This window comes from Mytilus trossulus, chromosome 10 (assembly GCF_036588685.1).
Source record: "Mytilus trossulus isolate FHL-02 chromosome 10, PNRI_Mtr1.1.1.hap1, whole genome shotgun sequence".
Classification (NCBI taxonomy): Eukaryota; Metazoa; Mollusca; class Bivalvia; order Mytilida; family Mytilidae; genus Mytilus; species Mytilus trossulus.
This window is the reverse complement of record NC_086382.1, coordinates 47,781,707-47,900,074: the sequence shown is the minus strand read 5'-3', so window position 1 is coordinate 47,900,074 and position 118,368 is coordinate 47,781,707. Positions and strand designations below refer to the sequence as shown.

Below are 118,368 nucleotides of genomic sequence, written 5' to 3'. Positions count from 1 at the left end.
TGACATATTGCTTGGCGTATCTAAGAAACAAACTGACTCATGAAAACTTAACCTTGACCAATGAACCATGTAAATAAAGATCTCTATTTCTATGTCAAGCTCGACAATAAAAGTATGCCAATCAAGGTAAAGAATAGCCTCTGGCTGCCATTTTTCCTTCTTGAGAAATGGAATATTGATGACAGCTTTCCGTGAATGTTGTGTTTGGCCTGTGTAATGCATTCCTTCCATGTATTTCAGAGAGAAACATTTAAAACTATAAATTTCTATACAGAGTAAAATATGAATCTATATGGTATCATTCAAGAGACACAAAATAAGGAACTTTTAATTCAGTGCTCTCCCTACAAATATCATACATAGATGTTATTGTGTATAAATAGAGAATTATAAGTAAACCTTCAATATCAATTCAGTATTTTTATTTCATATATATCAGTACATGTATAAGTTTCAATATCAAATCCATATTAACAATAAAACAATTAATTTTTAAATGACATCTTATTTTTAATAAATAAAAATTTAACTGCATTTCCCAATAAACAATCTGTTAATATAAAAACTTACATTTAATATAAAAAAAAAAAAGGTATCACATGTATTTTATTTTTGAAAAATAAAAATCATTGCAAGGAAAAATAAGTGATGTATAAACTTTTTAATTTCACAAGATGTCTTCCTGATCAACAATAACAACAATGGAGCAATGTTAGGGTCTGGTTTTAATTAGATTAACGTACAGTCATTTGGTAATTTTTTGAAAGTTTCTTTTTAAAGCTGAAAGTTATGTCCTGGCATCTCATTTTATAATGGGTTTTGTCATACAACCATAGAAACTAGAGGCTCTTAAGAGCCTGTTTTGCTCACCTTGGTCTAAGTGCATATTAAAAAAATTACACAGATGGATTCATGACAAAATTGTGTTTGGTGATGGTGATGTGTTTGTAGATCTTACTTTACTGAACATTCTTGCCTCTTACAATTATCTCAATTTATATAAAACTTGGCCCATTAGTTACAGAGGAAGATATTTTGTTAAAATTTACAAAAATTTACAAACATTTACAAAATTTACAAAATTATTAAAAATAGACTATAAAGGGCAATAACTTCTTTAAAAGGACTCAACTGACCTTTTTGGTCATGTTGACTTATTTGTGGAACATTATTGCTGTTTACCGTTTATCTCTATCTATAATAATATTCAAGATAGTAACCAAAAAAAGCAAAATTCCTTAAAGATTTCCAATTCAGGGGCAGCAACCCAGCAACCCAACAACCAGTTGTCAGATTCATCTGAAAATGTCAGGGATTTGGGCCAGGTGAGCTTAAAAGGCATACAATAAGTTTCACTGAAATTATGAAATTCATGAATGGGAAATGTCTTTTATTCTGACATTTTTTGTATTTTATCACAGACACTGAACATTTTATGATATTAGGTTAAAATAACTTGTTATTATAATGCCCAAAATACTCAATTCTTCATTTATAAAACTTTTGTATTCTGACACTATAGGAGAAAACTCATCAGCATTAGCATATAGCTTGCTACATATTTTTATACTTTTAAATTAGTTATTCTTGAATGCATATTTCATTTTATAATTGTAAAAATAACATCAAAATCAACAAGTGTAAAAATACAGGAAAGTATATGCTGATTGCAAGTTTTGTTTTGTCGTCAGAATTTATAAAGCCCAGCTAAATTAATTCTCACAGATCAGTATCCAAAGTTTCAAACTGCTTAAGATTTGGACAACTTTATATTTTTATAGGGAAAAGACAAAAAGTAAAATTTTCGCAGTCACTATAAGTATGGAAACTGACAGTCAAACATGATCTACCACACTCAACTTTATGTAACAATAATATACTGCTCTTTCATGATTTTGCACATACATGATTTCATTGAAAAGATTGTTATCACCTTGTTTTTCTAGGTACAATTTCAAATTTAAAATAACTATAAACAATCAACTGCTAGTCCTGTACTTTTTTATAGTATATTATCTGGGAATTATTTCCATCTCTAAATTCTTTGATTTTTTTATGATGCTGCCGGCTGAAATAAAATGCCACTCCAAACGAATATGTACAGAACATGATCATCAGTATAATATTAAATCGTACTCTCATCAAATCTTGGGCAAGCCTTATCTGGTTCACTCTGCAAATAAATAATAAATTCATTATATATTTTAGGAAAACGATACTGTTGTAAGCAAATACAATACAATATGTCTTTATGACTATAAAAAATATTTAATTTTACATTAATGGCATTAGTACTTGCATAATTTGCATTTTTCTTTCATATGTTAGAACAAGTATGCGTCCATAGTACATGTTGCCCCACTCGCACTAGCATTTTCTATGTTCAGTAGACCGTAAAATTTGGTTTAAAACTCTAATTTGGCATTAAAATTACAAAAGATCATATCATCATGATCATAGGGAACATGTGTACTAAGTTTCAAATTGATTGGACTTCAACTTCATCAAAAACTACCTAGATCGAAAACTTTAACCTGCAGTGGCACAGAGGGATTGAAGAATGCATGCAGACCAAATCACATAATGTCATTTTTTTTGGAAAAATAATACAAATAAGCTAAAAACTTCAATGTGCAGTAAAAATAATGAACAATACAGGGTTATTGCACACATTTTTGAGAATATTGCCCTGGTAATATATATATATTGTAAAAGCTTGGGAAGACAATAAGAGTGATAGTCAGAAATATTCATGCAAGTATACTTACTTGACAAAATCTGGAGTCTCTGCCATGGAAGGATATTTTCCTAAATATACTAGACAGAATTTGTCATAATCACTACATTTGTGAGGATGTCTTGGCACTGAAAACAAAAGTTTAATATTAAGATAAAAAGATGTGGTATGATTGCCAATGAGACAACTCTCCACTAGCGACTAAAATAATGACATATAAAGTTACAATTACATGTATACATGTATGTCACAATACAGCCCTTAATAATGAGCAAAACCTAAACCAAATGGTCATTTATATAAGGCTTCATATCAATACTAGTACAAGTACATGATGTACATGTACAATGATATTTTTCTGTCTCAGTTTATTGAATTTTGTTAATGAGAGTTCTTTATTTCACTGATCATGAGGTCACTTTTTTTAAAGCCCAAAGAAATCATAAATTTTTTATAACATTTATGTACATGTCAGATAAACACAAATTTTTATCAAGCACCAATTCTATAGTTGATATTGTCCCAACATGTACTAAGTTTTAAAATAGTTTTATTGATATAAAAGAAATTTCTTGGTGATCCTAAATGGTTTAAACAGAAGGTAACAAGAATGTGTCCCTAGTACACAGATGCCACATCCCCACTATCATTTTCTATGTCCAGTGGACGAGGAAAATGAGGTAAAAACCTTAACATGCTTAACTTGGCATTAAAATTAGAAAGATGTGTACTAAGTTTCAAGTTGATTGGACTTCAACTTCATCAAAAACTACCTCAACAAAAAACTTAACCTGAATTGGGACAGACAGACGGATGGACGGACGAACAGAGGAAGAATGGATGCACAGACCAGAAAATATAATGCCCATAAATGCAGCATAAAAAAGAAGTATAGCTGCGTGTAACAACAAAATCCAAATTGCAGAATATTTTCCCAAGTCTGATGTTTTTCTAAAATAATTATTCATCCCTTATTTTTATTAACTCTGTATTTACATTGCATCTGACATACCAATGCAGATCAAATTTATTCATTCAGTGTACATGTATGTTCATTTGTGAATGTGTTACTATTTGTCTTCTGATTAAGTTAAGCCATTTTAATTGATATCTTATAGTGTCACTGTGTCTTTCTATATTGTGATTTTACTTGTACACTATTGTTTCATGTAAGGGTGAAGGTTTGGTACCATTAAAATGTTTAAACCCGCTGCAACTGTTTGCAACTGTCCTAAGTTAGGAAGCTGATGTTCAGATGTTGTCGTTTGTTGATGTGGTTCATAACTGTTTCTCATTTTTTATATAGAATAGATTGTTGGTTTTCCTGTTTCAATGGTTTTACACTAGCAATTTTTTGGGGACCTTTATCATATTTATACATTGTAGCTTGTTGATACAAAATGTAGGTGTGAGCCAAGGCTCTGAGTCAAAGACTGTACTTTGACCTATAACAATGTATAATGGTTTACTTTTATAAATTGTGACTTGGATGGAGAGTCGTCTCATTGGCACTCATGCCACATCTTCTTAAATCTATGATTTAATGAAATCTTTTTCACTAACACATATTTGTAAACGGCTCACCACATGTCTTTGACTATAAATCTTGTTGTTTTAACGTGTAGAATTGTATAGTCACATTTATACATGCCCTTAAGCACACATCATACAGGTTTAGAAGTTTATTCAAACAATATTAGCAGTGTCTGTGCATACCCACATGCTGGTTCATATTGCCAAACTGCCATTCGTAGGCTAAGCGTACCCACATATGGTTTCATAATAGAATGGCATCGGATCGGGAATGAAACATAAAATATATACAGAAATTGGTGATCTGATGGCATTCTATTATAAAACCAGATGTGGGTACATGTAGCCTAAGAATAGCAATTTCACTACTTGCACCTGCATGCAGGTATGTGCAGACACTGCCAACAATACATTATTCTTACTCTCCATTTCTTGAGCTCCCTGAAGGAGTTCCTTTACATTTACTCTTTCGCCAGTGTTAGAAGAGGTGTCTTCATTTTCAGCCTCAGTTTTACTGTTTTCTTCCCGACTAGAACTTCCAGTCTCTTTGGAAAAGTCTCTGGTGGAACTTATTTTGGGATCACTGAGATATAGAGCTGGACATATCTTTTTCAATCTTAAACTTGGTTTGATCAATCTTAGTAACACCTGTGAATGGGCATAGATACGTAGTGGAAAGCTTTGCATTCTATGTTAAATATTATAATGACATTAAAAGCATATCAGTTCTATAAACCATTCAGTTCTTAGACTTTTAAACTTGAAGTGAACTTGACCAGCTGCACAATTATCCCAAAAATCAAAACAAATGGGTAACATCCAAGTCAGGTCCGGGTCTAAATTCCGGAAAAAAATAAAGTAAAGTGTAGATAATTTGTGACATGAAATTTAAAACTCAGAAGATTTTTTACTGTAATATTATTTTTATATAAAAACAGTTAAAATAGTTTCATTTAATAATTTCCTTTGTTACCTGGAATCATCAAATTAGTCGGCAGGGTGCTTTAATATACACAGTAAAATCGACACTTTACTGTACCACTATGAATAAATTGACAGTAATTTTCTTACCACAATCTGTTAATTTACTTTCATTTTCTCATTTACTCTAAACAATTTACATCACAATCTATATTGACTGTAAAGAAAGAAGAACGCTGACATAATTTAAAGGTATAACAAGGTTAATTTTAAAATGGAAATTGTTTGAATTACATTAGAAGGGATAAATTCTTTTATTGTCATTTAATAATTATCAACATTATGTCAGATGTTACAACTTGAACAAAATATTATGTTGGGTACCAATCTATTCCAAATAATTATCACGACCTGAAAGGCTATTATATTTTATTGCTAATTCGCCTTACGTCAAAGCAAAAAAATATAATACATTTAGCAATACACCTTATTGCTATTTGTCCGCCACTACTGGATATCACACAGGTTCCCGTAAAATTTTGACGTCATAAAACAAAATATCTGATGCCACAATGGAAAAGTGATTGTTATATATGCATCAAAAGGTCAAGCAGCCGGGTGGACTGGCCGAGTAGACTAATAGCGATAAGGTGTATATAGCCCTTTCAACACATCATGATTATTTGGCCTAGTACAATTCATATCATACAATAATAAATCATTTAAATACCAAAGTATGGTATAATCATTACAAGAAGACAGGTAGATGTATAGTTTTTATTGCAAATTTTTTATTACACTTTCAAAATTAAAGTGACAAAATTGATTTGAAATACTTTCGTCAATGAGAAAACCCTTTTGTAAAATAAGCTAAGAAAGTGAAGAAGTCTAGCAAAATCACTGATAATGATTAATGGTACTACTAAGTGCACATCTAAGACTCATACCTGCAAACCTTCAAAGAGGCAGATCTCTCCCCTCAAGATCTCTCTCATGGCTGAGTATTTCTTTGATGTGTTTGAAGCAAAAGTCAGTAATTATAATGATTGTTAATTAGTACATAATGGTTGACATTCTAAGATTCCCCTAATTTTCCCATTTGAGCCAGAGGGTTGGCAGGTATGCAGACTATGGGGATACAGTGCTATACTGATGTCACAAATATCATGAAATTATCATGAACATGATGAATATACATATAAACTGCATGATTGTTCAATAACATGAATAATGCCAAAAGTTCAAGTGTTGCAAATTCTCAGGTCAAGTGTCACATATTCCTATATATAGCAAAAAGGTCTTGATCAAATGAAAAACATATGATAAAGTCATCATGGGCTTCTCTGTAATTTAATTGTGCTTAGACAGCAGATTTCACTGTAGACTTTAATGCTCAATTCTCATGACATAAAGGTTATTATGATATATCTACAATGTATATTGCTTACATTTGCAGATAATGTTGTTCTTTTCATTGTTCTCATGATCTGGAAATGTTATAAATCACAAGTTTATGTTCTTTTAGCATGCAAAAGTTTTAGAATTATTGACCACAATTCAGTGGCGGATCTGTAACTTTTTATAAGAGGGTTCACTCCAGTCATGCATGCTTCAGTGATTCCCTATAAAATTAACCGAAATTTTCCCCACAAATGGGGACCTGGGGCTCCCTGGATCTGCTTGAAATATCTGTGATTACCCCAGGAGTGTACCACACAAACCTTCGGAACATTAATGTATTATGTAACGTTGCTACTGTGATACAAATTGTATTTTGTTATTATTGAAATACCATCTGAATGATTAAACCTTCCTCGGATCTTTCAATGGCGACAAAGATGGGATGCAATTTGACCCATACATATTGCTACATTATATCTAGGCGAAAAACAATTCAGGTTTATGATGAACATGATGTAGTAGTACTGTACATGGTGTGCAGTGTTTATAATACAGATTAAAAGTGATTAATTTTAGACCATGTTTTTGATATTATGACACGCTTAATGCTGAAACATTATGAAATGACTAGAGAATTGTATCCATTGTCTTAGACTTGTATGTTCAATTCATTTGATATGAGATAACTAGTGAGGCATAAGCATGATAAGTATTTTATAACTTTGTTAATTTTGGATATTTTTGTTTTACAGATAATGGCTGAAGGTGGGAAAAGCAATGATGACTATGATACCTTTACCTGTTTAATTTGTGGTCAGAATGGTTTCACAGAACCTCAGATGAGAGAACATGTCATGATGGAGCATGTTGAACAAGAAGTTTATTGTCCATTTTGTGATTTGGGAGGGATTACAGCCAATGAAATGAATCTACATATCAATAAAGCTCACTTAGACGAATGTTTTAGTCCTGATGGTGCTCAGGGGACAGATTTTGAATTTCAGGAGGGGACTAGTAGTAGTGGTTGTTGTAGTCCGATAGAAAAAGACGTAAAAAAACCAACAAATGTCATTTTAGGTTCAATGGATTGCTCAACAAGTAAAGTGCTAAGTTCTGATACTGAAAGTCTAGGTAAAAAGAAGAGTAGACTGTGTTTAAATGTTGCTTCTGTGTCAGGAATAGTACACACAAATAACAATGAAAGAAATCCTGTATTAGCTAGTGTTGTGAGTGATAGGGGTGCTGTTCAGAATAGTCGGAATGTTCCCCCGGCTAGAGCAGGAGGCTCAGGGGACCAGGGATTAATCATTCCAGATATAAATGACAATGTTGAACCAGATATCAATTCCAACATTCCTTCAGAGTTTACATGTCCACTTTGTAGATATTGTACAGATTCTGAAGGTCAGATTCAGTCCCATGTAAACAGTGAACATGTTGATATTCTTAGTCCAGAGAATGGTCTAGACGGAGGTGATGATGATTCAAGGTATATGTGTCCCATTTGTACAATGTCTTTCTTTTCATCTCAAGAACTTCAGGTTCATGTGAATGCTAAACATATGGACATTTTAAGCCCAGATAAATCTCATCGATGGTCAGATGGGACAGATAAGATTAACGGTGATGCTGAGGATATACATATATGTCCAATGTGTGATGAGGAATTTCATGAGACGGCTTTGTTAGAGATACATGTAAATGGACATTTCTCAGCAGAACAAACTCCAGGTAAAACTGTGTTGACTTCAAGTTACTCTAGGTCTTTAAATAAGATGAACTTGAAACTTATTTTAAAAAGTTTTTTTTTTTTATTTACAAATTGTTTTGGAATATTCAACAAAACAATAATAATAAACATGATAAACAAGTATTTTATTAAACAAGGTAACACAGCTAGTTTAAAAGTACAACAAATCTTCCTTGAGGCCTCAGTTTTAAAAAGTATTATCGTTGTTGAAAAAACAAAAAATACAAACGTGTCCGACTCCATGTACATGATGTAATAGAGTCTTAAGTATCATGTTCAATACAACTGAACTGCATAAAACTTTACGAAAAAAAAAAAAATGAAAATAATTTGTATTCAGCATTTATTATATACATGTATATGGTAACTTAATTTGAATACTACTAAAGAAAATCAAAGATATTTTTATAGCAACAACCGGCTGAAATTTAATGAACTAAATACATGTTCATGCAGGTTTTGAAAGAGGAGAATACATCCTAATTCCTAGAACAACACATTGACTATAAAATAAATTATGACAATGTTCATATGTTTGAAATAATTTTGTAGTTTTAATTAGAGAAATAAATGACATGGCTGTTGCTGAGGAGTTAATGAAAAATGAAACAGACGAGAAAGAACGAGAAGAAAAAGATTTCCAAGCTCTTCAGGTAAAAATACAAATAGATCTAGATTCATGATTATATATTTATGTATATTTAAGTATTAGCCAATTAGTTTCTGATAACTTGTTTGAGTGTCTATAATTTATTTCGTTTGGTTCTTGATTTTTAGGGTTAAAAGTACCATTGAATATCTTAATCCTCAAACAATTTAGTTACATTACATCTTCTTATTTGTCGGTGATTTGTGAGTACACACAGCAAAGTTTATTGGGATGCAAATTTGGTTACATGCTATTAATGCTCATGTCAAGTTATTTATTAATGATTTATACTCCGATACCCATTTAACAAAATGATGCAAGTGTATTACCACATAAAAATAAGAAGACAAGATATTATACAAATGTAGTAAATGAGAAAACTACTATAAGGATATAAACAATCACAAGTCACCATATGAACCACCTTCAACAATATATTCAACAATTTTCACTTCCATATATGATTTCACATGAAATATTTTAAAATGATGATGATATATATACATATTTAAGAATAACATAAGAATGGTTTCATTTAGAACATGTATGGTATGACTGAAGGAAAAAACTATAAGAAACAGTATGAGAAGAATTTAGGAAAGGCAGTGTTTAGAGGAGATATAACTATTGTAGAATACCATCAACAGGTAGCCAATATGAAAGGCAGAGATTTACATGGTGTTGATGATGGACATTCCTGTACTAAAGGTATAATGCATACCTGCCAACCTCTAAAACCTTCAAAGATGGAGATCTCCCCTCAGCTATTATAGCTAGCTGAGGGGTAGATTTTGTGCAGACAACATTTTCAAGTGAAATATGACCTGTTTATTTTAATTATCTACAAAACACAATTGAGTGTTGATAGATACACTTAGTTTCTTCATTCATAGTTATATCCTATACAGTATTTGGTTTTTGGTTACACATTGTATCTTATTTAGATATAGAAAGATGTGGTGTGAGTGCCAATGAGACAACGCTCCATCCAAATAACAATTTAAAAAAAAAGTAAACCATTATAGGTCAATGTACATCCTTCAACACGGAGCCTTGGCTCACACCGAACAACAAGCTACAGTACGCCCAGAGAGTTTGTAACGTATAAAAATACGAATAAAACACTTTAATACTTAGTATTTAGTATTTTCATTATAGTCCGATCAGTTCATAATTTTTGTTTTTTCAACAAAGTTTCAACAAAGATGATTTTACCACAATTAGAACCTTTAATGACCTACTCAGTGAGCAATATCCGGTTCATTAATAGTTCAATATTATATTATTAATATCAACTGGCTTAAAACAAAATGATGTTTTTACGGTTATTTGTCCAATCTAAATCAAACCCTAGAGTTAATTTATCGGACCAACAAGTGAACTCTGTTACTTTCAATTTATTTTGAAATGTAAAATATTATGTTTCACTACCTCGGTAGATTACCGACTTGAAATATTTGAATTTAAAAAAGAAACTGTAAAGTGACAAATAGTTTTGTATGCAATGTGGCAGCCCTACATGTATATTCATAAATACTGAGATAATTTCCCGCCCAGACACAACACAATAATCACAACCTTATTTAATTATATGAAGAAATAAAATCATGTGTTTTTTATCTGTTATGATCTGTTATTGATCTTTTATTATTTAAAATAAAATTGGATTGGCGCAATCCGTATTTTACTGCTCGTTAAAAGTCCTCGGCGAAATATAAAAAGAAGTATTTCAACAATTTATACTATAGAATATTAAAATGAAATTATATCGTACAAGAAAGAACTATGTAAAAAAAATGTGGATCGGATTTTTACGATCGACACATTTTCACAGAGGATCTCTACCAACGCCCATCAGGAACTGAACGACATGCATCCTGTTTTCATCTACCATTAATGTATAGTGTTGACTATGGAAGTATAAATAATGTCCAGGTTTATGTCCTCTGTTGACTGAGAAACGTATAAATAAAAGGCTGATGTTCGTTTATTCAGAAAAGGAATAAAATTTAGAATCCGGTTAATCAATTGTAAAAGGACCTTCTAGAGCCTCAATCTTAACGCACACAAATGTCAATCATTACAAAGCAAGTTTAAACCTTCAATGAATTTTCCCACGGTTATCCAGAAAGGTCACCTGAGTTTACTGTTACATGATACTATTTCCCGCCAAATAAAAATCTCGTGGACAAAATTGATGTCACTATTTTTAGCATTCAATATTGTGAGCGAAGTCAAGTTCAAGTTCAACCACGCACTGTTGATCACTGAGACGCGTGTCGTCTTCCCACGGCAATTAATTGTTTTAAAAATATTTTAAGATCACTGTTCTAAATACAACACAAAAGTTTACATTCATTGTGCGTAAATGAATATTATGCAACGACGAGTTGATGCAGCTATAAAAGTATTCCTGTTGTAGCCGAAATGTATTATACATATCTATGCTAATCGTGAAGAGAAAATGCCGTAGACTTATTAAGCATAACGCATGGTGAATAGTATTTTCTTTTTTAATTGCATATTTACAAGTTTTAAGACACATAATTTTCTCACTGTTCACATTTTATACCTTCAGCGTTAGTTTCCGTTTATTTTCACGCCAGTATGTCTCTTTTCGTAAGTTATATCAATTACCGATAAATAAAAAACGAGGTCATAATCAAGTATAGATTTTTTTTATAAAACTTAAATACAATTGAAACCATTAACAACAACGTTTTGGATTTTAAAACTTTTATTTTGTAATCGTAAAATGGAAATGGCGTAGAATTATTAGCATAACATATAGTGAATAATATTTTCTTTTTTACTTGTAGTATAAAAAACAAATTTTTCTTTAAACTGCCCTCATTTATTCAGCGTTAGTCTCCGTTTATTGTTGCACAATTATATCTCTTTTAGTAAATTAAATATTTATTTACTGATAAAAAAACGAAAGTCAAAATCAAATATAGTTGTTTAAAAACTTGATTAAAATGTACAGTGTAATTGAAAGAATTAACAACAACGTTTTGCTTTTTATTTTAATCTTTCATTTGTTTCAAGCAATCAGATATAACCTGATAATCAATAGACAGGAAATACAATTGTTTAATTACATTAGAAATCTCACATACCTTGACTGTCGCGTGCCGGCATAGATCAGACGGATTAGGGCAATTAATTACCTGGTGTCACACCGCGTCACACCAGACTGGGAGAGATGTCGCTAATACAATAAACAAAAGGTAGCGGATTTACGCGGAAGTCGGAGGGAATACTCCCAAATTTCTCCGACAATTTTGGGAGGGATGTCGGAGTTTCCTGGTGTTACACCAGGAAAAATATCGGAGTATGGAGTTTGGGATTACAAACTCCTTGGGCGTACTGTATAAAGGGCCCCAAAATTTCTAGGGTAAAACCATTCAAACGGGAAAACCAACGGTCTAATGCAATGTTCAAATGATATAATGTATGATAATATTGTATTTCTATATAAGAAAAGAAATGGGATATTTGACTATGACACTGCAACCTGATGACACACGAAGGATTCAATGTCTTTTAATTATCATGTGAACACGATGGTTTGGCAGTAACTTTAGAAGATTGATTAAAAAAATATATGCATTCTTGACAGTTGTCTCCCTAACATTGCATTATTTACCCATTGTGTTCTCCTTGCTTTATATAACCAGTAACTTGAAAAATATATTTAAAAGACAGAATTTTGGTTCAGAAAACATATTGGTAAGACATTTAAAAACATTTTAACACAAATATTCTTGGTTCATCATATCAATTTTGTGTAAAAATGCTAGGTTAACAAGTACAATTAAGTTGCACTTTTCAGCATAAACTTTCTTTTTTAAGTACTACATGTATATTGATACAACCAATATAAATATATGAATAACAAGAATTTGATGAATAATTATTTCATTAAGACAGCAACCAAATCAAAAGATTTCTGTAATTTGATGAGTTGTTATTTTCATGTGTATTCAGCCTTTTATGTAGTATTTTTATTTTGTAGATGTTATAGAAAGAATAAGTAAATATGATGCTCAGCTGAGTAACATAACAAACTTTTGGTTATGTACAGATATAATGCATTATGCTGCCTCATATGGAGATAAAGGATGGGGGTGTGGCTACAGAAACTTCCAGATGTTGTTGTCATCACTATCAACCAATCCAACTTATTGTAAAGTACTGTTTAATGGTTAGACAATTACTGTAAAGTACTGTTTATTTTATTTGAAAAGAAAATTACAATTTCACTGAGATATTTTTTTTAAACCTTTTTATGCCCCATTTATGTTTTCTGGTCTGTGTGTCCATTCATTCATCCTTCCGTTCAACCTTCTGTTCGTCCTTCCATTCGTCCTTCTGTCCCACTTCAGGTTAAACTTTTTGGTCAAAGTAGTTTTAATGAAGTTGAAGTTCAATCAACTTGAAACTTACTTCACATGTTTCCTATATTATGATTTTTCAAATTTTTACGCCAAATTTATCCCAATTTAAAGATCCGCTGAATATAAAAAATGATAGTGCAATTAAAAATGTTTCCAACTAATTTCCAACTAGTTTCAATGTCAGCAAGCATTTTTTATGCTGCTACTGAACCAAAAAATGTATATCAAAAATGTGAAAGGACACAAAACATTGTAGAATGGCTATATCTTGATACAATAATACTATATTTTATTTTGACTATTATAGGCAAGCCACAGATTCCATCTATTCCAAAAATCCAGAGATTGATAGAGGCTGCCTGGGAGAAAGGCTTTGATAAACAAGGTTGTGAACAGCTTGGTGGTAGAGTGGCAGACTCTACAAAGTGGATTGGTGCCACTGAAATAGCTGCCACACTCTTCTCACTCAAGGTCAAGTAAGTTTACATCTGTCGAAAAAGGTCAAACCTGAATAAGATTAATTACTGGCTGGTCAACATGGACCAGATAAGTGTCTTTAGTATACCTACTGTATGAAAATGTTAACTGCATATAAATAGATATACAAACCAGGGCTTTCAAAAAATATTTGAGCCAGCCTTACATTTTATATCTGATCCCGATTTTAATCCCTTAAGACTTAGTCACAAAAGGCAATTATGGTAATCAGATGGTCATTCCAATGATTGACATTACAAAGAAACAGTTTTAAACTTTACATTGATATGAATTTGATGTTTGAAGTAAACTGTTGAATTAGCAGTACATCATTCAAAGTGTGCACATCAGCGTGCTCGTATTTGCCTTAGACTCTTTATTTGTGCAAACTGACATTGTCAAAAACTTTATTTTCGTTTTTAAATTCACATTTTTCTAACCTGATGTTGACTTGACAATGGTAAAACCTGGACCATAAACGGATACGTAAAATCTGTGTAGTTTACAAAGCACGACTGAGTGAAGAAGCTCTTTCCCCATTATTTCTTCAACAAAATTCTTGAATTGAAAGTAAGATACAGGTATCAATGATAATTTTAGCATTTTTGAAGAAATGTAGGATTCATAATTAAATTTCTCACCTGTGCACATGGGCACACATGTTCTAGTGCATACGATGTAGTTCTAATGATTTTTCAGTTTAAACCTTTTTAAATTTTTCATCAAATCATATTGATAAATTAATTTCTTATAATTTTAATCTTTTGAACTAAATCAATTAGATCATGTAGATACAAACCGCTGAAATGTAAAAAAAAAATTGTGAATAAACCAATCAATTTATACGATGTCCGGTACTGTACATAGTTCACCTGTCACCTGAACAGGTAGATTTCAGCTGTCCAACTACTAATAAGCCTTGATTAAAATTAGAAACTATTGAAGTAGGTGTTGTTTTGATAGTAATTAATCATCATGTCACATTTATGAAAGGAAATCTGTTGATGTTAAAGGCAAAAGGTTGGGTCTAAAAGATCATGAATTATGTTAAAATGACCGAAAAAGCCTTGAAAACTAAAAAGTATATGACCGTTTCATGCTTTACCCAGCCAGACTTTTACCGAATATTATACAAATGTCCAGAATATATGACTGTTTTGGAAGCCTTGATACAAACATGACAACAAAAGCATTTCAAGGTCAGAAAAAAATAACTTTTTTGTTTGATGCTTAGTAAGATAAGGAAAGGGAAGGTTCACTGAGCCCTTACCTGTTTTGTGCTGAATACATTTTTTTTTTTTACATTGACCTGATATTGAATGGAATATTAATTTACATGCATCGTACACAGATTTTGTCTTGAACACAGTCAGAATACAATTCATTCAATAAACTATTGTTTTCAAAATTTTGTTTCGTCATTTTATGGATGGAAATGATTGATTGTTGGTTGCTTAACGTCCAGTGGCAAACATTTCATGCATATTCAGGACGAGAACAAGTTAACAATAAATACAATAGGTAGGACTTGTCATAATAGAGGCCATTTGGGATGATTTTCAGGGAAAGTTAGACTGCCACAGGAAAATGAGGGTTAATTGGATAAGGACAGAAATTTTGCCTTGCAACTGGCCACCTACGGACCCCTTAAAGAGTTGTTGCAAGGGTTCTTAATGTGCAAAGAGCATGGCACTCTCTTTACATGAGACATTGGATTTAAAGTCCCCAATCTGACCTGACTGCAAACTTGATACATCCCGCACAGCCAAATGGAAGCCCCACTTCGGCAAGCGTTTTACTGCCGGTCAGAAGATGACCAAGGGACCTTATTTCTAATCCCCAGTTACCCTTGGGGGGTGGATGGAAATGGGAATGTTTGGTCTGTCTGGTGTATTACATAGTTTACGTCAGACAGCATAAAAATAACGATTTAAGCAATATTTGTATCAAAAGAAGTTCTGAATTAATCTTAAAAATTGTTGTCCTGTTGATCTTAATCATATTGCATTACAAAGCAACCATTATTGTTTTTCATACATTTTTTAGTACATTAATTATGCCGTTGGTATTCTCATTTGAATTGTTTTTTGGCTTTCATAGCTGACTATGCGGTATTGGCTTAGCTCATTGTTGTAGGCCAAACAGTGACCTATAGTTGTTAATTAATGTGTCATCTGGTCCATTGTTGAGAGGGTTGTATCATTGGCAATCATACCACATCTTCTTTTTTACATAAGCTAGTCAAGATACACTATTTGGACCAGCTGATGTTGAATAGATAAGAATAGTAGAAAAATGTACCAATTATAATACCCAAGATATTTATGTTTTAGATGTAGATTATTAGACTTCCATAGTCCATCAGGACCACAAGGAACACACCCCAGACTGTTCCAGTGGGTAAAGGATTACTTCCAACAACCAACCAAGTTTAAACCACCTCTGTATCTACAACACCAAGGTAATTACTTCCAACAACCTACCATGTTTAAACCACCTCTGTATCTACAGCACCAAGGTAATTACTTCCAACAACCAACCATGTTTAAACCACCTCTGTATCTACAACACCAAGGTAATTACTTCCAACAACCAACCATGTTTAAACCAGCTCTGTATCTACAGCACCAAGGTAATTACTTCCAATAAACAACCATGTTTAAACCACCTCTGTATCTACAACACCAAGGTAATTACTTCCAACAACCAACCATGTTTAAACCACCTCTGTATCTACAGCACCAAGGTAATTACTTCCAATAAACAACCATGTTTAAACCACCTCTGTATCTACAGCACCAAGGTAATTACTTCCAACAACCTACCATGTTTAAACCACCTCTGTATCTACAGCACCAAGGTAGTTACTTCCAACAACCAACCATGTTTAAACCACCTCTGTATCTACAACACCAAGGTAATTACTTCCAACAACCAACCATGTTTAAACCACCTCTGTATCTACAGCACCAAGGTAATTACTTCCAACAACCAACCATGTTTAAACCACCTCTGTATCTACAGCACCAAGGTAATTACTTCCAACAACCAACCATGTTTAAACCACCTCTGTATCTACAGCACCAAGGTAACTACTTCCAACAACCAACCATGTTTAAACCACCTCTGTATCTACAACACCAAGGTAATTACTTCCAACAACCAACCATGTTTAAACCGCCTCTGTATCAACAGCACCAAGGTAATTACTTCCAACAACCAACCATGTTTAAACCACCTCTGTATCTACAACACCAAGGTAATTACTTCCAACAACCAACCATGTTTAAACCACCTCTGTATCTACAACACCAAGGTAATTACTTCCAACAACCAACCATGTTTAAACCACCTCTGTATCTACAGCACCAAGGTAATTACTTCCAACAACCAACCATGTTTAAACCACCTCTGTATCTAACACACCAAGGTAATTACTTCCAACAACCAACCATGTTTAAACCACCTCTGTATCTACAGCACCAATGTAATAACTTCCAACAACCAACCATGTTTAAACCACCTCTGTATCTACAGCACCAAGGTAATTACTTCCAATAACCAACCATGTTTAAACCACCTCTGTATCTACAAGACCAAGGTAATTACTTCTAACAACCAACCATGTTTGTACCACCTCTGTATCTACAGCACCAAGTTAATTACTTCCAACAACCAACCATGTTTAAACCACCTCTGTATCTACAGCACCAAAGTAATTACTTCCAACAACCAACCATGTTTGTACCACCTCTGTATCTACAGCACCAAGGTAATTACTTCCAACAACCAACCATGTTTAAACCACCTCTGTATCTACAGCACCAAGGTAATTACTTCCAACAACCAACCATGTTTAAACCACCTCTGTATCTACAGCACCAAGGTAATTACTTCCAACAACCAACCATTTTTGTACCACCTCTGTATCTACAGCACCAAGGTAATTACTTCCAACAACCAACCATGTTTAAACCACCTCTGTATCTACAGCACCAAAGTAATTACTTCCAACTACCAACCATGTTTGTACCACCTCTGTATCTTCAGCACCAAGGTAATTACTTCCAACAACCAACCATGTTTAAACCACCTCTGTATCTACAGCACCAAAGTAATTACTTCCAACAACCAACCATGTTTGTACCACCTCTGTATCTACAGCACCAAGGTAATTACTCCCAACAACCAACCATGTTTAAACCACCTCTGTATCTACAGCACCAAGGTAATTACTTCCAACAACCAACCATGTTTTAACAACCTCTGTATCTACAACACCAAGGTAATTACTTCCAACAACCAACCATGTTTAAACCACCTCTGTATCTACAGCACCAAGGTAATTACTTCCAACAACCTACCATGTTTAAACCACCTCTGTATCTACAGCACCAAGGTAATTACTTCCAACAACCTACCATGTTTAAACCACCTCTGTATCTACAACACCAAGGTAATTACTTCCAACAACCAACCATGTTTAAACCACCTCTGTATCTACAGGACCAAGGTAATTACTTCCAACAACCTACCATGTTTAAACCACCTCTGTATCTACATCACCAAGGTAATTACTTCCAACAACCAACCATGTTTAAACCACCTCTGTATCTACAGGACCAAGGTAATTACTTCCAATAACCAACCATGTTTAAACCACCTCTGTATCTACAACACCAAGGTAATTACTTCCAACAACCTACCATGTTAAAACCACCTCTGTATCTACAACACCAAGGTAATTACTTCCAACAACCAACCATGTTTAAACCACCTCTGTATCTACAGGACCAAGGTAATTACTTCCAATAACCAACCATGTTTAAACCACCTCTGTATCTACAACACCAAGGTAATTACTTCCAACAACCTACCATGTTTAAACCACCTCTGTATCTACAACACCAAGGTAATTACTTCCAACAACCAACCATGTTTAAACCACCTCTGTATCTACAGGACCAAGGTAATTACTTCCAATAACCAACCATGTTTAAACCACCTCTGTATCTACAACACCAAGGTAATTACTTCCAACAACCAACCATGTTTAAACCACCTCTGTATCTACAACACCAAGGTAATTACTTCCAACAACCAACCATGTTTAAACCACCTCTGTATCTACAGGACCAAGGTAATTACTTCCAATAACCAACCATGTTTAAACCACCTCTGTATCTACAACACCAAGGTAATTACTTCCAACAACCAACCATGTGTGTACCACCTCTGTATCTACAGCACCAAGGTAATTACTTCCAACAACCAACCATGTTTAAACCACCTCTGTATCTACAGCACCAAGGTAATTACTTCCAACAACCAACCATGTTTTAACAACCTCTGTATCTACAACACCAAGGTAATTACTTCCAACAACCAACCATGTTTAAACCACCTCTGTATCTACAGGACCAAGGTAATTACTTCCAACAACCTACCATGTTTAAACCACCTCTGTATCTACAGGACCAAGGTAATTACTTCCAATAACCAACCATGTTTAAACCACCTCTGTATCTACAACACCAAGGTAATTACTTCCAACAACCAACCATGTTTAAACCACCTCTGTATCTACAACACCAAGGTAATTACTTCCAACAACCAACCATGTTTAAACCACCTCTGTATCTACAGGACCAAGGTAATTACTTCCAACAACCAACCATGTTTAAACCACCTCTGTATCTACATCACCAAGGTAATTACTTCCAACAACCAACCATGTTTAAACCACCTCTGTATCTACAGGACCAAGGTAATTACTTCCAATAACCAACCATGTTTAAACCACCTCTGTATCTACAACACCAAGGTAATTACTTCCAACAACCTACCATGTTTAAACCACCTCTGTATCTACAACACCAAGGTAATTACTTCCAACAACCAACCATGTTTAAACCACCTCTGTATCTACAGGACCAAGGTAATTACTTCCAATAACCAACCATGTTTAAACCACCTCTGTATCTACAACACCAAGGTAATTACTTCCAACAACCTACCATGTTTAAACCACCTCTGTATCTACAACACCAAGGTAATTACTTCCAACAACCAACCATGTTTAAACCACCTCTGTATCTACAGGACCAAGGTTATTACTTCCAATAACCAACCATGTTTAAACCACCTCTGTATCTACAACACCAAGGTAATTACTTCCAACAACCAACCATGTTTAAACCACCTCTGTATCTACAACACCAAGGTAATTACTTCCAACAACCAACCATGTTTAAACCACCTCTGTATCTACAGCACCAAGGTAATATTGGTTGCTTTTACTCATCAGGAATGCAATGTTTTCATATTGTTGGTTTAAATTCTGATCAAATAATAACACATACAAATTTTACACATAAGACACCAAATTTGTGGAAAAATTAACAACATCATAAAATTTTCTATGTGAACTTTTTAAGTATATACAATGGAAGATCAACCTTCAAAAAAGAATAAAATTTTCTAATATCAAAATGAATTTCTCGAAAAAGTATGTCATGATGATATATTTTTCTTTGCTTATTTCAAAAGTGCATATCAAACTTAGTGTCAAAATTTGAAAGAAAACAAGACAAGAGATCTTTTTTTTATTGTATGCCTTAAATTGCTCAAAATGGACACATGCATTGCAAGCTTTTAAGCAAAGGTATTAATCAAATGTATGTGGAAAGCTACATCAATAGGCAAACAACAACAGACACAAAGACACAATTAAGCTCTGTGCTTATAAATTTTACAAGCAGATGTCAGTCTTACATTAGAAGCCAGTTGATTGTTAGCCTCTGTACCAGTGAACATAAAGTTTTATAGACCTTGCCTCTCACGTGTCACATTCTTATGTCTTCAAATGTTTCCATGTCCTTAATTTTCAAAAATATGCTAATTATATGGGATGTGAAGTACTTAAATGTGTTTACTTCCATTGTAATGTAAAATGTTTTCATTTTATTAGAATGAATGCATAAACAGGTCATATATATTTTAAATGTCAGTCAGGCAAAATCTCCCCCTCAGCTATCATAGCTGAGTGGTTACCTCCCTCTTTGAAGGTTTCAGAGGTTGGCAGGTATGGCATGGTTCTTATATATACTGTCAATTCAGCAATTATTGGAAAAATTGAGACAGGGTTTTAATCCCAATAATTTAAACTTTTAATTTAAAATAATTTAAACTTTAAATTTAAAATAATTTTTATATGAATAAAACAGGATATTTCACAATATTGATCAAATTAAAATTGCATTTCAGTTCAAAATAACAAAATTGCAATAATAAATGCACACAATAATTTCTGAATTTGCAGTACATAAAACATTTATTTTGTAGGTCACAGTAGAACGATAGTAGGAGTAGAGGAATTATCAGATAAATCATTACGTTTGTTAATCTTTGATCCAAGCACATCAAAGAAGCAGATGCAGCAATTCCTCACAGTTATTAATAGTACCATTATGAGAACCATAAGGAGAACAGAACATGGACTCCGAGCCAAACAATATCAAATTGTAGCTGTTGAGGGATTTGTGGAGGACAAAGAATATGATGTATGACTATTATTACAATACCAAAAACAAGATAATTTTTTTTAAATAATGAAGACTTGTTGTTGCAGTCAAGTATATTCCAGATTCTCAATTTTATATTCATATAATAAAGATAAAAAAAGAAAAGGTTAATGTCAATTATAAATGTTTGGTTTATATGACATGTAAGTGAGATATATTAGTAATAGCAAATTAAACAAAATACACTCCAGGAAAAACATCAATTTTGTAATCCAATTAGCAAGAGAAGAAATAGGTTGTTTCTGTTATTTAAGAATTGAATGCTTCTTTTTGTAAATTTATTGGGGTGTAAAAGCGTTGACCGAAGTACATTTTGTATGAAGTGCGGAAGCGCTTCATCCTAAAAATGTGCGCACGGTCAACGCTTTTACAACCCTATAAAGTTACAAAAAGAAGCATTCAATACTTATAATTACATTTTTTAGCTATGATATTGAAAACACGAATTTTATAAATTTTGTATATTATTCACCTGTGCACTTTATTGTGGGACCACGTGCTATCATGAATGAAAAGTTTTATTGATTGATGCAATTGTTTACGGAATAACAATTGATGTGCCGTTAGCCAATCAAAATAAAGTATTACAATGAAACATACATCTAATGTAATTATATATATGAAATGCATTGGTTGTCTTTTTTTTTATTTTTTAATGAGATAGTTCTATGCTACCTTATCAAACTTAAGGAATAACGAAATATTTGTGAATTCAAAATGCTGATGAATTCAAAGAAGTTGAACAATTTTACTTGTTGCCATAAGACAGGGAAAAAATGCCTTAGTTGATTTTAATAATTCAGATTTTAGTTAAAAGAACTATTGACTTATCAGTTATAACCTTGCCCAGAGATTCTGTTTTGAATCATCTTAATTAAGGTGGTACCTAACACTACAGGGAGATAACTCTGTAAAATCAGCTAAATGTTTTGATTACGTTGTGTTGTTAAGGGAATATTAAGCTTCTCAATGATCAAAATAAGTGTGTGTCAAACTGCTATATAACCAGTGTAATTTTTCTGATAAAATGGTTGGTTCAAATTTTTTGAAATTTTTATATTTTTGTCAAAGGGTCAAAGTAAATACTTTGTCAAGATTTTAAGAAAATTAAACAAGCCAAATTAATTTTAGTTAAAGTGTTGGGTACGTGACCTTAACTCTTAGAACATATATTTACAAAATATCGTTTGTTGACTATCTAGAATGTTGTTTATATTTTTCAGGAACAGAAGGTATTAAAGTCTGAGAGAGTAAGCTGATACTGGGTCTAACCACTGCTATACTGCTTTGCCATGTCCAGATTATTTTACTTTGATTTAATTAGGTACCAGTTCATAACAGTCATTGGTGGAAAAGAGAAGAAAACCAGTCCTGTGCTCTGTCACCACATTGGCTATTTCATATTGTGTGCATGTCATGTGATCATGACTGAATTGAATTACACAAAATTATAATGTATATGCACATAACATGTGTTAGTGTAGTCTTTTGTTAAACCACCACCGTATGAATAGCTTACATGTTTCATCTTAAAATGCTTGTTTGAGTACTGTACATAATGGCAACATTTGTAAGGGAACATTCAGAATAAACTTAATAAGTCATCATAAGTTTTACTGAAGAATAACAGTCATAATAAGACCATATTTGACAAAACAGGGCTGAACTGTTGATAATAAATATTAGGAAATCCTACGATCAGAAACATGTATCATTTTCTTTTTGTGGGGTAATTTTTTAAACACCCCAAACATGTAGTGAATCTGAATGCAAAATGTTGAATTATATTAAAACTAAAGCAAAAAAAAATAATAACTTTAAGATGATTTGAATTAGTTATAGAGTGAAAAATGATGAAGCAAAACCGACACATGATAGTAATTTAAAAATAATGTTACATTTTGATAGCAAAGTTCAAACCGTATTATATAAAACCAAAGAAATAACATTAGCAATTCTTAATTCTGTTCCAGAAGTAATTGTTTGAGGGGGTGGAAAGGCATTTCTTTTACAATTTGATGTGTTGTGATATAAAGCGAATATTTGAACTTTTCAAGTCTTAACCTGATTGTTTAAAAATAGATTGCTGTATTTTACTTTCTATTTTTACGGCTATTATAACTTTGATCTTACTGACTGACAATTTCCTTTTTCAGCACAGTAGATTAATACGAAAAATTATTGCTAGAAACTAAGAGCATTTATCCCCGTTGTCAAAGAAATTAACAACGTTGTCACAACTGTTTCATAGACATTCAAAATATTGAAGAAACATTTCTATTAAGGATAGAGTGTTCTAGACAGATACTTTTCTTATCATAAGCAGACAAAAATAGAGCAAATTTGAATTTGATTTCAGTAAGGTTTTTTTTTGGAATCCTGAGTTATTGTTTGTTCATAAAATTCACTTCATGGTCTTTTGAAACAGTGAGTATTTTCATGAAAATATCTAAGAAAATACTAGTAGGTTAAAAACACGTGTATTTTTCAAGATTCATAAATTTTATTCTTAAAATATTTTGGGAAAAATCCACAGTTGTATATGTATCATAATATAAATAAATTTTTTTTGCTGAACTTTTACTTGAATAATTCACTTGATAACTAAGTGATTTTAAGTAATTGCCATTCAAATGTTATGTTATGCTATACTTGTTATATTTGTGTTAATACATGATTTTGTTGACAAACAAGAAATGTTAACCAGCATATTTGTGTATATTTATGGTGTGTAATATTAAGTCAAAAATATTTTTGATGTGATATTTTACTGTGATAATAGTATCTGAATAATTGATAATTGGGTTACTAATTGTGATGTAAACTGTTTTTTGATTTGCCGGAATTCCTTTTTTCTGTGTTAGAATGTAAAAGATACCATTTGTACTGCTATGAGTCATAATATCTCTTATAAGCAATCTATTTGGGGGAAATGAACAACAAGGGCAAAAATGTAAACATGCATTTGATTTTTTGAAATACAACCCTGATGATAATGCATTCTTCATTTTTTTTTTTCAAAATTTTAGATGGATTTTGATTTAGATTTACATTTTGATAAATATCTTTTTAACTAGAGAAGATGCTCTTTTTATCAAACAAAACAAAGTATTGTAATAAGATCATAGGGACTCAAAAGTACATAAAATAGCATGGTAATTCACATCAGGTAATACTTTCTTTCTGTTTTCTGTGGCCATCACAGGGAAAGGAAGAAACTAATGATATTAGCCATCAAGTAAATATGAAATAAGACTAGGATAAAATACCCCTAATGATTATTTTTTTTATAAAAAGAATTTTCATTTTTTCAAAACTGAACCATTTTTCCTAACTTGAATGCATTCAGAAAAATGCAGCTTGCATAAAGTTCATGTGTTGTGAAAAATATGAAATGATTTTAATTGTATGTATTGTTTATTGAATAAAAGCAAGATGGCATTTAGTTAATGAAAGCATTTCTTCACAACTGCATCAAATCAGCAGAAATAACTATACTGTAAATTCAAAAATTATTGTGAGGTTTTAATTATCGCTGAAAATGCGACAGAGTTATAAATGCAATAATTTAAACTCGCATATTGAAATATTTTATATGAAGTAAACAGTAAATCAAGTCTAAAATGAAAAAATCACAATAATAAATGCACACATAAATTTCTGAATTTTCAGTAGCTGGTAAAATGTTTTTCCTTTCATTTACTCATTGCAGTACAAACCATCAATAAGAGTTCACTTTAATCCATTTCCTTTTCTTGGAATAGCTCACATTTGTACTTCTGTGATGATATGATGATTTTTTATATAATGGTCTGTTATATATATTATTCTAGTCAAACATTTGATGGAATTATCATCCATGTTGTAAATAAGAAGTACATTTTGTACTACATGTACAAAGTTTGTTTCTTCAACATACAAATATACGTAATAATGATCAATGTAGAGATTGGTTAATTTATATTTTTGTCTTACAGCCGTTTTCATTGAGTGTGTTGCTAAAGGTAATATCTTTGGTTAGCTTGCTTGCTAGCTGAACCCTGAAGTCATTATTAGGTCAAGTATACTACCCTCCTTTTGATGTAGACTAGTCCAACAGACAGACAGATTGGTAATGCTGGATTAGTCTACTCTTAAAGGAAGGTAGTTTACCTAACATAACAATGACTTCACGGTTCAGCTAACAAGCTAGCTAACTAAAGATATTACCTTTGGCTTCACACTCAATAAAATCGGCTGTCATCTAAACATGTTCTTGCTTGATTAAGGATATTAATGACATTGGAAAGTTGTAATCCTTTCCAATGAGAAATGTCAACAGAATATCTTGATATATTTCTATATTTCTTAGGCTAATTCTTCTTATGACAGTTTTATAATTGAAAAGATAGCTTATCAAAGGTATCAGAAATATGTATTGTATCAATATTAAAAATGATTTAACAAACAATTGAACTTTAATGGTATGGTATGGTATTATATTAGCAAATAATTTGATTACAATCCACTTGTGCATATGGCAAGGCATTTGGTCTTTCTATCTTATTTAAGATACATATGTCCATGAAATATGTCTTTCATTAAAAATCCATTTTATAGAAAAGTAACTTTTGTTTATATATTAATGATATTTCAACATTCCAATTCTTTCCTAAACTACAACAAGATTTAATTAATATTTCACAGTTATTACCTATACTTCATGCTATTCATTTTTTCTGTTTAGCCCATTTTCAAAAACTGACAATGTTGCAAGAATTTTTCAGCTTCACATGCAAGGTACAATGTATTTCTGTAACAACTAAGACACTATTACAGAATTACCTCCCTTTGACATTTCATACTTTTTAAAACACATTTCCATGCCATTTGAGTTGCTATGGCTTTTTATAATTGTGTATCTGTGATGAAAGTTCATTGCTTCAATATTGATCCTCTAATAGAATAGGAACGTTGCTACCTTCCAGTAAGTGAAGGAGTTAATAGACCACTTTCGAGTTCATCCGTCACCGGAAAAAACTCGTCAATTATACACGCCTTTATCACTGTCATTTGTGTGTTTAGGGGTGTCGTCACTTCCGTTCCAATGTTGAGCGAGTGGTTGGAAAACTATAATTCTATATTGAACGAATTATTCGGCAAATTGAATTCTCAAAATTGACAACCAGCACTGCTGTCATTAGGGAATTGTCATTAAGTACCTACAGAACAACCGTTATTTCTAGTTTATCCTACACAATGACGATCACTAAGACGCTTGATGAACGTAAATAGTGCAGGGATACAGGCGACCCCCTCTATCTGGTAAATGACGTCATAAAGGTGCGTATAATTGACGAGTTTTTTCCGGTGACGGATGAACTCGAAAGTGGTCTATTGGTTAGTGATTGACCTTGCAGAATAAATCAAAATGAGTTTTTTTAGAGATATTGAAATCTTTATTTTAACAAATACTATGCCTGTATACCTGCATATGATAAAAAAAAAAAAAGTCGAGGAAAATAACCAAAAACACTTAAAAGCTTTAAACATTGTAAAAAGGAAATGCCTCTTGAAAAACAGAGCTGATACTTGATTTTTTCCTTCAATTTTAGAGATAAAATGACTTTGCCCGAGGAAACTATCAAGCAAATATTGAGTCTTGAAAATATATAAATAGTATAAAATGACCTCTATATGTATTTCTTAGTCTTTCTTTATATCTATGGTCTGTTGTATTCACAAACAGCTTGCTTTCACCAAATAAAACTATTTTTAAACCTTTATGTAGTTTTTCTTTACATAGAAGTAATTCCTCTAAAACCCACTAATACAGAAAACAAGTTGATCTTCAATCAAACATTGATTGACATATGTTGAGTTTGTAGCTAGTAGTATCAAATATAAAATCTGGAATCAGCAGTTAAAATGGTCATCAAAATGGTTTTGCACAAAACAATATTTATATTTCAAGCTCATCTCAATTAAAGATGTATACAACATCATCTGCAGATTCCTACCATTTTATTACAGATGTTGTTAGGTCAAAAGTTTGGGTCTGAGTTTTGTGGTAATAAGTTTTGTGTATAAGTTTTATAACATTTGGTTGAGGCAACCTGAAGTTAGAGAATGGAAACAAAAAATTCAGCATTGTAAAGGGACATAACTCTAGAACAGTAAATATGACACCAAAATTCAAACTTTGTTTTTTGTGCTAATAATCATGGTGTATTAGTTTCATAACATTTGGTAAACTACAGAATGGGAATGAACAATAATGTGTCCACAGTACACAGATGCTCCACAGGCACTATCATTTTCTATGTTCAGTGGACTGTGAAATGGGGGGTCAAAACTCTACTCTGGCATTAAAATTAGAAAGATAATAACATAAGGAACATATGAACTAAGTGTCAAGTTGATAGGACTTCAACTTCATCAACAACTACCTTGACCAAATATTTTAATCTGAAGCGAGACGAACCGACACACAGACCAGAAAACATAATGCTCTACTATCGTTTGTGGGGCATAAAAATTCAGCAATTTACCATTAGTCAAGGAGCATAATCCTAGAATGGTTAAAGTGACACCATCAAAATTCAAATTTGATCTGTGTTCTGTGGTAATTAGCATTATGTATAAGTTTCGGAAGGACAATTGTAAAACTTAACGCCTCCTAACTACGAGTTGGGCATAAAAAGGAAGTTGCTGAAAATTTTGAAGATCGTTACATTCAATACAAAGTTTGATGCAGACCTGAATCAAGGCCATATAATCTTCAGTTAATTCACACTGTTCTTCTTTGTATAGTCTGGGTACACTTGTCTTATCATTGGCAGCACTTGTCTGCATTAGATTTGAATTTATAATCAACTTACAGAAGATGAAAGGTATATTTCAATTGTTAATGCCACAATCCCATCCTCTTCCATCAATTTCACAGACTTTTTATATTCAAAAACACCGGAGATCACCTCTAATTTTTGGCAGGGTTTGTGTTGAACAGCTTTAGTTGGTTTTGTATACTAAATGCCTTTTTTTGTCATTTTTGTCATAGCTTTGAAGTTTGAAAGTTTATCATTGACTTATGAGTTGGAAATTGGAATATCCTATTGTTAACTGTAGTCTCTTTTACAGTACTTAAAATATGAACTTTGATTTACTGGAAACTTAACTCTTTATCAGTCAAGCTTGAAGGGTAGGTGGTTTTCTTTAACTGCAGACTTATTTATACTTATATCTTATTCAAATACCCATGATTTTTCATCTTCTAATTCATATGAATTTTGATGACAATTTGATCCATATAAAAAAACTGATGTTTTCACACAGGTGCATTGTCGTACATTATTTTGATTTCACAGTATCAATCACCTCTTCTTTTGGAAAGATTGGAACTTGTTCTAATCTTTCCTTAGGCACTGGCCTCCATAACAACACGACAGGATAGCTACTATTACTGTATGTATTCACACTGAAATATAGTTCCCTATAGTTCTTATGTATGAGCACATAATACACATATAAACTGTGAAAAAAAGGTATATTTTTTTTTTACAGTAGTAATGATACAATTTTTTTGGTCATCTGTTTGGGGAAATGGTGATGGTTTATATCCTTCCAACCTTTTAAGTTTGTGCCAAACTCATATGGTAGGATTATGTGTCATTATATTTTATTGACCATGTTATATCAGATCGATTCGACAATTTTATGGTACTTTGTTAATTTTTTGGAAGTACTAGTAATACCTTGTAAAACAACTCCATCGAGACCATTTCAGGGAAAACTCTCCTGCTTGGTACTTTTGTGTACCATCATCCTCATCATTTGCGATGGGCACCAGTTTTATTTGTTCCTTATTTTGGTGTTATGGGACTTTGACCATCTGTTAGAGTATTATCTCAGTATTTTTATAAGATGTTGTGATTGGAAATCCTCTGCCACAGTTGTACTGGATTTGAATTGGATGAAACACTCAAGGGTGAGGGTCAAATTAGAGCAAAACTTAAGAACGTTTTCGTCAATTTTTTCGACTTTTTATACAACATATACAAATATTTTGACAGTTTTCAATCTGATAGCAATATTTAAAAAAATAAGAGATTAACTTTCAATTACAGTTCTAAGAGCAAAAGTTTTATGAAAAGTTTTACCCAAAACCTGTGACAAACCATTTACTGTTACTTGATCTTAACCAAAACAGATGAACAGAAAAAACATAGATTTACAGTGAACCCAAAAACTTTAAGGTTGTTATTAAAAGCAAAATAGACATTTTTTTCCTAGACAATGATCTATTCACTAAATAGTACTTACTTCCATAAACCTAATTTCAGTTGGATGCTAACTAACTCTTTGAGCTTAAAGAATGTGTATTATAGTTCATTAACTTGAAAAAAGTCTCTCAAGCATATAATATATGTCATGTAGACCTATTTCACTTACACTGTCAGAGGACATACTTATGAGGCCAAAAAAAAATATATGTCTGTTTCCTGCTGCCAAGGCAAATAAATCAGGGTCGGTAGGTCGTTTTTTGTTTGTTTTTTTTTCACTCCCTGTCAGATTTGCAGTCGGTTAAATGTCATGTTTGGTAGGTTCCTGTACCCCAAAATGATTTAAACCCTTTAAAGAAGCTTTAATTGAATAATCCTCCCAGTGCCACACAACATTTTCTAAACCTTAATTGTAGCACATTTGTGAGGGGGGCAGCCATTTTATTGTTTGGGCATAGTAAATTACGGATCCTGCTCAGAAACGATTTTTTCCGGAATTTCAATAAAAAGATCTAGGGTCGGGGGGTTTGAATCAGGGTCGGTTGGGAAACAGGAAACAGACAAATATTTTTTTTTGGCCTGAGGTATACTTCAGAGTTCCAGTAAATATATAATGTGGCTTAAAATATAACACTAAATTGTATTGAAAAGTAATCATTTTTTATCATCAACAAAAATATACATATAAAATGAAGTCAAAAATACTTTCTCAATAAATAGTCCAATTCAAGAAATATGTTTTTAACCTTCCATGAATTTTAACTTTTGAGTTTAATGCAACAAAACATGCTATATATTTACTGTCTATAATATTTATGAAAAAGAAATGAATATTGGACAATATAAAAATCAGGAATTCAGTATTACATAATAAGTGAAAGTGAAACAATGTAATCATGGTCAAAATAGACCAAACAGCTTCTAAAGAAATAAAATTTTGATAATTCTTTTTTTTTTATTAAACATATATCATTATTTTCTAACTAGAATACTGCTTTGAAATAATTTTTTAAGAATCATCAATATCTATCAGTATACTCATAGCTTGATCACAGCTGAATTTTATTATCTCCCTTTGATGGGGCATGCTAAAGGAAGACAACCAGAGTGAGAATAACTGAATAGATCTTGGATTTCTTCTCTTATCATCCAATCCATTTCAGGCATAATTGTATGATAATAATACATTCATTTTCTTGGATGCTTTTTTCTCACACTACATTCCAATATCACATACAACTAAATTCAACCTTCAGCATGAAACTACGTTCAGTCTTTGTCATACCACTGGAGGTTCGTCAAGGGGAGGTTTGTAGGCATTCCGACATCTTTCATAATATGCCTACAATATATAAGGAAAATTAATATTTTGAATTGTGTTTCATATATGCCATTTTATGGTCTTCTATAGCGTGGTTTGCATTATGGGTTTTGCTCGATGTTGAAGGCCACATGGTGAAATCTAGTTGCTTACATCTGTGTCATCTGATGTCTGATGGAGAGTTTGTTACTATTTTTAAAGTATTTGAATATGATCTAACAGTCCAAGTAAGCACTTTGTATTTTACTATTGTATATTTTTTTTAAAGACCATTTCTTAGCAATTTGTATAACATTTCATCCAAAATTTTACAACTTGAATGCTATTGTAATGTCAAAATATCAAAACTCAAATAACATAGTCCATTCCTTTAAACATGACCCTGTAAATATAGTAAAGATAGATAATTCCCCCTGATTAAACAGCTTGATTCCAGAATTCAATAAATTTTGATATTGGATGTTTTTATGGGGGCTATTCCAGAAAAAAATACAATTTAGGGGTGGGAGGCACTTTTTTCAGGTCATTAACCATACATTGCATTTTACTTTTCATACATAACCACACAAATTGAACTTTGAGGCATTCCCCAACAAATCCAAAAATAATTCAAGTGCATAACATATATAAACTCTCTCATACATTTCTTTTTTAGAATAGTCTTAGTGTTAACACATTACTAAGAGGTTTTACAGGCCAGTAAAAATCAGAATGGGTGCGTGAATTTAGAATAGCATTAGCCCTTTGAGACAGATTACAAAAATCTTATTTCTATCCCTGACTACTATATACCCCAAGGATGATTGTGGACATGCCTGACTCTAATTGGTCCTCTAGTTTCAGAGGAGAATTGTTTTATTAGGAGACTAAGTACACAAGCGATGGGAACAGCTGACATGGCCAATGTGAGCTTTAAAATGTTATTTCAACAAACTATTCCTATTTTGTATACCTTGATAGTCCTATCTCTGATAACTTCTTCTATGTTAACTTGTTGTTGTACTAAATGCAGCTGAAAAATTGAATTCATACATATTTATAAAACGTGTACAATTGTTGTTCACAAATAATTTACTCAAAATAGTTACAGACAAATCTACTATTGTAGGTTGGGCATAAAAATAAATAATGTATGTATTTAAAGTGAAAACATAGAAAGTTAATTATATTAAAGATCTGTTTAAACCTATCAAAAGTCTACAGAATTCAAAGGAACAATGCAATCAGAGTTTCCATCATTCATTTTTAAGACTTGTCCTTCATCATCTTAAAAATATCTGAAACAGAATTTCATTGAAAAATTCTGGATTTCAACAACAGTACTTTCTCTATTAAGAAAATTACTTTTCTGGTGATAAGAGAAATAAATACTGTAAGAGAAGCCTTCAAAACAGGGATTAAAACCATAATTTGCCATTGTAATGAACTATGTTGCAATAACATGTGATAATAACTTCCAGGTTTACTACCTTGACCAAAACTTTAACCTGATTCTGCTCAGATGGAGGAACAAATAAATGGACAACCTTCAGACCACAAAACTATATACCATTTTACTTATCTTCTATCCCAGGCAGGGCATATAAAAGCTGTACGAAACAAAAATGTGTCGAAAGTACATGGATGCCCCACTTGCACTATCATTTTGCATGTTCAATGGACTGAGAAATTTGGTAAAAAAATCTAATTTGGCATTTAAATTAAAAAGATCATACCATAGGAACATGTGTACTAAGTTTCAAGTTGTTTAGTCTTCAACTTCATCAAAAACTACCTTGACCAAAAACTTTAACCTGAAACTCCCACTTTCAATTTCTATGTTCAGTAGACCGTGAAATTGGGGTCAAAAGCCTAATTTGGCTTTAAAATTAGAAAGATTGTATCATTAGCAACAAGTGTACTAAGGTAAGTTTCAAGTTGATTGGACTTCAGCTTCATCAAAAACTACCTTAACCAAAAACTTTAACCTGAAGTGGGACAAACGAACGAACGGACGAACAAATGGAGGCACAGAACAGAAAACATAATGCCCCTCTACCATCGTAGGTGGGGCATAAAAATCAACTAATATTCAATTCATACCTTTTTCTGTTCTTTCCTGAGATTTTTTAAAAAAGTAACATTATCACGGTCGCTTTGTTGTTCTTTTTTTCTCTCATTCACATGAGCTGAAGCTTCTGTAACACACCTACTAATCATTGATCTCCTCTGTCTATGAGACTGATCCAACTGAAAAATACAACTCGAGTAATTAGACAAAGAGACCAAAAATAAAAGTCATAACATTTTAAAATTAGTACTCAGTCAAATTTGATAAGAAATAAAATATACAATAAAATATTTAAACAACTACATATAAATAAATTTGGTGTATAATGTATTTACTGTCTTCTGATTGGTTAAAATTATTAGTTTTATTTTCAATGTTGTCAATTTTTATGGCGACACGCCCACTTTTACGTTGTATATTTATACGCCAACATGTGTGTACGTTGTTATTGTTAATATAAAAAGTTCTTTGAGCTTTATTTTTGATAGAAATTTATTTATAATGTATGGCAATAATTTATTTTGAATTCATTGAACCATAAAATTAATTTTTGACTCTTCACATTGAATATTTCGCGAAGCAATTCAATAAATTCAAAATAAATAATAGCCATTCATTAAGTAACATTAAGGCCACACCAATTTAATTTCTTGTTCTATGGATTTTTGGACTTCAAAAATTGGGGCGAGCGAGCGATTTGAAAATTTTAATAAAAAAATATCTAATTTGCAAATTTTTGAGGCGAAGCTAAAAAAGTAAAGGCGAGCGATTATAATTTTTTTTTGTAAACATAAAATAGTAGGTTTTGACTATATTAAAACTTGATTTATCACTTGTACCTTGACATTTCTTTAATTTATGAAATATTTTTTCTCTGTTCAACAAGAAATAATGGAATGATTAAATCTGGTCTATGTATGTGTGACTGACAATGAGACATTTCTCCATCCAAATCATAATCAGGTTCATCAGGTTCAGAACAACCCCTTAATGTTATGAATATCCCTTTTATGAGGGGTCCTTATATAAGTTATAATAATTTTTTTTTGTAAAAACACTTTATGTACATAAGGGCTAATATTTTCCCAAAGAACTATAATATTTGGTATTAAATGGTCAAAACGTACCCAAGAATTTTGTAATATTCCTGGATTTTAACCATGTTAACACATTTACTTTAACAGTTTAATATTATTCAAAATAAGTGGACCCATCCCTCTTTTAGAACAGTTGTTTAAAATATAATGCATTTCTCCTCTTTTTGAGTAAAACATTCTATGTTGTCAAAAGGTTTTGTATAGTAGCACTATACAAATCCTAAGTATTTCTATTTTCTTTTCTACATCAGTAAACATGGTAAAATGACCCCTTCAAGACCCTTGTCTGAGGGAAGGTTGTTCCCAACCTGATAATAACAAAAATATGTCAAAGTACGGCCTTTTACACAGAGCTTTGATCCAGACCAACCAGCAACCTATAAGGGACCACAACTTAGTATTGTACACAATTCGAACAGGAAAACCAACGATCTAATTTATATTTCCAAACGGGAAAATACCAATGAACCACTTCAACAAACGATAACGGCTGAACGACAGGTCCTTGAATAAACCTGGACAGGTGCACAAACCTGCAGCGGGTATGATTGTCACCATACATTATAATTGCAGTTGAAGGCAAATCCTACTTTATTTTATCAACGAACATTTTTTATAGGGAATACAAGTTAGGGGGAAAGAAACCAACGTTTTGTTCTGTACTGGTATTTATATCGGAGCACTCCCAGGTGAAATAAATTGGTTTCATGCTGAAACAAATATTCTCGCAGATATTTACAGTGTTATGGGGTACTGATAGGTTTAAAATCGTTATATAAAGGCTAGACTGTGATTTTATAAACAAATGTTGCGATCTTTTTATAATATTTACAAAAAAAACCGGTGCGGGAAATGGACATGATTTCATTTCCGGATGCGGGAAGCGGGAATATAATAAAAATAAAAAAAATCTGTTTTGAAAAAAATAGGTGCGGGCGGGTCCGTCGAACAAGGAATCAAATTGGTGTGGCCTAAGATTCAACTATTAATGTTGGATGTCAGATTTCAAATATTTGTACCATAATGGTATTTTTAAATAAAATTTAAAGTTCCATTTAGCATTCCAATATCATGAATTTGTAAAACATTTGCATTGGTCATCAGTGATAATAAGAAGTTATCAAGGCAACACCAATTTATTGCTGATCTTATTGTTGTTGGGAGAAATAACTTCAATTAAAAAAAAAAAAATGAATATAGTTCAGAAATCTGCCAGTTATTAGTATCACACATCTGCTACAAAACATGACCTACATTTGGTTTTACTTCCTGTATTTGTCTGTCACTTACCTGTTCATAAAAACTTTTACATTGATCAGTTATGTTTAATTCTTTGGCAAAATATTTTGTAGGAATTGTGTTGTTTAATTCATATATAATCTTATCATCTATATCTCTCATCTTCCTTAGTATGTCCTGCAAATAGAAATAATATTTGAATTCAAATTGTATATTTTTCAATTTGTATTCAACAGCGAATAGTATTTAGACAAAGAGGATTCATGTAATTTCTTCTGCAAATTTGTGAAGAAACAGAAAAAAAAATAATAAATAACTCCAGTCAAAAAATATTTATGAGAGGCTGACTGACAAGAGCAGCATCAGTAGCACCTGATTATAAAATGAGTTGTTGTCATTTTGAAATGGCCTTGGTTCATTTTTTTCATAATTTTTTTTCATTAGGTTATAATCTGGCTTACAATCAGATTATTACAGACCAGGCATTGTGGATTGATTGATTGTTGGTTGCTTTACGCCGCATTAGCACAAAAAGCTATATCGCGGCGAGAGCTAATTCAAATATTTTGACAATATACAAAACAAAGGCATTGTGGAAGGTTCCAACAAATATAGGGTTTCCCATGAATTCATCTTCTTAAGAAGGCGTCACAGAAGAAAATTAAAACAGCCTTTCAAGACATCATAATAATTGGGACTAAATTTTTAACATGATGTGTTATTTACTTAATCATGCAAACCGTTTAGTAAGGGGACAAAGTTCCCTATCACGGTAGAAAAATAATTAAAATAAAAAATATCATTTTTTTTCAATTTTAAAAATTTCCTGCAAAAAAAAAAACATTCGTCTTATCATCATGATCATGCTTATGCACTTAAAATCGTTAACTTTTTATTTTTCAGATTTTTTAATTTTCCCGCATTTGCATAGACATCTACTGACTCTACTTCCTTTTTCCTGTCTCGTTTGTCATGAGAAATGATGAGACTTCCAGTAAAATATATATTTATCAGTCTAATAAAATACAGTAAGGAACTCAATACCAATTTCATTTTTTAATAATTCTTTGATATAAAAAAAGGTTACCTGATGATAGTGTTTCTTTGTTTCCATTGAATATATGTGACCTCATAAATTATCTATTATTAATTTTTATTTTTAATGATTTTTTATTTTTAATCATGTTAATGATAACTTTTCTTTTAAATATATTTTTTTTTTCAGAAAGAGCTGAAAATACGATGATGAAGCCTGGACAGGGAAAGCAGAGAAATATTGATTTATACATAAACATTTTCTGATAAAGATCTTGTACATTTTGCGGTTTTACTGACATCTAGTTTTAATTAGTGAACCGTAAAAAAAATTGTGACCACATAAAGTTATCTATAACAGATTAATGATAACATGCTGAGATAAAATTGTAGAAATATATTGGTAAATCCAGGCTTATGTCATAGAGTGATAAATAACTTCACAACTAAAATCCATAACAACAGAACCAAAATTGAAAAACATTACAGTATATGCAGTATTTCCAGTTCTTTTTTAATAGATTTTGAAGTAAAAATATGTTTAAATAAAAAAAAAAATCATACAAACTTGGTCCCCTTTCACAGGTAATGCCTGCCTCAAATACACCTTATCACTTCTGTGCGCCATTACTGGACATCACACAGGTTCCTGTCAAATTTTGACTTCACAATACAAAATATCTGATGCCACAATAGAACAAAAGTGCACACGCTGAAATTTTTCGCCTTCTTTACTAATCCTTGGTATTACGTTGATAGTCCTAATAATTTAAAACTTTATAACAACTGTCACATAAACTTAACCATGTTAACATTAAACAAGAAAACAAAACATTGACCAATGAACCATGAAAATGAGGTCAAGGTTAGATGAACCATGCCAGGCAGGCATGTACAGCTAACAATCCTCTCATAAAAAAAATCCAGTGGACCTATTGCTTATAGTTGAAAACCAGATGCTCCGCAGGGCGTAGCTTTATACGACCGCAGAGGTTGAACCCTGAACGGTTGGGGCAAGTATGGACACAACATTCAAGCTGGATTCCGCTCTAAATTTGGATTGTGATTAAATAGTTGACACAGCATAGGTTTCTGACACAATGAATATATTCAAATGAACTTAAAATTTTTGTTTTCTCTTAGAGCAATTCACTATGCTGTTGAATATTAATCCTCTCAAAAAAATGTTTGAAGAAATTTTCTTTTTATTTATGAAATTTCAAATGAGAAAAATTGAACCCAATTTTTTAATCACATCCCCCTTTCCCTTATTCCAAAACTAATTTCAATTAAAATATTCTAATGGAGTTTGCAACAATTACTACTCATTTAAATACATCATAAAATATTAAGATGTAAAAAAACTGCTTGTAATCACTGAATGGTAAAGATTATTTAAATTCATCAGTTGGTAGTAAAAAGTGAATATACATTGTATATTGTATATAACAAAGATTTAAGTTGATTCTGGACAAAGAAAGATAACTCCAATTAAAAAAAATTCTTGCAGATATTTCTTGCTTACTATACTGGACAAAGAAAGATAACTCTTAATTAAAAAAAAATTTGCTATTTCACAATATTGTGTAATTAGATATTTCTTGCCATTGCACAATACTGTGCAATTGAAAAGACTTGCTATTGCACAATACTTAATATAATAATTTTAGATCCTGATTTGGACCAACTTGAAAACTGGGCCCATAATCAAAAATCTAAGTACATGTTTATATTCAGCATATCAAAGAGGCCCAAGAATTTAATTTTTGTTAAAATAAAACTTAGTTTAATTTTGGACCCTTTGCACTTTAATTTAGACCAATTTTAAAACTGGACCAAAAATTAAGAATCTACATACACAGTTAGATTTGGCATATCAAACAACACTAATTATTCAATTTTTGATGAAATCAAACAATGTTTAATTTTGGACCTCGATTTGGGCCAACTTGAAAACTGGGCCAATAATCAAAAATCTAAATACATTTTTAGATTCAGCATTTCAAAGAACCCCAAGGTTTCAATTTTTGTTAAAATCAAACTAAGTTTAATTTTGGACCCTTTGGACCTTAATGTAGACCAATTTGAAAACGGGACCAAAAATTAAGAATCTACATACACAGTTAGATTCAGCATATTAAAGAACCCCAATTATTCAATTTTGATGAAATCAAACAAAGTTTAATTTTGGACCCTTTGGGCCCCTTTTTCCTTAACTGTTGGGACCAAAACTCCCAAAATCAATACCAACCTTCCTTTTGTGGTCATAAACATTGTGTTTAAATTTCATTGATTTCTATTTACTTTAACTAAAGTTATTGTGCGAAAACCAAGAATAATGCTTATTTGGGCCCTTTTTTGGCCCCTAATTCCTAAACTGTTGAAACCAAAACTCCCAAAAACAATCCCAACCTTTCTTTTGTGGTCGTAAACCTTGTGTCAAAATTTCATAGATTTCTATTAACTTAAACTAAAGTTATAGTGAGAAAACAAAGAAAATGCTTATTTGGGCCCTTTTTGGCCCCTAATTCCTAAAATGTTGGGACCAAAACTACCAAAATCAATACCAGCCTTCCTTTTATGGTCATAAACCTTGTGTTAAAATTTCATAGATTTCTATTCACTTTTACTAAAGTTAGAGTGCGAAAACTAAAAGTATTCGGACGACGACGACGACGACGACGACGACGACGCCAACGTGATAGCAATATACGACGAAAATTTTTTCAAAATTTGCGGTCGTATAAAAACAGACCAAAACAAAAAAACTTAACACTGAGCAATGAACTGTAAAAATGAGGTCAAGGTCAAGTAAAACCTGTGGGACTGACATATAGTCATAAAATATTTCCATACACCAATTATAGTTAACCTATATATTGCATATAGTATTAGAAAAAAGACCATAACTCAAAAACTTAACTCTAACCACTGAACCATGAAAATGAGGCCAAGGTCAGATGACACCAAATTTAGTAGAACTATTGCATTCAGTGTAAGAAAAACAGACCAAAACACTTCACCATGTTAACCATAACCACGTGCACTGAACCATGAAAATTAGGTCAAGGTCAGATGACACCTGCTAGCTTGGCATGTACACCTTACAGACCTTCCATACACCAAATGTACTAGACCTATTGCTATCTGAGTATCTTAGATATATGGAATTGACCACCAAAACTTTACCTTGTGCACTGATTCATGAAATGAGGTCGAAGTCAAGTGAAAACTGTCAAACGGGCACGAGGACCTTGCAAGGTATGCACATACCAAATATAGTAATCCTATAACTTAGATTAAGAGATAATTTTACATTACAAAATTCGTAACTTTTTTTTCAAGTAGTCTCTGAACCATGAAAATGAGGTCAAGAACATAGGACATGTGACTGACGGAAACTTTGTAGCATAAGGCATCCATATACAAAGTATGAAGCATCCAGGTCCTCCACCTTCTTAAGTAATAAAGTATTTATATAAACCAATATAACAGACAAACTGAACAAAATTCAACGAAAGGGATTAGCTATTTGCCTTAATGTTACCCCAACATCAAGTGTAGAGACTTTGGAAGTAGCTTCTGGAATCCTACCAATACATCTGCGTAGAGAAGAAATTGCAACTCGTACACTTGCAAAAATCAACTCATATGATATCTCCATTCCAATAAAACAAATCCTGGATGATTGGAAAACAATTGACATCCCTGAAAAGTATGTATCTCCAGTGGGAAAAATGATTCTTCAGGCAGAAGACATGAAGGTATGTACAGGTGTTGATGTAAATGGTATAGAAGCAGAATTTCAGTTTAATGGGTTACAAAGATATAAATCTCCTCCAGATTATTGGAAAAACCTTGGAAATTCCAAATCAAGATCAACAGACCAAAAAAATGTTGGAAAACACATAATAATGGAAAAACTAAGTCATCTTCCAGCAAATTCATGTGTAGCATTTACTGATGGGTCCTGTCTTGGTAGTCCTGGCCCTGTAGGAGCAGGTGCTGTCATTTTTCCATCAAATAATCAACCACAAATTGAAATTAGTAAAGCTGTATCCAAGAAAGGATCAATACTACTCGGAGAACTGATCGCCATTAAACTTGTTGTTGACCACTTTTTAATATCAGAAAACAGACAAAACACAGACTCAATTACACTTTTTTCAGATAGTCAGACCTCCATTGGAATTTTAACTTTAAACTGGAATTCAGAAAATTACATCAAAGTCATAAGAGAAATTAAGAAAAACATGAAAGTATTAAAGATGAATGGAATTCCATTAAATTTTGAATGGACACCTGGTCATGCTGATATCCAAGGAAATGACATTGCTGATTCACTGGCCAAAAAAGGAGCTAAAGAAGCTGAAAAAATTGAAGAACCATCAGAAGTAACCAGGCAGGATATAAAACGTGCAGCAAGAGAAAGTGTTTTAAGAAAATGGCAGAACCAATGGGAATCATGTCAACGTGGCAGAAATTATTATAACTATCATCAAAAAGTTTGTCAAAAAATACCAAAAGATTTACCATCCAAATGGTCGTTTTCAATTATTACTAGTTTGAGAACAGGTTATTGTGATCTAAATGATTACAAATCCAAAATCATACCATCAACAGACAAAAATTGTTCCTGTGGAGAGCCAGAAACTGTAGAACACTACCTTTTACATTGTTCTAACTATGAGGAGGCTAGAGAGAGGATGAGAACATCTATTTACTTCATAACAGGAAATATACATATGGATTTAGACACCTTACTAGGAATCGATGAAGAAGACATTAATAGAGACAATCGAAATGAGATATTGTGCCATCTGGAAAATTATTTAACGGAGTCTGGTAGATTCAAAAACACTATACAGTAAAAAACACTATAATTCTAAATCAAAATTAAGTCAAAAAATTTTAAGCAGCAGCCACAATTCAATTAATTACATGAGTGAACATTACATATGTGAATAAACTACAAAAGAGGAAACATACACAAGTGTTTACAGTGTCATTTGGGACACTTACTAAAGACTAAAGATGAAGCATCCATGTCAAGCTTTTTAGAAGTTATCTAATGCTGCAATAGGATCACTAGCCCTATGTCAAGCTTTCTGCAACTAAAGTCGCAGTTTCAACAAAAATTATTGTTGTATGACCTTTATAGTTCAAGCTGGAGAGATTCCAGAGTCAGCCTGGAATACATCTTATCGCTAATCCTGGCTGACACGGCCGCTTGAAAATTTGATGCATACAACAATCACTTTTCCATTGTGGCATCAGATATTTAGTTTTATGATGTCAAAATTTTACAGGAACCTGTGTGATATCCAGTTATGGCAGACAAATAGCGATAAGGTGTATACTCGCCGATAAATTTGGCGAATAGCAATAAGGTGCAAGTTACTTGGAACATTCTACAAATTGGCAATGCTTGGTGTGTAATTGACGGTCATAATGAAAAGAAATATCCTACGACGTCGTAGGAAGGTATTACAAAACAAAATCAAAATAGTCTTACTGCCATCAAGACATCATAATTATTTGGACTATATAGTCCCTAGTCAAAAGTTATGCAACTGGAAGGTCAAACTTTTATGTGTTAGTGCTACTGTAAGTGAATAGACATGATAGGAGTTCGCTATAAATTTAAGAAAATAAAATTGTGAATCAGTAAGGTGTCTTTGGTTGAAATCTCACATTGAATTGTAGGAAATCATTACAGAAATCAGTTTGCACGTCGCTAGAATCGGTGCCACTGGGGGCGGCCATAATGGATTTTGAAATAACGTATTGTCGAGACTATTGATCAATATTAAGTCGAGTTAAATTTTAATAATAAGTCATAAAAAAATAGTGAATATGGTTTTCGATTTAAAAAAATATATATAATATTCAATTTTAATATTTTTTGTACCTCTCAATTTTCACTGCGCATGCCTGAATCTTCAATGGTGTAAAATTTGGAGAGACAAGTCACGTTCTTCTGGAAATATTGGTTAAATTCATCGTTAGAAATTGATGCCTGTCGATGTAAGGATGTTTTTCGATTGAAGTTTTATCATAAGCATAACTAAATGTTATTTTTAGGGTAAAATTTTAATGCGAGTTATGGATAGAGGACCTTGAAAATCAGCTGATATTGTCTTCTGTTCTTATTGTTTTCCCGTCCTCGCGAAACCAGACGACTCGCGCAACTGTCAATTCGCCTTATTCAATCAGACTCGTCAGGATTAGTATCGTTTCTTAATTGAACTTATACAGACATTTGAATAGATTTTAAAAAGTTATCATGATCAAGATACAAGAATTTATTCATGGAGCAAACATCACTTTTCGACCATGGCCTTGGTTGTGTCGGCCATGCAATAAAATTAAAGATTTTGTAATATATACTTTCACTGATTAACCTTTTATAACACATTTTTGATATTCATTTCATATGTAGTGCAAAGAGTTCTCATACTAATGCATGCAAAATTAAGTAAAAAGCTGTAAATTAATTATGAAAAATTTTAAAAGCTCTTCAGAGCTTATGTTTGTAATTGCTTGCTTATACCGACTCTAAATAAAGTTTATGTCTTAAGGAACTGGTGCAGTGACTGGGAATCCGGGTCCATTTGCCCTGATTCTGGTTCGCCCTAGTTTCTGTTCGCCCTAATACCTGTTCGCCCAGAGTCCGTTCGCCCTCATTTCATTTGTCAGTATATAGTGTTGCGTTGTGTGTATATAATTGAATGTGTTGAAGTCTACAATTTGGTCGAATATTTGCGATTTATCATGTTGTTTATAGCTAGCTGCTACTAGGACTAGGTTATAAGTTTCTGTACATTCACTATCAAATTGAATTACTCTTATAGTCGCCGTCAGCTAAAATTCGTAGCGGTTATCGGTAAAAATAATCTAAACTATCAACCGCGTTCTCTCGAGATATAGTTTTTCTCATTCCATTCATAAATCGCAAAAAGAAAAACCACTACTAACCTACCTTTTAAGTGATAGCACTGTAATAATCCTGACCTTCACATTTTCGAGAATGTTTTCCATTGTAATTCCGCCATCTTCGTTTCTATGAGGATCATTTGTTTACATGTGAAATTCGTCATATACGCAGTTTCCTGAAATGTTCTTTTCATTGATGTGATACGGTTTCCCGCGCTTTATGCAAATGTTATGAAATTGAACTCCAGGGGAACACTTCCGGAAAAAACAATGGCGGATTCCACCATTGAAAATAGTCTTTGAAAATGTGAAGGTCAGGATTATCACAGTGCAATCACTTAAAAGGTAGGTCAGTATTGGTTTTTCTTTCTGCGATTTATGAATGGAATGTGAAAAACTATATCTCGAGTGAACGTGGTTGATAGTTTAGATTATTTTAATTGATAACCCCTACGAATTTTAGCTGACGGCGACTATAGTAAAACAAATACCAAAAACACAGTCACACTGCTACATTGATCACTTGTCATCGTTGTTTTCATCTATCCAAGCTGACGATTTTATTTGAGAAAAATGTTATTTTCATTATAATTAATCCATCAAAGAAAATTCATATAACAATCAGTGATATCAAAGATTTCAAATAATACCTTACCAGCAATCAAAATTCAATCAATAGTAATAGTAACGGACTATCAGGGCGAACAAACTCAGTGCTAACGAACCTAGGGCGAACATGTAATCAGGGCGAACGATCCCGATACCAGTGACTGGCAATGACTGGGACCTAGTTTTTTTACCCCAAAAAAAGTTCTCTGCAGGTCTAAGAAAGTTATATTAAACATGTTAAAGTCATATGAAACGAGTGACTGGTGAAAAACTATTGTAACTTTGTTTATCAAATTCTTGAACCAATGAATGTATATCTCATAAATTTAGTCTTCTGATTTTATCATTTTTTAGGCAACATGTCGTATAATAATCAATTTTTGTTTATCAAATAATAGTTTATTTAAATGATAGATCCATGTGTATTGCATTCACCAGATTTTTATGAGGAAATGGTTGCTCTAAAATCACTTGCATACGCGCAGTCTGCACAAAAACTTTTTCAACTACTAGTCCCAAGACCAATATCCTGACATTTTTCTTATTGGTGCAAACAAAGTTTTGCAAAAACTAACTAGTCCGAATGAAATTTTACTAGTCTGGGGCATCGGAATAGTGGCTAACCGTGCAGACTGCATACAGCAAATAAGTTGATGGTTTGCTTCCTCATGTTCCTGGAAGCAAGCAATAAAAAAAAAACTTATTTAAATGTGGACAAATTTAAGATTTTTCTTCAGAAAAAAGTATATGTATATCAGCTTTATAATGAAAACTATCCATTTAGTTATAAAACACACATGCATCATATTGTTTTTAATTTGAGGTTTCATATGACTAATTTTGCCAAACAAAAATGCCATGTGACAGGAGATGCTTCTTGATTATAAAAATGAATGTAGACACTGTTTTCAGTATGGCTCTAACAATTCCAGGTGTTACTAATTTTGATCTACTTTTATGTAAATGTATTTTTAATAAAAACTTTCTATCTTCTGATGAAGGATAGATGAGGAAATTTTTCACCTTTACCTGGCATTTTCGCCTGTAACATTTTCTAAATCTTATCATCTACCATGACTTCAAAGAAGTACTTCTCAAATTTTAATCAAAATATTGATAGGCATGAACATAATGAAAAAACTAACAGCAGACAGTAGTGACCATGACCAAAGTAACTTGTCTGCATCCTGATTTAAAAATTTAAAAATTCACTTGCATTATAGAATAGAATAAGTGGCAGCTTACATGCTATCGTGCTCATCACCACCAAATGCATTCCGTTATGGAATACAAAATATGATTTGAAATTAAATATATGGTGGGTATTTAAAATATTATGTAAACAATTCTTTCGATCTTTGTTTATCTTTCTGTCCATGATTTTGATTACTTTGATTAAAGGTTAATTACCATATTGCATTTCCTGCAAGGCATCAAAACTTTTGTCATGTCTACAGTATGACTGAATGATAAGCTGTAGTTAAGTTAATAAAGATAAAAGAAAATATGCTGTTTGCCTAGAAAGAAAAAAGAACAAAGGATTATTTATCTTTAACTTTGTATTTAAGATGTCTGCCGATGGAACTAGTCCAGCCAATCACAGAATCAAGTCCTACAAAAATAAAGCTTTAGATTCTCAGGAACTGCGAAGAAGAAGAGAAGAAGAGGGAATCCAGCTCAGAAAACAGAAAAGAGATGAACAGGTTTGCCTTAAAATAAATCAATTAAAGGAAGAACAATATACAAAATTGGTTTTATTCACAAAATTCTTTGTGTGAAATTTCATTTGGCTAAAACAAAGCACATACAGCAGTCTGGAACATGTGAAATACCAAATCAGGATGAAAAATTAATTACATTTTGTAGTTTACACACTTTAATAATGGTTTCAGTTTAGTTTTACAATATGCAGCACCTTTTGTGTGGAAATTAAAATTTTAACAAAACATTTACATGTAATGTTGATATTAATCAGTTAATATTGATGCTTGCAAACAATAGGTTTTGGAAGTTTCAGTCTGTTTTATATATACTGGAATTTGATTGGACAATTTAAATTGATCTACAATGTGGAACTTAAAATGAAAATTGAAATGAAGATTATATTTATTTTCCAATCAAATTCCAGTATACCATAAACAGACTGAAACAGACTAACTACCTGTTGTTTACAAACAAACTAAGCAAGCAAGTTGATCAAAGGTTTTCTTTGCATGCAGTAATAGAAAAGCTGTAAATACAAGGGTTATAACTGTTGAGAATAGTTCGAAGTTATAACGTTACGTTTCCCATATTTACGTTCACATGCTTGTGACGTAGCTTACACCTGGTAGTTGATGATAGCGAAAATACATTGAAAATCGATATGTTGATACGCACATTTTGTTTGATGAAGGAGCACAGCGCTCTTTTGTTACAGAGGAGTTAGCATCGAAAATAGATTTAGAAATACTAGGAACAGAAACCATACATTTATCGGCATTTGGAAGTACCGACAGCAAAGTCCGTCATTTGTCAAGAGCACGCGTATACGTAGAGTCGATAAATAGAACGAAATATTCCAGTTGAAGTTCTAGTAGTACCGAACATCGCCAACCTGTTAACCAATTACATCGGTAATGGTATACGAGAATTAAAGTATCTGAAAGGATTACGTTTAGCTCATCCGTTTACAGAAGACAACTCTTCTTTTGAAATTTCCTTGCTCATCGGAGCTGATTTCTATTGGGATTTCGTAGAGGATACAATATTAAGAGGAAATGGTCCAAACGCCGTAAAGTCCAAACTTGGCTATTTGTTGTCTGGTCCAATTCCAACGTCTAATCGACAACAGAGTAATGTAGGTTTGTTCAACATATTGACATCGCACAAACCAGAGGAGTTGAATTTAGAAATATTTTTGGAATTAGAATTAGCAATACGACAGATGTTGAAACGGTAGACTATATGGAAACAAATCAAAAGTCAGCAATTGAATTCCGAGAAAACAAGTACATATCAAAGTTGCCATGGAAACCAGATCACGAATCCTTGCCTACCAATTTCTTCGTTACGAAAAGAAGAACTGAAAACGTCATTCGAAAATTAAGTCAAGATCCCGAAATGCTTATGGTATATGGACAGATAATCAAGGATCAAGAACGCCGAGGATTTATTGAGAAGGTTAAGGATCCCGATATAAGTAAAGGTATTGACGTACATTATATCCCGCACCATCCCGTTAAGAAGAAATAAACAAAGTAACGCCATCTGAAGAATACATGGAAGAACCCAACAACGAAGAAATACCGACAAGAACATTGTCCTTGCAAAACGCATCAATTCGTACAATGGAAAGAATAAAATCATGGACTCGTTAAAGTTTAATTCAAATTCCTATTTTTGTGTTTTGAAGAGACAGTAATTTCTGCAAGTGTAAAATTAAATTTCTTTCTTTATTGATGAACATTTAAAGTAATAGTCTATTGTTTTGTACATTAATACACTTTGCGGGCCCCAGTATGTTGAGAATAGTTCGAAGTTATAACGTTACGTTTCCCGTATTTACGTTCAAATGCTTGTGACGTTGCTTACACCTGGTATGGGCTTCGCCTTTGTAAATATTATACGCAAAGTAAACACAACGCAAAGTACACATACGACTTTCTTAGTTTATTCCGCACAATAACCACACAAGGATGGTTTGGATTGATTTTAGTCCAAACAGATTAGGTATAAGGGTCCAAAAAGGGCCCAAATTAGCAGTTTTCTAGTTTCCAGACAATAAATTGTGGAACAGTGTATGGATCTTCCATACCACAAAGGGATGGTTAGGATTGGCTTTGGCTCAAACAGTTAAGGAACTAGGGGCTAAAAAGGGGGGTGGGGTGGAAACAAGGGTTTCCTGGTTAAAGGACAATTACTTAAGTATTAATCTTTGGTTTTGAAATAGAGTTTGAATTGCCTTCCTTACATTGCTTTTGAATTATGTGTAAAGAATCATTACAGTGATTTTCATAATTTTTTTCCAGGTATTTAAAAGAAGAAATGTATCCATGCCAGCTGGAGCTGAGGATTTTGGTGGTGAACTACAAGATAATGTTACATCATCCACAACTCCTGTGGTAAGATAACTTACAATGTATGGGCTATGGGGACCCAGCAATCTGTTAGATTGTATTTATTTACCTGTAGTGGTTACTCATAATTATTTCAACTATGGTCACACTTATTCTTTGCAACGGATATGTCTGGAACAACTTTTAAACTTGTTTGGTTAAACTTTGTTTCAATGTATGGGCTAAGGGGACCCACTCCGACCCAGCAATCTGTTAGATGGTATTTATTTACCTGTAGTGGTTACTCATAATTATTTCAACTATGGTCACACTTATTCTTTGCAACAGATATGTCTGGAACAACTTTTAAACTTGTTTGGTTAAACTTTGTTTCAATGTATGGGCTAAGGGGACCCACTCCGACCTAGCAATCTGTTAGATGGTATTTATTTACCTGTAGTGGTTACTCATAATTATTTCAACTATGGTCACACTTATTCTTTGCAACAGATATGTCTGGAACAACTTTAAAACTTGTTTGGTTAAACTTTGACCTGAAGGCTAGTTTCTCATTACTTAATGGCATGTAAATGTTATCATAAGTTAGCCTCATCATTCAATTATTAACCATCTAGCAAGAAAAAAAATTGACATTGTGACAAATAAGACTTGTATGTCTTTGATATCATCAGTGATTATAAAAAAAAATGACAACAATTTTCTTATTTGCTTATTGATATTTGTCAGATTGGTTATCATGGTAATTGAAAGAAATTAACTTAATCTGCATTAGCCAAATAAAGTAAAAACCATAGATAAGATTCAAGAAAAGAAATAAAATGTAGATGAAATTTATGAAACTCATATTCAACTTTTATCTCAAACCACAACATGCATACAGAGTTTAAATGACAATAGTATTTCTTTTAATGTTTTAGAATTATGTCCCTTTATAAATTGGAAAATTGCAAATTTTTCAGTGTCGGCACTCATATTTTTGTCTCATAAAAATATTATAAATTCAAACAATTTTAAGTACCTCAACATGCGGACAGACAACGAATATGGACTGTACATCATTTATATTCTAGAAGTATATCCCTTTTATCTTTGGAAATTGAAAAAAAATGGGGCTCATTTGTGTCCTCAAAATAAGCATTTTCCTCATACTTCTATTATTTTGATATGAATTATGTGTAATGTAAGAAAAGCTATATGTAAAAGTTTTATCTTGTCTAGGTTGGAATCAGTGAAGAAATGATCCAAGCATTGTACAGTGATAATATTACAGAACAAGAGGCTGCCACACAAAGATTCAGAAAACTTTTGTCAAGAGGTATGGTGTTAATATTAGATATTTTATAAGAATTTCTTCTTCCTTTATGGTACACCTTGAATGCCTGCATGCTTTTCATTGGATTTAAATTAATTGCTAAACTAGCGATGGATGATGGAGGTCTAAAAATGTTTTTAAAAAATAAAGGAGGAAGAAGGGTCACAGTTACTCTGACTCACTGTTGATTCTTACTGTTTCTGTCATAGCGTTATGATCATCTAAGACGAGGACTACTTTCTGTCATACATAATACAATAAGAGTTGATCGATGTCAATGATACAGCAACACAATGTAAAAAAGAGTGTATAATATTTTCATGACATGGATGAATGGGTGATAATCATGAATGAATATTTGTTTTGTTTCAGAACCCAATCCCCCAATAGATGAAGTTATTACTACAGGAATAATACCAAGATTTGTAGAATTCTTACAGAAAGATCAGAATTGTACATTACAGGTAAGGGGTACTGTATGATGTGAATGGTAATACAGTAAAATGAATGAACAGTTAACATACATGTTTTATTTCTCAGAGTACTGATTATCAAGTCATGCAATCTGGCAAGCGGCAGGAACTCGTTATATATTTAGTTTCATAATTTCAAAAGTTGTTAATTTGAGTAATAAAAATAGTTAAACTTGTGTATTTAATCTTGCATTTTTTAAAGGGAAACACTTGCATCGATTCTTTTCACCACTTCTGCCCTTCTTTCTCTGTTCTTTTCATAATAGTAAATTTTATTCTCCAAAGTAAGTCCATTTTGGAAATTTTGTTGAAATGTGATGATTTTATGAATTTTTATACGACCGCAAATTTTGAAAAAAATTTCGTCGTATATTGCTATCACGTTGGCGTCGTCGTCGTCGTCCGAATACTTTTAGTTTTCGCACTCTAACTTTAGTAAAAGTGAATAGAAATCTATGAAATTTTAACACAAGGTTTATGACCATAAAAGGAAGGCTGGTATTGATTTTGGGAGTTTTGGTCCCAACATTTTAGGAATTAGGGGCCAAAAAGGGCCCAAATAAGCATTTTCTTGGTTTTCGCACTATAACTTCAGTTTAAGTTAATAGAAATCTATGAAATTTTGACACAAGGTTTATGACCACAAAAGAAAGGTTGGGATTGATTTTGGGAGTTTTGGTTTCAACAGTTTAGGAATTAGAGGCCAAAAAAGGGCCCAAATAAGCATTATTCTTGGTTTTCGCACAATAACTTTAGTTAAAGTAAATAGAAATCAATGAAATTTAAACACAATGTTTATGACCACTAAAGGAAGGTTGGTATTGATTTTGGGAGTTTCGGTCCCAACAGTTTAGGAATTAGGGGCCAAAGGGACCCAAATAAGCATTTTTCTTGGTTTTCGCACCGAAGCGTTAGTATAAGTAAATAGAAATCTATGAAATTTAAACACAAGGTTTATGACTATAAAAGGAAGGCTGGTATTGATTTTGGGAGTTTTGGTCCCAACAGTTAAGGAAAAAGGGGCCCAAAGGGTCCAAAATTAAACTTTGTTTGATTTCATCAAAATTGAATAATTGGGGTTCTTTAATTTGCCGAATCTAACTGTGTATGTAGATTCTTAATTTTTGGTCCCGTTTTCAAATTGGTCTACATTAAGGTCCAAAGGGTCCAAAATTAAACTTAGTTTGATTTTAACAAAAATTGAAACCTTGGGGTTCTTTGATATGCTGAATCTAAAAATGTACTTAGATTTTTGATTATTGGCCCAGTTTTCAAGTTGGCCCAAATCGAGGTCCAAAATTAAACATTGTTTGATTTCATCAAAAATTAAATAATTGGGGTTCTTTGATATGCCAAATCTAACTGTGTATGTAGATTCTTAATTTTTGGTCCAGTTTTAAAATTGGTCTAAATTAAAGTGCAAAGGGTCCAAAATTAAACTAAGTTTGATTTTAACAAAAATTAAATTCTTGGGCCTCTTTGATATGCTGAATCTAAACATGTACTTAGATTTTTGATTATGGGCCCAGTTTTCAAGTTGGTCCAAATCAGGATCTAAAATTATCATATTAAGTATTGTGCAATAGCAAGTCTTTTCAATTGCACAGTATTGTGCAATGGCAAGAAATATCTAATTTCACAATATTGTGAAATAGCAAATTTTTTTTTAATTAAGAGTTATCTTTCTTTGTCCAGTATGGTAAGCAAGAAATATCTGCAAGAATTTTTTTTAATTGGAGTTATCTTTCTTTGTCCAGAATCAACTTAAATCTTTGTTATATACAATATACAATGTATATTCACTTTTTACTACCAACTGATAAATTAAAATAATCTTTACCATTCAGTGATAACAAGCAGTTTTTTTACATCTTAATATTTTATGATGTATTTAAATGAGTAGTAATTGTTGCAAACTCCATTAGAATATTTTAATTGAAATTAGTTTTGGAATAAGGGAAAGGGGGATGTGAATAAAAAATTGGGTTCAAATTTTCTCATTTGAAATTTCATAAATAAAAAGAAAATTTCTTCAAACATTTTTTTGAGAGGATTAATATTCAACAGCAAAGAGAATTGCTCTAAGAGAAAACACAAATTTTAAGTTCATTTGAATACATTCATTCTGTGTCAGAAACCTATGCTGTGTCAACTATTTAATCACAATCCAAATTTAGAGCGGAATCCAGCTTGAATGTTGTGTCCATACTTGCCCCAACCGTTCAGGGTTCAACCTCTGCGGTCGTATAAAGCTACGCCCTGCGGAGCATCTGGTTAAATCTACCGTCGCCAATGATCTAAAAATGCCTTGTACCAAAAAAATCCAATTTCAATATAGATTTCATCAATATAAAATCATATTTGGTTATGTATGGTGCTAGAGGTTAATTATGTAAAAAAAATTAAAAAATTATGGATCAATGTACCAAAATTTATGTTAAAATACAAAACAAATGTTTACTTGAGGGGTCATTGCATCATAAATTTCAAAGGAAAGTAACAAAACATTTTTTTGGTCTTCATAGCATTATTCTAGCCCTTTGTGAACATCCTCTTTTTGCTTATCCTATCCTATTTTTGTCGAGCCTTCGACTTTAGTCAAAAAAGCGAGACTAAGTGATCCTACATTCCAGCGGCTGCGTCCACAAATATTCACCCTGTGGTTAAAGTTTTTGAAATTTTAATTACTTTCTTAAACTATACTGGATTTCTACCAAACTTGGACAGAAGCTTGTTTATGATCATTAGATAGTATCCAGAAGTAAATTTTATAAAAATACAATTCCATTTTTTCCGTATTTTACTTATAAATGAACTTAGTTTTTTCTGCGGGGAAACATAACATTCACTCTGTGGTTAAAGTTTTTAGAATTTTAATAACTTTCTTAAACTATCCTGGGTTTGTACCAAACTTGGACAGAAGCTTGTTTATAATTATAAGATAGTATCCAGAAGTAAATTTTGTAAAATTGAAATTCCATTTTTTCCGTATTTTACTTTTAAATGGACTTAGTTTTTCTGCGGGGAAACATAACATTCACTCTGTGGTTAAAGTTTTTAGAATTTTAATAACTTTCTTAAACTATCCTGGGTTTGTACCAAGCTTGGAAAGAAGCTTGTTTATGATCATAAGATAGTATCCAGAAGTAAATTTTGTAAAAATAAAATTCCATTTTTTCCGTATTTTACTTATAAATGAACTTAGTTTTTTCTGCGGGGAAACATAACATTCACTCTGTGGTTAAAGTTTTTAGAATTTTAATAACTTTCTTAAACTATCATGGGTTTGTACCAAACTTGGACAGAAGCTTGTTTATAATTATAAGATAGTATCCAGAAGTAAATTTTGTAAAATTGAAATTCCATTTTTTCCGTATTTTACTTTTAAATGGACTTAGATTTTCTGCGGGGAAACATAACATTCACTCTGTGGTTAAAGTTTTTAGAATTTTAATAACTTACTAAACTATCCTGGGTTTGTACCAAGCTTGGAAAGAAGCTTGTTTATGATCATAAGATAGTATCCAGAAGTAAATTTTTTTTTAAAATAAATCCATTTTTTCCGTATTTTACTTTTAAATGGACTTAGTTTTTTCTGCGGGGAAACATTACATTCACTCTGTGGTTAAAGTTTTTAAAATTTTAACATCTTTCTTAAACTATCCTGGGTTTGTACCAAACTTGGACAGAAGCTTATTTATGATCATAAGATAGTATTCAGAAGTAAATTTTGTAAAAAGATAACTCCATTTTTCTGTATTTTACTTTTAAATGGACTTAGATTTTCTTCCAGTTTACATTACATACAGTCTGCAGTTAAATTTTTCAAAACATTTATTAGTTTCATTAACTATCCTAGATTTTTACCAAACTTGGACAGAAGCTTCTTACAATCATAAGATAGTATCAAGAGGAATATTTTTATTGATTTTTTTCCTCATTTTTGTTGAGCCTGCGATTTACAGCAAAAGTAGGCGAGACACTGGGTTCCGCGGAACACTTACAAATTTTTGCTTATCCTATCCTTGGCAATATTTATCCATAATAAAAACATTACAAACTTTTCGGAAATTACAGAAGTCACTTTTAGAAAACTCAAATTTTAAACTTGTACTTTTCTGTTTTACAGTTTGAGGCTGCCTGGGCCCTTACCAACATAGCTTCAGGAACTTCCATGCAGACACGAGTAGTGATAGAAGCAGGTGCTGTTCCTATATTTATCAGACTACTTAATAGTGAGATAGAAGATGTACAAGAACAGGCTGTTTGGGCACTAGGAAACATTGCTGGTGACAATGCTGAATGTAGAGATTATGTTCTTGGTGAAGGCATACTAGTTCCCTTATTACAGTAAATATTTATACATGTTATGCTAAACATCCAACATTGTTGTGAGGTAACCTTGGCACCACTAGTTGGGATGATTTATCATTAATCTTTTAAACACCAAAAGAATCCAATTTTATCATGTTAATCAAAGTTTGAATTAGTTCATTTAAGAAAAAAAACAGCCCATAAAATTTTGTATGAATTTTATTTTTGGAAATACGATCTATTTTACCATTCATAATAAAGTATTATTTTATGCATGAGAGATGGATGGTGAAAGTAAAAAGAAATCAGAATTAATATTGTATGATTTGTAAGGTACATTTTTATTTCAGAGTTTTAAGCAAAAATACAAGTTTATCCATGACTAGAAATGCAGTGTGGTGTTTATCCAATTTATGCAGAGGAAAAAATCCACCTCCAGACTTCCTTAAAGTAAGATTTTTTTTATTCTTTCAAACTGATACTCAATCTTAAGAAATTTGATGATTTTACATTTAGTGTGTAGTGTATCATAAGCTATATACTGTATATTTCTGCAGACACCTGTTTCCTTGGGTGGCATCTAAATTAAACATATTTACAGATGTCTTTTTATAGTCTTGTAAATGGTTTGTCAGAAAATTGTCTGCCCTCTGTAGCTACTTGAAAATCTTATAATTGATATTTTCTAATATATAACATAACTAGATGTCTTTTGCAATAAATGCATTTTGTTTCTTCAAGATATTTAGAGCATACTTTTTTCTCACTTAAGCATTTTTAGAAAGATATTATCTTCACTAAACTACTAAAAGGTGGCAGAAAAAACTAATGTGCACATTCAAAACTTTTAAGTCAAAGTTATACAATGCCATATGGCGATAGGAAGACAAAGACAACTCCATATTGATATGCATGCTTAATTCATATGTAGTTAATTTTATGTGTTATACAATATCATAACTTCGATACATGTTTTGTTATGGTATCCCCAGCATTACCACTGGTAACCATACTAAGGCAAAAATACGACAATGATATACAAGTCTATATGCATGCTAAATTGTAATGTGTAGTAAATTGTATTTGTTTACGTAACAAAATAACTACTATACATGTTTTATTCTAGGTATCCCCAGCATTACCTGTATTAGCCAGACTATTATTTCATACAGATAAAGATGTCCTGGCTGACACATGCTGGGCTCTGTCATATTTGTCAGATGGTCCTAATGAGAAAATACAAGCTGTTATTGATGCTGGCGTTTGTAGAAGACTTGTGGAACTTCTCATGTACGTAAATATAATAAGAAATTTTCGTCATAAAGCAAAATAAAATATTTAAAAAAGAAGATAATTTAGAATATATTACTTTATATACTAGATTCTCCAAAACTTATCATTGGTAATATTTTGGTTGTGAAAAAAGCACATAATTGAAGAAAAAAATCTAACAAGTTATTAATTTAATGCTAAGGAATTTAATTGAAAAAAGGGTCTTTGAAAGCTTATATTCAATTCAAATATTTATGTAATGAAACAAAGAGGAGCAAAATGCAGAAAATTTTGTGTCAATTAGCAATTTTCCTTAAAAATACATTCTGGCTTACAAGTGGATAAGTTTTCTTAGTTTAAGGACACATTTATTTTAATACATACTTCTTTTAGCCTCTAATACCAGCAGTGTTAACAAGGGTTTATATGTTGAATTTCAGGTATTACCAACAGACAGTGGTCTCTGCTGCTTTAAGAGTTGTAGGAAATATTGTCACAGGAGATGATTACCAAACACAGGTATTGCATATTAAAATTTATTATCAGTTAATATGCATCAATTGGGATTTGTGGTAGCTGCAATTTATTATATTTCTTTTAAAAGTGGGTGATATTAACAGATTTTTTGGTAAATCATGTTAATTGCATAAAACATGTGTCAGATGATGTTAATATGATCATAAACTTAGTTAAATTACACGGAAGGTTTCAAAACAGAATGTCAAAAATTATTGGGGTTTATGTTTTGTTAACTAATTATTGTCTTAATTAGTTCTTCATTTATTCAGATTGATACTATTCTTGTATTATTATTAGATATGATAGAATTTTATATGCAAAAGACAAGAAAAGTAATAAATGTTGTATTATATTTCAGATTGTACTAAATTGTTCTGCTCTGCCATGTTTATTACACTTATTAAGCAGTACAAAAGAATCAATCAGAAAGGAAGCATGTTGGACGATATCAAATATCACAGCTGGTAACAGATCACAGATCCAGGTAAAAACAAGATTCTCTTTTTCTTTGCTAAATTTTTCACTGAAATTTGAATTTGTTATGTTATATTCCTCTAAATCTATTTTGATAGCGATATTATGCAGAACTAGAATTTTAAATTGCTTGTACGTAGTACATTATGTGGATGATATTTCTATTTCTGACACAAAAAAATTGTCAAATCTATTATTATCTGTTCATTTCTTAAATCTCAGTGAATTTTATAATAAGATGAGATAGGAGTTATAGGTGAATTTAACAAAACATATAATATACAAAACTAAAAATCACACAGGAAAACATATGTTTTGATTTAGGTAAAAACAGACATCACACACATTAAAGGGAAATAACTCTTATTTTTTTCAAATTTCACAAATTTTCAATGACCTATAAATAGATAAACCTTTTAAATTTGTTAGGATTTTCTCTTAAATATGTATGAAGAGAATCTATGAAGAAAAAGCTATGAACTTGATGATAAGTAATTTATTTTTGTTTTCAGGCTGTGATAGATGCAAACATATTTCCAGTATTGATAGATATTCTTGGTAAAGCTGACTTCAAAACAAGAAAGGAAGCTGCTTGGGCAATTACTAATGCAACATCTGGAGGTTCTCCAGAACAAATAAGGTATTAAAGTAAACCAATTGATTTGAATGATAAAGATAGATATTTATAGATGACAAATATGAAGAACTCAGAAGTGATCAACTATTAAGGAAGGTGTCACTACTATTATTTGACTGCTGTTATCTCTTTAAATTCTTCTCAAATCTTATTTTAATATGTCTAGTAAAATTTTACAGTGTAATTTTATATGAATTATGACAATAAGTAAAATGTTTTTTAGTTTATTCAGCATTTCTTCTTTCTTTTTTAAGCTTACCTGGCCCGAAGGGCCAAGTGAGCTTTTCTCATCACTTGGCGTCCGGCGTCGTCCGGCGTCGTTAACTTTTACAAAAATCTTCTCTTCTGAAACTGCTGGGCCAAATTAATCCAAACTTGGCCATAATCATCATTTGGGTATCTAGTTTAAAAATTGTGTGGCGTGACCCCGCCAACCAACCAAGATGTCCGCCACGGCTAAAAATAGAACATAGGGGTAAAATGCAGTTTTTGGCTTATAACTCAAAAACCAAAGCATTTAGAGCAAATCTGACATGGGGTAAAAATGTTCATCAGGTCAAGATCTATCTGCCCTGAAATTTTCAGATGAATCAGACAACCTGTTGTTGGGTTGCTGCCCCTGAATTGGTAATTTTAGGGAAATTTTGCTGTTTTTGGTTATTATCTTGAATATAATTATAGATAGAGATAAACTGTTAACAACAATAATGTTCAGCAAAGTAAGATCTACAAATAAGTCAACATAATCAAAGTGGTCAGTTGACCCCTTTAGGAGTTATTGCCCTTTATAGTCAATTTTTAACCATTTTTCGTAAATCTTAGTAGTCTTTTACAAAAATCTTCTTCTCTGAAACTACCTGGCCAAATTTAAACAAACTTATCTGCAATCATCATTGGGGTATCTAGTTTAAAAAATGTGTGGCGTGACCCGGCCAACCAACCTAGATGGCCGCCATGGCTAAAAATAGAACATAGGGGTAAAATGCAGTTTTTGGCTTATAACTCAAAAACCAAAGCATTAAGAGCAAATCTATCAAGGAGTAAAATTGTTTATCATGTCAAGATCTATCTGCCATGAAATTTTCAGATGGATCGGACAAACCGCTGTTTGGTTGATGCCCCTGAATTAGTCATTTTAAGGAAATTTCACCGTTTTTTGTTATTATCTTGAATATTATTATAGATAGAGATAAACTGTAAAGAGCAACAATGTACAGCAAAGTAAGACTTAAAAATAAGTCAACATGACCTAAATGGTCAATTGACCCCATAGGGAGTTATTGCCCTTTAAAGTCAATTTTTAACAATTTTCATAAAATTTGTAAATTTTAATTAACATTTTCGACTGAAACTCTTAGGCCAAGTTCAATATAGATAGAATGTTTGTAAGCAGCAAGAATGGTCAGTAAAGTAAGATGTACAAACACATCACCATCACCAAAACACAATTTTGTCATGAATTCAAATGCGTCCTTTGTTTAATATTCACATAGACCAAGGTGAGCGACACAGGCTCTTTGGAGCCTCTAGTTTGGCACATAAGCTCATTTCAATTGTACAGCATTCCTATCATTAAACCATGTTAAAATACATTAAATCTTCTATTTGACAGGTTTTTGGTTGAACAAGCTTGTATTGCTCCACTGTGTGACTTGCTTACAGTTATGGATGCTAAAATTGTACATGTAGCATTAAATGGCTTGGAAAATATTTTACGACTTGGAGAACAAGATGCTAAACAGAATAATGGCACTAATCCTTATGCTGTGATGATTGAAGAATGTTTTGGTAAGTTTAGACTATTGTAACTTTGATGAAATAAAAGGGTAGATAACTCTGGAATGAAATATCCAGAGATAAATCAGAAACAAAAAGAAGATCAATAAAATTTTGTAAGAATGAAACCAACAAACTAGTCCAGTGTATTTCCCCTAATTGAATGAAACAAACCAAATGTTGTTTTATATTCAGTTAAGGGGAGATAATAACAAGTCAATGAATTGTCAATATTCTATTGTTATTATGTTTATAATGATGTCAGGATATCAAAATCAAAGCAAGCAGAGTTTATATCAGTTTAGTTCATGATTTAAACAAACACACATATATGTTGCTTAGTAATTCTTCTAATATATAAAATAATGTGCAAATTGTATTCTGATGCTTATTAAAAAGCTTTTTTTCTGTTTAAAAACTAACTATGTTTATATTTTTTGTTTCAGGTTTGGACAGAATTGAATTTCTTCAAAGTCATAAAAACAGAGAAATATATCAAAAAGCTTTTGACATGATTGAAAAATACTTTGGTACTGAAGAAGAGGACAAAGCTGTGGCACCCCAAGTTGATGAAAATATGCAACAATATCAATTTAATACAAACAATGCTCAGATGGGAGGCTTTGAATTCTAATTGTGACACTGGAGAAAAGTGGACAGAAAACTGACACGGATCTCTAAGTGGTTTCACTCCCCCATGACATGGTGTTTATCTCCGACACCGACGAAAAAGGAAGACTCCAAGACCACTCGACGACAGGAGAAGACAAGGACATATTCCCCCAAGACAATTGACGAAGAGACATGGAAGGGACCCATCCCAGGGATTAAACTGTAACAAGATATTAATTCTTGTGTTATTTGACTGTATCCAGTATCTGTGATCTCAATTTGGTGTGTTCAGTGCTACAGAAACCAGATTCTCTTTAATTACATTTAATTTTTATTTTACAAATCAGTGTGATATTTATAGAAACTTATATTACAATATCTGTTATTTTAAGAGAAAATAAACCAAAATTTTTATTATATAATTGTAACTTTAAGAAAGAAAAACATTAATTGTGTAAAGAAATAATTCATTTATTTGAAATTATGGTAAACATTGCATACATGTTATAATGCTTGCAATCTAGACAACAAATTTAAAGGTAAAAACAATATTTCAATAATAAAAGCTATATTTTTGACATCAAGATTTTTATTTTTTCAATTATTTCTGAATTTTATAAGAAAATAAATGTGAGGTAATACCTCACGAGTATTACCTCACGAGTTTTAATGTATATGGTTAATTGAACATTTTTAATTTGATGCAAAGAAAAATAGTTTGTCAGAAACACATCCAAACAAAATAAGAGAATATCAGTGTTATATTTACCAGAATAAAAAAAAGATTTGTTAAAAACTTAACTTCAATTTGTTAAACCAACAGTAATGTGTCGCAATATATTATAAACATGTAATGGCATAAGCCAGTAAGATAATTGTAACTTTTTGAGACCATGTACTGTGATACTTTTTACTTTTCTTACTTTCTCTCCCCCCTTTTTTGCATATAGATTGACTGATCTGTGCATTTTATTTTATGTCATTGGTCAAAGATGTTATCATGCTGAATTGTTAATACATTTATTTTTTGTTACAGTAGAACTTTATTGGTGGTATTCTGTTTTAAAGAATTAACTGATGTTGGACTAATTTCAAACTGTTGAGTTTATATTTAAATGTTTAAATTTAAACACAAGTAAGAAAAATCTTACTAAATGTTTTATGTAACATTTGAAAGTTCCAAATTTTACATTTTTTATTGGTCATGAAACCAATTTCGTTCTGAATTTTGCAAATTGTTTTGCCAACTTTAGGTTATATAAAGTCTAGAAGATAAATTTACATAATAGTCCAGGAATGTTTGAATTGGCTCATTATTATTATTTTTAGTGCATAAAGTGTGCCAGATTCAAATAACTTCTGCTTAATATTGCTTGATTTTGTATTTTCCTGCAACACAGATTGGGTTTCATTTGTTTAAGAAATTCATAATTGGCATATGAAGATGCTAAGCTTTATTTTTCACAATTATAAAAATCTATGTGTATAGCAGAAGAACTGCAATATATTTCAGTTTTGTGACATGAGTTAAGATAGATATATGTTACAGCTTAACATTATATTCATTGTTGTAAATATTATAATTTGTACATTACAATTTTAGCCTACCTGGCACAGTTTAAAATATTTGCATCACTTGGTGTCTGTTGCTCTTCCATTAACTTTTTGAAAAATCTTTCTTTCTTTAAACCATGTGACCAAAATTAACCAGACTAAACCAAACTAAAAGAGTATCTTAATTCCATTGTTTACACAATTCAAACTCCACATGTCAAGTCTTTTGACAATCAAGTTAGATACATATCTTTAAGAATTTTTCTAGCAGAAAACTTTGGTTGATGGGTTAAATTCTTATTGGCTGGGAAAATAGTTATATACCAAAATAATAAATGGATAGATCATCAAAATCAGATTTTTCTAAAATTTATGATGTTTTTTTCAAAGAATGAATAAAACCATACTTTAATTAATGTAAATAAGTAAGAGTTAGGTTAGCAGTGTAAGGTAGACTAAATTGAAACATTATTTGACCATTTAAAAACTGAGATATATTGCACATGGCTTTTTTTTTTAAACATGCTTAATTAGAGCAACATTTATTTTGTTGATACTACACACATTCATACACACTAAAAATGAACAATACACTACCTCAATAAAACAACATTTAATGAGCATTTGTACTAAGATTGATCTGACAAGTATTGTTTTCGTTCCTTTATAATTGAAGTGTTTAAGAAACATCAGAAGTAAAATATAGTGCTACAATTGTTTTACCAATTTAAGCACAAAGGCATCTATCCTATGCTTTAAAATTGTTAATTGATTTGATAGTTAAAAGATAGTCCTTGTAATAGATTATTTCCATTTTACAAAACCATAGAAAAAGCTTTAGACTTTAGGGGTTATTTCCCAGTATTTTTTACACTTCAGGAAAACTATAATACTGTTTGAATGATAAGTTTGAAAAGGTTTCTTGATTTTAATGTTGTTTTCATTGATCAAAACCAATAATTAAAACATTTTCAAAAAAGCCAACTAAAAAAATACATCGCAAACACACAAAAACATAACATGAACATGACATAAACATACACCCATGAATTAATCATAATACACACCTACATTTCCTATAACTATATTGGAAGAATTAAATGAATTATAATTAAAAGGAATTGTATAAATATATTTTTAAAGTTTTTATGTTCACTTGTTTTTTTGGGTTTTTTTTGCTCCTAAATATTACTTTTTCAATTAAAAAAAAAACAAACTAAAAATATTACAAAATGTGATATAAATTCACAAAAAAAACTTAATGAGTGCAGTGTATGTATGATTAATGGTTATGTTAGAATTCTTTTTTGATGGTCATTGTTATTCATTTGTTCCAAGTTGAAAGGATATAGTTAATGTCTATTTCGGTAAAAAAAAAAAATTACATTTTCTTTTTATCATTTTATGATTCACCAAAAAATTTATATTTTTTTCTGTAAAATACTCTTGACAGCTAAATACTGTGAATTCTAATTGAAGGCAGGCATTTTGTAATGCTGATCATTTAAGATTGGTTGTTCAAGAAAAATGTACAATCATATCATTGTACCTTTAGTACTACAACAACAGAAAATAGACAAATTTTATTGGCATATCATCTATTGCCATCAATTTTACATCTAAATATAATCATTCATCAAACTGTTGTTTTCCAAGTTGAAGACCACTTCAATTAAGATTTAACTAGAACAAGAAATTACCAATCACCTTCAAAAATGTATTGTGACATCACCATTTACCATAGTTATATTTTGATTTGTAGACTGTACTTGTTTGAAATAATGATTTAATGGTTGATGAAAGTAATTTGTTTTTCTCAGCGCCTGAAATTTTGTTTACACACCTTACTGCTGAAACAACAATATATATGTAGTTTATGATTGTTAACTTATCTTGCAAAGTTCTGTAATAAGTTATAATGACGCAAATGTATAAGATGGTGCTACACTACAGTATATTAAACACCAAAAGTACAGACACACACATACACACAAACACACATACAAAAGTAACAACAACACAAAACAATGAATAAACATTGGTGTGAAAATAAACTTTTTATACTGCAACTTTGTTTTTGTGTTATTAACAGCCATATAGAGTATGAAATTTCATAGATACCTCACCAGAGTAAAATTACCTCATCAGAGTAAAATTTGTAATACTGGAGGCTTTAGAATATGTTTAACCACTTATATAAAAATGAGATGTGATATGATTTCCAATGAGACTACTATCAACAAACGAAAAAGATTTAATTTTAACAAATTTATGGTCACTTTGACCTTCTACAAGTAATGAAACCTATTCTGTTATGCAATTAAAAGCATAAGGATGCCAATGTGAAACAGCTGAAAGGAGAAAAGCAACTAATGACTTGTTCATGGCCACGTCAGTTAGTCCGTCCCATGAATATTTTTCGTCGCATTTTTCTCAGGAACTACAATACAAGGATTTCTGAAATTTGGTTTCAGGGTTTATCTAAGTCAGCTATACCGTGTGATGCGTTTTCAGATTGATCACTTGACAACTTCCTGTTTACCGAACACTTGTATGATTTTACACATGATAGCCAAGTTGAAAATTTTCGTCACACTTTTCTCAGGAACTACAATACAAGGATTTCTGAAATTTGGTTTCAGGGTTTATCTAAGTCAGCTATACCGTGTGATGCGCTTTCAGATTGATCACTTGACAACTTCCTGTTTACCAAACACTTGTATAATTTTACACATGATAGCCAAGTTGAAAATTTTCGTCACACTTTTCTCAGGAACTACAATACAGGGATTTCTGAAATTTGGTTTCAGGATTTATATAAGTCAGCTATACTGTGTGATGCGTTTTCAGAGTCATCACTCGACAACTTCCTGTTTACTGAACACTTGCATATTTTTACACTATTTATATTATCCACTTGCGGCGGGGGTATCATCAGTGAGCAGTAGCTCACAGTTTCACTTGTTAACTTAGCTGGTTCAAAACACAATAGCTATTAAAAAGTGTACCATGTTCTCCCAAACAAATCTTCAACAGATAAAGTTTTCCAGGAAATAGATCTTTACCATTGTAAAGTGGTGTTTAATGTCTTAAATGGCTATAATGAAGTTTTCCCTCTTTTCAACACAATAACCAAAATTTCCATTGACACATGTAGGGTACCATTGATATGACTAACATTCTCACTTCTAGCTTCATGGTAAATAACACTGTTGGAAAGAGCAAGATTCATAAGATCGATACTGAACAAAGACGTTTAGACACTATAAACTACTGATCTAAAAATACTTTAAAGTAAATGAAAGCTTGTTCAAAGCCCAATATCTAATAATAAGAACATTTCTACATAATGAAAATATCAGTAAGTGCACCTCTGATGGATTTAGTGTAAAAAGTAAAATCACAAAAATACTGAACTCAGAGGAAAATCAATTGGGAAAGTCCATAATCACATGGCAAAATCAAATAACAAAACGCATCAAAAACGAATGGACAAGAACTGTCATATTCCTGACTTGGTACAGGCATTTTCAAATGTAGAAAATGGTGGATTAAACCTGGTTCTATAGCGCTAACCCTCTCACTTTAATAACAGTCTCATCAAATTCCGTTATATTTACATGATGCGTTAAATAAACAGTCACAATTAATAAAATAGTCAAAATATGGGTACATCAGTCATCATCGTATAACCATTTTAAAAGGGGACAATTTAACCGAACACAAAAACATCTTCTATCTACGAACACATTAATTGAAGTCACTAGCAGTCTAGAATCTGACTTTATGCCATGCCAAAACGCTAGTATCAACATAACGAACTGGAATGGTTCTAAGTTGTAGATGTCTGTATATCAGGGTCTTTAATCTAGCTATAAAACCAGGTCAAACCCACCATTTTCTACATAAGAAAATGCCTTTACTTATTCAGGAATATGACATTTGTTCTTTTGATGTGTTTCAGCTTTTGATACGGGACTTTCCGTTTTGATTTGTCCTCGGAGTTTAGTATTTTTGTGATTTTGCTTTTGACCAGGACTTCAATTTCATTGATCTTATGGTCAACTTGTACTTTTTGTGAAAAGAACCATTAGTTATTTATGTGTATAAGGTGTGCATAATAGTTTTTAGGCGTTCATATCCTTCTAGTAAGGTTCACCTGATAACTGTACCTTATTTTCATGGATCATAGGTCAACGTTTATATTTCGTGATTATGTCTGTTTCACGAAAAGAAATATCCAAACTTAAAAATGATTGCAAGGTGTGTATTTCCACCATACTGTGTTGATCTGATAGAAGTGTCTTTATTTCCATGCACCATTGATAATGTTACATATCTCTTTTACATGAAACAAAACCTTCATCTTGGAGACTTCACAATAGAATCAAATCAGCGTGTACACTCTTACAGTTTTTCCTCAATAATATATGATGAATTAGAGGGAAAAAACCAGCTCTGAACTTGAGCAAATAAAAAAGCAACACAAAACTCTGGGTGACCCAGGTGTTTCGAGTATACAGTTCTCCCTCTAGTCGCACCCATCCTGGTGCCCATGATAAGTATACATGGTGTGATAAGATGCACTAACCGATGTCACAGTAAATGAAAAGAGGACATACATGGGGTTACGACAAACAGCAAGTGTCTTTTTTTAGCTCACCTGGCCTAAAAGGCCAAGTGAGCTTTTCTCATCACTAGGCGTCCGTCATCGTCGTCGTCTGTCGTCGTTAACTTTTACAAAAATCTTCTCCTCTGAAACTACTGTGCCAAATTTAACCAAACTTAGCTACAATCATATCTGGGGTATCTAGTTTAAAAAATGTGTGGGGTGACCCGGCCAACCAACCAAGATGGCCGCCATGGCTAAAAATAGGGGTCAAATGCAGTTTTTGGCTTATAACTAAAAAACTAAAGCATTTAGAGCAAATCTGACTGGGTAAAATTGTTTATCAGGTCAAGATCTATCTGCCCTGAAATTTTCAGATGAATCCGACAACCTGTTGTTGGGTTGCTGCCCCTGAATTGCTAATTTTAGGGAAATTTTGCTGTTTTTGGTTATTATCTTGAATATTATTATAGATAGAGATAAACTGTAAGCAGCAAAAATGTTCAGCAAAGTAAGATTTACAAATAAGTCAACATGACCAAAATGGTCAGTTGACCAATTTAGGAGTTATTGCCCTTCATAGTCAATTTTTAACCATTTTTCGTAAATCTTAGTTATTGTTACAAAAATCTTCTCCTCTGAAACTACTGGGCCAAATTAAACCAGACTTGGCTACAATCATCATTGGGGTATCTAGTTTAAAAAATGTGTGGCGTGACCCGGCAAACCAACCAAAATTGCCACCATGGCTAAAAATAGAACATAGGGGTAAAATGCAGTTTTTGGCTTATAACTAAAAAAATAAGGCATTGAGAGCAAATCTGACATGGATAAAATTGTTTATCAGGTCAAGATCTATCTGCTCTGAAATTTTCAGATGAATCAGATAGCCAGTTGTTGGGTTGCTGCCCCTGAATTGCTAATTTTAAGGAAAATTTGCTGTTTTGGTTATTATCTTGAATATTATTATAGATAGAGATAAACTGTAAACAGCAATAATGTTCAGCAAAGTAAGATTTACAAATAAGTCAACATGACTAAAATGGTCAGTTGACCAATTTAGGAGTTATTGCCCTTTAAAGTAAATTTTTAACCATTTTTCGTAAATTTTATATATCTTTTACAAAAATCATCTCCTCTAAAACTGCTGGGCCAAATTAATCCAAACTTAGCCACAATCATATCTGGGGTATCTAATTTAAAAAAATGTGTGGCTTGACCCGCCAAACCAACCAAGATGGCCGCCATGGCTAAAAATAGAACATAGGGCTGAAATGCAGATTTTGACTTATAACTCAAAAACCAAAGCATTTAGAGCAAATCTGACAAGAAGTACAGTTGATAATCAGGTCAAGATCTATCTGCCCTGAAATTTTCAGATGAATCAGAGAACCGATTGTTGGGTTGCTGTCCCTGAATTGCTAATTTCAAGGAAATTTTGCCGTTTTTGGTTATTATCTTGAATATCATTATAGATAAAGATAAACTGTAAACAACAATAATGTTCAGCAAAGTGAGATTTACAAATAAGTCGATATGACCAAAATGGTCAATTGACACCCTAAGGAGTAATGGTCCTTTCTAGTCAATTTTAAACAATTTTCATAAAATTTGTAAATTTTTACTACCGGTAACATTTTCCACAGAAACTACTGGGCCAAGTTCATTATAGATAGTGATAATTGTAAGCAGCAAGAATGTTCAGTAAAGTAAGATGTACAAACATATCACCATCACCAAAACACAATTTTGTCATGAATCCATATGCTTCCTTTGTTTAATATTCACATAGACCAATGTGAGCGACACAGGCTCTTTAGAGCCTCTAGTTATATTTCCCCGATATATTTCAAATTCTATTAATGTAACAGCATTATACTCTTGTGTGGGACACACTGTTAAATTAATACGCATAAGACATTCTTAAACCATGGGTAATTTGTTTATTACAACGAAACCTGTCTAAACTAAATCGTTGTAACCGGCATTAAAATTAAAACTTTTGAAAGGACAAATGATCAGATATGAAATGACAAATTTGTTTAACATTACAGATAGATTTGATTCCAATATGGCGGTTCTATTCTTTTTGCATAGTACTATACTTTTAAATTTCTTAAAAACCAAGAAAAAAAAGAGATGAAAAGCAAGAAAAAAAAAAGACTGCACAGCCAGATAAAAAGATTATAGATTAATATTAATTAACCATTCATCTTGATGTTTTCGATCATATATTATTTATCAACATCAATTAACAATCATTTAATCCTAGGATAGAAAATTTATAATCATAGCATAATTTAGTTTGAAGAAAGAAGTTCAACGTTTTAAACAGTACCACAATTTAAAACATTTCAGAAAATTTCCATATCGATCTTTGTCTTCTGTTTGAAACAAAGGAAACTCAAAACGTAAAACAAGGAACATCACTTTTAAAATTATATCAAATTACAGTTCAAATCTGTCAACCAATGAATTTGATCACTCTGATATGTTTGTATTAATTTAAAATAGTTTTTTTCTTGTTCCTAGCTTTCCGTTTATTAATTTCTATCATGCTATTTATATAAGTAAACGTAACATTTTCCCATCAAATATTTGTTCAAGCTAAATCTGTTCACAAGACTCCTCGACAATTGATATTGTTAAAATTCTTCCTGTAACAAAATAGATTGTACTTTTCCGGGTATGTTTTCTCACGCAGTGATATTGCAAAATTACATTTAAACAAACAATTCACTTGTCGTACTCAGTTTGATAGGCAGTGCTAGACTGTAATCTGAGATAGTAAATATTATTCATATTGGATGCTTTTTGCTATTTGACTTCCTGCATTACATTAATTTCCTTATTTGATCAAAACTAATTACAAAAAGACATAAATTTATCTCCTGAACCACTTCTTTCGAAATCGTCATCGCATTAAGATCAAACACTACATTGGAAATGCGTTTTTCAAGTCTATTGTGGCAATTAGGAGTAGTGTTTACGATCAGATGCAGTCTTCTCATTACTGGAAGGAATAATTGTGTCATAAATTTAGATTTTAAGTCAGGGATAAAAACAGCTGATTGTGGAAACAGAAATTTGACAAGCGTTCCATTAAACTTACCAACTGATATTAACATTTTGGATTTGTCCGATAATTTGATAACAAATATCAATTCTATGGATTTCAAACGATACTTAGAACTTACACAGATAAATATTAATAACAACGAATTAAAGTCATTAGACAAACATGCGTTTGATATACTTTTGCTGAAAAAATTACATCTGTCAAGCAATCATCTTAATATATCTGATTCTTATTCAGGGAATGTGTTCCACTCAACATCAGCACTTATCGAACTAGATATAAGTCGGAATATGGGACATGATAATTGTAGTTACAACCAACCAGTAGAGTATAGATTACCAGGTGACAGGCTAAAGCATTTACAGGTCCTTGCAATAGACTTAGTTTGCCTTCCAAAATTCAGCACTAGTTTCAGAATGCTTAGAAGTTTAAAAACGGTGAGATTCGATACTTGCTTCATCAGTCATATGAGTAATCAAACGTTCAGAAATTTCCCACAAAACGTTAGAGAACTCTATATCAAAAGGTGTAAAAAATTCTTCGTGGCGGAAATCAATACATTGAAATATTTCCCATCTTTGCATATTCTTGATATAAGCCATACTCATATCAATTTAATTCAGGCTTTAAGAATGCTTTACCCGTTACAAAATAAGACCATGGATCTCATAAATTTCCACCATGTAACTGTTGATAATACTGAGATGTATCCGTATGACGTCATTTTGACCCCGAAGGTAATGAAGTATATATCAACGATCTGTATCAAAACTCTTGATATCTCTGACAATAATATATGTTCCATACGCAATAAATCGTTAATTCTGTTTCAGCATCCGCAATGTTTTCAACAACTGATTTTATCTGCAAACAGTTTCGGGGTAGGACATTTTGCGGCTGATTTCGCGAAGTTTATTTACAGTATGAAAAATTTAACTCTACTCGATTATTCTTATCTTCCATTGGAGTATAGAAATCCTCATTTTCTACACTACAATCAGCATTTGACTTCATTAAAAGACGATAGTAGCCTAGGAAGAAACGTTGACAACACACCAAAAACTTTCTATATACCAAAAAATCTGAAACATGTGCGAATATCTCATGTAATGGCAAGAAATAAAATAAGTACTGTTTGTATTTCAAACTCGTCTCTTGAAATACTAGATGTTTCATATTACGATGTAGACACGTTCCCTAAAATCACCTGTGATGGCTATTGCAATCTTAGATATCTTGACATATCAGGAATGGATGCAACAAAAACATTCGGGAAATTTCCAATTTTACGAAATCTTACGACTCTAAAAATCGCCCACAGTAAATTATATAAATTGATTCCAAAAAACGTGTCAATTTTTAATTGGACAACAAACTTGACTTTGTTGGATGTGTCGCATAATTATTTGTGGTACGTTGGTAATAAATCTTTCGATGGATTACATTTTATGAAGTCGTTAAATATGTCACACAATATGTTTCAAACTGTATCACGGGTCATCATGTCTTTTGTCAAATTAACAGAATTGGATTTAAGCTACAATCTACTTTCTTCGCTGGAAGATTACTTTACATTTTGGATAAATGCCCAATATAGACAATTTGGGAGATTCAAACTCTTCTTACAAGGGAATGCCTTTCTATGCGCCTGTGACACTGCACAGTTTTTGGCTTGGATATTTGTCACAAAGGCAAGCTTAGACATGGATAGAAACTACACATGTCGTATGCATAACGGGGAAAATAATTTCACTGCAAATGTAATAAAAGACTATCATACTTACTTCGCTTCTTGTAACAGTGAATTATGGATGAAAGTGGGCGTATCTCTTTTGACCACAATTTGTTTTTGTATCGTTTGTATTACTTTATTATATAATTTTCGATGGAAAATAGTTTTTTACTTTCATCGGAAATTCCGCAAAATCGTTGAGAAAGGTCTTGAAGTAAATTTCAAGTATGACGTCTATGTATCATACTCTGATGATGGCGCATCATTCATTAAAAAAGTATTACAACCTACTATTGAACATCGCTGGGGATTAAGAATGTGCTGTGAAGATCGGGACTTTGGCGTAGGCGAATCAAATGTGGACATTAGAGCTAGTTCTATTCAGAAAAGTAGACATATAATATTTGTCATTACACCGTCTTTCATCACACGTGAATGGAACCGTTTTGAAATTGAAAGAGCTAAGTATGAGAAGTTTGCAAAAGATTTACAAAAAATCGTTGTTATAGCACACAATACATCACTAAAGAATACCCCCACAGAGTTGGGTTTGATCTGGAACGATGTTTGTGTTATTGAATGGCCAGAAAAAGGAGGCGAATTGTTTACAGTTTGGCAAAAACTAAGACTATGGCTCTTTTTATATGTCTGACTTGTTTTTAGAATAAAAACAAAGGAAAATTCTATATAGACTGGAAGTATATAGAACCGCTGATTCGATTCGATTTAGAAAAACCTTTCAGTATGAAAATATCCTTACTACTTATCCAATTTGTCAGGGTTAGCATACACATATTTCATTGTTATAATTATTAATGACATATCCATACTTCCCATTGTGCATAACATGTCTTAAACTTGAAATCAGATTAACTTTTTTTTAAGGTGGTACCCAACACCTTGACTAAAATTAATTTGGCTCGTTTAATTTTCATAAAATTTTGAAAAAAAACTTACTTTGACCATTTGAAAAAAATATGAAAATTTAAAAAAAATTGAACCAATCACTTTCTCGGAAAAAATTGGTTGGATAAATAGCAGTTTTACAAACTCTAATTTTGATCATTGAGAAGCTAAATATTTCCTTAACAATACAACGTAATTAAAACGTTTAGCTGATTTTACAGAGTTAACTCCCTGAAGTGTTAGGTACTACCTTAATGCAACATCTATTGATTTACTGACAACGAAATCAATATTTCTACCAATAAAAACCATGTTTAAATATTTAATTGCAGTGTTGAATACGTAAACTTTTAAATAGGTTTATTCACAGGATTGTATCTAAATTAGCTGGTTTGGTTTACAACACTATCGTAAAATTTGGATGTGCTATTCCTTTGATTTTTTTGACCAGGTCGGTCATCAAAGACAAGTTCATGCATCTATAGACAGGTGTTTTGGGATAAATAAACTCATCATAGATACCAGGACTAAATTTTGTATATACGCCAGACGCGCGTTTCGTCTACAAGACTGATCAGTGACGCTCGAATCCAAAAAAGTTTAAAAGGCCAAATAAAGTACGAAGTTGAAGAGCATTGTGGATTCCAAAACGTTGTGCCAAATTCGTCTAAGGTAACCTATGCCTTGGATAAGAAAATCATTAGTTTTTCGAAAAATTCAAAGTTTTGTAAAGAGGAAATTTTTTAAAAATGACCACATTATTGATATTAATGTCAACATCGAAATGTTGACTACTGGGCTGGTGATACCCTACAGCTACGGTAATCTATGTCTGAGGTAGAAAAGCCTTAGTATTTCAAAAATTTAAAATTTTGTAAACAGGAAATCTATAAATATTACCATATCAATGATAATTCATGCCAGCACAAAAAAGTGCTGACTACTGGGCTGGTGATACCCTCTGGGGAAATAAATCTCCACCAGCAGTGGCATCGACCCAGTGGTTGTAAAACTCATCAAAGAAGTGTCCAGTTATGGTCATGGATTCGGTTTAAATATGTAAATAAACAGTTTCAAACAGAATAATACGATAGCCGATACTGTAAATCATTTTCCAGATATGGAATCTCTTAAATTTGAATAGATTCTATGCAAATGCAATGATTAAAACTGTCAACTTATCATTTCTTAACAGTATAATGCCCTTCGACCATGCATAAATCTTATCTAATAGGTTAATCTAAAGCATGCTTACAAGTCAGGAGCCTGTTATTCAGTGGTTGTCGTTTGTTTATGTGTTACATATTTGTTTTTCGTTAAAGAAAAATTACGCAAATAAGGCCGTTAGTTTTCTCGTTTGAATTGTTTTACATTGTCGTATCGGGGCCTTTTATAGCTGACTATGTGGTATGGGCTTTGCTTATTGTTGAAGGCCATACGGTGACCTATAGTTGTTAAAGTTTGTGTCATTTTGGTCTTTTGTGGATAGTTGTTTCATTGGCAATCATACCACATCTTCTTTTTTTATATTACCCTTTAATTACTTCGTAACAGGGGGTGTTCATTACACAAAAACTGTCAAGCAGGGAAACCACATTTATCGACATTACACGACTGTTACGGTCTACTTCACAAAATGTCGATGTCTCATCTCACTATATATATAGCGACCCTTATTAGCTGTTTTAGATCCTTAGTACCAGATACCGATATCGCTCCTATTTTTGAGAGTCCCTCAATTTTTTATTTTTTGTTTCTGTGATTTAACACTTCTAAATCATTTTACGAGATGTGACAGTCAAGAGATTACTGTCGCCTTAATTAAAGAAATTAATTAAAATGCAATTGTTAAATCATCAAATGTTTGCACAAATTGGCTTTTAAATATTAAAGTCATATGCAAATTCAAATAAAAAAACCACATTGATATTTCTTTTCATATCTAACTGGCCTGTTTTGATTATAAAACGTAAGTACATATCGTTGTTCTGAAGAAAAATCTTTAATTTGTCCAAATTTAGAAGATCTTTTACTTTTTTTTCATTTGTTTGCTTCCCAGACAATATTTGTCTTCATGTTTTCCGTATGCTGATAACTCAGCGTGAACTTCTGCCTAAAACTGCGTAGATCGCAATAACTACGCAAGTGTGAAAGGGAAACTCACATTATCAGAGAGAGTCAACAAACGTAAACATCGCTCCGTCATCACCGAAATAAACTATATGTTTACCCTAATAACCATGATTCTTTGTTGATTATTTACAAAGGTGACATTCAATCGGTAAACTTCGGCTTCCAAACGCAACCATTAATTAGCTTCCATATATATTTTCACATCAACACTGACAAAGTGAAATATTGTTTTGAAGATTACCTCCTGATTACACTTTTGAAAGTTCCTAATTCATATATGATCCGGCTGACCAGTTGTTACCGGTGACCTCAGCATTGCAAATAACAATTCCCTGTGAAATGTGTATCGAAAGGTCCGAAATTTTGATATGGATACTTAAAAATTCCAAAGATCTTCTAGAAATTGACAATGAGGGTCGGTTGAAAACAAAACTTTACGACAAAAGAGATTATTTCGGATTTCCATTTCTTATTAGAAACATTCTAGCAGCAACTGTATACGGAGTATATATCTCCCAATTGATACGATATTCCCGTGCTTGCATTTCCTATCATGAGTTTCTCGATAGAGGGTTGCTGCTCACAAGGAAGCTATAAAGCAAAGAGTTCCAAATGGTGAAATTAAAATCATCCCTTCGTACATTTTACGGTCGCCATCACGAGTTGGTTGGCCGTTATGGAATAACCGTTTCACAAATGATATCGGATCAGTTCCTTACGTCGTAACTACAATCCCCTTCCCTTTCATGAATGTGACCTATCGAATTAGACTATTTACCGGATTTGTTATAACATGAGCAAAACGACGGGTGCCACATGTGGAGCAGGATCTGTTTACCCTTCAGGATCACCTGAGATCCCCCCATATTTTGGTGGGGTTCGTGTTGCTTATTCTTTAGTTTTCTATGTTGTGGCATGTGTACTATTGTTTGTCTATTTGGTTTTTTTTTCATTTTTACCCATGGCGTTGTCAGTTTATTTTTGATTTATGAGTTTGACTGTCCCTCTGGTATCTTTCGTCCCTCTTTTATACGGTATGTATGCATAAAAACTTATCAAATCGTTCACACAAGATTACGTTTTATGATATATGCATGCATTGGTTCAAGAATGGGGTTAACATTATTTTTCGACCAGTCACTCGTTTCATATGACTTTAAGGCCAAAGGCGTTGATGATAAGGGTAAATCAAGAAAACCTTTTTAGACGCACGATTTATTGTTTTGTTTAAAATCAAACACAAAAAACGAGTGTTTATAAACCGATGTTTTTTTAATTGTAATATACAAAATAAAACATTTTGTAACAGCAAAAAATGAAATCACAAAAATACTGAACTCAGAGGAAAATTCCAAACGGAATGTCTCTAATCAAATGGCTAAAATCAAAAGATCAAACACATCAAACGAACGGGTAACAACTGTCATATTCCTGGAGAAAATGGTGGATTAAACCTGGTTTTAAGGTTAGCGAAACCTCTCACTTGTATGACTGTCGCATCAAATTCCATTATATTGATCAGTATAATATTATTTCTCTTCAACACCAAAACATACATTGTAGACCCATTGGTGGTTTTATGCTTTAGTCGGGTTGTTGCCTCTTTCAAACATTCCCTTTCAGTGCCTTTCTTGATCCTGTAGTAAAAAATATGATTTATGATATTTAAAAGGTAACGATAGACATTTACATCTACTATGCACAGTACAAAATATATCCTAAACATTCGTAAAGCATGTAACTAGGGTGGTATGTGTTGGTATGTCTCGCATGTCACAGAGGTCATATTGGTTATTGTCGACATGTCATACTAAGAGACTATTAGTATCCAAATTTTTTTATTCAAATGAAAGAGTAAGATCGGGCAAGGGAAACTGATAGATAATTTCCTCAGGGAATAGTATACTTTAATTTATTTATGTCATGTAAAACAGTGATCATATCAATTATTTGATAAACTCCATTTGAGTATGAATGATAAAAAATCTTACACGAGATTAAACAATAGTTACATGATGTATCTATTCAGATTTGCCAGCTGAGCGATTCCTGCATCTTAAGATTAAATCTTATCTCTTTTATTTGATTATATCAAGGATGTGTATATAAATAAAATCATGAAGCATGTAATGCTGAATTTCTTCCTGTTATTAATAAAAGGTATGTATTCCCATTCAGTGGTCCATTGCAAAAAAAAATCATTTCTATTCACCCTGGTATCAAATGTAATTAAATAGGAATAACGTGTTATACTTAAGAAATTTCCTCTGAAATTTCCGTTAACACTACTTCCGGAATCTTTTAACGTCAGCTCGTATCAGAAAATGTTATTTGCAAAAAAGATTTATTTACGTCTAGTGATGAACCTGTTTTTTTTATATATGGTCAGTTGTAGTTTCATAAATACAAAAGAAATTTGTACTATAAAGGTAGATCCGAAGTCAAAAAGATCAAAGGCTGATTGTCGAAACAAAAACTTGACGAGTGTTCCATTGGACTTACCAGCTGATATCAATGTACTCGATTTAGCGGAAAATTTTATTACGTTTGTTAATAACTCTGATTTCAAACAATTTGTAGTACTTTCGGAAATCAATTTGAACAACAACGAAATTATGGCCCTAGATACGCACGCATTTGATTTACCTTTCCTAACGAAATTGCTATTGTCAAACAATCATCTTAATGTATCGGATTCTTATTCAGAGAAAGTGTTCCATTCATCATCGAAACTTAGAGAACTGGATATAAAACGGAATATGAGATATGCTAGCTATAGTGAGAATCAATTAGATTATAACTTACCAGGGGCCAGTCTTATAAATTTGGAGGAACTTGTTATTGACTTAGTTTGCTTTCCCAAATTCAATTCAAGTTTTCAGAAGATGAGCAACCTACAAACGCTTATATTCGATGATTGTTTTATTTGTTACCTCAGCAATGAAACGTTCATGAATTTTCCTCAAACCGTAAAAGAATTACAAATGAGGAGCTGTCAATATTTCTTTGTGGTTGAAATTGATGCATTGAAATATTTTCCCATGTTGCGCATTCTCGATATTAACGATACCCCAATCAGTTTAAGTCAGGCGTTACAAATGGTTTATCCATTACAAAACACGAATATGGATATCATCAATTTCCACCATGTTTCTGTAGAAAATTCGAAAATTTATCCTTATGACGTCATTTTGACTCCGAAGTTAATGGAGTATATATCAACGATCTGTATCAAAATTCTTGATATCTCTGAAAATAGCATATGTTCCATAAGCAACAAATCTCTAATTCTGTTTCAGCACCCGCAATGCTTTGAACAGTTAATTTTATCAGCAAACAGATTAGGATTAGGATATTTTATCTCAGATTTCGTGAGTTTCGTTTACCGTATGACGAATTTAACTCTGTTTGATAACTCATATGTTCCGCTGGAATATAAGAATCCTCAGTTTTTACATGACAGCCAAACTTTGAATTTGAGAGTTAAAGACAGCAGTATTTCTAAGGGTAATTTTGAAAAACCATCTTTTACGTTTCATATACCTAAAAATCTAAAATATGTTAGAATATCTCACGTTATGGCAAGAAACTACGTAAAAAATATAGATATATCAAACACTTTGCTTGCAACACTAGATTTTTCATATTACAATACGGATATGTTTCCGCGTTTTATATGTGATGGTTTTAACAATCTCGAATATCTTGACATATCGGGAATAGAGTCAACAAAAACATTCGGTCAGTTCCCAATCTTAAAACATCTCAAGATTCTAAAAATGGCACAAAGTCAATTATATAAATTAATTCCACAAAACGTATCAATTTTTAATTGGACTACGTACTTGACTTCTTTGGATGTTTCGCATAATTATTTGTGGTACCTTGGTGAGAAATCTTTCGAAGGATTAAATTCATTGACTTCGTTAAACGTTTCAAATAATATGTTTCAAACTATTCCGCGGGTAATCATGTCTTTTGCTCATTTAACTGAATTGGATTTAAGTTTTAATCTACTGTCGATGCTGGAAGATGACTTAACAGTCTGGATTAATGTTCAAAACAAACATTTTGGACATTTCAAACTGTACCTACAAGGGAATGCCTTTATATGTACGTGTGAAACTGCAAATTTTTTGACCTGGATTTTTGATACAAAAGCAAGCTTAGACTTGGATAAAAACTACACATGTCGTCTGCCTGGCGGTGGAAATAATTTCACTAAAAATGTGACAGAAGAATATCACAATTACTTTTCTGCCTGCAACGCCGCATTATGGGTGAAACTTGGAGTTTCTCTTCTAACTACAATATGTTTCTGTATAATGTGTATAACCTTAGTATATAATTTCCGATGGAGAATACTTTTCTATTTTCATCGAAAATTCCTCATTATCGTGGAAAAAGGCCTTGAAGTTAATTTCAAGTATGACGTTTATGTTTCATACTCGGATGATGGCGCTTTTTTCATTAAGAATATTCTACAACCTACTATTGAACATCGATGGGGATTGAGAATGTGCTGTGAAGATCGAGACTTCGATGTAGGTGCATCCAATTTGGATGTTAGAGCTCGATCCATAAATAAAAGTAGGCACATAATATTTGTCATTACACCATCTTTCATCACACGTGAATGGAATCATTTTGAAATTGAAAGAGCAAAGTATGAAAAATTTACAAAAGATTTACAAAAAATTGTTGTTATAGCACACAAAACCTCGCTACAAAATACTCCGTCGGAGCTAAGTACGATCTGGAACGATGTGTGTGTTATTGAATGGCCAGAAGAAGGAGGCGAATTGTTTACAGTTTGGCAAAAGCTAAGACTATGGCTCTTTTAATATATCTGCATCTTTTCGATTTTATTATGTTTCGAGCAGTTATATCAGAGAAACCGTGGATAAAAAATACATCCGAAATAAATTGGAAACGTAATTGATTTTGTATGCGTTTTTAGAAAACCTTGAATTACACAATTTGAAACAAAATGTATCCTTCTATTTAAGTTATCAAACTGTTAGTTCAGACATTCAAATAAATAAATGTAAGTTTAGACTTGTTTTACCTATACAATGACTGATTGTATATCTATGTATATGATTTACATGAGAAAACGAAGCTAGTTTACTTGGTGTTTGCCGATTATTAATATCTATAATTAGCCAAAGCATAAATATATACAAAATTTGATATCTTTATGGAAACACACGCACAAAACACCAAACATTGTAACAAAAAAAACATAGTTGTAGTGCAAATAACGAAATAAAATATGAATCAACGATCTAAAAATGATATCTATAAAATAGAACAGAACAGATCAACAACATGAATATATATGAAAACAAATCTTGACCGCTAGAAATCGTTTGGTTATGATTGTGTATGTGTTCAATTCATTCATATTTAATTTGTGTTAGAAACACAAATGAATGTGCAAGCGTAAAAATGGAGGCGTTTGATAAACATTCAAATTATTACGACCACACGTGTTCTATCATTTATATTTAGTATTGAATATCCACCTTTCCCCCTCTTTTATACAATTACATTCTACAAACGATTTTTTGTGCTTTATTTGGTAAAAAATCTTGATAAAATTACAGCAGTTCGTGCGCGAGTGTATGAAGCAAAATTTCTATATTTTCAGAAAAAGTACTTGAACCTAGTTAAGTTTTGTATAACTACCATCATTTATTATGGTATTATCTTGTACTGTTTTTATGTCTGTTATACTGTACATTTTAGTATCCTACAATAGAAAGAGATGGTATTTAAACATCAATCTAGTGTTGATTTTTTTTGTAAGTTAAAAACGTAAAGATGTTAATTGCATATATGCATTTACAAGTCTTTGTTGAAAGAAAAAGACAAACTTTTATAGTTGTTAATGCTTGTGCCATATTAAGTCTTTTGTGGATAGTTGTTTCATTGGTAATCATACCACATCTTCTTTTTTATATTTTAAAATCTTAATCAATACTTCGGGTATTAAAAAAAAACTTAATTAAAACACGGCGATATGTTTGACTCATTCAATGAACCATTGTATAATAGAAATCATTTATACATGTTATATGTATTCTGTTATCATATTTGTAAATAACATAGAAAATACTTTTTACCTTTAAAATTCTTCCTTGACACTACTTCCGGATCTTTTAACATTATATCAAATTCACAAATAGAATCAGCAAATTAATATTTTCAAGTCTAGTGATGCAAATGAGTTTGTTATTTATTGTCATTTGCAGTTCCTTAACTATAGAGAATAATTGTAATATAAAAGATTGTGGTCGGGCTTGTAGCATGAAAGATAATTGTGAAAACATATAACATTGAAAAGCATTCCATTGCAGAAAATTTCATAACATGTTTATATGCATCTTGTTTATGTTTTACTTTGGACATTCTTGGTTCATGAGGTTTCTGAGATGTGCTTCTTTTTCTTTTTTTAAATAAAATCATAGGGTTCAACTTATGAGTTTGAATAATAACCTCTGGTATATTTTGCTTCTTTTTGGGTGCTAGAGCTTTTAATTCTTAGTTTTCGTTTTGTTAACACCAGTTTTTAAATTTTACTTAATCAATATTTTATCAAGGAAATATATACTACATACTTATTAACTACCTATTTTTGTTTTTTCTGTCAATTTTTATCAACTCCCCCTTTTAGAATTCACCATTCAGTTTTTGTTTGTTATACATGTACTTTTTAGAAGATAAGTACTACCAAAATTACATTGATTGGTTGGAATAACTACCTACATTCATAATGAACTAGACTACTTTTAATTGTTTCCATATGTTTAAGTTGTCTGTGTAAAACTTATGGCAATTTGATAGTTAATGTTGAGTATTGAGTAGCGTTTAAGAGCTTTCCGAACATTTTTGACGTGTGTTTGTCCTTTCACAATGCACATTTTTCTGTTGACCTCCAGGCTAATACTTGAAGATGTCTTCTTTTTTTATTCATGATTGTGTATTTGAGAAACTGTCACAGGAACAGTTACATTTCATTTTATATACTAGTATATCAAAACTGGATGCGCAAGTTTTCAGGTTTTTAGCTAGTTTATCAAAGGAGATGATAGTCTCTGTTAAATTCATTCACACTTTACACTTGCACTTGTATTTTATGGACCACCATTCTATTTGGGAAAAAATCAGTATGCACCCACATATCCTTTAATCAAATGTGCAGTGTTTTAGATTTTAGCGAGAGTAATTTATGTATTATTGAAAAATTATTACACCAGGGTTTTTCGATATCACAAACTAGTCAAAACATTTACTAAATTTTATCATCGGTATAAGGACATCATTCGTAAATATAGTTTAACATGCAGACTTCTTATATGTTGAGGTATTTCACATCAAATTTTTTATGGAAATAAAGCACAAAAATGTCAGTATTCACCGCAGAAACTTACAAAACCTTGAAATATACTTATGAAGAAGGGATATAGTTACGATACTGTTGTCAGGTCATTAAAGATTGCTTATTTTGGCGTTAATATTGATTCACTTATAGGGTCTTTGCATCGGAACTAAACACATTTATTCAAAAACCTGTTGTTGGCATGACACAGGTTATTTTCTTCTCATATATGTTATGATGGTATGATACTAAACCCCTAACGGGAAGGATTGTGCCTGATATTCATATGATGAAATCATAATCTTTCAATTAGTTTAATTTAAGTCTTGAGCTGGCATGTCAGTTAACTACTAGTATTTTGTTGTTATTTATGTATTATTGTCATTTTGTTTATTTTCTTTGGTTACATCAGACTCGAACTTTTCTTGAATTGAATTTTAAATGTACGTATTGTTATGCGTTAACTCTTCTACATTGGCTAGAGGTATAGGGGGAGGGTTGAGATCTCATAAACATGTTTAACCCCACTGCATTTTTGCGCCTGTCCCAAGTCAGGAGCCTCTGGTCTTTGTTAGTCTTGTATTATTTTAATTTTAGTTTGTGTACAATTTGGAAATTAGTATGGCGTTCATTATCATGAACTAGTATATATTTGTTAAGGGGCCTGCTGAAGACGCCTCCGAGTGCGGGAATTTTTCCTTACATTGAAGACCTGTTGGTAAACTTCTGCTGTTGTTTTTTCCTCTTTGATACATTCACCATTCTCAATTTTAGTTCTCTAAAAAAACATCATGATATGGAGGAAGCTGATAGCAACTTCTATTTAAGCGATTTATATTTCTCAGGTACTATTTACACTGGTTCCTTCAAAAACCATAAAAAAAATATATGCACAAAAAACATCATGACAAATTGAGACTTTGGCAACTGGATGCCAAATTAGAAATACTACTGAGTCTTAGATTTCAGGAAATCATAATTTTTATCAAATAGTAAGTTTCTATGTATGTTTGTATGGTTTTGGAGCAGTTCAATGTTTGTGTTGTACTGTTTTTCTCCTCTTATAGTTGATGCGTTTTCCTTGATTTTGGTTTGTGACCATGATTAGTTTTTCACTTTATCGCTGTATGACCATTGAACAGCGGTATACTACGGTTGCCTTTATAATTGACCCTTTATTATAAGCTTCCTTTCCCAATTACATAAGGGAAGTAATTCGAATCAGTAAATATCTCAAAACTTATTTTCTGAGTGTTTTAAGTTTAGAGTATTTCACTTTCAATAAAAAGAAGAAAAACATTTCAAATTGTTTATTTGAAAATGCCTAATCATAAAAGCAGTTTGTATATTCACTTCTTATACATGATAAAAATATCTCCATTAACAACACATTCATATCACAGAATATCTTAACAATAACAGTATACAAAAATACAGAGAAAAATGATGCTACACAACCTTACATGGAAAAAAAACTCTACAATATAATTTAATAATCTTTATGGTGTAATTGAATATCTAATTCTTTAAAGAACTCATTAATACAACTTTCCATCTTTAGATATATAACTTTATAACTTCATTTCTGTTTCTCTTATTAATAACCAGTTGAATTAAAAGTTTTTGCCCTGGTATCATTTATAATTTTAATTTCCAATAGAGCATTCACAAAAACTTATTCTTTGCAACAAATAATTTAAACATTATTAGAGTGTAATAAACATGCTTAGTACAAAAAGTTAGTAAACTCTTTTAAGATTACATTTTCAATTCTTACAGCAGTACAGGAGTGGAATATATATATATAAAAAACCCAATTAGACTTCTATTGCATCAAACATATCACAGATTAATTAGTACTAAATACATAATACACAAATACATCACTTTTAAAATGTACTATGTGGAATCTTTCAAAATAAATTAAAATGCAAAAAAGTGCTATCACATTGCTTTGAAATATGGCGGCAATACTTTCTTTACATAGGACATACTGGCTTAACACATATATAGTAGATGACTGGCAGCTAAAAACACACAGCAATCATATACTGCATTTACATGACATTAAATTTTAAAATAATTAAAAAATGAAAAATATTCAAGCTCCAGTAACAAAGAAATTAAAAAAATATTTAAAATAGTGTATGAATTTATAGTGTGCTGAACGATAACAATCATTAAATTTATTTTGTTCATTAATCAAAAGACAGTACAAGAGTTTTAAATAAACAGAACACATAAGATGACTTAAAACCATAAATCCTATCCTGATTTAACATTTAAGCTTAGTGACTGTGTGTATGATTAGACATATAATACTGACGATTACACAATTTTTCCAAAAAGATTGAAAGTGTGTGATAGAAATTTTATAGTAAGTGTCTAAACCATTAGCCTAGAGCCTGGAATGTAGCGTGATTCACTCCAAATATTAGATTCTCCGCAGTTTTTCATTTTGCGTTTACACTGTCGACATCTGCTATATTTATCACACTGTTCGTGAAGTAGGAGGCTTGGACTTAACGCATGTAATCGATCTTCCATTTCTTTCTCTTTCTTTGACATGGCAGCCGATCTCCAATCCCCTTCTAAATCTTTCCTCTTCTCAAACCTACGTTTATACTTGTATGATCGATCACCCATAAGACTACAAAAGAAAAGAAAAGTATAATCTTATGAACCTACTAAAAAGGCAGAACTGTGTATGTGAATGAGAAAAATGTCACTAATGATGGAAATGATAAATGATATAAATCTTAGGTTATCAGTCTTTATAGCTGACTATGTGATATGGGCTTTGCTCAATGTTGAAGGCCTTACAGTGACCTATAGATGTTAATTTCTGTGTCAGTTGGTGTCTTGTGGAGAGTTGTCTCATTGGCATTCATACTACATCCCCTTTTCTATATTCATTACATAATGAATAAAAAAACTCAATCAAATTATAATAGTTTATAATTTTTTTCTAAGGATATTTTATTTACAAATAAATATTTGTATTAACTATAAAGTCAACTCTTTGAAAATCCTGATTGACTTACTCATTCTTTGTTGCTTGTAAAATATCTTCTTCCTGTCTTTGTTCTTGGAGTCTCTTAAGAATCTCTTCCCTCTTCTTTTGAGCCACTAAATCTTGTTGTTCTTTAAATAGATCGTATGCTTTTCTTCTTTTTTCTGCCATTTTCTCGTTGTTCATATCATGCTTACCAAATACTTCATGATCAGGTTCTCTTGGTGGCACTTGTACTGGTTTAAACCTCAGCTGAAAATGTTTTATATACAATTAGATTTGTTAAATACTATGACACTGTATAGGCTGGTAAAATGATGTAAATAAAGCAATAGAAATGTTCAGAAAACCAATAAATTGTTAAAATAAAATGAAATAAGCAGGTATTGATGCATTGTTACAGAAAATTCAATATTATTTCATCATTTGTACAACACTGTGTACATAATTGATAGGAAGACTACCAATTAAATTTAAATGCATTTTATTTAAACCTAGTTTCATTTCAATTTCGATAAAACATCAATTTTGATTCTATTATTCATTATTATTAAACTGTAAATGGATGAGAGATTTAAAAATTATCACAATATCGAATAATAAAGTGCATTTAATTATTGATTGATTTTTTTCAGTTAAAATGTAAAATTTGTTTTATATACAAGACAACTGAATCATTTAAAACCAGGAAAAGGTAGGTCTTGCAGAGATACTTCTTTGTCTAGTTCAATGATAAACTGCAGACTTAATTCAACTTAATTCATTCAACTTAATACCATAATAGAGACAATTTTAAAATTAACATCAACGTTGATCAGAGTTTACTCAGTGTTCTCTCCTATATTTTCGAAATATTTCATAATTACAGTACTACTTTTATAACACATTCTATTATATAGCCCCACTGAATATCTATACTCTTCAATGCATGCCATGTATACACTATATAATATACCTTATAAACCCCAAAATGGGCTCAATATGTTTAGGGGGAAAACAATTCTGTTACATTTGGCAATACATAAATGATGATATGGGTAACATTACATATCCCAGCGTCAGAATATAAAAAAGAGATGACTGATGTATGTCAATGAAACAGAATCCAAAAGCAAAAGTCATGTACAGGTCAGCATAAGATTGTTGGATATTGAACTGAAATATAGAACCTAGAGTGACCAAAAAATATAGCTGATGATGTCAAATAATTGGCATGACTGTAAACTTCTGTGAAAAACAGCTTGTGGCATTTCTTATAAGTATACTACACATCCAAATATCCTTTTGCTATATGATGTAAAATTTATGCAATGACAACCAAATTGTTGAAGAATTCTGTATTTCTTTAGGAGAATTAGTGTTAAAAAGATCATAAAATTAAACTATAGGCCCCAAGTGGCAAGTATGAAATGAAGGTCACAGTGATATTACTGTTTTTGAAATGTGATGAAGCAATAAACTGATCAGAGATGAAGATTTTGAGATTTAAGAAATAATAATCATGCATATATAGGTCATAGTGACCTCATTAAAGAACTGTGATGAAATATGAAAGAAGAAGGTTCTTTCAAATAATGCAACTGTTAAAAGCAAAAGAATATCTGTGAAAGTAATTTTTTTGTCTGGAACCATTGAGGGAAATGGACAAAGATTACTGGCATGTACAAAACCTTATTTAAGTACTCAGTCACATTTTTTTTAAGAATCATTAAATGAATTCAAGTGTGATCCCATAGAACAAGAATTACAACTCTGCAAACATGAAGGCAAAAAATGATAAGATTAAATTCAATATATTCTTGCATAATTTAAATATTATAATATTTTTAGACTTGCTACTGTAAATTCAGAAATTATGTGAGGTTCTTATTATTGCGAAAAATGTGACACAGTTAACACAATAATTTAAACTCACATTTTGAAATGTTTCATATGAATGAAACAAGATTATTCTCAAAATCGTAATAATTAAAATCACATTAAAGTTTAAATGACAAAATCGCAATAATAAACCCACGCAATAATATCTGAATTTACAGTATTCATTTTTGCAGCATGCAATTAACATTGAAACTGACCAAAGAATAATGAATATAGGTAAGATTTTTTATGAGATTGATGAAACTATTGATTTTATGATGAATGATATATGAGAGAGCAAATAGGTATCAAGTAAATAGATGAAAGATAATTTGAAGATGAAACATTTGATGGCTGAGTATATGAAGGCAAGAAAAATTGAAAAAAAGAGTGAAAGATATGTGTTCAAGACAATCATCACAAAAGACTTGAAATAGAAATGTTTGGTAAGAAATCCAGAATGTGTAAGTTACCCGTCTAGGAGAGGGTTTAACCATGGAACAATCTGGTTCTGAGAATGGACGAATAACTTTAGGAAGCATAGGTAAAGAAAAAGGACTAATGTTGCTGCGACTGTGCATAGGACGACGAGCTGTGGCAAATAGATCAGCTGTCAGTAGTCGCTTTGGTTCCTGGATAATCATGGTTGGTGGTTCTGGTGAACGGAGCAGCCCATCTGGTTTCCGGAATAAGTCTCGGATAAAAATCTGAAATGTTAGTTGGTATACTGTTTAAAGAAAGCAAAAGAAGAAAGGTGAAAAGAATGTATAATTGTAGCTAGATAAAAACTACCAGAAATAGTTAGTAGAAAAATGAAAAAACAGTGTGCAGTCAATAGCTTTTGAAAATGATTTGTAACACATAACTATGTGAACAAAATAGACTTTTTATATTGTAGAAGCCATGCAATACTGAAATATGAGGTGAATATGCTTTATGATACCCTCAAAGATAAAATAAAAACTGGAAGATGTGGGGTTTTAAAACCAATGAGATACCAACCTAATATACTGTAAGTTCAGCAGAAAAAGATATTTAAAGATCATTATAATTAGCAGAGAGATACAAAAAAAATATGAAAGATAGACAGAAAGTAAATAAAAGAAGTCATATGCCTTAGAATTATCTTCTTTTTTTTTTAAATTTATACCCAAACTAATTAAACAAACATCTTGAATTTCAGAATTTAAAAAAAATCAATTGTATAAAAAAAAATATTCAATTTTTGTATTTAAAATTATTTTGAAAAATCAAAATTCTATAAAAACTTCTAGGTGATTCCAAAAAGACTTTTATCTAATAAATGATTCTGTAATAAATATCTATATATAAATAAAATATTTCCCAAAGTCTACTGGTTACCTCTATTTCTTTTCTGATTAAAGATAGTTGTGACATCTGTTTATAAGAATAAGGATCATACATTATATAAGACTGTAAGAATAAGAATTATACATGAGAACATAAGCAAATAATTAAAGGGAAATAACTCTACACTGGTCATGAAACTTTTAAAACACTGCAATCTGATTGAAGTACTGCTTTGATTACAAAGATCTGACACCTAATTCTACATTCAGTTTTGGTTATCATTGGTAATCAGTCTTTAAAGTAGAAAGTAGAACAGATCATTGTCTGCTATATGTAAGAAAAGGGTATTTTAACACAGTACTTTTTATGGATAAGGAATCTTAAAAGATGAAGGGCCGGTTCAAATCTTCCTATCAACCTTGTATCAAACCATAAGTTTAATACAGCTGTACTTAACACTGTGTTTAAAAGTTCATGTTATCCATAAAAAAGATATGGTAACTGTTGCATAATACAAACAGAGATTAGCATAGAATAAGAAGATGTGCAAATACGAGAAAATTGAGAAAGTTCCCATACTAAGTATTAGACAGTACTCTTTAAATAAATGGTATGTTTTACTTTCAACATTTTTTCGCTGGCTAATACTCTGCAGAAAGGAAATGTGCTTATAACAAATATGAATACATAAGTCATTTAAAACAAATAATGAAAATATTACCTGAGTTTCCAAAGCATTCTTATACATATCTTGTTGTTCAGCTTTCTCTCTTAAGAACTGTTCCCTCTGTTTGGCTAGACTGTAATGATATATAAGTATTCTATTTAATATCAGGTACGCTTATGAAAGTAAAGAGTTTCAAAAAAAATATTGGATTTGATTTTTGGTATTTAAACGCCTCTTTTAAGCACTGATGTTTGAATATTTCATGGTAACCAGTTTTTATTGATGGAGGAAGCCAGAGTAAAGAAAAACAAGATCCTAGATAGGAAAACTGACAATCCTAGTCAATTAAGATTGAGTCAAGTGCAGTTCAAACTGACAACATCAGTGTTGACTAGCTTGTGATTACAGCAGTGACTACTTAGACCACTCTGCCACCGGGGCCCCAAAATATGTATGATTAACAGCGAATCAATGCAACACATTTGAGATATATATTTTCATACTTACTCTTCTGCAAGCTGAACTTGTTCCAATCTTTCCAAAAAGTCCTCATCTGCCTGTCTCTTCTTCTTTGTATCTTCTTTTTGGTCAACCTGAAAAGCATATTCAAATCTTTAAATAAAAAAGAGGCCATTTCAGGAACTTTAATTCCTAACTAATACACTGCCTTCATTATACTAATTTTTGACAAGGAGTATTTATGTTTTCCCACAGGTAGAAACTTTAATTCAAAATTGCCTATAGATGCTGGTGTTCTTTTTTTAATTTTTAAAGTGTACTCCCTGGGTACCATATATTAAAATGCAACATCCCAATGCATCATTCAAAACACTTTATGTCTTTGCTTTCATACAAGTATAGATATCTTTTTTCATGCATTGCTGTATGACATTAAATAAAAGACTAACCTGCTGACCAAGATCTTTAGAGTATTCTTCTTGTTTGAAAATTCTAGGAGGTGTAAGTGGCCGTCTCTGGAATATGTATGATCTCTGAAAAAATATATATTAATTATAAGTGTGGCCCTCTTTTAATGAAATATATGTCTATCCTGACCATAACTGTAAACTATATTTTTTTCTCATGTTATCAATGAAACCATTGTTGAGCAATTTGCCAAACTATACCCTAATTTATTCATATCATGTTATACTCTTCCTAGATAATACTGAGCAGGATTTATTTCTGTGATATTTTAATTTCCTTTATGTATAAACGAAATAAAGAGCAGATTAAAAAAAGAGTTATCCATTAAAATTTATATTCATGTTATTTTTCTACTTGGAAAGTAAAAAAATTTAAATCAGTCACAAAAAAAAAGTTTGTTTTCATTATATTGAATTTATCATAATTTTTTTTCTTTTTTAAATTTCAGATTTCATTAGTCAGTATTTAACAAAGGAAAATGAATACAATTTCAGCAATTTTAATATCAATTATGTGGTCATTTTTATAAATTTCCTGTTACAAAACTTTGAATTTTTCGAAACGCTAAGGATTTTCTTATCCCAGGAATAGATTACCGTAGCCGTATTTGGCACAACTTTTTGAAATTTGGGGTCCTTAATGCTCTTCAACTTTGTACTTATTTTGCTTTACAACTATTTTGATCTGAGCCTCACTGATGAGTCTTATGTAGACGAAACGCGCGTCTGGCGTATTAAATTATAATCCTGGTACCTTTGATAACTATTAGTATCATAGAAAGTTGTGTAATACATACATGAAAGTCTGTTTCTCTAGATTTCTTTTTATTTTGTACTGCTTCAGCTACACCTAAATTGAAGGCAGCCATTTTCTGTAAGTTGTGTCTCTTTGCCAAATTATTTTCCTGTAAAAAACAAATATAATATTGAATGACATATCAATTATTGGTTTTGTTGCTATTTCTTCTTAAATGTTTAAATATTTCATAAAGAAAGCAATTTTACTGGAATTCACTAATATTGAAACAGCAAAGGGTGGTTATCTCATTGAAAACAAAAAGTGATGAAAGTGGCATTGAAAACCAATCAATCATCAGGAAAACAATTGTATTCCAATTCAGTGATAAAAATTGCAGAACAGAAACTAAAATTATTCATTTTTTAAAACTGACTCAATTACTTTATCACTTTGCAACTACATGAACATCAAATTCAGTTACTTTTGTTAGTTGATTCTTTTTAAAGGGAGAATTGGTATTTTTTTCTTTAATTTATAATGTCAGTACAAGCAAAACCATTACACTAATCTCTGGAATATTGCAAGAAATACTACATCTTATTTTGTTTTCAAGTAATTCAAATACTGATAAAAATCTTTGGTTATTCTGATATTTAGTCTTTAAAAGTGACAATAGTTTAGCCTGAAAGATTATTGTTTACTCCTCAAATATAATAAACAACATATCTTGCTTTGAAAATTAGAAAATGTACGACTTACTTTAGCATCAATACCTATAGGAGGAAAAATAACAGCCTTTCTCCAGTCTAACCCATGGACATGAAAATCCTTATATCTAGACATTTTAATAGTCACTTCAGCAACAATGTAAGTAATTCTGAACATAGAAGGTCGACCCTTTTTTTTTTTATTTTTATTATTTATAACTTCCAATTTACAACATAATATACACAAATATAATAGCAATATAATATATAAATCTATAGATATTATCTAATCAATACAACTGTCTATTAGGAAGCAATTTTTTTTTTTTTTTTTTTTTTTAAATACAAATATAAGATAAAGAGTAAAGCAGTTAGAACACCGGAGAGAGAGAGGGAGAGAGAGAGAGAGAAAGAGAGTGAGAGTGAGAGAGAAGAGTGTGATGAGTTTTCAATATAATTCATCTAGAAATTGAATTCTATTTTAGTATAGTAAATACAGCATTTTCATTTATAACATGTATAATATTGAATGTAAAGTATATACATTTTTGTATTTAACTAAGTAATGTATCAAAAACATTCCATTCTCTGAGAAACTGATGTTCACATTTGTTTTTCATAGCAATATTTTTGTCCATTGCATACACATATTTCATCTTTTCTTTTACTGAGTTTAATGTAAGATTTTTTTTTTAAAACATCTAGAATTATAAATATATTGCTTTATGGTAAGAAAAATAGAAGGTCGACCCTTAGTAACTAACAACCAAACATAAATTAGGGCATTTATTATACATGTATTCCCTATGCTGACATATGTTATTGATTCTGTATGGGGTAATGAAGTTTTTAGCTACTTTAAGAAACCATTCTACAGAATAAAATAATAACATTTTATAGAGAAAAAAAATTTAATGTTACTTTTGCTGCATTGCACCCCTTCAACTTTATATTTCTCCGTTTTATGCCAATGCATTCAGTTTAAATTATCATGACTTAGAATCATAAAAAAACAGCACCAATTAAAGATTGCTTGATTATCTGGAGAAATCAATGTACACCATTAATTATTCATGCTTTAATGGTATGTTAAGATTAGATTAACTCTATCAAGAATTCTATAAAACAGCTATTATAGAGTTAGTTATTTAATGTCAGATAATGCTATACTTTTCAGTGGGATGTAAGTTAATTTTGAAAATAGCTCTTTCTTAATTTTTAGCTTTTTAACTTTAGGAAAATTTGAAATTTAACCATTCAAATCAATACTGACTGATATATCTTCAAAAAGAAAAAGGAAAGAGTAAAAACTTTATTTTAACATATGAACAATTTTTAAATGTTTTTATAACATATGTGCTGAGTGGCAGATTCAGGTGGCCAATTTGGAAATTGGAAAAAATATCAGTTTTTAACACACAGAAAAAAAATATCACCTCAGCATTTCAATAATGCGTTATTTTTACCATTATGGACAATTATTTGAATTACCCCCACATTACCTCAAAACTCTGGATTAGACCCTGATGCTTTACCAAACATTTTTATATGAAAAACTTAAATTTAACTGGTTAAAAGGTTAATAAATAATTATTTAAAGGGAGATAACTCATTATTGTTACTTATTTGTAAAAGGAAGAGAATTTAAAAAAAAAAAAATGTAAACAAAAAACAATACTATTTACTTCAAATTTTCTGCTGTTAAGTATAATACTAGAAAAAAACATTACTGGCAGTTTTAAAAATTTTGTTTGTTCCAAACAAAAATCTTGAAAAAATTCTGAGGGAGAAGAATTTCATAATTATTACACAAACCTGCTCATCTAAAGTTTCTTCTGCATCTTTCATCTGCTGGAATTGTTTTAGCAAGGTATCTTCTTCATCTTCTCTCCTCTTACGTTCTTCATTGAAAGAGACAGGTATGTTTCTACGACCTCTCTGGTGACAAAGGTAACAAAGTTCTTGACCAGCATTAGGATGTCCACAAGCAGACATAGGTGGCGTTGGCACATTAAATTTGACATGGTCTGCACTCTGTGCTCTTTCCAAAGGTCGCAACTTAGGTGACAAAGAATTCGGCACTCCATGTCTGAAATGATAAAATTTTTATTTTTGAAGTAATCTTTTTCAATTATTAACTCCATGAAACTGGGAACAGAAATTTGAAAGGACATATATAGAAATTATAAAGATTAAAAATCAAACCTTATATCTTCAGTGCAAAAAAATATGTAAATAAAAAGATAAAACAAATGTTTTAAAAATGTTAAATGCAAAAGGGGCAAATGAAAAATCCATTTTAAGTTATCCCTAACAAACGAGAAAGAGTTACCTCCCTTCAATATTAAAATTCCATAGCCATATTGTTTGAGTTTCCTTGAACAATAATAACAAAAACAAAGAAATAATTTTACACATTTAAATCATATTACAAGAAATCAGTCAAAACAAGTTCCTTGTTATATAATCACAATTTGATTCAAATTTGAATCCTTGCAATAAATCAATTTAACTTTTGAACACTAATATATGATTTAAATTTAAAACATATATAGTATGATTGCCAGTGTAATTTTAGTGATTATCTAATCTAAAACTGTGTACCCTGATGAATATATGAAGAATATTGAATCAGATACACAATCCAAACTGTTTTGTTTCTCATGCACATAATACAAGCTGTTGCTTAATTTTCTGAAATAACTTGTGACTTCTTTTTTTGGTAAACATACATATATAGAATCTATGAATATTTAACTGTCTATTTGGTGTTCAAAATCATTTCTTCTAAAGTGGTTATAATTTGTTATCCAAGGAACAGAAAGCCTGTATTTTTTTATCTCTTCTTTTAGTAATTTTTTTCTATCAAAAACCTGACCTTTTATGAAAAGATGTGATGTCAATTCCAACATTTAAATAAGATGTTCTAAACTTTGGGTTAGCCTACAGTGCATAATTCATTAAAGAGTCTATATTTGTGATTCACAACTAATATTTTAAGATATTGTTATGCAAAATTCAGAGTAATCATAACTTATGAAAAGAATTTTATGAAATTTTAAATTCTTAACTTTCCATAATTCTTAAAATACCCTTAGTATCACTTGTGTGCACCCAAACACTTTTGAATCACTTAGGTAAAGATACAAATTTAAATGAAATCAAAATACCCAATATATATGTGCTTCCTCTGATTGACAGATGTACAGTGTGGGACGAAATAAAATTTAACTTTTTCTAGTGTAAAATCAGTTTATTTTGAATATATCCATGCACATTGTGACACAAAACAAAGTCCCATGCCTCATTCAGTGAATTCCTCCCAATGTGCAAATCACAATAAAGTTACCTATGAGAATTAAGACTAGATTGGTTTGAAAAAGATTGACTCCTATGTAGATTTGTACCTCTTATAACACTGAAACGCAAGTATTGTATTTTCTTAATTCATGTGTCATGTTTTTATTTAGAATTTTAGAATAATAGCCAAAATGTTAAAATTCAATGCAATATAAACTGATAAAATTTGCTAAATATCATTTAATTACAAACCTTTATTATTATATCATTAATATTGCTAGAGTTTCAGTTAATTTTATTTCTGATGAATGTGCTACTAAGTCTTCATATTCAATACCTGTCATTTCTGATTTTTTTGTACATGTATTTCATTTAAGTATTTCATTTGTCAATGAGTTATTTAACCTACATTTAAACTGTATCATTGTACGAAAATTGTCACAAGATTCAGTTTATGCAGATAAAAAATCTGATTTCAATTTGAAAATTTTCCATCTTATAACAATAAGAAAAGAATAAGAAAAATAAATTTCTTATTCAAAACCCAATGTTAAAAGACACAAGAGATTGTAAAACCAATATCTCAGTAAAAACTTACGTGTCATTCAATGGATTAAGACTTGATCTGGCTAGGTTGTTAGGTGATGGAGCTGAGTGAGGAGACTGGGTAGACAGTATTAAGTCATCCAGTAGACTCACTCCTGTAGCCTTAGCCATAGGCATGGCCATTCTGGAGCCTGAGCGACTGGGAGCAACAGGAGCCTTCTTCAAATCTGGAAATAAAGTAAATTCCTCCATAAAACTTCATATTTTAATTTAAAAAACAAGAAGGATCACTTTAAGAGCCTTCAAATTTAAATATCTCAAAATATTATAAATCTTCTAATTATAACAAGACTTCAGTCTGTTGGTTATCAATAATAAAACATACAAATCCTTTTCATCCTTTATTTGGCTATAAATTCATATTTAGTGCACTCATAGACGCTCTTTATGACATTTTCTAGGTAACATTCATACATGAGCAACAAACTTTAATACCATCTTATTTTATATTTTAGTCCAGTGCAAAGATAATGAATTTTGATTGTTTATCTTTTGGGAAAGGTTGTTTCAAGTATTTAGTTTCATCCTTATAATGATAGCTGAGGATTTGTATAGTAATGATTAATTTTAGTTATAAACATGATAAATTATAAGTTTATGACAATGTTTACTCTATTGTATATTAATTTAAAATTATGGTTAGATGTATCAGTAAATTAAAAATTTAAAAGATTTTTTTTTAAGGAGATTGATAAATAAATAGTGCTTCAAACTTCACTGATTTTTTGAGGCAATAATATCCCTTAAAATAAGCCGTCATATAATCATATTATTTGTCTAAATAAAGACATGAATCAACATAATACTGGTCAACAATTTCCCTTTCTCAACTTGCTAGACACTTTAACTGAAAATCCCTTAGAACAGAAAAAATTATATGAAAACAATTTATCTTGTAGCTAGCTGAATCATTTTTAAAAAAAAATAGCACATTACAAGAATAAATATATGACAAAAATGCCAAAAAAATTGAGTGCAAAATTAAAAAAAAAAATATATTAAAAGACAAATGTTATTAACTTACATGTACGCCTTGCTGTTGGAAACATTCTTACTTTGTTCCTTAGTTACAGACTTCTAAGTTATGTCGGATGCTTATTAGTTTTTTGGGACATAATATTTTATTCATATATCCATGACAACTTAACACATTGTCAACTAAAATATTAATGAAAATATCTGATGGGGTGAAACTTACATGGATAAGGATCAAAGACAATGATCACATTCTTCATAATTAATGGGTGAAAGATAGATAATGGAATTCAAATTGTAAATAATGTAATTATCATGGGAATAGACATAACTTTCAAAGAACTATCCAATAGGAACCATTGGAAAAATCCAGGATTTTTTAATATATGGGGGCGTGCTAGCCAAATTATCATATCTCACTACATGTACTGACAAATGATAATTGTTATATTTCATTATAGTATCAATTTGCTTTTCAATGATCTAATTTCTATCAAAAATAATTATCAATTAACTGATTATTTTTTTTAGAATAATAAGATTAAAGTTATCATAGCCAAATGTTTAATTCAAAAACAAAATTCTGTAAAAATGTTTTTGAGAAGTGTGAATTCTTTATTATTCCCCCCATGCTTTTTATGTACATGGACATTCTATACATTTGTATATAGGTTTTACAAATTTGTAATTGATTGCATATGTTTTAATGCAATAAATATTTTTATGCCCCACCTACAATAGTAGAGGGGCATTATGTTTTCTGGTCTGTGCCTCTGTTCGTTCGTCCGTCTGTGCTTCCGTCTGTGCGTCCGTTCACTTTAGGTTAAAGTTTTGGTCAAGCTAGTTTTTGAAGAAGTTGAAGTCCAATCAACTTGAAACTTAGTACAAATGTTACCCATGATATGGTCTTTCTTACTTTAATGCCAAATTATAGTTTTGACCCCAGCTCCATGGTCCACTGAACATAGAAAATGATAGTGCAAAGTTCAGGTTAAAGGTTTTGGTCAAGGTAGTTTTTGATGAAGTTAAAGTTACATCAACTTGAAACTTAGTACACATGTTCCCTATGATGATTTTTCTAATTTTAATTCCAAATTAAAGTTTTGACCCCAATTTTCACGGTCCACTGAACATAGAAAATGATAGTGCGAATGGGGCATCTGTGTACTATGGACACATTCTTGTTTTATAATCAGATGCAGTTGATTAGTTCTAAATGTTTGCAAAATTTTTCGAAAAAATCCTAATATTTTGAAATTTTGAATTAATTTTAGATTTTACTGAATTGAGTGTTTTTATTCATTATTGATCCCTTTGTTGAATTCTTCCTTTTTAATGATATCTATCATGGGAAATACCATAGTCTGAAGATTGGTGTTACCTAATTATTTATTCATCAAGTCAATCATATATATAAACAAATAATTATCTTAATCAATCAACTGGTCTTTCATGAAATAAATTGCTGTTTCACATGAACAGATGTGCTAAATAGATCTTTGAAATATAACTTATCCATCTGCATTTTTGATCTAGATAAATTTAAGTTTTAAAAAAACTAGAGAAAAGAAGTCTTGTTTTTTCAAATCTACAATCCATTGTGGGCTTTTGAACTATGATTTTTGAGAAAAATAAAATAAATATTTTTGAATTGAAGCTATTCATAGCCTTTCCGAGTGATTTAAAAACAAGAATGTGTCCATAGCATAGGGATGTTCTATCCGCACTATCATTTTCAATGTTTAATGGACCGTGAAAATATGGTAAAAACTCTTATTTGGCATTAAAATTAGAAAGATCATATCACAGATCCTTTCTGAATTTTATGTACTTAGTTTCAAGTTGATTGGACTTCAACTTCATCAAAAACTGTCTAGGCCAAAAGCTTAAACCTAAAACGGGACAGATGGACAAACAAACAAACAGACACACAGACGGTGAGACCAGAAAAGATAATGACCATAAATGGGGCATAAAATTCAAGTTTCAAAATTAAGCACATAAGATTTTTTTCAAGAAGACTGAGGTTTGAGTTGAACGGCTGGTGATTTGTAGCATATGTATGATATCATGTAAGCAGTACATAGTCTCTCCAATACTTTTTATTTTATAATATCACTGATTGGCCACTGAAACTTTAGTATTGATGACTTAAAGTGGAAATTTTTTCAAGCTTCGTTGCTTCTTACATTGGTGAAAAATGAAATATATAATAGGTTTAACATTATTGACTTAACTAATGTTGTTATAGGAATCCAATTCTAATTAGTTTGTTTGATTGTCAATTATCATTAACGTTTCTAGTTATAATTTGTTACAGTTATTGGGTTATCTATGTAACTCATCCAATATCAACAGATAAAATCTAAATGACTTAAAGTCTTCTATTTCAAAAATAATACATAGTTTAGGAGAGAATATATATTGATTTAAAAAAAGACTGGCAACTTTCAATTATTGAAGCAAATCAAACTAACATTAATCACTCCTTAGGATTTCAAGGCCTCTCTAAACAAGAATGTGTCCCAAGTACACATATGCCCCACTCTCCGCCACACTATAATTTTCTATGTTGATTGGACTTCAACTTCATCAAAAAATACCATGACCAAAAACTTTAACCTGAAGAGGGACAAATGGACAAACAGACCAGAAAACATAATGCCCCTCTTCTATCGTAGGTGGGGAATAAAAACACATTTTTGTTGTTTTTTGTGAGCAGTATATCCTATGGATGCCAAATTATTTTAAAACAGGAAAGAAATTAATACTTTGCTGTTATTTAATGTATGAATTTGAAGCAGAATATTTATTAAATAGATTTAGTGAAATCAGAAGGGATGTGAGTTATATTAACACAAAGTATTAGTGCAAGCATGGAACAAACAGGGCATACATGTAAGTTAATGTAAACCTTTTTATTCAATAAAAGGTGTAATACAAAATAGACAAAGCATGAGTTGTTACAAATATTTTCCATAACTTAATTTCAAAATTCAAAAATGATAGAGAATACACAAAAAATTCTAAAAAAAAATATAAGATAAAGGAAACAATTTGAAAAAAATATTGGCTTAATATCAATGTACAAATTTAAAAATTAGTTATAGTTTGTGAAAGATTAAGAGTAAATAAATAATGTTAGGATAAAATACATAAAAATTTAAAAAGAATATTCTTGAATTATAATAACTCCCTTTTCCCATAGTATATTTTATGAAGTTAGGTACATATATATACGAAAATATTAAACAAAATCTTTGGATAAATCTAAGGTTAATTTTAAAACAAATATCATTAAATCACTTTCATAGGTAGATATATATGTGCTGAACACTGATTAACATCAAATACTTACGACCATCAATCGCAGGTAAGTAACTTTCGTCTAAGTAACGGAAATAAGAGATGTTAACCATTATCTTTTGATGACAATTTCAAATGTCACAGATTTTGTTTTAATATGGTTTCAAAAGCTGTACATGCAAATTAGGAAAATGTGTGGACTCAGGTAAATTAATTGAAATGACAAATGATTTCAAAATTTTTATTCAAGTATTAATTATCAATTGCTATTAATCTATTATTAAAGGTAGATTATGTTGGCTACTGTAGTTTAAGTTTATTAGCTGAAACTTTTTTTAAACAGGAAAAACTGGAGGCTGTTAAAAGATTAAATGTGGGGGAAAAAAGGTGGGTGGTGGGCATCTCTTTTTGTAAAAGGAGCTCAGAGAATTGTTTTTTTTTATACCATTTACAAATTCTAGGTTTTCTATATTTTCTTTCTAGACTAAAGATGCTTATGATAGGGACAATGAGAAATCACTACTCCAGACACGTTTACAAATTTAATATAGTTCTTGGCAATTTAAAGGAAAGCTATATGTGACACTTACCATCAACAGTTTCGAAAGGCGGAGCAATATGGACTGGGGCATATTCCCCTGGGAGGGGTTCATCCAGACCCTCTCCTCTAAATTGAATGTGTCTTATTGCTGCATTTGTAGCTTCATCACCGATGTCCAGCCCCTCCATTCCTTCCTCTGTCAAGTCTGGTGGACGGAGGAACATATCTCCCTGAGGTTCATACCCATTCTGTTCCTCTCCATTAAACTGAGGTTCATCCTGTTCGGTGACTGGTGCAAGTCCACCACCTCCATTGGCTATATTGGAATTTGATATTCTGAAAAAGAGATGTGGCAAACTTATGAATAGAGTAACTCAAGGAATTGTTAAATGGAATATTTGGATGAGATAAACAAAGTATTATTGCGCACCCTATTGAACCTTTCCATAGATTCACCTGATAGTTACCTGTCCATTTAAACTTTTGGTAGTTCTATTGTCCCATCTAACAAATACAACAGGTTTTGTTCTCTGTATAGTTTATTCACTCAGACCTTTAAATTTCTTCTAACTGAAATCTATCACTCATTGATTAATCCACCTGAGTAAAAAGTTTATCTGCTAAACTGGTAGAAATTACATGTTGACTATAAGTATTAAAACTGTATATGAGTTTGAATGTAGTATATTTTCAAACTGTTGAATGTAAACACTGATTCAAACATTTAATAAAAGATGATTTCTGAAAAAAATCAACATTATTCCTATTTCCAAAAAAAAATTGAAAAAAAACCCTAAAAATGCAATGAAATGGTGATTTTTATATATATGAAGGCCTTCTTAAAAGTATTCTATAACTAAACATAAACTAAAAGATGCAAATTTTCATACGAACAATACTTTTTTTTTAAAACAAACTTTTTACGGCTAAATTGTTATCTATTTTGAACAGATTGAAAAAAATATAATAAATGTTTAATAAACATGAAATCACAGGCATTTTTTTTATGTGAAACAAGAAATTTCTATCAGTTTAGCAGGTAAACTTTTTACTCTGGTAGATTAATCAATGAGTGATAGATTTCAGTTAGAAGAAATTTAAAGGTCTGAGTGAATAAACTATACAGAGAACAAAACCTGTTGTATTTGTTAGATGGGACAATAGAACTGCCAAAAGTTTAAATGGACAGGTAACTTGCAGGTGAATCTATGGAAAGGTTCAATAGGGTGCGCAATAAAAGCAATAAATTCTTGTACAGAAGTATAGGTTCAATTATTTATAATTATATATTTTATATATTTTTATAGGAAATTGATGAATTAGAAATTTTTATTGACAGTACATGTAGTCTAAATCTGACTCATTTGTATGTTTTTATTTCTTTTATACCTGTCCATGTTGTGTTTAGATTGCTCATTACCTGCAAGTTACAATTTAATATATTTGAAAAGTACAATTCAGTAAAGTTCTTTTTCATGTAATTTTTTTTATCAATTCTGTAGTTTTATAAAATAACACTATTTTTTATAATCTAAATGACAACATTATTATTAACTCAAGTAAAAGATATAATATGTTTTCCTTCTAGATTGGTTAAGAATTACAAAACTTAGCTTACTTTGGTAGGACTACTGTAGCACTAGACCCAGCTCTTGATGGAAGTCGATCAGACATCACAGAATCAACGGTACCTGGACGCTGTCAAATAGAAACAAATAAGATAGTTAGTGATGACTCTTGACTGCAATATTAATGTTATAATAAAGCTTTCTGTCAAACTTGAAATTTAACCAACACAAAATTTCTAAACTTTTCAAACTCAAGTACCTGAGAATATATTACATTTTTGAACAAGATACTAAACGCTTTAGGCCAAATAAAATAATATGTGTGTTTCCTGTTTCATCTTTGAAAAAAATAGGGTAGGTAGGTAGGGATTTTTTTTTATTTTACCATTTTTTTTTACATTGAGTCTATGGGAGAGAAATCCTGACTTTAACAGTGCTTATTGAAAAATGACCAAAAAAACTTTAGGGTAGGCTATTTCTAAGCTTAAAATATAGGGTAGGTAGGGAAACAGGAAACACACATGCTTTTTTATTTGGCCTTACATTAAACATGTACATGTATTTAAAATTTTAATCATTGGTTAGATTTTTGTTTCTGAATCTTATATACATTTTGTATTTATGTCAGGTGTATTTTATAATTGTGTGATATTTTTTGGAATAAATATTGTTTTAAACTAAACTAAATCACTGAGCATTTTAAATCTTACGTTTTGCATGGAGTCCACCATCTTTCCTGAGCCATCCATCTGATTGATAAATTCTTTATAAAACCTCATTTTAACTTTTGAATCTCTGATTGTAAGCCTTCCTATTCCACTGAATGTTAGTTCTAAATTCCTTTTTGTGTTGACAGCCCTGTTGACAGACCCAAGAATTTCTTTCACACAACTCTCTACTGTATCCCTGTCAAAAGGACTCTCATGTGCCATGGAAGCAAAGTTTAACTGTACAACTGGTATTTGACCTAAAATTCAATTAAAAGATGTTTTGAGTTGACAAGATGTTATATATAAATTAAATTAAATTTCATATTTTACATAATAACTCCCCCTTTATGTTCAATAATGGAACTTGGACAAATGAGTAAGTTTTCTACAGTTAATTGAATGACACAGAAATTATATGGACAACTTGGCAATGAGGCAAGCAACTACCAGCATATCAATATAAAAAATAAAAAGATGTGGTAAGATTGTGCATGCAATGAATCAACTCTCCACAAGAGACCAAATGACACAGAAATCAACAACTATAGGTCAATGTATTTGATTTTATTGGACTTTTCATTATAATAACTAATCTCTATACATGAATAAAGAATTCATTACAACTTTAATTGACCAGAGCCAGAAAGTGTTGTGAATTATTTATCAATATTTCCAAGTTACAGGTTTAAGCTCATTAAAAAGACATTAAAATATTAAACTTGAAAATTGAAATTCACAGGAGAAAGTAATAGTATTTTGAGTTACCTCCCCTAACCACAGTTCTCATTTGCATCAATTATCCAACCTTAAGTTTGTAAATTTTATGTTAATTTTCCACTAATGTCTTTCTGTTTGCATTTACAACATGAATATCTGATTAGCTAACAGGAGTTCAAGTTTACAACATTATTCTCAATTATTTTTCTTTTTGTCCGATTTAGATAACTTGACTTGTTTTGCAGATGAATGATATTGCTATTGCCATCAGATTAAACTGACATTCACCTTTGAAGTTAATCAAGTTTTAAGTTTATTTGCAACTTAAGAAATATGAAAACCTCTTTGCAACAGTAGATTTACTTTAAAATGTTGTATTGCAAATAAATATAACCATCTACTAGAATAATATAAAGATACAGGGAGAAAAACCTCAATTTTAATGCAGCACCAGATTTTCAATTGAAAAGATAAAAGTTGACAAATAAAAGTCATATATTACCATATGAATACCACGTAGTAATATCTTTAATAAGAAAATCAAAGGGATTTTATTGGGTAGGACTTTTAAAATCTTTAACTCTAGCAAATTGAATTTCAAGGGGCCAAGATTACTATCCTTTTTCGTTATACATAAATTAAATAAAGTTTTCTGCAATTTCAAAAATATTATGAGAGAATTCATGAACACTCTTACAATCTATTTAAAGCTGTATCTGGTTTTATCTAGATTTCATTCTTAAACAATAAGTCTGTGTAACTACCTCAACTCGCAAATATTTTTTCAAAATAACTTATTAAAGGAACATCAATTGATTAACAGTAATTTTAACAACAACGAAATCATTTGCCGACAAATAAATCAAAGCATTTAAATCTTGTCCAAATAATGTTCCTGATAAATTAAAATAATAGTTAACAAATATGTACATAAATAAAGGTCTGATAATAAGCATTGTAAATTCAAAGGTACACTGTATACAAAGTTAAAAGGCCCACTTTACATTAGTCTATACTGAACTCAATGTTTGCACAAAAATGTATTGAAATATCAGTGATCATGTGGTGTACACATATTGTCAATTTTCTTTCATGGCATATAGACATGTATCTCTATTCAACAGAAAAATTCTATTAAAATTAATTTCATATGACAAAAATTGAAAGCATTTTTTCTGTTGCAAATAAACAGAGCACGGCTTATATGACCTTTATACCATTCATTTTCTATGTATAAGATTACAAACTTTTATATAGATTATAGTAGGCTATACTGTAATAATTTACCCCTTCAAAGCTTACAAATAATTCTTTATTCATTTTAAATCTAAAAGAAATATTTTCCTCTGGACTTTAAGCAAACAAAAATCACTCTATCATTTAATCAGTAATAATTATCATTATTACTCAATTAGGCCTAAATTAAAATATAGTTTGTTTCCCCAATCCCGACCCTGCCAAGCCAGGTGTGGGTAGGTAGGTAGGGAAATAATTTTATTTTTCCAAAAGCATGAACATTATCAGACAATCGGGCAAGCCTGAAAATCCAAAATGAATAAAATAATATTTAACTTAGTTTTGACAATTTATGAGTAGCACCAATTTTGCAGGGTCGGTCGGGATTGGGGAAACAAACAATATTTTATTTTAGGCCTTATGTAGTCAATGAAACTGTTACATATTTGTCTATAATCATCAGCCTCATTCTGATTGGATTTTGTTTAGATCAAAATTATTTTATTTTTTAGATAAATACTGTAGGTTAGAATTTCATTTTTTAGAACTAGCTGATCGAAATAAACTAAAATAAACACAGACATTAATGTGCTAAGGGTACTTAAAGTGACCCCCAAATTTAAAACTGAATAAAAAAATCAAAATTGTAAATGCTTTTATCCTTAAACAAAAATAAATAGCAAAATGCTTTCATAGTCAAAAGGCACAATTTATAATTACTTTATGTAAATATAAACTGTTTTAGAATATTTACATTGTTAGCACTAAAAATTAAATCAGAAGATTAAACATTTACTTTTTTATAAATAAACTGTATAAGGTTAATTATCGAATTAAGCTAACACATGAAATTTAACTCAAACTTAATCAAATCTTTTGGTTAAAGTTACTTATTACCCCCCCCCCCCCCCCCTTCTGATAAATAAACAGAAAATATCCAAAAATAACATTTTAAGTCTGAGAAATCACAATAAGCATATTTTTACAGTAAAGTTTTAACCAATTTGATGCTAACGGCATTAAACAGTAGCCTAAGATGAATGTTTGGTGCCAGACAGTTAAGGGCATTCATTTATTACTCTCTAATAACAACTACAAGCACACCTCTTATCACTGTTAAGAATCTACAACATCCTGGGGTACACATGCTTGAAATCATAACTGAATTTAAAACATCCGTAGTATTCTTACTATAAGCTTCAAATGGAAAAATGGGGTTGAAGTCATAAAACTTTGCCCAGTGCTTGGAGCAGAAAAATCAACCTCGAAACATGAAATCCAACATTTTCGAGTACAAAACAACTGACTGGAAAGTTTTATGACGGCAAGGCCAGAATTGGCATTATATAAATTTTTTAATGCTTGGTTTGGATATTGATGAATATAATGTCTACCCATGTAAGAAGATCTTGTCATATTATATATGAAAGAATTATTTCTAAACCATCAACTGTTGACCTTCTTTAAATAATAATGTACAGCTTGTTAAACTAACATAAAATTTAACTTGGTTCCCAACGAACAAAGTTTTGCTCAGAACACAAGGAGCAGAATTTTTACTGGTTGGATTTTGAGTCTTAATATGATAAGCATTTTTTAAGACTGCTTGCATTGGCCTGGACTATTTCCATGTCATCTTACTGTTGTTACATGTAAATAATTAGGTACAATTTACCAATTATCAAAAACAATAGTAAGTGATTGCTTCATCAAAAGTACGTCATTAATAGATTTGTACAAATACATATCAAATACTGACAATGATATTGACATTGAGACCGAAATATGCACCAGCTCAAAATAATATTCAAAATCTGACAAAAATCTATTCTAATGTTTGTCAGTTTGTGTCCTTTACTATCAATTTCCATTGGTCTTCCACAGGTTGCCTTGTCCTACATGTTTTTTCTAATTTTTGGTCAGGGTATTGTCTCTTTAACACATTTAATGTTTACATTCTTTTTTCAATATATATTGTATTTCTAGATTCTAATATGATGTGCTTCTTTCGCTTTGTAAACAAACTCACGCTCTAAATCAAATAAAATTTGTTTGCACATTGGTATATTGACTTCTTCGAAATAATGAATTTTATCAAATTATCATGCACTTCGTTGATATATTTACTTAACTTTAAAACATTTTCAAACTCTTACATGGTGCACATGATGTTACTAATTCATTTATTATGACTGTAATCTGTTGCATTCCGAAATTGACATATTTGACCTCGAAACGACAACCATTCATGCTGGCTGTTCAAACTCCTCCCTCTGAAAAATAGCAGTGACTGTGCCAGCCATTTGCTTCTTTACAAACCAAAAAGGGAGGTTCATGGAAGAGCCTACATGAACGCTTTTACACTTATACTTATCAGACATAGAAATTACCTTAATTGTCCTATTTAGAATAGAAATAGTTGATGCAAGCTATACTTTATTGTATTTTTAACATAGGTAGGCATTATATTCGTTTTATTTCAGCCCTCACTTTCACTCAGGCAAAAATAATCACGATTATAATGCCTACCCATGCTAAAACTACAATAAAGTATAGCTTGCATCAATTATTTCTTAATTAATATTTGTAACAAAAAATATGTTTCTATGCATTGATTATTGTTTCCTAGGCAGTTAGAGTGTATTACTCGTTAGAAAAATCATTTTCATATATTATCAATTTTTCTATTCCTTTTTCAGTTTTATTTGAGAGTGTCTTAAATTTTCCACAATCAGTTAAAATGTCATACACCCACATATCATTATCAACATCATAGTATGAACATGATGAAAGGTTTACTGCTGTTTGGTTAATTTCAGTAAATAAAAGAGTGGAACACTTACAAAATATATGTTGACAAAGTATACATGTACAATAAATTAATATCTCAACCTCTTTACTGGCAAAGATTTACAGACTGAACTCTTGAAAAGACGGTTCCAGTCTTATAAAGTCCTTTTGTTTTGATTGGGAAGTCCTCTAAAACATATTTACAGTTATATTTAAAACACTTGAAATACAAATTGCAAACAAAATATTTACATTTTCTCTTCATGTTGAAAAAATAATCTTCATTTGAAGTTTTATTGTAGGACAGGATTGTATTTATCTAATCTAAATAAAGAATTGTATTTTGTCTTACCTGGGACATGATATTTTGTACTCTGTAGATTGTGAGTTTGAGCAAATCTTTCAGACAACATGAAAATAGGTCTCTGCATCATAATAAACTTGTTATTGCCTATATCCAGTTTCTTTTGGGAAAATGTAAACGTTCCAAGGGCCGCTATATTCACACCCTGAAAAAGATGACATATAAAATTAAAAAATCATATATTCAAATGACAGATAACTTTTTATACAAATAATAATAATCTACAAATATTGAATGAAAGACTTGTGTTGAGAAAATGATCATGGTAATTAATATTTAAACACATCTCTCACTTGAAGCTTGCTTACAAATTTCAGGAAACTCTGATTTGCAGTTCCAAAAATAAAATGCTGAGGAAATTAAATTGGATAAATAAAAGATCGACTAAAAGACAGGGTAAGACAGATTTTAAAGTTTATATCATTTAGAACCAGTTGCTACAAAATGTACATGTAATAACCTCAATTAATATTGTTAGAATTAAAATTACTCAGAATTAAGAATTGTTTGGGTGAAAATGTTTGGTTGTTACATTACAAATGTATATAAATTAAAGCAAACATGGTAAATACACATGTATTCTATAAAAAAAAGTACTTAATTTTAACAATCAAATTTTACCTTTTTTAAAACTATTTAAGGAATGACTGAAGTATTTTTTATGTCTATGAAGAAATGACAAAAAAAATTAGTGCACACTGAATAACACACGTAGCGGGTTATTTAACAGTGTGCACAAATTTTTTTATGTTATTTCGAACAGACAGAAAAAAATTACAGTCATTTCTTATAATATAATTCTAAATTCCATTTTAAACCGTAGAAAACCATGAAAAAATGTTGATGACGTCACGGTCACATAAAGATAAAAATTGTTTGCAAGAGTCAATTGCCTCAAAATAAATACTTCTAATAGTCAATGTTCATGGGGAAATGTAAAGCCCTTAAAATTCAACCAAAATTGTAACTTCTGTGGAATCATTTTTTTGTGCGTTTGCAAGTGAAACTATGTTCATAACAAACCCCATATATCCAACACCTTATCGCTGCTGTTAATGGGTTGTCCTTTACAACTAAACAGAAACTTAAAATTGAGTGTAAATTTATAATACAAACCTTTTGTTGGTTCATCTGACTTTCAATGAATCTAGATACATTTTCCCACACATTTGTTAAATCTGAAATACAGAAAAAGTAAATATTAATAGAGAAATCCCCAAAATTATTTAAAAAAAATTAAGTGCATAAATTGTGTTCCATGTAGTTTTAAAGTTGCCAAAATGCTCTGTAAGTACATACAGTCATGGGTACTACTATTCAAGTAATTTTATTAACTTGAAGAAGTAAAAAAAAACCAACACATATATAAGTAAATTTTTGTTACAAATAAATGAAATATGATGAAAAGAAAAAAATAGTGCTGAATCAGAATGAGTCACTGACACTGTCATCCTGGGTACTATACATGTATCTGTATATTATACCCCTATCTCATAAATATTAAAAAACAAAATATTCTTTCAGATACCAAAATTTAGCTGAAATACCCGACGTAAGAACAACAAGGTATGGCTTGAAATCTTTCAGATATTCTGCTGCCAAACCACTTTAGAACAGAAACATCTTTTACCCAATTCAAGTCTAATATAAACTCCTGGATGGCAAATCATGCCATTGCAATGCAATTTTACCTTTTTTAAAACTATTTAAGGAATGACTGAAGTATTTTTTATGTCTATGAAGAAATGACATAAAAAAATTGGTGCACACTGAATAACACACGTAGCGGGTTATTTAACAGTGTGCACGAAATTTTTTATGTTATTTCGAACAGTCAGAAAAAAATTACATGTGCTTAGTTTTATTTATTTTATGTTACAGCTTGAAATATAATAGTGCTGCTTTTTGTGAATGTTTGCTTCTAAGCTTTTTATAATTTGTGAATGCTGTGCTTTAGTTTTTATGTTTGCTTTTAGTGCTTATGCTTATGCATGTGTATAATATAGTATTTAAATATTGCAGCCTAAATGTGCATGAAATGTATGTTCTATCATTTGTCTATGTCTTTTATGTTTTAATATTTGTTTTGTGTACGATTATTATGTAAATGTATGCATTTGTCGGTTATAAAAGCTCAGAGAGCTTATGTTTATTTGTTATGCAACATGCTGACTATAAATAAAGTTTTGAATTGCATTGAATACCCCGAGTCTGAGAAAATACACATAAAAGTTGAAAATAAAAGTTCTGTTTATCAGGTAAACTCCCAAATCATAAAAGGCTACCCAGATTAGATATCAAATTCTGAATAATCTGATTACTTTTCCTCCTTGCTAGTTAGCTATCCAGGGTATTATTACACACAAAAGCAAACTATGTAGGGGAACAATACACCTAATCGCTATTTGTCTGCCATTACTGATATCACACAGGTTCCCGTAAAATATATCAAAATATCTGACGCCACAATGGAAAAGTGGTTGTTGCATGTGTCAAAAGTTTAAGCAGCCGGGGTTTAGTGATAAGGTGTTTTTGATCTAACAGAAGTATACATGGAACTTTCCCAATGCCAATAGATAAAATGAGATGTTCGATCAGAGTTTATCCACTTTCATGATTATGTTTTGTGTTTGTCCCCTTACTTTTGTGTGACTTAATCTGTTATGTTTGCCTATGTAAGTAAATGACAATCAGTGTTCAACTAAAGTTCGAGGCTGGCTGGCTGGTATTGTTGTTTGTATAGTTTTGGTTTTATCAATATCATTCAACTTACCGTCATCTGATAGAGCGTTTATGCTTGAAAAGCGGTTTTTCTTTGCATCGGCAAAGATTCCTTGCATTTCTGCCATTACTGCAATAATTTTGGTTTTAAGCGATATCAGGCTTTCATTATTTTATCTGTTTAAATGCATATTGAGTTCACATTCTACAGTGTACATTAGTGTCCATAGTATAAACGTTGCCAAGGAAAAGATATTTTGATTGGCTATCACCAAACATCACATGCAGAGCTACTAAAAAAGCCGGATAAATTTGTTTCGAAGAAATTTAGAAATGATCATGAATTATTACCAATAATTATCTTAAAATAATAAAAAGAAATTGAAACCTTAATATAAAATGAAAAAACAAATATTTTTTGTAATGCGAAAATACTGCTTCACCTTAGTCATTAAAGCGTTTAAGACAAGGTGAATTCAAGCGTAAGTTATGTAATGAATAAATACACTGAAGACTCGCAGTACGTCATTCGTAAACAACTTTGTTATTATTTGTCGAAGGTAACTGGATAGACGAGGGTTAAGAAAGTGTCATTCAAAGCTTTAATCACGAAAAAAATACACTTCTTTTCTCTTGAAGTGCCATAAAGATTTTTTAATCTGACCGGATGGGTACTATAAATGACAGTTATTTGACAAAATAAAACCACCATTTCAAAATAATTTCCAGTGTTCAAAAAGTGTAAATTAACTGTAATACAAACTTTAAATTCTTTATATGTTTTGTTAAGTTGAGGTTACGAATTTCTGGCTTTTACTTGACGGGAGAGAGAGCGCCTATTGATGGCAGTGGAGAGGGGTTTTGAAGCTCTTGTGAAAGGGGACGAAGTCTGTAATATGACAATGTATGAGGCAGGCATATCCTGTAAAAGGGGACAAATTCTGTATGAATTTGTATTTTAATTCAAACATGTTAAAAAACGATACGGAAATAGGAATGTTTCCTATTTTGGTTCTGTTAATATGAATTTTAGTTGTGACATTATTTAAGTTATGAAGTCATATTCAATGTAAACAAAGAAACGCTTTCATCACGTTACCTTTTTTCATATCAAGGATTTTCATATCAAAAAATTATTAAGAATAAAATTGGTATTGTTTTTCTTATATTTTACTAGACTGATAAATATATATTTTACTCAAAGTCTCATGACAACGAGAATGAAAGAAGGAAGTACATTGTAGATTTCTTCGCAAATGCGGGAAAATAAATAAGTCTAAAGAAAACTTGAGGATTTTTAGTTCATAAGTAAACATGGTAAAATGATTTTTTGCTGTAATTCTGTAAAAAAAATAAAATATTTTGCTACTTTAATAGGGGAAAGTCCCCTTATTAACATGATTAACATCACTTTCAAAGTCTGTAAATTTGGAACCATGCCAATTTCATATTTCTGGCCTTGTATTGTTTTAGAAATGTCTTTTGTTCAGTTTTTAAAAAGGTTTCATACCTACTCCTTTGTCAAAAAGGTTTAATGTCATTTCAGTCTGGTTTTTTTAATTACATGTAGATTCTAACACTTTTAAAATAATCACTTATAAACATGTCCTAAATGTATATGTATTTAAAGTATGCAATATCAGAATTCATAAAAACTAAATTTAAAATCAATAAGAATAAGTGTTATAAATTAATAAAACATATCAAATTCATTAATTTTATAAGCTGATACATTATTTTTGACTTTTTTTTAAAGATTTTACTTCAATTTATAGTAGAAACAACCATGAAAATTTCAATTGACTAGTATTTGCCAGTATTGACCACTTGGGGAGAATTTTCCAGGGCGGTAAATACCACTGGTAAATACAGGGGGTGGTATTTACCGCCGAACCTTGAATCATACCACATCTTTTTTTATATATGTATAACAGTATATTTACCTGAATTCACCATATAAATATCTTTGAATAGTCTAGAGAAAAGTTTCTAAATGACTTACATGACTTGAAATGACCAAATGGCATTTAAATATTTAAAAAAAAACACTATCAAACCAATTCTTTATTGCTGTGAATGATTCTTGAGTGTTGATTTTGGCAACAAAATAAACCTTTGTTATTTTTGTTAATTTTCAATTTATATTTTTTATGTATAAAATTAGTAACAACATTATATTGGGTACGCATGTTACCATCTACATGTAAAAATATAAATCTCTGATTTGGATTAGCATGATTACATGTAGCTCAGCAACAAGATAGCCCGTTATGAAACAATATCTGTATTTTAATCGAATTGGGACAGGGTGTGTTAAAATTCAAAATAGTCTACTTGGCATATATATATGTACAAAATGTATATGGTATATTCTTAAACACAACATATCAAAATATATTTGAACTACACGAAAAAATTCAATTACAATCCTGTTGGTTACCTAGCTCTTGCTACTGATACATTTAATTTTAATTAATAACATGAATAATGTTACCTGAATTGATTGATACATTTAATTCAGTTAATCATGTTATATTGTCCTTAAATTGTAATTAAGTACATTCAGATGGGTACTTGATGTCATTGTTTAATCAAACCAATTTACTGAGAGTGATTTAATTAGTGACAAGTAACCATGAAGATTATATGTATATTTTAAACGAGCGCATTGCATTTGTGCCAATTTTTCAAAAATTCAATCTTTCATTTGTGCCACAAGGTTATATTTCAATTACGCCAAAATATTAAAACTTCATTTAGGCCATTTTACAGGTAAAATAGGTTACATGTAATGGAAAAGTTTAATATTCATTGCTGTATTGTGAAAAAGATTTGTTTCAACAGTATTTCTCCTGGATAATTGTTTATATTCATTTCTAATAAAAAAAAAACTGAGGTTTAGAATTATAAAGTGTTCACATGTTTGAAGTGTATAGATGGACATTGTCAGTTCAGATACAAACGGAGGAAATAAGTCTCACTCTGAATTTTTAAGATCAAACATACAGTATTTTATAATACATTGTACAAAAATGTACATGTAGCTTATCATATGCATCATATTAAAAATCGTTAAGGTGCACCATAAAATTTGCAAAGCCAGAAAAACAACTGATATTGTTAAAATTAAAACATTACTATAGTGTATAATTCTTAGAACTGTCTCGCAATTTTACTCCTTTTTGAATAATTATGTTGAAAGTAACATAATGTTGTTAAAACGAAGTTTTAACATACCTTGTATGGTTTTATGATGACTGAGTTCGGAGGAATATGTAAACAAAAACTGTCTTTATCATTAAAAGTCCCTCACCTGTATTTACCTGAATTATTGGCACAAATGAAAGTTTTAGTACAATATATATTAAATAAAAAAAAGACAACATACATGCAGATAAATTATATAAATCTTTTTAAACAACAAGATAAATATATATATATACATGATACAATGCAATGCATATATACTTCATTTGCACTTCAATTTATTATTATATAAAATGTTTTATACAAACAAAAAACAGTGTGATTCTCTTATTGTAATCTACGGTAATCACTTGTATAATTGAATATATAGATATAGGAAGATGTGGTGTGAGTGCCAATGAGACAACTCTCCATCCAAATAACAATTTAAAAAGTAAACCATTATAGGTTAAAGTACGGCCTTCAACACGGAGCCTTGGCTCACACCGAACAACAAGCTATAAAGGGCCCCAAAATTACTAGTGTAAAACCATTCAAACGGGAAAACCAATGGTCTAATAGTTTATTTAAATGCTGTTTATTATAAATATTTTTTCTGAATCATACCAAAAAATCAGATTTCCACATCCTAAATCGAACCTCAAAATATATCATAGTATATTTATTCATTATTTTATTGAGCAACATACAGTTAAAAAAAAAAGATTTAATTAAAAGTCCTGGTGTTATCCATTCATTTTTGTTTTAATTAATAGCTGAACAGTCCAGCATGGCATCAACAGAGACATCCCTCAGTGCAGGAACTTCTAAATCAAACAAAATGGACAGACTCAGAAATTTACAACTCAGAATGGTAAGTTTCATTATAAACATGATAAATGAATTATTTACTTTGAATGATCAAATAATTGCTGCAAAAACTTAATCCCACTTCATCCCATGGTATATACAAGATGAAGTTTGTAATATCATGAATATTAATATATCAGTCATGGATGAGACACAATCCTACAACTTTGATATATTTGGCAAATTTTAGATATGATAATTAAAAACTGCTGAATTAAAACTTTTCCAGATAGAACACATAGTTCAGCCAAAATGATATGAATTATGGATTGGAAAATTACTTATTATGACATCATGTCATGTTGCTCATATTCATAAGGGTTTAGCTATAGTCATTAAATTTATTATTACCCATTGGATTGAAAAAAAAATCAGGTTAATATAATCTTTCAAAAATGTCTTTACCATCTCCATGTTATTATGTGTACAGTGTTTATGTAATTCACACACTTTCAAGCTCCTATGTACATGTATTACTATTCTATTATCCACACATCAAAGAAATAATAATTGTTATACAGTTTTAACATACACATAGGGTTTATTTTTATTGCATATTTTAACTGGACTGAAAAAACTATTATGCAATTTATTAGAACGGCATATTATATAAAAAAAAAACCAATAAGATTAACTTTGATATTTATTATTAGATAAGCATAATAAGATCTTGTTGAGATTACAAGTAAAATGTTTTAAAAAAAACCATTATATACATGTATAATTTTATTGATAAGCAAAGCACATCCATACTGGAATTGACTCTTTATTGTAGAATGAAGCCAGAAAAATGAATCACCAAGAAGTGGTTGAAGAAGACAGAAGAAAGAAGTTACCAGAGAATTGGGAACAGAAAAGAAAGAGAGTTGAATGGGATGAAAGCCAGGAAAAAAAACGTAAAGTATGTAGCATGCAACAAGTAGAAAGTAAATCACCATGAGGAAATATACATGAGTATTATAGTATAATACTATATGAATACTGGCATTTCAGTATTTACTGCGAGTAGTCTGTTGTTATTTACATATTATTGTCTTTTTGCTTATTTTCTTTTGTTTCATATTCTGACATCGAACTTGGACTTCTTTTAAACTGAGTTTTACTGTGGGTATCAAGGTTGGGCGGTAAATACCAACCCCTGGATTTACTGGTGGTATTTACTGCCCCCGGACAATACTACCCAAGTGGTCAATACTGGCAAATACTGGTCAATTGAAATTTTCATGGTTGTTTTTACTATTAATTGAAGTAAAAACTTGATTAAAAGTTAAATATACTTAAACTTTAATTTCTATGCATGTGTCAGCTTATACAATTAATGAATTTGATATGTTTTATTCATTGTGTGTATTGTTGCACGTTTGTTTTTCTACATTGGCTGGAGGTAAAGGGGGAGAGTTGAGATCTCAAAAAACAGTTTTACCCTGCCACATTTTTGTGCCTGTCTGAAGTCAGGAGCCTCTGGCCTTTGCTAATCTTGTATGATTTTTAATTTTAGTTTCTTGTGTATAATTCGAAGTTTAGTATAACTTCCATTATCACTGAATTAGTATTCTTATTCTTATAAGGACCAGGTGAAGGACACCTCTGGGTGCTGAAGTGTCTAGCCACATTGAAGATCCATTGGTGGCCTTCGGCTGTTGTTTGCTCTATGAATGGGTTGTTGTCTCTTTGACACACTCCATGTTTCCATTTTCAATTTTATAGTATATGGGTTTAAATTCATGTGAGGAAAAGTGACGAGTGTGTAGGTTAGTAAAACCACATGAAACAAACTAATGATAAACAAAGTAAAGAGCCAAATTTGAGATTTACTGTGAAAGATATTCATGTATATTGATATACAGCTGAATATTTTACCATTTTCAGGAATGTGAAGAAAAAGGAGAAGATTTTGACAGAGTAAAATTGTTAGATCTTGGTGCTGATGAAGCAGAAAAATGGGAAAGAAAGAAGAAAAAGAATAATCCTGATCCTGGATTTTCTGGTTAGCTTTTGATAAAACTTTGTAGATAATCTGCATTTGACACTATGTACAATTGTTATCTTTCCAATCCCTAAAAAAATTAATAAAAACCAAAGTTCATGCATTTTACTTACCATAGATTTTTTCCATTAATAACCAAAAATGAAAAGTATGTTTTATTTAAGAACAACCACTATTATACAAGTGGCGAAATAATTGTTTAAATCAGTTTACAATAAGTCCTTTAATACTTAAAGAATCATGCGCCCCCAATAGATGAGCTCAAAGGTCACATGGCTGATTAATGTTTAATTTTAATATCTGTCAATATATATATATATTTTTAGATTATGCAACAGCAACCTATAGACAATATCAAAGGAACACAAAATCTCTCAAACCAGATTTAGAGAATTACCAAAGACTGAAGGAAAAATTGTAAGATATGAATTATGTCAAATTGAAATTAACTTATGTCAAATTATTACATGATTTTTAGCTCACCTGACCTGAAAATAATTGCCACCAAATTGTCAGTCATTGTTTGTTGACTTTTCCTATTTCATCCTCTCCTCTGAAACAACAAGGCCAATTTTATCCAAATTTGATCAGAATGACGTATGAAAGGTCTTCTATGAATTATTCTCATTGTGTTTCCATTGGAAGAAAGACCTAGTTAGCTAGGCATTTTCTGAATCTTATAAACAAAATTCTTATATGAAATTACAAGGTATTATTTGTGAAACTAAAAAGAATTGATAAATGGGTAAACCTTTACACACTCTCCTAATTTAATGTGTATCCGTTGGCAAAAATGGCATCACTGGTGATACAGTGTCACATAGGTACTTGGGGGACAGGACTTTTTTTTTTAACCCTCCACCTTTTTTTCCATAATCCGCTATTATTTTGTTTTTCTATTAATTTTAATTATTTTCATGTTTTTCTGTATTCGATGGAAATACATTTACTATAAATGAAGTGTATTTGCTATATCAGTTTACTGTTCACATCAGTCCGTGATATATCAAAACCTTAATAACTGTATAATTATAGTCAAACTTTATTTTTGTTTCCAGAGGTGATGAAGTGTATGCCACAACAAGTACACTGAGTACAGTTCAACATAAAGACAACCCAGACGCTGTAGATAAAATGGTTACAGACTTGGAAAAACAGTATGTACTCTTGTCACATTGCTTGTTAACAAGTATTTGTCAAAATCGGACTTGTAATAACTCCCTAAACAACTGGGATGTATCTTTAAAGCAATTTAGTTTCAAAAGCATAAAGTAAAAACCTAAAAATAATGAATTAATCATGGAAGCTGTAAAAAAGAGATCTATGAAAAAACGTGTTAAGAGATGGGTGTCAAATCGTGATTTCAAAACAAAAACGTAGTTGGCCCTTAATTTTAGTCCATGCAACTCTTTCATCAACTAAGCATTACAACCCATGTACTGTAATAAAGAATAGAGATGTGCAATATTTTCATTTAACTGGTGTTGTTGGGATACATGAAGACTTCCTCTAAATATCCATATTGTCTACATTATATTAACATTTCTCTGAAACTAGAAAAAAACCAATACTTTGTAAAAACGAAAACTCTTGATAAGATATATAACACCTTACAGTCTATTGATGATAATATGCAATTTCAAGTGTACAATTTATTTTATTTTTATTTTTAAAGAATTGCCAAAAGAGAAAAGTTCAGTAGGAGAAGAACAACAGATGAAGAAGCAGATATAGACTTTATCAATGAGAGAAATGCTAAATTCAACAAGAAGTTGGAGAGATTCTATGGTACCTACACAGCTGAAATTAAACAGAATCTGGAGAGAGGAACTGCAGTATAGATCCTAAATGAACTGTATATATTGTAATATTGGTTTTTATGGTGTTGAACAGAACTGTATGCTTATTGAAAACAGAGGTTAATTTATATATTGTAACCTGGTCAGAGTTGTTATTTTGGATGAACAATGCATTTAAAATTGTTCCCTGTATGAATTATCGAAGTAATTATTACAAATGATCATTAAATTGAAAACCTAATAAAAAATATTCTGAATCAAGGAGAAGCTGATTCACTGAGGTTAAAAAATGTGAAAGATATTGATAAAGATATATTCAAATTGCCTTACAAATCATTTTGAAACCTCTGTTTTTTTTTGGGTCAAATATTTGATAGACAGAATGATATTCACATGGCATAGAGTTTTACAAAGGGAAAAAACAACTGATATTGATGTTCATATAGGATTGAAAACATTTTTTTGTAATTGAATGGAGATTTTTTATGATATTATACTATGTACTTGTTCATGAAAAATGAAGCATGTATTAGATTTTGTATTGTTCACTTCTCTTCCTGTAAGATCATGCATATAATGAAACATTTTGACACCTACAACTTCATAATCTTAATTTGTTTAATTATTTAAATTATTTTGTACACAAATCATTTATAAATTGAAGAAGAACCTCTTTTGAGACAGCATGATTTTAGATTAAAAAGAATACTGTTAGTTTAATTTCAATTGTTGGATGATACAGTAATGAATTATCTCCCCTTTCATGAACAGTTTATTACAACATAGACAATATAAATAATTTAACATGCACATAATAAATGATAGATTGTATATTAAATATATTGTTTTGTGTATATTTCTATATTTCATTATTAAACATTACTTTGCCAAAGAATGTGTACCTGCAAGTGACAATATCAATTTGGATATCCAACATTATGAAAGAAGATAGAAGTTTTATCACCAAAAAATTGCACAAAGCTAACATATAAAAAACTAAAATTTGGATTTAAAATTATTATGATTGGAATATGCAATTTTTTTTCAAAAAGATAAGTGCACAGGTGTTTTTTTAAATGAAATATCATATTATTTTATACAGCTGTGTTTCAGTGTTTATTAACTGAATATTGTTTTAATTATCTTTTTATCATCTAGTTCTTCTCTTTGTATGTAAATATGTAACTCATTTGGCTCCTGAATAAGGACATTCTAATTTCGATTAATAAATATGACTTTTTACCACAGAGCCTCTAACAATCAGTGGTTTTATATCCATACAAGTCTATTGCTATCTGTCATCTCAGTCTGTTATTTGTGATCAGTTACATAACTGCATTTTTTGCTCACCTGGCAGTCCTAAACTAGTTATTTTTTCCACAAGGTGAGCAATATAGGCAAAGTTATTCCTCATATTACTAGCTTCCATGGGGACTGTGACCCCTACATTAATATATCCTTGCCATTGTAGTAATTTGTATCTCTGGACATAACTGAAGAATTATATTATGCATGTTTGAAAATATTTGAAGTATTGGGATTCTGGTTTGAGTCCTTCTGTGACTTATATGGAATAATTTGGCACTTTTTTACCATAATTAAATATAAAAAGATGTGGTATGAGTG

General features: G+C 31.0%; 7 protein-coding genes across 12 annotated transcripts; 4 read left to right on the top strand and 3 right to left on the bottom strand.

Moving 5' to 3' along the window:
• Nucleotides 1-405: 405 nt before the first annotated feature.
• LOC134687514 (uncharacterized) lies at nucleotides 406-5,099 on the bottom strand. The gene is made up of 3 exons (XM_063547876.1): nucleotides 4,693-5,099; nucleotides 2,769-2,865; nucleotides 406-2,173 (listed from the first exon to the last, which is right to left on the bottom strand). Exons 1-3 carry the CDS (start codon nucleotides 4,955-4,957, stop codon nucleotides 1,987-1,989), a joined length of 549 nt encoding a protein of 182 aa, XP_063403946.1. The 5' UTR covers nucleotides 4,958-5,099; the 3' UTR covers nucleotides 406-1,986.
• Nucleotides 5,100-5,295: 196 nt separating this feature from the next.
• Nucleotides 5,296-24,807, top strand: LOC134687513 (zinc finger-containing ubiquitin peptidase 1-like). Its single transcript, XM_063547875.1, has 9 exons — nucleotides 5,296-5,443; nucleotides 7,345-8,323; nucleotides 8,895-8,995; nucleotides 9,531-9,699; nucleotides 13,010-13,198; nucleotides 13,699-13,867; nucleotides 16,202-16,329; nucleotides 21,213-21,430; nucleotides 22,675-24,807. Exons 2-9 carry the CDS (start codon nucleotides 7,348-7,350, stop codon nucleotides 22,708-22,710), a joined length of 1,986 nt encoding a protein of 661 aa, XP_063403945.1. The 5' UTR covers nucleotides 5,296-5,443; nucleotides 7,345-7,347; the 3' UTR covers nucleotides 22,711-24,807.
• A 5,680-nt stretch (nucleotides 24,808-30,487) lies between these two features.
• On the bottom strand, nucleotides 30,488-42,664 carry LOC134687512 (protein MIX23-like). Of its 3 annotated transcripts, none has more exons than XM_063547874.1 (5): nucleotides 42,573-42,664; nucleotides 35,471-35,596; nucleotides 33,116-33,262; nucleotides 31,986-32,045; nucleotides 30,488-31,054 (listed from the first exon to the last, which is right to left on the bottom strand). In XM_063547874.1, the coding sequence occupies exons 2-5, from the start codon at nucleotides 35,579-35,581 to the stop codon at nucleotides 30,992-30,994; spliced, it is 381 nt and encodes a 126-aa protein (XP_063403944.1). In that variant the 5' UTR covers nucleotides 35,582-35,596; nucleotides 42,573-42,664; the 3' UTR covers nucleotides 30,488-30,991. The 3 variants fall into 3 exon arrangements, with proteins under 3 accessions (XP_063403944.1, XP_063403943.1, XP_063403942.1); XM_063547873.1 differs by having other exon boundaries at nucleotides 42,366-42,609; XM_063547872.1 differs by lacking the exon at nucleotides 42,573-42,664 and adding an exon at nucleotides 42,149-42,275 and having other exon boundaries at nucleotides 30,492-31,054.
• On the top strand, nucleotides 42,384-62,014 carry LOC134687511 (importin subunit alpha-7-like). The gene is made up of 13 exons (XM_063547871.1): nucleotides 42,384-42,481; nucleotides 45,568-45,702; nucleotides 48,010-48,102; nucleotides 49,276-49,372; nucleotides 49,742-49,833; nucleotides 53,972-54,192; nucleotides 54,507-54,606; nucleotides 55,283-55,446; nucleotides 55,869-55,947; nucleotides 56,306-56,431; nucleotides 56,934-57,061; nucleotides 58,671-58,846; nucleotides 59,281-62,014. The coding sequence occupies exons 1-13, from the start codon at nucleotides 42,470-42,472 to the stop codon at nucleotides 59,466-59,468; spliced, it is 1,611 nt and encodes a 536-aa protein (XP_063403941.1). The 5' UTR covers nucleotides 42,384-42,469; the 3' UTR covers nucleotides 59,469-62,014.
• Nucleotides 62,015-75,859: 13,845 nt separating this feature from the next.
• On the top strand, nucleotides 75,860-78,420 carry LOC134687964 (toll-like receptor 4). The gene has a single exon (XM_063548429.1). It carries the CDS (start codon nucleotides 76,075-76,077, stop codon nucleotides 78,301-78,303), a length of 2,229 nt encoding a protein of 742 aa, XP_063404499.1. The 5' UTR covers nucleotides 75,860-76,074; the 3' UTR covers nucleotides 78,304-78,420.
• Nucleotides 78,421-82,138: 3,718 nt separating this feature from the next.
• On the bottom strand, nucleotides 82,139-109,171 carry LOC134687509 (coiled-coil domain-containing protein 81-like). 3 transcript variants are annotated; one of them, XM_063547868.1, is made up of 16 exons: nucleotides 108,953-109,171; nucleotides 107,296-107,357; nucleotides 106,168-106,324; nucleotides 101,073-101,329; nucleotides 100,413-100,492; nucleotides 98,844-99,130; nucleotides 98,306-98,335; nucleotides 93,965-94,139; nucleotides 91,882-92,155; nucleotides 89,418-89,525; nucleotides 88,603-88,686; nucleotides 88,202-88,287; nucleotides 87,749-87,827; nucleotides 86,190-86,423; nucleotides 83,888-84,108; nucleotides 82,139-83,493 (listed from the first exon to the last, which is right to left on the bottom strand). In XM_063547868.1, the coding sequence occupies exons 1-16, from the start codon at nucleotides 109,026-109,028 to the stop codon at nucleotides 83,229-83,231; spliced, it is 2,475 nt and encodes an 824-aa protein (XP_063403938.1). In that variant the 5' UTR covers nucleotides 109,029-109,171; the 3' UTR covers nucleotides 82,139-83,228. The 3 variants fall into 3 exon arrangements, with proteins under 3 accessions (XP_063403938.1, XP_063403939.1, XP_063403940.1); XM_063547869.1 differs by lacking the exon at nucleotides 98,306-98,335; XM_063547870.1 differs by lacking the exon at nucleotides 86,190-86,423 and having other exon boundaries at nucleotides 108,953-109,170.
• Nucleotides 109,172-109,364: 193 nt separating this feature from the next.
• LOC134687508 (pre-mRNA-splicing factor SYF2-like) lies at nucleotides 109,365-117,984 on the top strand. 2 transcript variants are annotated; one of them, XM_063547867.1, is made up of 7 exons: nucleotides 109,365-109,460; nucleotides 112,863-112,960; nucleotides 113,732-113,857; nucleotides 114,826-114,943; nucleotides 115,270-115,360; nucleotides 116,002-116,100; nucleotides 116,619-117,984. In XM_063547867.1, the coding sequence occupies exons 2-7, from the start codon at nucleotides 112,877-112,879 to the stop codon at nucleotides 116,782-116,784; spliced, it is 684 nt and encodes a 227-aa protein (XP_063403937.1). In that variant the 5' UTR covers nucleotides 109,365-109,460; nucleotides 112,863-112,876; the 3' UTR covers nucleotides 116,785-117,984. The 2 variants fall into 2 exon arrangements, with proteins under 2 accessions (XP_063403937.1, XP_063403936.1); XM_063547866.1 differs by lacking the exon at nucleotides 109,365-109,460 and adding an exon at nucleotides 109,548-109,571.
• The last annotated feature ends 384 nt before the right edge of the window (nucleotides 117,985-118,368 follow it).

What these genes read in the sequence shown, in the direction of transcription:
- LOC134687514 (XM_063547876.1), bottom strand. Translation starts at nt 4,957, where the DNA reads ATGCAAAGCTTTCCACTACGTATCTATGCCCATTCACAGGTGTTACTA. An exon ending in GGGAGCTCAAGAAATGGAGA is followed by an intron (nt 2,866 to 4,692) that starts GTAAGAATAATG and finishes TTTTGTTTTCAG; the next exon opens with TGCCAAGACATCCTCACAAA. An exon ending in GAGACTCCAGATTTTGTCAA is followed by an intron (nt 2,174 to 2,768) that starts GTAAGTATACTT and finishes ATTTATTTGCAG; the next exon opens with AGTGAACCAGATAAGGCTTG.
- LOC134687513 (XM_063547875.1), top strand. Translation starts at nt 7,348, where the DNA reads ATGGCTGAAGGTGGGAAAAGCAATGATGACTATGATACCTTTACCTGT. An exon ending in CTCTTCTCACTCAAGGTCAA is followed by an intron (nt 13,868 to 16,201) that starts GTAAGTTTACAT and finishes TTTATGTTTTAG; the next exon opens with ATGTAGATTATTAGACTTCC. An exon ending in TCTGTATCTACAACACCAAG is followed by an intron (nt 16,330 to 21,212) that starts GTAATTACTTCC and finishes TTTATTTTGTAG; the next exon opens with GTCACAGTAGAACGATAGTA.
- LOC134687512 (XM_063547872.1), bottom strand. Translation starts at nt 42,220, where the DNA reads ATGGCCGCCCCCAGTGGCACCGATTCTAGCGACGTGCAAACTGATTTC. An exon ending in GTAAAAGTTTTTATGAACAG is followed by an intron (nt 33,263 to 35,470) that starts GTAAGTGACAGA and finishes TGTATTTTTCAG; the next exon opens with TTGGATCAGTCTCATAGACA. An exon ending in TCAGAGATAGGACTATCAAG is followed by an intron (nt 31,055 to 31,985) that starts GTATACAAAATA and finishes TATATATTGTAG; the next exon opens with GCATATTATGAAAGATGTCG.
- LOC134687511 (XM_063547871.1), top strand. An exon ending in AGACTTGTGGAACTTCTCAT is followed by an intron (nt 55,447 to 55,868) that starts GTACGTAAATAT and finishes GTTGAATTTCAG; the next exon opens with GTATTACCAACAGACAGTGG. An exon ending in GTAACAGATCACAGATCCAG is followed by an intron (nt 56,432 to 56,933) that starts GTAAAAACAAGA and finishes TTTTGTTTTCAG; the next exon opens with GCTGTGATAGATGCAAACAT.
- LOC134687964 (XM_063548429.1), top strand. Translation starts at nt 76,075, where the DNA reads ATGGCCCTAGATACGCACGCATTTGATTTACCTTTCCTAACGAAATTG.
- LOC134687509 (XM_063547868.1), bottom strand. Translation starts at nt 109,028, where the DNA reads ATGGCAGAAATGCAAGGAATCTTTGCCGATGCAAAGAAAAACCGCTTT. An exon ending in CTAAAGATCTTGGTCAGCAG is followed by an intron (nt 88,288 to 88,602) that starts GTTAGTCTTTTA and finishes TATGCTTTTCAG; the next exon opens with GTTGACCAAAAAGAAGATAC. An exon ending in AGAATGCTTTGGAAACTCAG is followed by an intron (nt 86,424 to 87,748) that starts GTAATATTTTCA and finishes CTAACATTTCAG; the next exon opens with ATTTTTATCCGAGACTTATT.
- LOC134687508 (XM_063547866.1), top strand. An exon ending in GAAATTTACAACTCAGAATG is followed by an intron (nt 112,961 to 113,731) that starts GTAAGTTTCATT and finishes TCTTTATTGTAG; the next exon opens with AATGAAGCCAGAAAAATGAA. An exon ending in CAAAGACTGAAGGAAAAATT is followed by an intron (nt 115,361 to 116,001) that starts GTAAGATATGAA and finishes TTTTGTTTCCAG; the next exon opens with AGGTGATGAAGTGTATGCCA.